This window comes from Haliotis cracherodii, unplaced genomic scaffold, assembly GCF_022045235.1.
Source record: "Haliotis cracherodii isolate W230 unplaced genomic scaffold, xgHalCrac1.p SCAF_11, whole genome shotgun sequence".
Taxonomy (NCBI): Eukaryota; Metazoa; Mollusca; class Gastropoda; order Lepetellida; family Haliotidae; genus Haliotis; species Haliotis cracherodii.
This window is the reverse complement of record NW_027266266.1, coordinates 14184991-14316699: the sequence shown is the minus strand read 5'-3', so window position 1 is coordinate 14316699 and position 131709 is coordinate 14184991. Positions and strand designations below refer to the sequence as shown.

Below are 131709 nucleotides of genomic sequence, written 5' to 3'. Positions count from 1 at the left end.
TAGCCCAAAGTACTCAATGGGAAGTGCACGACGTCCCGCTAGGTAGTGACCACTTCCCCATAAACATAACCATAGGAAATACAAACGTACCAATCCAAACAGAAAACCAAGAACCAAAATTCCATTACAATAAAGCTAACTGGGACCAATTCCAAGATATCTGCAACGAAGCTAACTTAAACGAAATAGAAAATAATGATCCAGAAACCTATTGTAAAAACCTAACAGACTATATAATAAACGCAGCCAAAACCTCCATCCCCTTCAAAACATCTAAGACAGGCAAACCGACGGTACCATGGTGGAATGAGGAAATAGAACAGACTAGACGAAAACGTAAATCAGCCTTCAATAAAGCAAAACGCGACTACAAATATTTAAACATAGCCCACGAACTAAACCACCAGGTTCAAAAACTAGTCCAAATAGCCAAAAGTAGAGACTGGAAAAACTTCTGCGAAGGTATAAATAACCGTACAGATGCCAGAATGGTCTGGCGCAAAATCCACGCCATCAGAGGCTTAAAACGACATAAAAAAAACCCCTAACACTGACAACTCAACCAACCCCGCCCAAAAAGCAAATAATCTCGCCAACCACTTTTCGGCCGTTAGCAGTAACACCAACTTCAGTAAAAAATTCCAAGATAAACTTAAAACAGAAAACAAACCCACAAAAGAACCAAACAATAACAATCTAGAAATAAATCAACCCTACACAATGGAGGAGCTCCTCTACGTAATCCAAAACAGGAAAAAGGGCACAGCCCCAGGATTAGACCTAACTTCTTACCAAATAATTAAAAAACTCCCCCTAAAACTACTCCAGGCACTACTCAAACTATACAATCTCATCTACCTAAACGGACAGGTTCCTACTCCCTGGAAACAGGCCCCAGTCATACCAATCCCTAAACCTAATAAACCAGCTAATCAAGCTAACTCATATAGACCAATATCCCTAACTTCAAACTTATGTAAAGTAATGGAATCAATGGCTAAAAATAGATTACAACATTACTTAACCCAAAATAACAACATAAACCCAGATCAAAGCGGTTTCACTCCTGGCCGCTCAACCCTAGATAACCTCGCCCGACTAGAACAAGATATTAAGACAGGACAACTAAATAAACAATATACCACAGGCATCTTCTTAGACTTCTCTAAAGCTTTCGACATGGTATGGCACGATGGGCTAATACAAAAACTTAAAAAAATAGGACTCAAAGGTCAGATAATAAACTACATCCAGGACTTCCTAAACAATCGTAAAATAACCGTGGGTATAGACCAAACTCTATCGGACCAATGTCCCCTAGAAAATGGTACTCCACAGGGCAGTATCCTCAGCCCCACCCTCTTCAATATAATGATAAACGATCTATTCGAGGGCCTATCCCCTAAAGTAAACACATCAAAATTCGCGGATGATGGAGCCATCTGGATCCGCACTAAAAGCATGAACATGGTCCAAAATTTACTCCAAAAATCTCTTAATAAAATACAACAATGGGCTGACAAATGGGGCTTCTCCCTTAACTCAGAAAAAACAACAAGAATAGTATTCAAACATAAAAACATGAAACCCGCCTCCCCAATCCTCCAGCTAAACAATCAAACAATCAAATTTCAAAAACAAACCAAATTCTTAGGACTTATTTTCGATGAACATCTCACCTGGGATACTCACATCCAAAACCTAACAACTAAATGCAGTAAAGACCTAAACACCCTAAGATGCCTAACTGGCTCTAACTGGGGAGCATCCAAAGATACCCTCCTCTCTCTCTACATATCACTAATTAGATCAAAACTAGACTACGGCTGCGCCATATACAACACCCTAAACAACTCTCTATCTAAAAAACTTGACTCAATACAATATCAGGCTCTCAAACTCATTACACGCACCCAACATGGCACCTCCTACACCTCACTTCAGGCCTTAACAGGAGAAATGCCACTAAGTCTACGCAGGGAACAGCTAAGCTTAAATTTCTGGGCCGCGTCCCAATCAAACCCTCTCATCCAAAACTTAATAAACCAAAACATCAGCCCTAAAAACCAAGCTCTAGCTCGTAAACACCCCTTACTTACCCCAATATCCCAAAGAATAACAAACTACCTAAATGAACACCAAATTAAAAATCTTAAACAAAACTGCAAACAATCAAATATCTTCACCCCTAAACTTAAAATACCCAAAATAGACACAACACTAGCTAGCCAAATAAATAAACAAACCGCCCCAAACATAGCTAAAACTACCACACTAGCATACATACACGAAAATTGGCCAAATTGGTGTCACATTTACACGGACGGATCCTCAAATCCGACCTCCAAACACACAGGTTTCGGAGTCCATACCACACAACCAACTAAAGCCACACAATCCTTCCGACTCCCAAACAACCAATCAATATTCACGGCAGAGCTAATGGGCATGGCCTCAGCACTCCATAATCAAGAATCCAAAAAACACAAAAAAATCCTAATACTTACCGACTCCCTAAGTGGACTGCAAGCCCTCCAAAACAAAAATACCAAAAACCGACCTAAATTAATAAATCAAATACTTAAAAGCTCCAACGACCTAACTAAGGCAGGCAAACAAATAACCTTCTTGTGGATCCCCGCCCACGTAGGAATATACGGTAATGAAAACGCCGATAAAGCAGCTAAACTATCCCTCAAAATCCCAGAAATAAGCTTAAACTTACCCATCTCAAAATCAGAAATTAAAAGTGTAAACAAGCAAAAAATCACAAAAAAAATGGCATAACCTATATCTAAACTCAAATAGCCAACTCAAAAAAGTGCTCAGCAAACCACTAACCAAACCAAAAATTCTCCATCCATCCAAAAAAATCGACAGAGTAATCACTAAACTCCAAACGGGACACACCAACCTAAATAACCACCTAAAAAAATTTTAAAAACACACTACAGGTAACTGCCCACACTGCAAACAACCAGAAACCCCAGAACACGCACTCATCCACTGCACACACTACCTAACACATCGAACCGCATTACAAACCACCCTCAATCTAAACAAGGCTCTAACTCTAGAAGAAATACTAAACCCACAAAATAAACTAGAAAACTTCAAGGCCTTAGGCGTATTCTTAATAAAAACGGAACTAATAAAACGCATCTAAAAACACAATAACCTACCAAATCAAAATCACATAAACAAACAAACATCCACCATACCCAGCTCCCTTAGTTCTCCTCCCCAATCCCATCGGCATCTATTCCAAATCTCAAAATTCCCAAATTCTATATAAGCAACCCCTAAAACCCCCCTCTTGGGTTGCACAGACCACCTTCGCCCCTTTCGGAAACACATTAAATGGCCTGGCCGGGCCCGTGTGCGAAATACGCATCAGTCGGAAAGCGCACGTTAAATCTCCAAAGTAAGTAAGTAAGTAAGTACTCTGTAAATCACTTGCTTGATAACGGTGTAATTAGAACCTACACCGAAACGTCGCTCTTGTAATAAAGAAGTTGTTCATCCATAAATTCTTATCCTTACTTAACCTTCGACGGATTGATTTTATAAAGACTGAGTTCCGAACCTAGGTGATCTGCAAGTCGTTTATTTTTAAATCATCCATACTGTGAGATTACGTTGGTTTCCTGATTTCAAGTTTAGATAGGCCAGTTGGCCTATTGTTGTAACGACGTCACACACAATCCTTTAATTATTTACGACAATGCTTTCATTCGACGTCACGTTTCTGTGACCTCTGTGAAAACAAACAGAACCACTCACTCTCCTACCCAGAGTTCCATGCGGCCGGCAGCCAGCCAGCACAGTACCTCTGCCACAGGCCAGCGCTTTGTGACGATTCGTCACATCTTTCACAGTCCATTCAAGATATTGAATATGCTTTTCATCCGTTTCATGTATGAGAAGTCAACACATTTTCATAAACAAACGTCAAAGAGTGGTTACGGTTCATTTAGAAAGTATCCTAATACGTGAAAATCTATTTGTTTTTGCGTAGTTATTCTTTGTTTACATTGGTTGTAAGGCTCCACGTGCTGCCATCGAAGCCCAGCGGAGAGCTGGCGATACGGTCTTTTTGATGCATAAATATATATTGTCATGCAACTCGATGCGCAGTTGTAGTAGCATATCTATATAATTATGCAAAACAATATGTTAAGCGACCCCAAATACTTGCATTAGTCCGTTCTTCATTGATTTCTGAAAAAGCGCGTTTGTATACAAACAAGAGAAAAGTCCGGTCACGTGATATGCAAATTAGCATGTGGCAGTGGTGTTATGCTGAGTCACCACTGCGCCGGAGTTCGAGAACCACTGGACCAAACCAGCCAATCAACATGAAGCAAACATTATAACGCTCAGTGAGAATATTACTGGAAAATAATTTCGCCGATGGGTAATATGACCAGTAGTCGCCATTTTCAAAGAAGATGGAATAAATAGGAGGTAACCCATTAGTTTTCATAGAGTATCATAATGACGAAGATGTATTTGATCAGAGACCATAAAATAAATTTTATTTTATGGTCTCTGATTCGACCTTGTCTCGAAAACATTAACGAGGAACACATTTTCAAAAGATGGCAAGCCTCGGAATTTTTCCACTTTTATCAACTCGTGTTGATATATTTGATATCAATAGACACTCGGGTGAGATTCTCTCTATGTCATGACATATCACCTATGGTTCTATGAACAAAAATCAAACCTATATATGATTTTGTAATGTAAATATTTTCAATAAACGACTGTATTACTGGGTCTTCGATCTTTAGTGTACTATATGGAAAGATTGTCATTCTTCTGCAACCAATATGTCTTCAGCAAACCAAGCTTGCCGTAAGTTTTCAAAAGATCGCTTATTTACCTTCTGGACGCTCACACTGTGTGCCGAGAACAAATTTAACATGTTCTCCGTGGCTTTTACCTGATCCTTGATCAATATTTGGGCTTGCAAGTTCAACACCAGCGATATTTATTTAATATAATGTATCTATTCATCACACCTCAAGGGAATTCCGGATTAGAATCGACCCCAGTAACATATATAGAGTAAACTACGGTTATAGCGAACACGCTTATAACGAACTGACGGATATAACGAACTTACTTTTGTGTCCCTAAAATTTGCTGTAGTTATGCTGTATATATGCTTATAACGAACAACGGTTATAACGAACTACAATTAGTGGTCCCTTTGGGTTCGTTATAACCGTAGTGTACTGTGTGTCGTTAGAGGCGACACATTGGAACGGGAAGACATGCTACACGGTTGATGGCGTGCCAACGTACCCGATGGCGTGGGACGTTGTTTGGGCTATCAATCACTGGTTTGTCTGGTCCAGACTCCATTATTTACTTGAATGTTTCTCATAGCAGCGTTAAACAGCAAACACACTAAACAGGAAACAATTTCACCATTGTGTTTTTTCCTGCTTTTAATGATTAATTATTAATGACTCTGTTATCCTAGGTATATGTTGTTACCGAATGTAAGTATTATGAAAGCTATACCCTTAACATCTGAGTACATATAGGCAATGTTTTGATAACTGTAATATGCTACTCAAAAAAGTTAAAGAACTCCCGAGTTTTTCGTATAACTATGGCTAATCTGTTATATCATGACATATCACCTATAGTTCTATGAACAAAAATCAAACCTATATATGACTTTGTAATGTAAATATTTTCAATAAATGACTGTATTACTGGGTTTTCGATCTCTTGTGGACTATATGGAAAGATTGTCATTCTCCTGCAACCAATATGTCTTCAACAAACCAAGCTTGCCGTAAGCTGTTTGGTTTGTTGTTTAACGCCGCACTCAGCAATATCCCAGCTATATGACGGCGGTCTGTAAATAATTGAGTCTGGACCAGACAATCCAGTGATTAATATCATGTCATCGATCAAGGCAATTGGGATACGATGACATGCATCAACCAAGTCAGCGAGCCTGACCACCCGATCCCGTTAGTCGCATTTTACGACAAGCATAGTCGCCTTTTACGGCAAGCATGGGTTGCTGAAGACCTTTTCTACCCCGGACCTTCACGGGTCAGCTTGCCGTAAGAAGCGTAAGAGGTTACTATGTTTGTCGTAAGAGGCGACTATGTTTGTCGTAAGAGGCGACTATGCTTGTCGTAAGATGCGATTGTGTTGTTCGTAACTAACGGGATCAGGTGATCAGGCTCGCTGACTCAGATCAATGTCATCGTATCCCGATTGCGTAGATCGATGCTCATGATGTCAATCACTGGATTGTCTGGTTCAGGCTATTTACAGACCACCGTCATTTAGCTGGAATATTGCCTTGTGCTGTGATAAACAACAAACAAACAAAATCCTGCAACCAATGATGGCACATATGGAGGATATTTTGTATTTTTTTACAAATAATGTCTCACCTCATATCGCATCGAGTGAACTAAAAGTTCATATTTTGAGTGTCACAAATGTTCTCTATCTTGTTGTTTTAGTAATCGTAATCACACTTTGTAAACCAGCGATCAGACTGCAAGTTGTTCCGGCATAACTGTAAATTTCACTCAAGTAAAATAGAATGTTATTACACTCGATTGAGATATAAGTTATGTATTTTCAGATAAACACATTATGTCATCACTAACACACGATACATGTGCACACACCATGGTATTTTACTACAAAGTGCTCTGTAAAGCCCATGTCTGGGCCACCAGTGGCTATTAGGAGTTATGTCTCTTCTGTGTCCCTCCTATTGACCAATAAGATTTCACCTCTCATATCGATTGCATTTGCTTCAAACAAGATGGCGGCACCCAGTCAAGACAATCTGATCGATAATCAAGATGTATATTGTGACTAAACGGGTCTTACCCGCGAAGTTCCTCAAATCACTTCAGCAACTTCATTATAAACATGAAACGATTTGCCAAATATCTGTCAACGCCCAGTTGGTGGTAAATATGCTTTGCACACCCTGCAGTCGACCAAAATCTGCACTTTGAATTCAATGTCGTTTGTGAACCGGATGTTTAGTTCGCAACGCGATCTTGATTGGCCTATGCATCGACTCGTTTGTCCAGCCAAAATGTAACTCCGGAATTCCAGGCTAGTTCGGCGAGGGTGGAAACAAGACTTTTATAGTCCGTTAACGCCCTTAGCTCGGGAAGATGACTGCCGCTTTGCAGTGCAGTCATTAGACAACATTTATGGTAATTTCAAAATGTAAAGTTATTTGCTGAATGTTTGGTTAGATTTAAGTTGCGATATTGCAAAATTGGAAAATTAGAATTATGGCATTGGTCATCGTCAATACTTAATGGGGTTGAATACACTACTTTCGTCACTGACCCGTGAATACATGCGGCCGCTTTGCAGTCAGTCGTTAGTTATAAACAAAAAATCACCTTTCTTCGGGCGAGAGGGAAAGCAGCTAGTGCGCAAATTACAGCACACAAACGGCAACATTTATCGTGATGTGCTACATCCTTGAGACAATCTGCACTTCACCTTCCTTTAATATCAGCAGTAGAGTTCGCAAAAAATCCTTGAAAGACGTATGGTTCATTTGTGGCATTGCCTAAAAGTCGGGCCGGGCCATGCCAAGACGAGCCAAAGTGTTACTGGCTAATTACTTCATTATCGGCGATCATGCCTACATATAATTGATGCAACATACACACATGACATTAATGAACAATCACCAAACAAAAAAGTGCACCATAAATAAGTAATTCGGAGTAAATCGCTTGAAAACCAGAAAGTGGAGCTGTGTGTAAGCGTCTCTGATCTTGGTAACATGTAAAAGGGCAATCGTTAAGCGAAATACGATTTGAAACGTATCAAACACATTTCTATCTGTCGGCATAGCGTTTATATTTATAGGAACGTACTAAATCTGAGTAAATACCACTTTATAAGGTCACTGATCGTCGTATTTAAAGCAGACACGTTGGTTAAAGTAGACCTCTTCTCCCTATACACACAAGTGTTCGGTCCGACTTGGCCCGGGCTGTCAAAATCAACTTTAAACTCACATATGTATCATCAAATGGATTCACATCTGTAAACTAGTATCATATCTACCAAAATACCACTTTATAGTGTCTCAGATCGCTGTACTTAAAGAAAACAAGGTGCTCAAAGTGAAGCCCTTTTCCCTCTACATTCTCAACATAGTCTCTATCAGAAGTGTTTGGCTTGTGTTGGGTCCGACTTGGCCCGGGCGGTCAAAATCTACCTTACTCCTTTAAACACACAGGTGTATCTTCAAATGTGGTTACATCTATAGACTAGTGTTATATCTACCTATATACCACTTTATAATGTCACAGTATATGGCATTTAAAGAAAACTGGGCCGTCAAAGTCAAGCTCCTTTACTGTATTTTCTCAAGAAAATCTATGTCAGAAGTGTTCGGTCCGACTTGGCCCGGGCTGTCAAAATCAACTTAAACCTCACAGATGTATCATCAAATGGATTCACATCTATAGATTAGTATTATATCCACATAAATACCACTTTATAGTGTCTCAGATCGCTGTACTTAAAGAAAACAAGGTGCTCAAAGTGAAGCCCTTTTCCCTCTACATTCTCAACATAGTCTCTATCAGAAGTGTTTGGCTTGCGTTGGGTCCGACTTGGCCTGGGCTGTCAAAATCAACTGATGTATCATCAACTGTATTTACATGTGTACAAAGTGAAGCACTTTTTCGCATACTCTCAATATCCACTCTCAAAGTAGTGGTTGTTTCGCCTGAGCCAAAATTTACCATAACCTCATAGATATGAACGTTGTATTTGTCATTTTAACTGTAACATTTTGATCGAAATCCTATTCTTTTGTAAAAGAATAATAATAACTTACACGTTTAGAGGCCTCCCAATCCTAAATCCTTGGTAGAAAAGGTTATATCCCATTAGTTAGACGTCCCATTAGTTAGACGTCCCAATTGTTAGACATTTTTATTTGGGCAAAGATAGAATATACCTACAGGTGTAATGGATCGGCCCTAATTAGATTAAAGTACTGGGTAGGGATAGGGGACTCACAGTTTAGGGAGTATATATGTTATAATTTCGTTTAATTAACCTAAATTACCTTACTCTCAGCACAGGTTCAATCGGCATGAGATTTCCTATGTAAACTATGGAGTAGCTTAATTGTCTTACTGTATGATCAGTTGAAGGAGTTTAGTTTAGATTATCTACTCATCAAACAAATAAAAATGATCTTCGGGTACGTATCATTATCAGTATCGATATGGCTGGTTTAAGGAAAGTAGAGTACCTCACCTCTCGGCGTGGAAGTGAGCAGTTGATATTAGATGGATATATTTACAACAGAAACCGCGAGAGGCATTTGAGATGTGTCGTCAAGACGTGCAATGGGAAATGTACGACTGTCGGTGACTTTCTTTGCAATCAGTCGGAACATAACCATCCGCCTGAAGATAAAACCAGAGTGAACTTTGTCAGCAATCTTCGTAAAAGAGCGCGAGAAGAAACCACACAGATGCAGGCATTGTACGAGGAGCAAGTCACTCAAGCAGATGAAGCCAACATCCCAGCGATGCCATCATTTCAGAGCGTGAAAAGTGCACTTTACAGGTAAATATCATCCCGTATTTTTGACTTGGTTAGAATTTACTCTCTTTTTTTAGGTCCCACATATCTTGTTTCGCCCTTAAACATTTCAAGTTAATGAAATCATTATCAATATTTCATGTAACATATGTGTAACTGTTCCTTTGCTCTTGTTCAGGCGTTACATTCCAGCGTTTCCCAGGTCGCGGTCAGCAGTACAGCCTGTAGACATTGAAGAAAAATGGTCAGAGACAACAGATGGACGTCCCTTTCTACTGTTCAGCGACGGCGACGATGACAAGATCCTGGCGTTCTCCACTGCAGAACAGATACAAGCACCCCAGGAAGCTGACACCCTTTACGTGGATGGTACCTTCACAGCATGTCCAGGTTTATGGGATCAAGTATACATCATTCATGCCAGAGTTGGTCCCAACACCTTCCCTCTAGTGTTCGCCCTTTTGCCAGATCACTAAGCAACAACCTATGGCCGGCTTTTTAGACAACTGAAGACAGAAGTTCAAGAGCGACTCAACAGACCTCTGTCACCTAGCAAACTTGCTTCGTCTGGGATAAATAAACTGTAAAAGTTATTAAATGTAAAGTGTACATTACCAAGAACTGTCACAAAGTGTTGTTACAAACTGTATCAAATTTATCAAATGTAAAGTGTCATTAAATGTTAAGTATAATATTAAAGTATCTATTTAAAGCTGCTTTGCTTTGTTTCTCAGATCTTATCTGGACTATTCCATTTCAAAGTCTGAGGTAACAAGCATAAGGATTAGTGTGCACTCAACCGTTTAAAGTGTTGTTATAAGCTGTCTAACTATTGGGACGTCTAACTAATGGGAGGACACCGTAGAAAACGAATGACAAGGTAGACACAATTGTATGGATAACATAACTAAGACAAAATTGTTATGGACGAGCAACTTCTTTATTACAATTGTAATAAAGAAGTTGCTCATCCATAACATTTTTGTCTTAGTTACCATTCCAACTTCTAAATGCCACTCAAAGAAGTTGTATGGATAACGTTATCCATAAAATTGTGTCTACCTTGTCATCCGTCAACTTCTCAGTAATGCCTCTCAAACAAAGAGAAAACGAATGCATTGATGTACAAATGTTCCAACTGTTAGATGAATAGTAGACGTCACACATCGTTTGATCATTGTAGTGGTCAGTTTACTGACCAGGTGTATTGACATTTGTCATCAGCAAGTTGTCAGTGACTGACCAGACCACACCACGTGTGTTTGTGTCTATGTGGCTGATGTAGTTTTTGTATATATTTTTAAAATTTCATTTTAGGTTTTTACGTATATTTATCATATATAACTAGTTGTCCGTTTCAGTCAGCTATAACAAAGTGTATCTGACCTGTCTTACCTACTAACTGCCCCATGGCCAGAAGCTTCATTTGCTGATTGGCCAAGTTAACACCTATTGTTAAACTGCATGCTTTGATTACACTGCATACTCTCTCAGCACATAAACTGACAGAACTGCTCAGACCAGCAAAGTGTAAAGAGACAATATTAAATCAGGTGAGTTAAATGGTTATAATCTCTATCCTATGTTGTATTTAAATAATACAGTATATTTAAAGTGTTATATGAAGTAAACTAAATGTATGTAATCTAACATAAATGTTGATTATGTCTAAATATTTAAATCTGCACAAGATAAGCTAAACACCCATACTTTATCAATGAAACGTGTGTATTACTTTGTTCAATATATTTAATGTTAAATAGTGTTTTAGTCTATGTATTGTTTATTCAGATAATCTATGGTGTTGCCATACGTGTGGCAGTTGGATCCACACCCTTGTATCACTCACAGGGTATGCATTGTGTTATTTATATTTGTCTAAGACTTACAATGTAATCTAATTGTGATGACCACATTTAATGTAAGATCATATCATTAATTTCTGTCTTAAAGTATTGTATATGTTGATGCAGAATGTGTAAGCGTTATGTATATATATTGTGTATATATTATAGTCAAAAGAAAGTCAAGGAGTTATCTCCCTTGAATGTCGGTATTGTTGATCATGTATATTACTGTATATGTTCTAGTATAATCGTTTAAGGTTAAGTCTATCTTATGTTTAATGGATGACATATATGTAAATATTTACTTGTAATAAGCCTATGCTATGTATCTAGCATTAATGATAATGTTTTACTTAGTATTTATTGTGTAATTATGTGTTTCAGGGTGTATGATATATAGATCCTTATCACACTCAACGCATCGCAATAAAGACCTCAACCCCGTAGTATGTGTTTGTTCGCTCTAAAAAGACATACACTAAACTGCTACATCTACGTAAACATACTAATTGTGTTTTAAGATTACAGACCCCCCTCGAATGAAATTAGTCCTTTTTAATTGAAAGAAACGCGGGAAAGGATTATTCCAAATAATTAGATACTGACAGGTTGCGTAGACGGGGACGAAACCAGTTGTTGGCTTCTAATTGTGTCACTTTTAGTACGATGTATTTACTACATGCCATTCCACTTCCCGAAATACGCATCAGTCGGAAAGCGCACGCTAAATCCCCAAAGTAAGTAAGTAAGTACTTCCCGTTATTAGTATTACTATATTCATAATCCCAAAATAAGTGAGTAAATGCTTTTGACTTCCCCATTCACGAGATTAATATACGAGCTTGTATACCTTGTTTGATCTCATTGTAGTGTAGTTTTGCAGCTATGTTGCTGCATAAAGTGTTACTTAAACTGTTTATTCCAACAACAGATAAAGTGTGTTGAAGTTTTGGCATGTTTATATGGTGTCATAAGCTATGATTTTTGGTCAGAAGTGTACAAAACTCTATTTCAAGATTCACATATATGTTCCTTTTTTATGTTCATTCAGAAAACGCAGCATTCATATTCATATTTATTGTAATGTGAATATTAAACATATGTTTTTAACTTTCTCAATTATGTTTTGCCATTTTACGCAATATTTGTTCCAACATCAGGTGTAGACACTTGTCTGTCAGAAACACAACCTTGCGGTTTCTTTGCCGAACGCAAATTATAATCTCAGAAGATAACTAAACTGTAATTACGAATATACCGATGCTGGTTGAGAATGCATTTGAAAACTAATTCACATGTACTCATAGAACAAACGCATAATATTTCCAATTGAGAATTATTCATAACGTACTACTGGTTAACACATGTGAACACATCTCAATGTTGAACATTAGATCAATCGTGAACTGTTACTCAAATAGTATTTATTATCCATTAGCACGGGTTGCGAGCGGTACCTTTGATCTTACCCGTGCTGTATCATGGTAGTAAGAGCACGGTTTGTTAAAGATCATTACCATTGGCTGATGCCAAGATCAGCAAGCCCCGCCTACTAGCTTGAGAAATTTCAAACTTACAATGTTTCTTTAGTGTTGTACACAGTGTTGAAGAGTAATAAGGTAAATAAACAACAAAAAACAATAGAAATGTTTATAACTTAATTATGAGATTACAATGTAACTGTCAAACATAGAAACAACTGGATACAGAACACATTTTGCTAAATTCGGAAAATTAATAGTTGACATTTCTAATGTGCCTTTGAAAATTCCAAAGTTTACACTTGATTTAACAATTAGATTAAAAGTTAAACGTTAACGTAAAAAGTTAACGTCATATTAAACGTCACTAAATTTTACTCAAACTCGCTCAATTTTGGAATGACCGTCGCAACCCGTGCTTCAAGTGGCATTTGATTGACAGACAAAAGGATCACCTCGGGGCTCCGCCCCTCGGTCCTTTTGTCTGTCAGTCAAATGCCAAGCCAAACCGTGCTCTTACTGCCCAAACAACTCGTCTTGGTGTGTTGTAACTATAACAAACTGCCTCCCACAGGAGATATCGCTTGGATGAAATCAAGCGATATCTACACTGTAGATATCGCTGCAATGAAATTACATCACAATGCTTTGCAGACCATGGTGACGTCACTGGTCACCATGACGTCACAATCAAGTGACATCACTAATGGCTCTGCTACTGAAGCTGTTTGCAGTACTTTTTACACTGAAGACACTGCTAATTACTGTCTACAAACCGAAAAAGTTGAAAGAATGATGTTGGATGATAAATAAAATCTCACCCTCGTGTCTTTTGATATCCAATATATCAACAATCGTTGATAAAAGTGGCAAAAATCCCCCGCAAGCCTCGGAATTTTTCCACTTTTATCAACTCGTGCTGATATATTTGATATCAAAAGACACGAGGGTGAGATTCTCTATATGTACTTACATCTGAGGTACCACTTAGGTACCAGCTTTTCGTACCTTAACATATGCACATCTTTTTTGCACGAACAACACCTTCCTGCACCAAAACATGAGTGTTTCACAGTTCAAGCATCGTCTCACAATATGCTAATTTCATTGTTCGATTACACTGAATTATACTGAAGAAACGTTTTTGCTTAACTTGTGTCTTGTGTCTCATCGATCCTTCTGATAGCGTCCGTATATGCACGTTAAGTGTGGAATTAATCTAAATTACCTCAGCTTGCTTAATTGCCCAATGTGTAATTGCAATCAAGTAGGTGTTGCGTAATCAGTTAACCATTTGCCTTAATTAGCTGTCCTGAGCTTTTAGCTGTAGTTAATAGCATACCGTTTCATTGATAACTTATGCATTTGGTGAGGCTAATTAACAAAACCCATTTATTTTCTTTTGAACTTCCGTTAACATGTTTGACCTAAAATGCTTCCAGTATACTTTTGTAAGATATGATAGTGTCGAGTCCCCCACGAAAAAGGAAATAAAGTTATAACATATCGCCATATTTTTATGAAAAATACTATTCCATAAAACATACTATCACTGGCCACTGACAAAGATTAGCAGTATTGGAATAAGAAACATAATTAAATCCAGTATGACGTGATGTGTAAGCATACTGAAAACTAAGAGAGCCCAACTTACTTCAGTTTCTGTACTGTACTTGGGCTTACCTCCTTTTGCATCCTGCGTATCATTCTACCTGTCGGATCGACTTGACCCGGTTGGTTAATAATCTTAAACATCACGTCTGTTGTTGTTGTTGTTGCATTAAGTGTTTAAGAGGTCGCCTTCTGCCTAGGCAATTTCGGCTGACCTGTCCCTCTTTGGGACCCTGTGTGTGAGAAGGGTACACATATCTATTGTGAGTTCGGTATTCACATAATTTCTGTTTTTGCATTGATATGATTTCTATTTTCTTATATTGATATGATTTCATTTTTATCCTTGGCTGCTCTGATTATATACGTTCGAGCAGCTTTCCATCTCTCAGAAATAGAGTTAGTTTGGCCTTCGCTATTGCATCTCTTGGCTTTAGGAGATCTATGACAGATAGCGGATCTAACTGCAATTCTTGTTTTAACCTAGCCCAGGCTGGGGCATGGTCTTGACATTCTAGTAACACGTGGTCAATGGTTTCAGCCTGATTGATGAACAAACCTTGTCATAGTGCTTTTTGTGACCAAGTCTGAGGCGTGAGATAGCAATTTCAATTTTCCTTTCATTTGAGTATGATTTTGGCTTTTGTTGGACCTTGGGTTGAATTTTGTATAGCCATCTGCCGATCTTACTTGCGTCCCATTGGGCTTGCCATCTTTCTGCTATGGAGGCTTTGATTTTTCTTTTTATCTCTAGTTTTTCTAAAGGGAATAGGCTGTATATCCGCTTTGTCTAGAGCTAGCTTCGCCAGTGAGTCTGCTTTTTCATTTCCATGAATATCTATGTGAGAGGGGATTCAACACAGCTCCACCTGTTGCCCTTGGTCCGATAGTTTTGTAAATTCGTATAGACTATTGTTGACTGTGTTTGGCCTGGAGTTTGAGTTTTTGCCACGGATGGCCTGAAGTGCACTTAGCGAGTCTGATAGGACGACTGCCTTTGCTTCCGGTTGTTCCGGTATAAGTTTGAGTGCATGATGAATTGCCTCCAATTCAGCCGTGAATACTGACTGACCATCAGGCAAGCGAACTGAATGTGCTTGGGGTTTGGAGCTGTGGATATGGATCCCGTAACCAGCACTGTTGTTGATAGGATTCTTGGATCCATCAGTGTATATATGGGCCCAGCTGTCCCAGGTAGTTCGAATTTTAGTGATAGCTACTGATCGTAGTAGGGTTGGGTTTTCTCTTTTAGTGACTTCTGATGTTAAAGCAGTGTCAATTTTGGGAGTTTGTAAATTCCAGGGAGGGTGTTACCCTTTGTAGTGAATTTCTGGAGGCTGAATGTCATCGCAATTGTGACTTCGAATGAGTTCACGTACTAATATCCCAGATGGCTTTAGTGAGGGATTTCTTCGAGCTAGGGCTTCATCTCGAGTGTTTTTGTCTTGTCATATCTTTTTAACCAAAGGGTTTGATGTTCGTCCCCAGAACGATGATATTGCCTGCTCTCTTCATAGTTTCAATGGGAGTTCTCCCGTTTCTACTTGTAGTGCTTCTAGTGAGGTGCCTGTTGCTGCGCCTGTGGCCAGCATTAGGGCTTTGTATTGTATTCTGTCAGGGCGCCTCAAGACAGTATTTGATGCTGAAGGAAAAGCCTCACAACCATAGTCAATTTTAGATCTGATAAGAGATTTGTAGAGGTCCACCTGAGTGTCCCTTGATGTGCCCCAAGATGTGACCTGAAATTGCCCGTAATACGTTCAGGTCTTTTTGGCATCTGTTTTCCACATATTCTTTATGTTTGCGCCAAGTGAGGTGTTGATCAAGGATCACCCCAAGAAATATTGCAGATTTTTCGAATTTGATAGGTTTGCCTTTTATGGAGACACAGGGTATCATAGCATCTTTCCTCTTTCTTTTGAATAGAACTCCAACAGTTTTTTTCACTTGAAAGAGTGAATCCCCATTTATTGCACCATTGATGTACTCCGTCCAGGGCTGACTGGAGTTTTTTTCTGATTTGTGAAATATCTCTGTGCTTTACCCATATTGCTCCGTCATCCTGTTTTCCCAAACACACACATAGATAATAGAAGCTTTAAGCAGGGTTGAGGGAGAGGTTTATCCTGAAATCCAAAGTGTCTCACCTTACTTTCTCCAAGTGTTAACCTGTGAGTATGATCCTTGAAAACAAACACAACAGAATAGGTAAAAGCAAGGTATTTTCCGTCCAGACACATACCATGATAAAAGGTCTTCACTTTAACGAGTATGCTTCACTCAAACACATTTGGTGATACATCTGTGAGGTTTAAGATGAATTTGACAGCCTTGGCCAAGTGGGACCGAACACTTCTGACATAGATTTTCTTAAGAAAATACAGTAAAAATGCTTCACGTTGAGCCCCTTGTTTTCTTTAAATACGATGTACCGTGACATTATAAAGTGGTATATAGGTAGATATAACACTAATCTATAGATGTAAACACATTTGAAGATAGCTCTGTGTGTTTAAAGTTGATTTTGACCGCACGGGCCAAGTCGGACCCAACACATGCCAAACACTTCTGATAGAGACTATGTTGAGAATGTAGAGGGAAAAGGGCTTCACTTTGAGCACCTTGTTTTCTTTAAGGAAAGCGATCTGAGACACTATAAAGTGGTATTTAGGTGGATATAATACTAATCTATAGATGTGAATCCATTTGATGATACATCTGTGAGGTTTCAGTTGATTTTGACAGCCCGTGTCAAGTCGGACTGAACACTTCTGACATAGATTTTCTTAAGAAAATACAGTAAAAATGCTTCACTTTGAGCCCCATGTTTTCTTTAAATACGATGTACCGTGACATTATAAAGTGGTATATATGTAAATATAACACTAATCTATAGATGTAAACACAGTTGAAGATAGCTCTGTGTGTTTAAAGTTGATTTTGACCGCCCGGACCAAGTCGGACCCAACACATGCCAAACACTTCTGATAGAGACTATGTTGAGAATGTAGAGGGAAAAGGGCTTCACTTTGAGCACCTTGTTTTCTTTAAATACGATGTACCGGGACATCATAAAGTGGTATATATGTAGATTTAATACTAATCTATAGATGTAAACACATTTGAAGATACATCTGTGTCTTCATAGAAGATCTTGACCGCCCGGACCCATTCGGACCCAACACAAGCCAAACACTTCTGATAGAGAGAATGTAGAGGGAAAAGGGCTTTACTTTTGAGCAACGTGTTTGCTACTGCAATATGGCACACTAAAGTGTTATGTAGGTAGATATAATACTAGTCTATAGATGTAAAGTATGTGTTGTAATTTTAGAAGTGCTTTGACAGTTATTAACACGTGTCGTGTCAGCCCTGTGACATTCGCGAATATCCACTTGCAGAAAACATCCTGTTTTGGTTTAACATGAATTAGTAAAGGTTAATTAGGGATGCCAAACACATTAATTAATGAAAGAAAAGAAGTCAAAACACTGTCATTTCCTGCCCAGGACATCACACCCTTGCACGCTAAGGTCGGTGAGAAACCTTCTCATCAAAGAAAAGACACAGTCAAGACACTGACTTTTCGGTATGGACTCTCGGTATGTAGCTATAACTCAATTAAATGAGCAAAACTATACGTTTCTGGACAATTGAGATCTGCCTACATATGCACGTTTCGTTTTATTATTCTGCAATCTATTTTTAGTATTACCAGCTGGCCTTGCCCGGCCCGACTTATCTTGGCCCGACTTTTAGGGAGAGCGGTTGGACGCCGCTATGATCATGTACTGTTTCATTGGAGTATGTGTGCTGTTGTTTGGGCCGCTGGTCTCAAGTAAGTGTTACATATATTGGTCATAACATATTGTTTATATGTGAAATTGTAACTTGACTAAATGATAATAAGACACACCGTATGTATCTTCAATTAGTGAATGTGTCTGGGAATGTTTTGTATGAAATAGTCTCCTCTCTTCACTATCGGGTATGTTGGATGAATATCGGAGACACGGCCTGTGGGCTGTTTTAACAAGATGGCGGACTCCGCTTTTGCTGAATGTTCTAGACCTCAGTCAACATAAACACCTAAACAATGTAAAATGACACGGCACACAGCAACTATCGCCTTACATCTGCCTTCTATATATACCTAATATATGTGAGGATATCAAATTATCAAGTTGTTTACTTAATAATAATAATAATAAGAAGAAGAAGAAGAAGAAGAATGCATGTTCGACCCAGAATATGTAGAAGGTGTCTTCGAAATGATATATGATCCGACTCCCCATTGTTTCTGTCCCTTAGGTTTGGTACCTCCCACTACATGTATGTTGACTGACATTGTGAGAGTACCCGTGTTTGCTACCAGAATACAGACTTTCTGACAATCTGCAGAAGGCTGCAGTGTTTGGGAGCTTCACATTTTCCAAAAAGGTCTTGGTGGGTTTGACTAGGCACCGCTTCCTGGGAGAAGTCCCATTTGCTGTCTGGGCTACGTGTAGAGGGGGCATGGGCCCTGACCTGATGATGAGCCTAACAAGCCTGGTTGTGCCAGGATCACCCAAACCCTCTTTGTTACATTTTTTATTTTAATCTTACTCACCTCCTTTACATGGATGACCTTGAACTTGAAAAAAACAGATACCCTTGTCGAGTCCTTTTCTAATGATATCGGCATGTCCTTTGGACTCGACAAATGCAACATTCTTCATCTGAAACATGGCAAGGTAGAAGAGGGAGGATCAGTCAGTTTACTTGGAGGAGGAGTTATTGACCATCTCGTGGAAGGTCAGGCCTATACGTACTTAGGGATGTAGATTTTCCATATCAAGGAAAACTTCGGACATTGTCCAAATGTAGACTAAAGAAAATCTAGAGTTCAGAGCTGAACACTCGCAATAAAGTAAAAGCCACAAATACTTATACTGTACCTGTCCTTTCATATTCTTTTGGTGTTGTTGATTGGACGAAACAAGAGATTCAGGGTATTGAGACCCTAACACGAAGAATCATGTCAGACAATAGATCCCACCACCCTCACTCTTCCCTATAGTTACAAATCATTATGGGACGACGTGGTTTGATTAACGTTGGGGCTCTTCATGACAGAATTGTTTTGTGCACTTTTGCACATATTTATTTGTCTGATGATCGATCCTCTTGTGAAGCATGTCAAGATTCATGATTAGCCTAACAAGTTTGAATGCGCCAGGGTCACCTTCGCTGCCCTTGACCTGCTGAGTTGATAATGACAGATTACAGCATTATAAATAGCAAACAATCCCACTGTGTTTAAAGGAGAAAATAACAACGTTACCTATCCCGTATGATGACAGTAGTGTATGAGTATGACTCACTCAGTAGTATAGGTAATAGGGGTTTATTTATATACCTATACCACCACTACAGGGGGAATTTTTTACTCCTCGGTTTGTATTTCCATCAACAAAGAATCTGTGTCGGTATATAACACCTCGCATCTATCGCCGTAGTGCTTCTTAAGTTCGTTGTAATAAAAGTCATACATTAAGTGTTTTGACAAGTCGAGAATACTCATACCGACGTACACCGGTCTGTTGAATTTTATATTACTCTTCTGCATAAGCAATGCGGCTAAGTCGTTATCGAATATCTTGCTTCTGTTAAAAGCCGGACTTGGATGTGACTAATTTAACAGCAACAAGCTTCCTTAGATTCTCCATAGTTTTACCAAATACTGAGTTATTCATGAGCTTTTATAGATTCTTTTCGAAATCGCTGGTAGCTATCTTTCTTAAATCTGTGTTCAACCTTATATAGGGCTCCATCCAAGGGCTTTGATCAAACTTTAGTTTCATACCTAACGGTAGATATAACTGGAGATTTCTGTAGTGAACTATATATTTTGTCTTATCCATCAAATTTAGTACGAGTTTTTCTACGTTAGCTAACCTTGTATTACCCATCAAGGAGTGTTGATATTCCGACATCCAATCTTTATTAACCATTAATCTTTCGGGAGCTAGCGGATAACTGTTATGGTCTTTATATATCAAAAATTTGGATATTCCATGTCAACTTCTAGTATGTACCCTTTATTCGCATCATTCGCATTGATATCATCCACTTCAATTTCATCGACCCACTCAAAACCACCCGTGGGTAAAGGTTGACTCATAGCCCATCCATACAAATTGTTGGCGTCGAGATATAATATGTGCGTGTTGGGTTTACTCGGATCATATTCTTCCACTAATTTATTATTAGCCTTAGAATACCTTTTCGCTACCATCGATATACCACCTCTTAATGCTTTCTCAATAAACAAGTGCATATCGTAATCTGGAATAGTACCATGCCGGTTCCAAGCCGTATTGTTTTAAACATGTCTTTCTAAATATCTCGAATATATCGGCGAGTCACAGTACATCGGTTTTTAAGTACAGATCGTGATAATCGCCTAAATTCTTACAACCTAATTTATCCTACACTGTCAGAGCGTGTTCATAATCGGCATCTGTTATTTTAGATTCTGTTAGGTTACTATAGAATGATTCAAGGGGTGGTAATTTAGTTTCGTCGAATCTAGACCAATCATCCATATATTCGTAAGGATATACACCTTTTCTTAGCAACAAATGACGAGTTAACCTATCGGTATATTGATTTGTTATCGCAAAGTCATCGGGATTGTTCGCATTAGCTAAATTGTCCAGGGAAGACAGAACAGAAACTGTACGGAGTCTATGAATCTAAGTCCATCACTTTGCTTTATTCTGGCTTTCCCATCCTTGTCCGTATAATGTATAGTTTTAGTCAACAAAAATGATATGTATTTTTCCATATTATTAGGAATGCACGTTAAGCCACCGTCAGTCTTTGAGATAGCTTGCATGATGAGATCAGAATCGTATCCTCTAAGTTGATGAAACACAACGGGGATGGGTATTGTTTGAGAATTTATTTTTAGTTTCAAGTTACACTCGTTATGCGCGGCTCCCCAATAATAACCCGTGACATGGCAATGATCTCTTACAGAATCCCCATTCAGGGGTTTATTACAAACATGACAACTCGTTGACCTCTAAAAGGCCCTCCAATCATCCCTCGTCATCCACATTGGTTTCTTACGCGATAAATTTTCTCTGATTATTCTCTCTTCATTTTGTAGATATTCTAGGAACTTTCCCGCTGCATCGGGACCTCTGTAAATCACGGGCGGGTTTGTTTTCCCATCATACCTTACAACTATATATCGAAACCCACAAGGAATATGTTCTTGAGTTTTGTACGTAAAACTACTATCTTGATTATTATCTTTATTATTTTCTATAGGTTTGATAAGCGCTTCGAAGTAGGCGTAAATTACGTACGGTACTGGCATTTGATTACAATAATGTTCAAATTTTAATATATTTTTCCCCTCTTTAGGCATATCGATCCTGATAGCAGTCTGTCCAACACCTCTACAGTCTTCTTTATGCGCTTCCAATAGATCTTGTCTGCAATACCCATGCAGGCATCTTTCACAGAAATATTTCTTTCCCTTTGATAGTATAATAGCCTGTTTAAACTCTTTATCCATGTATAATGATATTTTCTTTCTTTTTCTATCAGAAATGAATTGATTCTAGGAATATGATCTGGAGCGGAGCTTATCCTGTGTACAACAATTCCTTTAGAAGAATGAGAAACATTTATTTACATTTAGTACTAACTACTAAATGACTTTATCGCGCGTATCCAAACCATGGGCTAATTACGTCTGTAACCCAATCACCCCTCGTAACTCAATCACCCCGGGCCACCACTCGGCACCGTGCCCGGGGAATAATCCCGCGCAAGCATAATCCCGCCCTTTGTTAGTCCGTCATTCGCGAGCAGCCATTCCCCAAGTACACACGTGTGTCACTGTATCTAATCGCTTTCCCACCCACCCACCAACCCAGCTTGCCGCTCCTTTTTCTTTCCTTATCAGCCTGACGTGTCCTCTTCACCTGGAATGCTAATCACTTCTTTTCTTCAGCGTTTATTCTATTACAGGTACCAGCAGAGCGGATTGTATATATGTAAATAAACCTGTACATATGTAAAATAGGTTTTCAGAGCGCTTGTATATATGTACATACTTCTAAACGATTCTGATATATGTAAATAAACATGACTTCTTAATAGCTGTATATCTGTATATATGCAATACCTGTCTCAACAATAAACTATGTCGAGGTGTGCGGGGTTCTTGTGGGCTACACTGCTAGTAACAAATTAACTTGCTTCCAAATTAATACTCGTGCTTAAGGCTACCTGCTTTTCAGCGGGAACCTTTCCGGGGTTACCTGCTTCTCAGTGGGAACCATGTCTTTCCCGACTTTTCAGCCGGGGAATCGTAGAATAACATACGTTGGGGCAAACAGTTGCCACGTATATGGGCCCGGCGGCGGAAGTCGTCTTGTCAAGCGGTAGCTGACAGTTGGGTCCGCGGCGTGAGCCGCACAATGGTTTTGCAAATGGGGCCGGGCAGTGGGATCTGCTTTGGCCGGCTACCTGGGGCCGGGCAGCGGCAGTCTGACTTAGGCCAGCAGCGTGGAGCTGCTTTTGGCAACGTGGGAGTTGCCAAGCAATGGTAGCGTTTAAATATGTTACCGTGGGGGCCGGACAGCGGTAGCAGTCTCAGGCCCGCAGCGCTAGCTGCAATAGCCGTCGGCCACGCGCGTGGCCATGGCAACGGTAGCATTTTTGGTATATACAATTAGCAGCTAAGTAGCCCACTAGTACCTGCACACCCTCGGCCATTTAACCCAATCTCATCTTCTGTTTTATTACAGGCACGGGCACCAACGGCTCGGTGGCCCGTGCCTCTCCTTGGCATATCGCGGGATAAAGCTAAATTATTTTGCTTTTCCACCTTATCAATTTGTGATATTGGTGTAGGTTCGTCTATACCATCGAAGTTGAGTCCATCATTTTGAGGATAGCTAGAAGGTCTATCTGGATGTTTGTCTATGGGGAACAATGCAGATCTTATCATCATTCTTAAACAGTCATCAGATTTAGTTTTTACATTAATTATAATACGGAGGTAAATCTATATAAGATCCACGTTTGAAGGGCATATAATTTGCTATATCTAAATATAAACTATCGATTTTATCCACACCCCAACCCGAACCTCTATTAGTCCAGCGTTCTAAAGTTTTCTGTATCCTCTGAATTGATGTATCTAATGATGCGTTTATAGTATCAGATTCGGTTATAACTTCTTGATTGCTCCGGAAATATGGTTCGGTATATTGAGTGCTATCGTCTGTGTTACTGTTACTCAATGACATTTTAATCGTCAGCTGGTATTTTATACTATATAAATCATCTAACTCCTCGTTAATTTTGCTCGATATGATGGGCTTAACATCATTAACATCCATGTTCGAATTAATATCCATCTTCCAACCTCTTAGATATTTAACAACGCTGGCGGATGTGGGTACAAATTTTAATTCTTGTTGATTATTATCAACATCATTATTATCTAGTAAAGCGATCAATTCAGCTTTTCTCATTCGAGAATAACCTCTCAGCCCACTGTTTTTTGCTTGAGCTTTGAGTTCTCTAACAGTCTGGGGTTTGTTGTATTCCAAACCGAGTAAATCGATCAATTCAGCTTTTCTCATTTGAGAATATCCATGTAGACCATGTTGCTTTGCTAAAGCTTTTAGTTCTCTGACAACATAAGTCATTGTGATATATAAATACATGTGAACTAATGTCTAATGGGTTTGAATTCTACCCAATCTATTTATCTCATTTCGGTAAGCCTTTTTCCTCTCATAAATAATTTGAAACCATTTCTTGTCAGCACCGTGACTCTTACATAAACAGTAACTACCTTTGACCCCAATCCCACATACAGAACACGAATGATTAATGTGCCCTTTTCTAATTGCAATGGAGTGGATTCCACAAAAATCTGACATACAGCTCGTTCCACAAATTTGTGATCGGCCCAAGCGTATGAATTTACATGTTGATGTGCTTCTTGCCATTGTGATAAATATACACTTCTAGTATCATTTGTCTAAATGCATGCCTAGCCTAACATCTCCACTGGTGTGTCATGACTGATAAGACTCGCCTGCCCTAACTAGGTCATGGTTCATGCGTAGTTATTGTGTAACCTAAAATAGCCGCCACACCAGTCAACCAAAATATTATGAATATGATCTTGTGTTTTTTTGTTCCTCTGACGGTGTATAAAACTGACTTATTGTTGGTTTTGGCATTGGGTCAAGTTTTTTCCCATAAACGAGGAAGTATTCGTGCATGGCAGATTCAACATCCTTAAACGTGTGAATTGAATGTCCCTGTCTACGCATTTCTTTATTACTAAAATCTAATCTCTCCATTCTGCGCCGGGTCTATTGTGACTGGGCTGCTTCAAGTTGTTCTAATGCTTTATTATGTCGTTTACTCTCTGAACCACTCATACTAGAAAATAAATAATTACTCCCCGAAAAAGCCAGAGCATTAACAATAGCTCCACCGACCATCATCGCAATTGTTGCCATGTTCAATAATAAAATATATTCAGATGTTTAATTACTTCATTATGTCTTCCGGGATAAGCCCTTGTTAGATGAACATATCTTTTGTTGCCATAGCCAATCCAATATCAAGAATCATCATACCGATATCATAACCATTAAAATCTAGCTTGGGAGGTGTGGCTTTAGTAATCATTTTTGTGGCACACGACAAACTCCACACCACAGTTTATCGGAAACCTACCCACACAGATCAATACTTACACTATGCCTCCAACCATCCACCTCAAGTCAAGAAAGGAACCCTAGCAAGACGAGCTCACAACATCTGTTCCACGAAGCAACATCTAACTACTGAACTAAGCCACCTCAAACAAGTATTTACACAGCATAGCCGCTATCCTGAGCAACTACTACAACAGGCGATAAAGAACATCACCAAGAAATCTCAGAAATCCCCACATCAACAGTCTGCACCCTTTGTGATCAGCCTCCCCTACTTTGGAATAGTAAGCCACAAAATCCAGAGACTCTTAAAAAACAGGCCAACATTGTTGTAGTCTTCAAAAGAAGTCATTCTATTCAGAACACAATTAAAGCCACAGGGAAACCACCATCCAGCCACAAACGAGAACCATCAGGAGCAGTGTACCACATTCCATGCAATTGTGGACAAGCTTACATAGGAGAAACATCTAGGCCCCTCAAAACCCGAATTAAAGAACATCAAAGCTCAGTCTCCAAAGATGACTCTAAATCAGCTCTATCAGACCACATCTGTTACAACCCAAGCCACAGCATCCAGTGGGAGAGAGTCACAACCCTTGCCACCAACCTCAAAGACTTCAAGATCAGGAAGCTACAAGAAGCCATCAACATCAAAAGACTTCAGCCTCCAATAAACCGTGACCAAGGCTATTACATACCCCCAGCGTACCATCAACTCATCAAAGATCCCAATCATCCATATTCCCGTTGTTTACATTACTGACTTCATCCTTTGTTTAAGGCACCATCAACTCATCAAAGACCCCAATCAGCCATAATCCCGTTGTTTACATTACTGACTTCATCCTTTGTTTAAGGCACTGACTTCACTGATGATTGTCATCACTGCCCTTGTGTGTACACAACAGGCTTCTCTACTCCAGTATAACAATATCTACTCTACCGTATAAACATTGCCTCCTATTTGTATATATACTTGCCTACTACACTCTGTAAATCACTTGCTTGATAACGGTGTTAGAACCTACACCGAAACGTCGCTCTTAATTGTAAGACAGAGTTGTATTTTTGAGTAAGTACCCAAAGGCTATGTTGAGTATGCCGTACGGAGAATGGTAAATATCTTTCTTTTTGGTTAGTTTTTTATTCCCGCTGCAATCGTCTATAATGAAAAGGGTTGATTCTCCTTTGTATTTTTCATGACATACTCGTAAACTAGTGGTGTAACGATACATCAAACTATCGATTGATTGCGATTGCTTGTCTCACGATAGTACTCTATCGATTGCAACTTGAAACAATCGATACTATTGGCAATAGTTTGTCTAACTATCGATAGTATTGATAGTTAATTTGTTTGGTACATTGATATGTTGACAGTTTGTATAGTCAAATACTAGTCATTCAATCACATTCATTCACATTGGTGCTAAAACACTGCAGTAACCTCAGACTTTACCAGTTACATGAAGTGAAATTTTGTATTAAAATGTTTTTGAGAGGTCAATTTGAACTTATTTTCTTTTCATTTCTTGTTTTCTTTACAAATAGTATCAGAAAGTTATAATTATTTTGATGGTGTCAGTCAAAATGCTGAAATATATGCTGCAAAAGCCTGCTATAATTGCAAGTGAAAACTATCGCAACAGTATCGCAATAGTAGGGTCACAATCGCAATAGTATCGCAATAGTAAAAAATGCCTCAATAGTCACCCCTATCGTAAACAGTCTCGTAAACGATCGCCCGGATCCACTCTGTGTACCTCATCATCATTACCCAATCTCTCGATAGGTATGTTTTGTTAACGCTTATAGTCGGACACAGAATAATAATATGGGTGAAAACATTCCGATAATGACTTTCTAAAATATCTAGAATAAAAGCTGTTTTTCCACAACCCGTTTGCCCGCATATGATAGCGCAGTGCGGTTCTTTAGGTAAATAGATTGCTTGCATGAATCTTCCATTCTGTATATCAAGTTGCGCATCCATAATCACGTACAAATATATGTTTAATTTACCAGCTGATTCCTGGAGCTTCGTTATCTGTATAGTGATACCCTCGCTAGCATTTACTATTCTCCTCCCACTGCCGTGTAGTTGGTCATCGTCCGTTTGTCGCATGTCGAGCCATAGCGCGTACTTCGTGGTGAGGTATTCACCCATCGATACATCCCCAAGAGACACATCCCCAAGAGACAGATCGTTATATGTATAGTAACATCCTCACTGTCATTTTCTATTCTCCGCCCACTGCCGTGTAGTTGGTTATCATCTGTGGTTCTCATGTCAAGCTATAGCACATACTTCATGGTAAGGAATTCTGCCATCGATAAATCCGAGATCATCGACAGATCTTTCATGACTGCGTTAACTTCTGGGCTTCGTTTTATAGAAGGGAGTCTTTTAATCTCATCCCACTGTTTATACGCTAGCATTCCTTGACTATATAGTTGATTAGGAACGCCCTCGATAGTCAATTCTACTTTTGTAATCTTGGGATTGTAGAACTTCTCGGTATTTCTTTTAAATGCATCGGAGGGGTCCTCGAACAACATTAAAATACCCTTCAACGATCTCGTGGGGACGTTTAGATTGATATTCCACATCATATCTTTTTTGCTCCTCGTGATCTTTCCGTGTCGAAGCACGCGATCGTACAAAGTGGCTAAACTCCCAGTGTACTGGTTACGAATTTGTCTGGCTAATTCTGGATCTGTTATCATATCATATTCCAGCGAGATATTTTCAATGGAATACCTAGCATCTTCAGCAGCTCTGATTACTCATTAAACGTGAGTTTGTATTCTAACCTATCGCCTAGGGATGCTTGATAAAAGGGCATGTGGGAATCTAGTAATTCAAAGTCTAGCGGAATATAGAATCAGTTACCTAATGCACTGGCAACAGCGAGATCTTTTACGACGGTATTATCACCATTTTCAGCACCCACACACAGTCTCAATGTGTTCCGATTACAAATACCTTGCCCCTAATGGACCTCTAAGTCTACGTTGTGGGTTTAACTTGCGTCCATATTGCGGAGACATTGTTATATTGAAATTATGTAACCTTATGTTTAATATAAATATGGATGATTTTAATCTAGATGATTTTGATAACCCTAGTACAATCGAAGAGGGTACTCATGAAACCAGCTTTACGAATCTTAACGATGAACTTTTACAATCAACCATTAATGATTATTACGATACCTTTGAAGAAACCCCAATTGTTCGTGACTATTCAAAGCTTACAATAGATAGTAAAGGAATATTGCGATTATGCGGCGAACCTGAGATTGATCTTCTGCATTATCGTACTCGTAAGCCCCTAGCTTTGTCTACGATAGCCACTCAACATGGCATCAACATTGTTCGTAATGAATTAGGTTTTGTAGACTACTCACGACGAGAAAAACTGTCTGTGAAGACTACTAAGGTTCTTCGGACTGTGCGTGATGAACTCGGTATCATAAACTAGTGTCCAAAAGAAACAATACCACCTGTTTGCAGCGACATAAAAGAAAAACTAAACAATGCAGAAGTTTAGGATTGGTGTTATGCTTTTGAGAAATTCTTTCACATCATCTGTACAAAAATTTCATTTCAATAAAATCTGTACAACCAATATGACAAGCCTTTAAAGATGGGTGGGGTCGAAAAATGAACATTTCGTTAGAGCACTGATCACAGAAACAACGGGAAATGTCACACCACACGTCTCCAAGTCAAGTCTGTAGCGGGTATGTCCACCGTGAGCATCAATACATGCCAGAACACGCCTACGGACTGATGACGTCAAACGTCTGATGACGTTGGGAGTGATGCGTTGCCATTCCTCGAGGAGACATCGTTCCAAGTCCTGGACGTTGACTGGAGGCACACGGCGACGTCGGATTTGCTGATCGAGGTGGTCCCATAAGTGCTCGATGGGATTCATGTCCGATGAACATGCGGGCCATGGCAAAACCTGTACGTTGGCGTTGGCAGGGAAGTTCTGTGTCAATCTTGCTGTGTGTGGCCTTGCATTGTCATGTTGGAAAAGGAGTCCACGAGGCTGTTGCTGAATAAAGGGCCACCCCGAACCATTAACCCTCCACCTCCAAACGGCCGGACCTGTTGGATACAGTTAGGCGCCAAACGTTCACCAAATCGTAGGTATACAAGCTGCCGTCCATCGTTTCTGAAGATGAGGAATCTGCTCTCATCAGAGATTATAACACGTGCCCAGTCCCGCCGTTGCCAACGTCGAACTCGCCTGGCCCAGATCAGTCTGTTGTTCCGGTGTCGAGGCGTCAGGAGCGGTCCGCGGTAGGGATGACGTGGCCGGATACCATACTGCCGTAGTCTCCTGTAGACGGTCTGTCGACTGATCCTGTGTCCCAGTGCTGTAGCCGCCGTCGCTGTTACGGTGCAGTTCCTCAGGTGTAATACTCGGATGTAACGATCTTCACGGGGCGTCGTGGTTACTCGTGGTCTTCCACTCCTGGGCCTGTCTGACGTCTGACCTGTCTGACGTAACCGCTGCATCAAACTGGTGATAGTGATGCGTGCGCAGCCCAACCTTCTGGCGACGTCGACGTGTCACGCTCCTGTTGGATCATTCCAACGGCTCTCTCTCTCTCGATGGCTGACAAACGTGGCATATCTTGTATTCTTTTTGTTGCTGTGATATCAACGTGTCTGATCAGCCGTTTTATACAGTTTTTATGCACGTGCAGAACATGCTGCTAGAGAAGGAAATGTCACTTTCACGAAATTTACGTTTTTTCCCGGAAGTGAACACGTGTTCCGGTATTTTTTATCGGCTTTGCTGTGTTTGGGATGTGCAATATGAATTGGCATGTTTTCATACTAGACAATTCACTTAGTAAAAAACAATTTTGAAAATAAGTTGGTATCGTTTCTTTTAGACACTAGTTTAGATAATTTGGAAGAAAGCTCGAAGCTCGGAGAAATCTTGGATACCTATTACGATAATTCCACGGTCAATGTGTACCAACCTCGGAGTTCTGTAATAAGGAATTATGAGGTCTTGACAAGGCAATGCAAACAATCCGGGGAGAACTCATCAATAATATAGCCAAGCTATCCGAACTCGACAAGCATATAGCTTATGAGAAAACAAAACTTGAACAGTCGGGCGATGAATTCAGTAGACGCCGCGTTGCAGAAAGATTGCGTAACTTAGAAGACGAAAGATCAGCCCGCCTCGAGGATGTTTCCAGTAATAGAAAGGCACTTTGTTCACAAATCAGTCGAATTCAAGAAACCATCGATCGAGTCCTCAACGATGACACTACACTGGCCGATAAAATCAAAACATTGTTCAGAGAACAGGGAATAACCATTGCCAGTATTTTAACCGCATTGGGATTTATTATATCAACTTTGACTCTCGCGTTAACCGGTGGTGGTACAGGAGGTGGTGCACCGCCTAGTGATAGGGATGGTATAAAAGAGTGGATAAAAAAAGCATTTAACAGCATTAGGTTCAGCACTGGGAAAGCCGCCTCTGTCGACGTGTCACGCTCCTGTTGGATCATTCCAACGGCTCTCTCTCTCTCGATGGCTGTCAAACGTGGCATATCTTGTATTCTTTTTGTTGCTGTGATATCAACGTGTCTGATCAGCCGTTTTATACAGTTTTTATGCACGTGCAGAACATGCTGCTAGAGAAGGAAATGTCACTTTCACGAAATTTACGTTTTTTCCCGGAAGTGATCACGTGTTCCGGTATTTTTTATCGGCTTTGCTGTGTTTGGGATGTGCAATATGAATTGGCATGTTTTCATACTAGACAATTCACTTAGTAAAAAACAATTTTGAAAATAAGTTGGTATCGTTTCTTTTAGACACTAGTTTAGATAATTTGGAAGAAAGCTCGAAGCTCGGAGAAATCTTGGATACCTATTACGATAATTCCACGGTCAATGTGTACCAACCTCGGAGTTCTGTAATACAATCCGGGGAGAACTCTCGCGTTAACCGGTGGTGGTACAGGAGGTGGTGCACCGCCTAGTGATAGGGATGGTATAAAAGAGTGGATAAAAAAAGCATTTAACAGCATTAGGTTCAGCACTGGGAAAGCCGCCTCTGCACTTCCAGGTATAATAGGGAGTATTGTTTCCTGGCTCTTGAATTTATTAGCTAAGACCACCACTTGGTTTAGTCAAAACTTGTGGGCACTGATCGTAGCAATTGCTGGGCTGTTGTACGTATCCGCTAAGAACTATTTAACCAAATCAGTTCGCTAAGAACTATTTCACCAAATCATGAGTAAACCAGCCGCGACTCCACCTTCTATAAGCGCTGTTTTTTCATCAATATGTTGTTGAATTTTATCCGCAATATGCGGTGGCACTTGTGGTTGTGCTTTAGTAGACGTGTTAGTAGATATCTGTGGCTTGACTATTCCCGTTTCGCCTGTGTTTGTTTGCGTTATTAATTCGGTGTTAATATCTGAATTTATACCTGTTTTTTTGTTGATCGGTAGCAATAACAATTTCATTATTATAACCTATCACTTGACCGATCTTAAGTTCCATATTACTCGGAGACATGTATAGTCCCGGCGCATAAACATAGTCTACTTTGGATTGAGCGTACTGTAATACACCTTGATAACGTTTTATAGAAGATGGTATGTCAACTGGTGAATTAATAGCATCCTCTACATTTGCGGCAAACTGTTTTTGTGCATCGAGCGACGTCCCAGAACCAATAATGGACGTTCGTGTTTGCGATTGTGCACCGAGAATTGCCCATACATAAGTTCTTATTGATTCATTAACTCTTACAACTCCTGGGTAAGTAAAATTATTTTCTGTTTTATCATATAGAAATTCATTCCAAGCGTTTGCGGTATCGTTCAGTTGTACAAATTTTGTAACAATATAAGCCAAACCACCCTTAAAACTCATAAGATAACCTCTCCAATCGTTACTCGAAAGTTCCCAGCCATGATTAAGATTATGTAATCTTACAAAAAGATTATTTTTCTGTAACAACTTAAATGGATTGAACGGTTGATTAGTTTTTTTTAACTAAATCATCGCTGACTTCTTTAACAGTTTTGTGTCCCCTGTACGGAACACCTAGACCATGGTTAATTCCTTTAATACGCCAATCTTTACTCGTAGCAATATTAAATCCTGACAAATACGTTCATACGCGAACCTATCGTACGGATTGTTTGATGCATTCCATGCTCGATCCTGCGGTAATGGGGCACTAATTTCTTTAAGTATACATCTAATCTGATAGTACACATGAAATGATAAAAGAGACTTATTCAGTTCAAATCCTGGAGCATAAAGAGATACACCACATCCTGCTGTGGCACACCATATGGCAAAGTTTAACTGATTCTGCCAAAATTGCATCGGATTGTGAAACCAATCGTGCACCATTTTATCGCTAGTTGGCATGACCCTGTATTTACAAAGATATCAGGGAATTTAACAAAAAATTAGCACCAGAGGCACTTACTAAAATCGACTGATTAGTAATATAAGTTGATTTCATATTTAAGTTATGATATAGTATCATTGTATATTTAATATGTATGTCACACTCCCGGGAATAACAAATGGTCAGTCTATTCAACTGCTTCAAACTATCGATAACTCGGATGGTAACTTGAAGTGGCTCTATGCGATGTAACGTATTACCCACGTTGGACTAATATAAGTGATGCGAAAAGAAATAATCAGATGTATATATTTGGTGAAAAAAGTGGTATTGTTATAATGGGTATTACAGTGTATGCTCACTCAGCGATGAAATTTTAAAGCCTTGGGGAGCTAGTCTCACTCAAAATGAGTCGAATGGGATACTGAAATTAAGCCTTGGAGAAAGGCAAATATTTCCTTCCAAGATGTTAGCGGAAATGCACCAGAAGATGCCTTTGAAATATTACCAGGTGTATCGATTAAATGGCTAAAGAAACACCAACGTCAACGTTGCAGTATTATTCATATTGGAGCATCACCCGTTACAACCCTTGAGGGGGTCCAAATTATTAAAAGTGGTAGTATTTCTCTTACTAAGATATTCATGCCGTATAATATTCATTTCACACGGTTGATGTATACTCTCAAAACATTTAAGCAAGACCAATTAAAGACTATTATATGACCGTAATATACACTATGAGTTTATATCCGGCGCTCAATGAGGCATCTGAAAAGATGGATGCTGTTGATGGATTTAGATTACATCAAATAAGCGACATAAAACATCGAATAGAAAAGGAGAGGGAGTTTAGACTTGGATTGTATAAAAAATATCACAGAGCCGTAAATGCTCTCGACGGAGTTGACACCGCGCTTGTAACGGCTAGCATGGGGCTCGGTGTAGCCGGTGTTGGTTTATTATCAACTATAATCACCACGCCTATCGTACTTGGCATGGAAATGGCCGCCAGAGTCTCAGGACTGGCAGGAATAGCGATAAAATTCATTTCCCGTAAGTTGCAAAAGAAAGCATTAAAACACGATAATATTCGGATACTCGCCGAAGCAAAGTTGAAATGCGTTGAGGATCATATTTCAACAGCAATGGCTGATTGTAAGATATCCGAGGAGGAGTTTCGTTTAGTGCTGTCGGAACTCACCAAATACAACTTAATGAAGCAGAAGATTCGATCTAATTCTCATAAGAACAGTGGTATTCGCGAAGACGACAAAAACAGTTCATAGAACAGGGGAGGCAACAAGCACGTCAATTATTCCGTGCCAAAACAAGAGAACTGGTTAGAGATTAAAAATAGATTGCTTACTATCGTTAGATCACATTTAGGGGAATGCTTACGTAAATATATAATAATGGATAATTACAAACCAACAAAGGAAGAACTCGAAAAAGCTATCGTAACATTTATGCTCAAGGACAAAATTATCAAATGGAGAGATATACCACAAGGTATATATTATATCAATGATATCAAACCAACCAAATATGGTCATCAATTGTTTCTTACCAATTACCAAGAACAATATATAGTCTGGTCTCCTAGTAAAATGAACGAAGAACTTAGTAAAAATGTTGAATATCACTTCGTTAGAAATAATGGTATACGTATTAGTAAAAATAATAGAGAATATTTTCATTACAATTTAGTTTAATCTCATCATCGTTTTTATACTAATGGTATCATTGATTGGCTCCAGGTAGTGGTGAGCTAGAGCCAATTTAACTTGATCATCATGACTATCGTTGAATCGCATCATCATTTACACATAAAAAATCCCCCCCCCTGTAGTAGCAGTATAGGTATATAAATCTGGCTCCAGTGGAAGTGGTCCAGAACCCCTATTACCTATACTACTCACTCCAATTCATTACAACACTGTTGCATATTAATAAAATACCTATATGGGCCACTCCGTACAGATTCTACAAAAATGCATTCACATATTCAGCATATATTACAAAAGAAGAAGCTGAGTCGCAGATGTATAAAACATTTTTCCTTTTTTGTAAAATGTCATTGCAGATTTTGGCGGTAAGAGGACACATAATATTATATGACAAAATATAGGCTATTTTCTGTACATCACACTTATTTAAGAGACTACTTCGTTCAACATTATACACAGGAATTTTTTAATGACATGGCATTCACCTTCAACAGCGTCAAGACTCTGAAAACCTTTCCTGTCTTCTAACGGCATGTGAATATACCGTCCTGATTCAATTTTGATAATAGCGGTGCCTTACCTGAATTCAGCCTAAGCGCTTCCGTGGGCACGGGGCATAGGGCGGGTGACATACACATCAACGGTATAGTCATGCTTTAAAGAATAGGTATACTCCAAGTTTATAACCTCCTTTGCGCGATGGACCAACGGGATGTGAAATTGCATTTTTCCATTAAATTTTATGTGAATTAAAAACTCGCCTGTTACGGGATTATCGAATTGCCAAGAACGATTGTTCAGTTGACCCAGGAACATGTATTAAAACTTCATTGCACTCGGATGACATTTCAAACAACTTGTATCCGACAGAATGTGTATTTTGTTTTCCTTTGCAAAAGGTATGATATGAGCTAAGTCCCAATTATCTCAAAGAAAGCAGATACGTTACAACGGATAATTTTGTTCACACATTGCGAACATTGTGGAATTTTGTCAGTGCACTGCTAACTGTCGACATGTTGAGGCACGCGATTATGAAGAAAATGTTGCCCTAATTCTATTCAGTGCTGCGCTCACTATCTTCGTTTGCTTCGTATTATACACAACTATATGTGAACTATATATATAACATTAAATTTTGGTTGTGTTCATTGTAGTTCCAGAATTCTGATTAGCTCATGAATCGAAAAACCGATATGTAAACTTTTGTAAGAATCCACTGCATGGAATCACAAAGTTTACACATCGGTTTTCGATTTATACCTCAATGAACCGACACAAATACAACGTCAATCCTTAGATAATATATTCATATATATATGAAACAGTAATAGTAGTTTATCTTAACCCTTCTTCCTTGAATAACGCATAATTGTATTGTTTCCAGATAATTTTAGGGCATCATTAAAATGACATTTTGTGCATATACATGCATGATGCCATCCACATTCTACAAGTTATTACATCATCAGCTTCATTATCTGAGGAACCAGTGTTATTCATTTGACGGTTCGTCAAGTAATGAATAATCAAACCCGTGAAGGTCCGGGTTAGAATAGGTCTTCAGCAACCAATGCTTGTCCCCCATGAAGATCCGGGTTAGAATAGGTCTTCAGCAACCAATGCTTGTCGTAAAAAGGGGTCTCTGTGTGTAATGGTCATAAACTTAAAAGATGTTTTCATTTTATGATGCTTCAGTTGGGTATCAAGGTAGACTATTTATATTTTTCTTAAGCCCAATAGGGTGCGCTGTGCACTAGTCTATTTATAGATGCATGTAATCAAGGCATGTAAGGCATGTAAGGCATGCACAGAGCCACATGGCAGCTGGCTAGGTAGCCCCTTGAGTTGATAAAAGTGGTCAACAACTAGGTAAATACAACAGCATTTTTACTAATATCTTTAGTTTTGGATGTATAATTGTGATATTAAGTATTTGAATTAATTACATTGCTTCTGGTAAATAACATTTTTGTAATTACCATAAATTTCCTAATGTCCCCTAAAATCAATGTTCTTTTGCAAAGAAATGTTTTTGGGTATAGTTTATTTGTATTTACAATCTAGAGTAATGGTATTTTTGCTTTATTTGCAGTCAATCATGACATGACATGAAATGAGATGAAATGAGATGAAATGACATGAAATGATATGAAATGAAATGACATGACATGAAATGAGATATAATGACATGAATTGACATGAAATACTCATGCAACACTCATGAAACAGAATAAAATAGACAGAAATCCAAAGATGGAATTGTTTTCATTTGAAAAGTATCAGTGTGATTTTTGAAGTGAATGCTGTGCTTGTCGTATGAGGCGACTTATGGGATCGCTGACTTGATTGATGCATGTCATCGTATCCACATTACATGGATCGATGCTCATGATATCAGTCACTGCATTGTCTGGTCTAGACTAGATTATTTACAGACCGTCATATGGCTGGAATATTGTCGCGTTAAACAACAAACAAACAAAACAATGAACCCTCATTGTCCTTGAACTAGGTGAATATTCCTAGAATGTATACATTTCCATATACGTATATACAGTTAACTTTTTCTTACAGGCGCGGGTAACGTTACGCTCTATGCTCAAAGGGAACCGCTGAATTTCACATCTCCTAACTACCCACGCAACTACACTAGGTACGTAAAGGGATATTCCTCTTCATGTTTTTCAAATCTCTCAAGGAACATGTGTCCTCGTGTATATCCCCAAGATTTATGTACATATATATATGCTTATTGTATATTATAATCGTTAACATTAATACGTCAAGCATTGCAGAATTAATTACGAACAGGTTGATGTTGGTCCCGCAATATGTGCAGGACATGTTGCTTTAGTTCCTAACATTTTTTTCTACAGCAATGACAACTGTTATTGGGACATCTACCCTCAAACAAGAGGGTACAGAGTTGTACTCGACATGGTGTTCACCGATATTGAAGGCTCGACCGGATCCACCTGTCCATATGACGCCCTAACCATATACACAAGAAATAATGGTAAAATATACACTGTAGTAGAACATTGAAAACTTTATTTATCTCAAATAGATTCAGAAATAAATAATTATTGTTATATAGAACTATATTAAAGAATATATAGCAATATGGATTGTTTGATTATATGTAAAGTGATTGAAGATGTTCTGAAAAGGCTTATCGCCTGCTGGTTATTGCATGTCATTGCAATATGTTTTCACTAATATTTTTAATGCGTCATTAGCATGTTACTCAGACAAAGTATAATACTTATAACACGTTCGTGTTTCATGATCTCTGTGGAACATTTCTGAAAGAAGCTTATTGATATTAGCTACGTTTTGATTTGCAGTCATTCTACTGTTTGTTTATTTGCAATTCTATTTAAGCTGAATCATTTTTCAAAACTGTTACTGACACAAAGATACATTTAATGTTGTAACAAGTAATTACTATTTATAATCAGCCAAAAATACACGAACAACAAAATGATTACTGACAATTATATTTTTTCCACCCTAGATGATCAAGACGTAGCCGATTCACACAGAATTTGTGGACAAAGCAGATGGTATCTTATTAGCCGTGAAGACCAACATTTTCATGCAGTGTTCGAGACTGATGGCAGTGCAACCAGAGGCGGTTTCCTAATTAGATATTATGAAACAGACGGTGAGTAAAACCATGACCTTGTTTAAGCGACTTCTTTTTATTATGTGCAGTACCTCAAAACCTTTAAATTGAAAACACGATCGGTTTTTGTCCATTCTATCATGACAAAATGACCATTTGAACGTGAACTAATTGGTAATAGTGGACGTCATCGGTGATGTGAAATCGTAGAGTCTAATATTTCCGTTGCATAAATGGATAAAAAATCAAGAATCAGTGAAGATCACAAATATGTTTACTTTTATACATAATATCTGAATCCCTTGATCATATAGAAACAATACACCATGCCTCGTAGTAAACCTGTAAAAAATATTCCAAACAAGGCAACCCTTGCAATGACGAGGTTAATTGTTTTTTTCTGAATTGGCAACCAAATGCAGGAATCTAAAAGGTAATTGTAGAATATGTCAAAATCAGTAAACAATACAAATTTTCTTTGACTGAATGCATAGTCAGATCTTCATGACTCACGTGAGTCATACGATTTATATCCTTATCACATTCAGGGGAATCAAACTGTGGCGTACCTCTCGTGGCAACGTCTGCAGGCAGGACCTTTACCTCGCCTGGGTACCCAAACACCTACTTTCTGTGAGTAGTTACCATACTATAATGACTAAAGACACAAATATATCTGTAAACATATATGTGATTGAAGATCCCTTATTCATTAAAATATTGTTTACTTAACCACAAATACAAAAGGTATTTTCATAAATGTTTATGTCTGATACTCAACAACCCGCTTCAGTTTCAAGGTCCATGTGCATATATTCGCTGGGCGAAATATATTTATCGCACGTATTCTACATTGATAATGTCTGGCAGTTGATTCAGGATTGAGAAGGACAATTCAATCACAAAAGTGTCTCGGCATAATGGCAGTTGCCCATCTGAGTGTTTCACTTGGAACCGAATACATTCGTAGATTGCCGCAGAGTTATTGACTCCACAAATGTTTATTTTGCAAATATGTCTGAAACTATTTCCACATGTCTACTGGAACTCTCGACCCAACCGGCCACCTTTGTTATTTGTTGTCTTTTCGAAAGAGGATTGTGTTTATTGAACGCAGTTTTCTACTACTCCGTCAACAACACCATTGACTCTTATGCTACCCCGAAAGCCAGGTGTCTACTAGTTCGTATAACAGAGTCGGGAACGTAAGTTAGTGTTGTCATGTTTGTACAATTTAGTCAAATACTATTTATGCCACGCTCATAAATGACGTCGAATGTCTAGACAGTATGAAATGAACATTTGTTGTTTACACACGTGCATATACATGCAGGCATGCCACAGCCTTTCAAATGACACTGCAGCTGTCAAATGGTCAATTTGTAATTAGAACCAGTGATCATGTGATCATGTGATCGTGGAGCGGGTGAGTCACATGACTGGAGCGTGACAGTTGCTTCACAGTGCCAGTCTGTCAGTATATATTTGTACAATTGCATACGGTTTTTCATTGGTTTACAGAAAAAAACAACTTTTTGAATGAGTTGGACACGTCTATTTTTATTCAAGAATACAGTAACTTGTTGTAGTAGAAGATATATTATATAAGGACATGGCTCCATTATGACAGGCTACGCTATCATGCATGATAGCGGAACTTCAAATTAAGACAAGAGATATTATTGGATGAAATGGTACTGTTGGACTGCAGCAATGAGCTTAACCCCTGTTAAGCAACCCCAACTGCAGCAACCGCTGCCCTGCTACAACCGTTGCCAAGCAACCCATGTTACTTCCCAATGCAGCGCCTGCTGCTCTGCAACTACCGTTGCCAAGCAACCCATGTTGCTTACCAATGCAGCGCCTGCTGCCCTGCAACTACCGTTGCCAAGCAACCCATGTTGCTATGCAGCTTTCGCTGCCAGGCAAGTTCCATTGCCAAACCATGAGCGAGGGCAACTATTGTTGCCAAGCTGTAAACAATAGCTGTTTACAATAGCTGTAAAGCGGACACTAAGCCATCTGCTGTAATGCAGAATGGATAAATTGGTTCCTGCTGTACAGCGGACAACCCTATCCTAAATAATTTATAATTTGGGATGTATCCCAAGACGCCAAATGTAACTTGTAATGCAGTCCACCAGCACCCCGCCACAAGCACCCTGGTGCTTCCCCACAACCACGACCATTCGCGCTCAGGTACACCCACCGTGTTATCCTATACTGAAAATGTTTCCTACAAGCATACTGCGGAAAGGGAGCTGCCAATGTTTTGTGTGAATAAATCAAGTCCGGCCGGTGACACATGAACCCCGTCACGCAGGTACAGTTGCTGCTCCTGCCGGTTGAACACTGTGTGGGGAACCCATATCCCCCCAAGCTCACGGGCCCTGTTCCCCACTCGTCTGTTCAGCTTCTGCCTGGCCCCGTCCAGGTCCCGGGCACGGCTGGCTACATGCCAGTACCTCCGTGGCAGCATGTCTGACCACAGAATGACAGCACCAGGTAGGAGGAGGTGTATCCTCAGGAGTGCCAGCTTGATCTCATGATATAGCTGACACGTGGTTACCTTACCCAGGTTGTTCGAACCAAGGTGAATCACCACCGCCTTTGGTGGTGTCTGCATTGCTTTGACCTGGGCATCTATCAGCTTGGTCAGCTCCTCCCACCTCCGCCGCCCCTTGCCAACCAGAGACATCCCCCCTGGAATACCGAAGTCACTGTCCTGTAGCTGCTCTCTCCAACCATACTGAAAACATGAATCAATAGGAAGTAAACTGTTCTTGCATGGTTGGCGATTTAAACGTTTGCAGGCATGCGTATATAGCTTTTATAACATTCTGACCCCCACCTACCAAAGTGCTGTATCAAATCTGAACTCACTCCGTTACCGGCTGCTGTCGTTGCTGCGCCAATCCTGAAGGAATGCGAAGAGTATGCTGCTGTGCAGATGCCGCTATGCGCCAGTGCTCTTTTTAGCACGGCCTGTAATTGATACCTGGTTAGGGGAGATTTATCAAAGTGTACGAAAGCTTGAGTCTGACCCTGTGATCGAACTGTTAGGTATGCTTTAACTGCAGCCACTGGACACAGATGGTGGCCAGGTATGGCGGAAATGGAAACAACTATGCCATGTGACTGCCTGTCCGTTTTTGAATGCCTTAGAGCGACTGTTACTGTCTTAGTCGTGTCTTGGACTTCTAGGTCTAAGAAAGCGCACCCTGGCTGAGAAAGTTTGGTTTGCACGAGTTCACTCAGCCGAAAGAAACCAAAGAAGGCCAAGCAATATACTGCTTTGAACAATCTTACTTCATAGGTAGAAGAGCAGACAAATTGCAGGTTGTTTACAATTACTTTGAGCAGGTCTATTATTATTGATTTTCTGTGATCCTGCCTCCCGTGACACTTTTGCATCCCGGTAATCATTTTAGTAATAACAAAGTGGCTGGTGCGGTCTTCCATGCTATGTAGCCTATGGTACGTTGAGATACCGGCCATATACGTCCTTACCGTACTCGGTGCATGTCCTGACACTGACAGGTGAGCAATGAAATGTACCAGATGAGTTATTGGAACCGGCCAGACATCTCCCAGGTTTTGTGACGCCCTGAATGCTTGCAACGCTTGGGTTCCTGCCTGGTAAGTTGCCCACGTGTTTGCCGCCAATGATCTCTGAAGGATCCTCTCTGCCTCGATTGTTAGCCCTGCCAGAGATTGTCTGGAAGTGGTGTGGGATGCAGGTTGGCTGATGGAGCTGCATTGCGGAATCGTTCCACTGAAATCTCGACAGTGCATCTGCGATAATATTGTCGTGTGTTATATATCTGGCCTTGAACAAAATGTTGTGTTTAAGGCACTGCAGCACTAGCAGCCTTATCAGTGACATGATTCTGGGTGCCTTTGAAGACTGTTTATTTATTATTGACACTACAGCTTGGTTATCACAAAAGAAAAGTACTTTCCTGTTAGCAAAGGCTGTCCCCCACAGACAAACTGACAGCACAATCGGAAACAACTCCAGCAGTGTCATGTCACGAGTCGAGCCGTCCTCCACCCACTCACGGGGCCAGAGTCCGTTCGCCCAGTTCCCGTTATAGTATGCGCCGAACCCCACAGTGCTGGCTGCGTCAGTAAACAGCTGCAGACATGTATTGTCAGCCCACTTTTGATTCTGAAAAACCGACACACCGTTAAATTCCCCCAAGATCCCAAGCAAAAAAACCTCTAGGTCCTCACGAACTCCCCGCATGATGCGAACACGATGTGCTTGTTGACTTACCTTTGTATAGGCATCAATCAGTCTGCGGCAAAACGGTCTACCCATGAGTATTGCCCGGCACATGAAATTTAGCTTGCCCACTAGAGACTGCAAAGCTTTACAGGTCACTTTGTGCTTACCTGAGGCCAGCATATCGTGTATGATTGCATTGATATTTACAATCTTTTCCTGTGGTATTCTAACCTGCATCCTGATTGTGTCGATTTCAAGACCTAGGAATGTTAAGCAGGATGCAGGACCTACTGTTTTCTCATGTGCTACGGATACGCCCAGCTCCTGGAAGGTACTGAGACATGTATCAAGGTTGTCACCACAGTCTTTCGTTCCTGCAGTTCTGCCTGTGAGAAAATCATCAAGGTAATGCATGAGTTGGCCAATAGGCAACTTTTGCTGGACACACCATTTCAAAAAGGTGCTGAATTTTTCACTGAGCATGATATGGAACAGCCAAACGGCAGGCATTTATCAAAGTAGTATTTACCTTGAAAGCACAAGCCTAGCAACTCAAAGTCCTGAGGGTGTACCGGCATAATCCTGAAAGCCGATTTCACATCAAATATTGCAAGTAGAGCATTTGGACCAAGTTGCTGTACCATACTGACAGCCTCGTCGAACCGTGCATATGTCACGGAGCATGCTTCGCTGTCTATGTTGTCGTTGATTGATCTGCCTTGAGGATAAGAAAGGTGGTGTATTAAACGAAAATCGTCTGTCCCCGGCAAGGACTGACTCTTACCCGTTTGCTTTTTGGGTACGAGACCGATGGGTGAAACTTGTAGGTTCAGCAGAGGCGGCTTTTCGAAAGGACCTGCCACCCTACGTAATTTTACTTCCTTTTCCAATTTGGCAGCTACTATATCTTGTAAAATGGGATCCCTGGCTGAGCTTAGATTGTCAGGCCAACGACTTAGGCGTGGCCCACTATATCCCAGTTGAAAACCTGATTCCAAACCTTGTAATAAATATATGCCATGGGCATGGTTAGAATGCTTGTACAGTTGCAAATGTCGCTTTAATCTAGTGAGTATGAGTGGAGTTGGGGCCAGTGCCTTTAGCATGGGTTGCCTGTGTGTAGTTAAGTTGTTTGTAGTGTCTACGACCCCCCTTTGCGCGAAAGCAAGAATAGGCGGGATGTTGCTCGCCACAATTGGGGCATTTATGAATAAACCTGCATTCTGGCCTGGCACACCTTGACCTGTTGTAGTCCCAGCATGCGTTGACTGTAAAGTCAAGGGCCCTGCTGAAAGGCACTGTAAAGTGTTCAGTCTTATTTTCTTGAACACGGGACATAGTCGGTGTCATGTGCTTCAACCACATTTCACCGTCTATCTTGCCCCACTCCCGAATTGGGTCTCGTGCCATACGGTGTCGGAGTTGCTGATCGTAGTTTGACCAGCCAAAACCCCCTGAGCGGACTTGGGCATTACGGATTGTTTCCATGTATGCCAACATGCCCTGTATGTTGGACTGACAAAAATGTTTCACCACGTAAATGCTCATATATATGTGGAAAGCTGACGTCCATTGACCTATGCTTAGTGCTCTGGCGTTAGCCGGCTTGGCCGGCGAGAATCGCAGATTACCTGACGAATCCATCTGCATCTTAAATGCATCGTCATCGTCATGCGACTGTGCGCCTGGCAACAATGTAGTCAACTCCACAAACTCCCCTCTCCATACTCTCTCCCGTACAACTTGACGGACGTCAGCGCTGATAGCATCCTCCTGGAAGGTCAGGGAATCCCCTGTTCCCTGATTGGTTGACCCCGCTCCTGACTCTGCACGTGGTGTGACGTCACGGGAAACTCCCGGCTCGCCCGAGTGTGCACTGCTAAATGACAACACATCGGGATTTCTTGACACCACCGACCCCGTTACCCCCAGATCATTTGTACTTACACCTCGCAAGCCAGTAAAGCTCTGAGAAGTATCTTGGGCCATCCGTTTGCCTAGCATATCCAGTATGCTGTTGAGTTGGCTCGATATAGCTAGCATCGACGGAACGGGCGACACTACTTGTTGGGGCTCTTCGATGTCTCTGTGATCGACTCGCGGGAGAACGTTTGAATTGTCCGAGTCATCTGCTTCAACTAGCAAGTTAGCAGCTATTTGTACACTTGGCAAGGGGGGTCCGTGCAATGGAGATCTAGCTGATCTCCGTGACTTACCAGTAGCCGATGTCGCTTGCCGGACACTTGGTTCCCTCCTGGCTGTTTTCCCGCTCCTTACGAGGCGGTGATTTAAGGCGGCCCGTCTTTTTGGTGGCATTCTTAATGGTAATTGCAACGAACTATAGATGAATGCGCGAATATAACTATGTGTTGTACGGCTGAAAGCTGGAGAGCAAGTGCTGCGTGAGCTGATGTCACGCTACAACAGGTCATAGAAAATATAAACAAACGCTCCTTTACCGGACGTGCCAAGAGCGGATCTAGGCCAGAGACGATGGCACCATGCAAAACGGCACGTAGCCGCCCAGAATGAAGGTATTTCGCTGTAATAATATTAGCAACTGTGCCAAGCCTGACATAAAGGCATTTAGTTCTAATCACTAAATGCTATTAGTTGAGAAAAAACGTTCACACGTCACAATCACAGAGACAGTATTAAATTAATTCCAGAGAGAGACAGAGAGAGAGACAGACAGAGACAGAGAGAGAGAGAGACTTTATTTCCTCCAGAAGTTAATCCGAAGATTATACATAATTAATCAAACGTATTCAGACAAACTCATATTATTTGTACATATATACAATACAAGACAGTAGCACCAGTGCCATGCCATTCACACAGTACAAAAGGTTAGATTAGATGACATAATCAAAGTAAGGCTTTAGTACATAAGCAGAATACAAATATCAGTATAACAGATTCCCATGTAAATATACTCTTCAAAAAAAGAAACTTGACACTGACTTTCAAAATGTAATATAATGCGATTGTTTCAAAATAGGACACAGAGACCATATTTGAAACACTGTTTGAAGATCAATGTACACAATGTTCAAAACATTAATCGTGTCACCTAGACAGACACACGTACACGATACAGTTAATGTCACAGGGGTACAGAACATGTCAGTATCGGTTGTGCCCACCACGTGCATCAATCACCCCTTGACACCGACGACCCATAGATGCAATCAAGTTGTCAATAACACGCTGTTGGATGTGCTGCCATTCATGCTGAAGTGCATCAAGAAGCGTCGGAGGTGTTTGGGGCGGTGGATTCCTTCTGCGAACGCGTCGAACCAACTCGTCCCACAGATGCTCAATCGGGGACAAATCTGGTGACCGGGCTGGCCAAGGTAATGTCTGGATGGTGTTGTGCTGTAAGAAGTCCTGACAAACACGTGCAATATGCGGTCGAGAGTTGTCCTGCTGGAATTGTCCGCAATGAACGTTGACGTGAGGAAGAACGTAAGGCTGTAGGATCAAGCCTCTGTAACGCACACCTGTCCATGCACCCGCCACATGCACGAGAGGCGTCCTACCACCGTACCGTTTGATCTGACATTCTGCGTACCCCAGGAATCTGTGTAGTTGTAGACGTGGCTGTGGTAGTGCGGTCTCGGAGGTGTCGCAGCCGGATGTATCGATCGTGTGCTTGGGTTGTCACCCTTGGTCTTCCTGACCTTGGTCTGTCGTCAACTCTGTTGGTGTTGTTGTATCGGGTCCACAGTGCGGAGATTGTCTGTCTGGATACGCTAAAATGCCTGGCCACTTCTTGCTGAGTTGCTCCAGCTTGTAATCTCCCGATGGCGTTGTTCCGTTGAGCTGCATTCCGTCTTGGCATTGTCACCGCCTCTACTGCCGTCATAAGGACTGTATGAACAGCCGTTGATGTGGATTTTTATACCCATTCAGCAGGGGGGCCTGCATGCCTAAATGCAGGATCCTTTGCTGCACGTTTTTTACAGGCGGTTGCGTTTGGATGAAGCTGTACAATTGATCCCCAAACGCTACGTTTATGTGCTTTGCATGTGTTATCGCGAATTATAGACACATCATCTTTCTGTTTGACTTATTTGGTTCTCACTTAATGTAATTATTTTAGATATTTCGCAAAAAGTGGTTTTACATCTATGTTTCTTTTTTTGAATAGTATATATCAATACATCGTGAGAAGTGAGTATCAGCACCAAAGAAAAATGACAACATATCTTCTTCATCTTTTAATTCAAACTGGACATACGATTCAACATCGAGCAGATCAATAAAAGTTGAAAATAGTTCTCCCTCTCTCTCTGTTGTTCACGTGCTGGAGAAGACCTAGACCTTTAATCAGCTGTGTTCAAATTTTCCGTGAATTCAAGCATGAATTCGGTATTTAGACTGCAGTTTTATACACAAATAAGTTACAACAGTGAACATAGAGACTTGAACTTGTATTTCATTACTGCCTTCTTCTTTAATCGTACTTACATCTCAGAAATTAGAGATGCTAGAAACGTTGCATATGAAGATGAGACCAGATAAAAGATATTGATTAGGATAACAGAGAAAGGTGCGATGTATACATTACAAAGAATGAAGGAAGAAAGAAGTAGACTATGTAGACAGGTGACTACAGAGATGAACAATATTCGTGCGTTTTTGGATTATAACGAGATTTTGTCAGTTGTGCAAAAATGTTACATGGTATTGACAAATATTACAACTTTCTTCATTCACATGATGAATGTTGTGGTGCTTTAACTCATGTCCAAAAGCTTGGGTACGGTGAAAGAGACACAAGTCTTCTGTGGAAGCTTGGATAGAAGACCTGAAAGACAAAAATGTGAAGACTGATGATAGTCAAAGTGGTAATGAACAAGATGAAGAAGATAGGCACTATGAGGGTCGGCATTCTAGAGGTACATGTTGTGTTTCGTCAACAAGAGCAAAATTAGCAGCCCAGCAGGCAGAATTAAAGGCACGAGCTCAACTATTGCATCAGAAGCAGGCTTTGGAGATGGAGGAGAATCTTTTGAAACATAGGAGAGAAAAAATTGAGCTGCAAAACGGAGCTTGCTGTAGAAAATACCAAAGCAAATGCTTTAGAGTAGTCTGAAAATCTAAATAATGGGGATAATGGAGGGAACAGTTGGCCTTAAGCCAGTGGTCAAGCAGTCAGTGGAGATTACTACTCAACAGGAGCAACGTCAGCACAAGGCCCATCATAAATTTTTTTGTGCCAAAACACTGTTTAGGTAATCACGATCACACGGCGGCAGCTATGAGACTTCATCCACACTATTCAAATGATTGCACAAAATCAAAGACTGGCCTAAATACTAGAGCGAGAAGTTCCCATGTTCAAAGGGATTCAAAACCTTCATACGGGCCTTTGAACATTGCACAGAAGGTAAAACAGAAAATTCTAAGGGTAGGCTTTTATTATCTGGAAGAATACACGTGTGGTTAATCTCATGATTTAGTGAGGAGTTGTATACACATTGCTGACTCAGACTAAGGGTACAAACAAGCCAAAGATATCTTACAAAAGATTTTGGAAACAAATTCAAAATAGCTACAGCTTTCACTGAGAAATTTCTCCAGTGGCCACAGGTGAAGCCAGAACATAGTGGTAGCTTGACAAATACGCCTTGTTCCTGATTGAGTACCATAACAGCATGGACGACATTGAGTACATGAAAGAACTGGAACACCCCCAAAATATGAAAACAATAGTTTCAAAGCTGCCCTTGAGAATGGAAGATTGATGTCATCACTCACAGTATACCAGAAAAGCAAAACAGAAAGTTGCTTTCAAGGTGGAAGAGTTGGCCCAGATCTGGTGAAATCGCAGATGGAAGGCCTCATAGGTCATAGGAGACAATGCAGAAAACAAACAAGGAAAACAGTGAGCTTGGCTCGCTAATACCCCCGACCCACCTAGTGTGTCAGTAGTTTCAAATTAAACAGCTAGGATAGGGTTAGGGTTTGAAAAATTCATTGAAAAAATGGTAGATCAATAAAAAAAAAAATTCTTTTGACTGCACCCCTCCATATGACACAGGTTTTATGTACTAAGTTTGAGATGAATCCACTGAATAGTTAAAGAGAAATCGCGAGGACAAAGTTTTCGGACGGACAGACGGACGGACGGACGGAACCTTGGTTTAACAATATACCCCCGACGTTTAAAAACCGGTGGTATAAAAAGGGAAAAGGAGTTGTAGCTTTGCAACTGAAATTGAGGTACAAGCCGGCAATGGCAACGGCAAACGGAAGTAAAAAAGAGTTAGGTGTATCTCCTGATGAGAACATTAATGCATGCACACCTTTTTGTGTTTATTCTGTGAAGGAGAACATAAGATAGAGCTGGGTTCAAAGTTGAGAAACAAACCTTATGAAGAGAAACTTGAATTTCTGAAATCGAAAGCAATGTGTTTTGGATTGTTTGTCTTCAGGTCACTCAAGAAAACATTGTATGAACAGACTTGCATTCTGACTTCAATGAGAAAGGTGGCAAAGCAAGTGTCAATGCCAGTAAGACAGAGCTGAAGATTGTTAATAGCAATTGTGTTGACGGATGTGGCTGTACTAAAACAGGTACTGTAGGCGGGTCAGTGCCCATTGTTCCAGTTAGAGTGCAGGGTAGTGGTGCTACATGTGATATTTGTGCATTCTTAGACTACTGAAGCTCAGTTTCCTTTTGTATTGAAAGTCTTATGAGGGAGTAAGATGTCGTTGGAAAGCAAACTCAGAATAATGAAGCCTTCCATGCTGACCATAAGATGTTCATGAGTGACTTACTGAATGAGGGTTATGCACAGAAGGTACAACATGAGTGACGACAGTGGTACGACATGGTAAATCCCCTCAGCCAGGTATCTGAAATACACAGAAGCCAGACTATATCTGTGTTGTTAATCATTGCTCTACAAGATTTCAAGGCCTCACAGAATGACCAGCTCCTACAGGGGCCGGATTTGACCAATTCCTTGATTGGAGTTTTGTTTAGATTCTGTCGTTGTACTGATGTCGGATATTGAGGCAACGTTTTATCAGGTGATGGGGATATCAGCAAGGACATGGAAGAATATGAAATCACTGTGCACCTATTTTTCCAGTCCTTGTTGTGCAAAGTATGGTCTCAAACGGACAGCTACCTGCCACTTTGACAAGGAAGTCATTAATACCGTACAAAGAAACCTTGACATTGATGATTGTTTGAAGTCAGTGACAACCGAAATGGGAGTGATTTAGTGAAAGACCTGACCGATATCTGTGAGAGGGGACTTTTCAACCACTGAGCATTAGGAATGCGATGGTGTGTGAAGTCTGATCAATTTATGTTTAAGATTTTGATGAAAGACAAGCCAACAACGAGAAGAGGCATTCTTCCAATCAGGAGTTCTGTTAAAGACCCTATGATTTTATTGCTCCAGTAATCCTTTCAGCAAAGATGATTCTGCAAGTACTGTGCAAGCTGAAAAGGGATGTCGACATTTCATACAGACATATCTTTAGTTGGCAGAAATGGCTAGCAGAAATGCCACAGTTGGAAGAGGTTTCATTCAACAGATGTATGAAACCAAAGGCATATTTGTAAAATAGTCTCGACACAAATCCCTCATTTCAGTGACGCAGATATGGTGTTGTTACCTATTTGAGACATGTAAATGAAGAGGGTGACATTCACTGTTCCTTCTTCTTGGGAAAATCTCGAGTTGACCACCTGAACCAGATCACCATTTCCCAGATTGATTTAATTGCTGCTACAGTTGCAGTTCGTGTTGACAAACTGCTTAAGAGGGAAATCTCAGTGGACAAAAGTATTTTCTTGGCAGACAACATATCTGTGCTGAGGTACATTGAGAATACCAATTAACGGTTTCATACTTTTTTAGCCAATCGACGTGCGGTTATACATGATGGTTCAACACTGCAGCAATAGCGCAATGTAGAATCAAAGTTAAGTCCAGCAGATGATGCTTCCGAGGCAAGGGCGTTAACTAACTGAAACGGTCCAGTTTCCACCCCTTGCTGAACTAGGCTGGAATTTCTGAGCTCGATCGTAGCGCCACTAGTGGCTCTTACGAGTTATGTTTATTCTATGTCCCTCCTATTGACCAGTCTGATTCCATCTCTCATATCACATGCATTTGCTTCAATCAAAATGGTGGTGCCCAGTCAAAACAATCTGATCGATAATCAAGATATACACTCTTCAAAAAAAAGAAACGCATAGGTGTTTTGAGAATTCCAATTAGATTTTTCCCCCCAGCAATCGTCATGAAGACAATTCTTATGTTTGATTCCCGTTAATCATGTCATGTTGTGCATTGCGCGCAAAAACATCTCAAAATGTTTTTTGTAAGCGTTTATCAGCAAAAATGCAAAGGATGCACGGAAATTGCTTTCAGAAAAAGTTCTCAGCACAATGCATGTGCAAAGTGTTGGAAACAAGTGTAGAGACACTGACAAAAAAAGACCGTACAACATTCATCAGCTCATTACGAATTTTCTGATGTGAACGGAGATCGAAAATGCCACGATTAACTGCAGCTGTCCGAAATATCGCCATTGGACGGTTGGAAGCAGGGAAGTCCCGTTCTGCCGTTGCAAGACACTTCAACGTTCACCAAAGCAACATATCTCGACTATGGGATCGATATACCCGCACTAATTCGATCCCAGGATCATCCCAGAAGTGGAAGACCAAAAGTGACCACCCCTGCTCAGGATCGGTACATCCGGTTGCATCACCTTCGGAATCGATTTGCAACAGCATCGGACACTGCAGGACAAGTGCCTGGTATGCGAAGAATTTCCGACCAAACCATCAGAAATCGTCTGAGGGAACTTGGAATTCGAGCGAGACGACCAAAAGTTGGATCTGTCTTGCGATGTCTACAACGTCAACGACGTGTCCGGTCGTGCAACAGAATACAGGCATGGGATCTGAGGAACTGGGGACGCGTTTGGTTCAGCGATGAGTCCCTTTTTCTTCTTCAACGACTGGATGGAAGACAACGTGTATACCGACGTCGACATTAACGTTTTTGCGCCGAACTGCGTTAGACAGGTGGACCATATCCTACACGGGAAGATCACAGTTAGTGGTTGTCCAGGGCAATCTTACAGCAAACCGTTAGATAGACCAAATTCTGCGTCCTCACCTCCTCCCAACTTCGGACCGCCAGAGGGAGCAGTTCCAACATGACAACGCTCGGCCCCATACAACACGTGCAACAGTTAATTTTCTTGTTCATGAAAACATCAATGTCCTTCCATGGCCGTCCAAATCCCCTGATCTCAACCCGATTGAACATTTGTGGGACGAACTTGATAGACGCGTCCGTCAACGTCACCAGCGTCCTCACACACTGGCACAACCCGCCAACGCCTTACAGGAGGAATGGCAAATAATTCCCCACGAAAAAATCCGACGACTTGTGCAATCTGTGTGTGACCAGGTCCTGACCATGACGCCCCCTTGTGGCTACACATGAGCAATGACTGAACTGAATTAATGCTGCCAATGACGACAATGCTTTTGTCGATCACTGTGTCTAATTTCATTTGATTGTGTTCACGCATATTCTGTGTAGATACTTTTACATTAGCTTAATAAATATCCTTATTTTTTAGCTATGCGTTTCTTTTTTTGAAGCTTGTATATTGTAATAAAACGAGTCTTGAGCACCTTGATTAAAACATGAAAAGATTTGCAAAATGTCTGTCGACGCCAATTTGATGGTACGCATACTTTGCAAAACCTGCAGTCTACCGAAATCTGCACGTTGAAATCCATGTTGTTTACGAACCGGATGTATAGTACTCTACGCGAGTTTGATTGGACTGTGCATAGACTCGTTAGTTCAGCCAAAATGTAACGTAGGAATCCCTTCAGCAAGGGTGGAAACTGGACTTCTATGGTCAGTTAACGCCTTTGCCTCGGGAAGATGATAGCATCATGTTAAAAAAACATTCCCACAGATAATGTTGACGTGAAAGACAGACAGTGAATGCACAGTACAAGTTAGTGATTCTACTGAAGCACTGAAACATTAGTCAGACTGGTACAGACTTAAGAAGCCTGTAGCATTGACCATGTGCATAAAAGGGCAACTAGACAAAATTAAAAATGTCAAGACAAAGGTACTGAAGAAAGGTCATGACCTTTTATTGCCATTACATGACATAAATGAATCTGAAAAAGTAAAAAATCATTTTGTACAGAAACTCTCGTTTCCGCATGAAATCGAAGCGCTGGTAAAGTCTCAGATTTCAACTGGTATCAGTAAAGGGAGTCAGACCTACAAACTTGATCCGCTCATGAAAGACAATATACTGGAGGTTGGTGCACGTCTCAGAAGAGCCAGAATGACAGATACCAAGAAGTACCCAGTACAGTAACATTTTAGAACAGATTGTTCGAAGTTTTGGGTCATGCTGACAAATCATGTTCTCTCTCGACTACTCACAAGGTATTAGATCCGGGGTAGAATAGGTCTTCAGCAACCCATGCTTGCCGTAAAAGGCGACTATGCTTGCCGTAAAAGGCGACTATGCTTGTCGACAGAGGCGACTAACGAGGTCGGGTGGTCACAGGCTTGCTGACTTGGTTGATGCATGTTATCGTTTTCCAATTGTGTGGATCGATGCTCATGATGGTAATCACTGGATTATCTGGATGAGACTCGATTATTTACAGACCGCCGTCATATAGCTGGAATATTGCTGAGTGCGGCGTTAGACATCAAATAAACAAACACAAGATATTGGATTCTAAAGACTAACCCACTGATAAGAAGAGTTATCCACAGATGTGTTAACTGCAGACGGCATCCTGCTAGTGTTGGTGAGCAGAAAATGGCCAATCTTCGTTTCACTCCAGAGGATCCTCCATTCACATATGTAGGAGCAGATTAGTTTGGCCCCTTTGCGATCAAGCGAGGCCGTGTTACAGTCAAGAGGTGTGGAGTTCTCTCGACGTCTCTTGCAACGCGCAGTAGCTTGCTGGACACTACGTCCTACCAGCATGCATTGCGAAGATTTAAAGCAAGGACAGTTCAGGTGCAACAAATCAAATCGGCCAAAAGGACTAATTTATTTGCAACAGACAGAGAGCTCCGAACTACATTTCGAAATTGGAATCATGCTGTTATCCAGACAAGTATGATTCAGAAAATTGTAGAATTATTTTGGGGGGTATCGCTTCATGGAGGCGTATGGGAGAGACAGATACGAAGTGTCAGGAAAATTCTATATTCTGTTGGGAAACAGTAGATGATGATGAAAGGTTACAAACAGTGTGTAAAGGGGAGGCCATTATTGATGGCAGGCCAATTTAAAGGTTTCAAACGATCCAGATGATCTGGATGCTCTGACATCTATATCATATGCTTCTTATAAAAGGAAAGCCTAGCTTGGTACCGGGTGTTTTCTCTCGGGATGACTTGTATGAACGTCATAGACGTACAAATTTAATACCTAGCAGAGTTGTTTAGAAACGGTGGACGAAGGAGTACCTACCATGGTTTCAGATACGACAGAAGTGGGACATAAGACAAAATTTACAAGTAGGCGATTTTGATTTGGTAGTTGATGACGCTGCATAACAATAGTCATGGCCCATGGGACGAGTCATGCAAGTGCATCCTGATAGCAAAGGTTATGTGCGTCGTGTTGAGGTAAAAAGCAACAAAACAATGTACTGAACAGGCCGACAGCGAGGCTGTGGGTAAAAAGGCAACAGCGTGCCCAATTTCGTCTTAATTTCAATGTTCCTGAAAAAAACCCGCATGCTATAACAACCCCCGAATATACCAATGTTGACACTGTGAATGATAAACGATGGTGCACCACAAACCAACCCTCAGCGATCATCTGAAAACGTGGTGATGAAAATAATGTTAGGTTCGTTTGACCAAAACGGTGTTCATAATACTATCTGGAGGCTTTTAACATCACAACATGCCACATTTGTATTGTGCGGTATGAATTGTGACTAAATTGTACTAACACCACAGCACTAAATTACATTTCATGAAATGTCTCGCGTTTGTTGCGCAGTATTTAATTTTGCATACATCAGTAGGCAAGTGAGTGAGTTTGGATTTACGCAGCTTTAAGCAAAAGTTTAGCAACATCAAAGTGATGAAGAAGATTAATTGCCTTCAGACATTGTACACATGTGGGGAATCGTCCGAACCATTATGACGTCGAACCTACCCTATACTCATCAGTCGGATTGATTATTTGTATAGCCCTAAGCTTACCAACAAATGGGGCGGTCGGGTAGCCTAGTGGTTAAAGCGTTCCCTCGTCACGCCGAAGACCCGGGTTCGATTCCCGACATGGGTACAATGTGTGAAGCCCATTTCTGGTGTCCCCCGCGGTGATATTGCTGGGATATTGCTTAAAGCGGCGTAAAACTATACTCACTCACTCGCTCACTTACCAGCAAATGGGTATGTTTGCAGTCGACAGTCTTGTACCTGGACTATCACAACAGAACAACAAAACCAAAGCATCCTAATGTACCCCACGGACTCCGTACTTGAGAGCGCCTCTACACGTGGAATGTGTGACAGCGATTACGTCACCGTATTTAACGGTCAGAATAGTAAGCAGAAACAATGTGCATGTATTTTAATTATGCCAACAAATATTCGTAACGGTGACATGATAATGTTCCAATGACATCGGAGACACTATATCTGTGTTTAAGTAATGAAACGGGGTTAATAAAGCTGACATTTCGTTGATAACGCCAGTGTCTCTGCTAACTTTCTCCCAATCTAATTTGTAACAGGACAGCTACGGTCGAATGGAAGAACAATTGCAGGACGTGTTGTGGTCAAGTTTGCATAAACAATGCTTTCCTTGTTGGCCTATGTCAATTTTGAAAGATGGTGATCTAAGATCAGAGAGTCACCATGTCTGACATATAGATAACATAATGTTCTATTCAAGGTTCTGACATACTTGGCACTTTCTGTGGGAACGAAAGACCCGTCTTTCCCAGCGGGGGAAACTCACTGCGTGTTCATCTACAAACTGATTCCTCCAACAACTACAAAGGATTCAAAATGTTTTACAGAGCTGTACCTGGTTTGTATGAATTTAGCAGTAAGATTTCACCTGATTAAGAAAACTCCATCTTCACCGCTAGTGTATATTAAATTACTATTGAATATGTATTACATGGTATTGTATAGGTGTAGATATAGAGAATCTCACCCGAGTGTCTTTTGATATCAAATATATCAACACAAGTTGATAAAAATGAAAAAATTCCGAGGCTTGCCGAGGGTTTTTGACACTTTTATCAACGAGTGTTGATATATTTGATATCAAAAGACACGAGGGTGAGATTTTATTTATCATCCAACATCATTATTTCAACTTTTTCAATTTGTACACTGTAATTAGCAGTGTCTTCAGTGTAAAAAGTACTGCAAACAGCTTCAGTAGCAGAGCCATTAGTGATGTCATTTGATTGTGACGTCATGGTAGCCAGTGACGTCACAATGGTCTGCAAAGCATTGTGATGTAATTTCATTGCAGCGATATCTACAGTGTAGATATCGCTTGATCTCATCCAGACGATATCTCCTGTGGGAGCCACTTTTGGATGATAAATACATGTTCATGACACACAGAACATATTTCGACAATGATTGAATATCAGTTGTAAATGTAAGACAGCTCATGTACCACCTTCCTCCATTGTCAGCAACAACCTGCAACGGTATGATGCCCTCTGGACGGAATCCAATACAAATTGTGTCCCCTGGATATCCTAATAACTACCAAAGGTAAATAACACACATCTATTTCGAAAACATTTGGATTTTAGAGTTGAATTAAACATTGGAACTGAAGTTTCCTTTGAATGTGATAACCATAACAACAAATAAAAAGTAAAGTTTGAGATATGACTGACTTGTTTTTTCTTTACCCTAATAAGTTAAGAAAAAGCCACATTGCCATGTGTAAACTGCTGGCACTCATGATCCAAAGAAAAAAAACTTTGAACAGTATTGCATGTATTTTAATGATATGGTAAATACAATCGAAAATATCGATGTTCCTAAACTGAAATCGATACCATTGATTGGAAACTGATTTAACAAATGATTTATTTACTTTAATTGCTTACCAACAGCAATATATTGATATTCCGATTGATCGTGACACCCCTAATTAACATGGTGCTACAGCATAGATGATGATATTATTAAAACAATGCATAAATAACGGAAACCAAAGTCTGAATCTTTCCAATATTAGCTTTACACAGCGTTGCTGTGTTTCCAACGCTGTCAATGGCAGGGCAGAGGCCAAATTGTAAAAGCATAAGGCTGGGAACAGCATTTCGATATCAACATCTGCAAATGTTTGGTGTTATTCTTTGAGTCCCACAGCTTATTAGAGCTGACTTACAAGTACCAATATTCTTCAGATATGTAATGATAGTTTACATCAGGACATCATTAACAATTTCTGAGGAAAAGACTGTCACGATATTATTGCAAATAATATCATCAAATATACATATGCATTTTAATAAGATGTTACACAAGTATCATCTTCCCGAGACAAGGGAGTTTACTGACTATAAAAGTCCAGTTTCCACCCTTGCTGAACTAGGCTGGAATTATGGAGTTATCTTTTGGCTGGACTAACGAGTCTATGCATAGTCCAATCAAATTCGCGTAACGAAATCGACACCCGGTTCCTAAACTGCCGTTCAGATTTCGGTCTATTACAGGATTTGCAAAGCATGTGTACCACCAACTCGGCGCCAACAGATATTTATTTTCCAAATCTTTTATGATTGTAATTAAGGTGCTAACGTGATTTGGTGCACTTCGAGAAGTAAGACTCGTGTTATCCCAACATTGATTTTGATTATCGATCAGGTCGTTTTGTCTGGACAATTTGAGGGACAAAGAAGGGATATTAGTCGTGGCGGTACGATCAGGGACAGAAATTCCAGCCTAGTCCGGCAAGGGTGGAAACTGGACCTTTACAGTCAGTTAACACCGTTGCCTTGGGACGATTATGTGGATAGGCGTGTGTTCTCTGTTTCCGAATACATTTTTATACGTTGCAGTGGATTAGACTGTCAATGGACTATAAATGCGCCGTCTGGAAGCAACATCACGGTTGAAGTTCTGTTTGTTGATATGGAGGTAGTGTCATCGTGCGCGAAAGATTATCTACTTTTTGAAGATGGTTGGTAAAACGTATCTGTTTGTGTGTGTTTCATTGTTCCAGCTTTGTGAAGGTGCCCTGTAAATAATTTAATCTAGTTTGTTTCTTTGTTGATTAACGCCTCGCTCAGCAAGATGCCCCACACATGAAGGCGACATATTAATAAACAAGTTCGGATACTGATACAGATCCACGTCGTCGGGTTACGATAACATGCAGTCAACCATGTCACCGAGTCTGAATACCAAATCCATATGATCGCTTCCTATAACAAGCATATATTGCTGGTGGCCAATTTTAACCAGGAATCCCTACGGGATTTTACGATAAATGATATAACAATATGAGAGCATCACCACTGAAAAGCTTTGTGTAACAAGATCAATCTTTCATTGTCAATTTCTATATACGAATTAAGTGTTTCACAGCAATCAGGAAAGATTGAGAAAACAAGATCGATAACTCACGAGAACGATGGTTCGGCGTATGACAGTCCTGTGTTTCAAGTAGTGGTCATAATTTTACTGAAGGTATATCAATGTTGTAATGAAAGTACATTCGATAATTAATCAGTGATGTATATCTTGTATTTACATTTAAGGCACTACAAACTCTGCTCGCCAGCTGGCGAAGATCTGTGAACGAACATCTACTGCCATCGTCAGCTCCAGTAACCACATGACCATCATATTTCACTCAGACAGTAACATCACAGGAAGAGGCTTTCGCTTGCAGTACTCGTCTGGTAATATTTAGCGCAATTATTTGTGATATTTTACAAAAGTGAACATGTTGGTTTTGCGTAGTAATCTAGTCATCAAAGGCCAGTTCTTGTCCTCCGATGAAAAATATGAAAAATATATTTTCCTTGATGACCCCAGAGACACCTTCTGTGAGAGACTTTTGCCTTTTTTAACCGAGTAACTTATAATTACAACTTACTGTTTGTGAGGCATCAGCTTGAGCATCCTTGAGAATAACCAGCACGTCCTCATGTTTGTGTACTTGAGTGAATGAGTGAGTATGGTTTTACGCCGCGTTTAGCAATATTTCAGCAATATCACGGCAGGGGACACCAGAAATGGGCTTCACACACGGGAATCGAACCCTGTTCTTCGGCGTGACGAGCGAGCGCTTAAACCACTAGGCTACCCCACCGCCCCTTGTGTACTTGAATAGACTCCACCAACACTCATGTGATATGACATAACGATATTAACCCCTGTAGTTGCAATCCCTTAAGTTGTTATCACAGATCGTCAATTTGTCGTTTGATAAATTGTGAATTATTATAAATGTGCCCATTCTTACATTTTGTTTTCCTTTATGTTAGTTATAGCTCCAATTTGTGGATTATCAGATCTTTCCGCCTCTTCTGTTACATGGACGTATTTGACTTCGCCTGGCTATCCTTCGAACTATTTCAAGTATGTGTAATAGTAAGCTTGTCAGTTAACAGCGCTACTCATTAAACAAATATCATTCCATACGTGACATGAATTGGCATTGCACACGTGACAGTGAAGTAACACTCAACACGTGACAAAGCAGCACTGCACACATGACTGGTAAGTAGCATGTTACTTGTATCTTCCCAACTTAAAAGTAGTTGAATGATCATGATGTGACCTTTTTCAAGCACATTAATGTATCATGGGATATCACATGTACATGACAAGCACAACACAGGTAATAAGGGATGATTAGCATTATGATTGGAGTGAGTGAGTTGGGATTAACGCCGCTTTGAACAATATTCCAGTCAATTCACGGCGTGTCAACTTGATGTTGGGGAAGACCTCAAGTGATGCAGGTCCACTTTGGTGCTGACTTACCTGGAAAGGTAATCGGGCAAACCGGATTTGAGCCCACGATCATAGGTTTGTGGCGTGCTCAACTCTGTACAGCAAATTGCTGTGCCTTAGACGAATGCCGTAAAACCATACACACTCACAAACTGTTAATCGTCGGATGTATGTGTGTGTGTCCGTGCATGCGTGCGTGTGTGTGTGCAAAGCTGATGTAGCAAGTTCTATTTGCAGCAACCTAAACTGTCTGTGGACAATTTCTGCACCCGCTGGATATGAAATTAAAGTCGAAGTTGGGTATTTATTTGTGAAATACTCGCCTCTTTGTTCAAGTGACTACCTTCTCTTCAGTGACGGTAAGCATAATGTACATGTTTACAAAGGTATTTCAAGTGAATATAATCATAACTGTTTTTGTGCTGTATTGGCGTCTGATCAATATCTGTTTTATTAGTTTCCACCATGAATCTGAAATAAGTTCTCTGTATAACGCTACGCCCCCAAACATACGACTTCAACAAGCCAATGGCCATCGTGTAGACGACTTAAACGCCTCAGCTGCTTTTACTGTGATTCGTAATTATTCGTGTAAGAAGGGCTCATGAGTGATGACTGGCACAGAAATGTATTTATTCAAGGTTACTTTTTAGTTCTTTCTGATCAATTATCAGTATTCTTAGCCTCAAATTGACTTGGATGGTAATATGTATACATGTAAGTGTGTGCCTCTAAACCGACGACTGGAGTCAATACATATATTCACTTATTTATTCAAGGTTCCACGTCTTACGCCACTCGTCTGGGTAAATATTGTGGTGGTGGTTACAACAACAGGGAAGTCGTCAGCTCCAGAAACTACATGACCATCACATTCCACACCGACGGCTCTGACACAGCACTGGGATTTAGACTGAAATACAAAGCTGGATCTTTCCTTACAACTGCTACAGGTACAATGCTTGTGTGTTGAGGGCCGGCCATTGAATAATCGGGTTGTGGTGGGCTTGGGGTTGGGGGTCTGCCGTTAAGGGTTGGGCATATTGAATGTGCTTTTGTCTGGTATTGCCGGTGGAGATATTTACTTGGTCCTACTTCAAGAAACACTTAGAAAATCACAGTTTAATTAGCCTCACGTTCACAGTGGATGTTGCGAATCAAACTATCGCTTTCTTTTTTGTTTATATAGAGAGAAGAAATGTGCTTAACTGTGGAAGTTCATTGCTCAGCGCATCCACGTCCACCTGGAGAGATTTGTCGTCTCCTGGCTATCCCTATAAAAACTACAACAAGTAAGCAAATCGATTCAATATCTTTGGTATATGCGCCTTATTGGTTAATAGCAGGTTAATAATATGACACCTACCTGCCACAAAGTGTTTGATACTTAAAACTACCCTTCCTACCAGGAGGGGGCGAGGCCATGACACAATAGCCTTATTGGCGTTGCGGGGCGGTAGGGTAGCCTAGTGGTTAAAGCGTTCGCTCGTCACGCCGAAGACCCGGGTTCGATTCCCCACATGGGTACAATGTGTGAAGCTCATTTCTGGTGTCCACCGCCGTGATATTGCTGGAACATTGCTAAAAGCGGCGTTAAACCAAAACTCACTCACTCACTCACTATTGGCGTTGCAGTTCTGGATCGTGCCTGTATCCTACGATCGTGGTTTCAAATCCTAGATTCTCCCTGACCATTATCCTTAACCTGTCTGGATGTTACCTTGTGGTAAAAGATGCACATCATTTAGAGCCTTCGCCTCGCATTAAGGAAGCCATCGAACTATACCCTTAGGCAGGAAGGCCTAGCATATCACATGACCATAATACATGACAACTGAATTGCATACATCAATAGTATCATATTATATATAATAATATTGTTGATTATCACCTCCCTGAAGGATGGGTTCGAATCCCGGTTCGCCCCGATAATGTTTCTAGGTTTGTCAGCACCATACCCGTGCTCGTGGGTTTCACCGAAGTGGTAAACGTCTGGGACCTGCATTACTTTGGGCTTTCCTCCCACATTAAACTGACACGCCGTGATATAACTGGAATACTGTTAAAAGCGGCGTTAAACCCAACTCACTCACTCACCCACCCTGAAGGACACTAAAATAGGACAAAACTCTATTGAGATTAAGCAAACCTTGGAAATAACGTAACTCGCTCCATCCAAATGTACAGGTAAGTAATCGAAATCATTGAGAAATTATAGCTTGTGGTTTTTGTAGCGTGGAAAATCCTTATTCAGTAACGACGAAGTGGCTCATCAACCGCGTTTAAAATACCAGAAGCTGTTACTGCCTTGGGCGGTTTTGGCAGTGAGTAAGTTTGGTCGCCTTCAGCAAATATTACAGCAAAATCACAGTACACCAGAAATTGGCTTCACACATTTTACTCATATGGAGAATCGAGCCCGGGCCTTCGGCGTGACCAGCGAAAGCCTTAACCACTGAGATACCCACCTTACCTCACTGACGGTAATTAACACCTGATCATGATGTTGCTACATACTTGGAGCAGAAGGGTATGTTAGTGGTGAAAACGCTCACTGGCAATGCTCAATTTATGAGTGCGATGTGTGAAGCCCTGATAATGTTGGAATCTTCCAGGGTCGTTAAACCTACTGACTCAATCATTGTTACAGATGATACAATTGTAAAGTCGTTCATGACAGTCATGTATTGTGTGTGACATGGTTTAAAAAAAATGTCAGGCAAATAAATAACGCATATATGATATACTGCCCCTTAACTTAAATGGAGGTGGTTCATCAATCCTTCAAATAACGAATGGTTGCAGAGTAAAACTTTTCCTTCAGTCTTTCATCATCTTCAAGGGGCGGTCCGGTAGCCCAGTGGTTAAAGCGTTCGCTCGTCACGCCGAAGACCCGGGTTCGATTCCCGACATGGGTACAATGTGTGAAGCCCATTTCTGGTGACCCCCGCCGTGATATTGCTGGAATATTGCCAAAAGCGGCGTAAAACCATACTCACTCACTCACTCATCATCTTCAAAGCGGGTACCAGGAAGGTTTGCTTTCAAATTCAGGAACATAATGTAATGACTAGGGGCCTGGTCTGGACTGTATGATACATTGTAGGGTTGGGCAATCCTCAGTTAAGGCTTTGTCATATCGCAGCTGTCTTCAAGTTACCACCATTGCTTGCCTATTCTCTTTGATTGCTTGCCTCAATTTTGTCATCAAAAAGCTTTGTAGGCACCCGCGATTATAGCTTCAGGAGGCACATAGTGCATCCCAGAAAATGTATGCCTAAACCTTGCCTGTTGATGGTTGTGTGCAGAAGGACGCATGGTGTATCCACTGCATAGACGCGTGTGTTGATTCAGGATCCAAGATGTGCATCCATGACCATTACCTGTTATCCCGGATAACGAAAATTATCTGGGTCCTCAAAAACAACAGTGACCTGACTGCATACAGTCACTGCACACTGCTATCCATAAAAAAACATATTGCTATCCCTTAAAAGTGTCAAGTAGTTATGTTCTCCCAACTTGTAAATCTGAACTTATTTACTCTTACTATCATATGTCAATGATTTAGATCTGATCTGATCAGATCTGATTACGTTTAAAGAGTTCACTGCATCTTTCTTTGTAGCAACATGGACTGCAAGTGGACAATTTCTGCACCTGTTGGATATAAAATAAAAGTTGAAATTAAAGTTCTTTCTGTGGAATATGAAGCCACCTGTGCAAAAGACTATCTCCTCTTCAGTGACGGTAAGCACAATGTTCATTTTTTTAAAAGCGCTGAAATATCATCATATTGCTCTTTGTGTCGAATAGGTTTGCAAATAATCTTCTAAAAAAATTGTATACTCACACGCAAAAGAAACGCAAGTGGTTTTAAGCAAATAGGTAACAAACTCGGAACCATAAATTGATACGAATTTTAGCATGTAATGAAGCCTGATGGTGTTATCAATATTTTTAGTTGCATTTTGGAAGCCCCGAGTAAAAACGCAACATAAAAAACGAATCGCCAAAACGCACTATTTTAATGAATATATAGGTATCATGCACCCATTTCTCGCGAAATCGAAAATGTACGAACTGTCACGAACTGTAGTGGGTATAAAACTGTGGCCGATTCTTGGACCTAACACTCCTTGGTCAACAATGCCACGCCTAACTCAAAATCAGTGAAACCAGGCTATCGGACGTTTGTAAGCTGGAGAGTCTGTCCAAGATGTTGCCAGTCATTTCAACGTTAACATAACTACAATTTACCGTCTCCTGCATCGATACAATGCTACACAGACCACAGATGACCTTCCTCGGAGCGGTCGTCCTAGGGCCACCACACCTCGACAAGATCGGCAGATTACCCGTCAACACCAGCGACATCCGTTCCTAACTGAAAGTGAAAGTGCTCGACAGACCATAGGAACACATAATCGACACATTAGCCGGGACACTGTAATCCGACGTCTCCTTTCCAACAACCTCAGATGTCGCCGACCAGCACGTCGTCCTGTTCTCCAATCACGGCATCGACAAGCACGACTTCAGTGGGCACAGGGTCCTCACAATTGCTATCATCGTGAGTGGAGGCGTGTCATCTTCTCTCTCTGATGAAAGTCGCTTTTGTGTCTCCCATGCAGACGGACGAGTCAGAATTTGGCGGCGTCGAGGTGATCGTTTCGCTTACAGAAAGGTTGTTGAAAGGGATCCATGGGGTGGACCTTGCGTCATGATATGGGCAGGGATTGGACTTAATACGAGACTTGGACCCATGTGCTTTCTGAATGTTGGTCAAGGTCGGGGACACGGCGTCACTGCTCAACGGTATATCGACCAAGTGATCAGACCCCACGTTGTTCCATTTTTTGCACAACATCAACAACACACTTTCCAGCAGGACTACGCTCGTCCCCATGTTGCCAGAGCTACCATGACCTTTCTGCAACAACACAACATCCGTGTTCTACCGTGGCCAGCCCTCAGCCCTGATCTGAACCCCATCGAACACTTGTGGGATGAGGTTCAAAGGCGTCTGCACAATGTGCGCCCAGTCCCTACAACTGCAGATGAACTACGCACAGCTGCTCTGGATGTGTGCGAATCGTCTGATCCACTCAATGTACAGAAGATGTGTGGCAGTGATCAATGCTAATGGTGGTCACACCAGGTATTGACTGACGTTTTGGGTATTGACCCGAAACTGTGTGAGCCCTTAACATTTGAAAAAAACAAACAATAATGTCATCTGCCTTTTAATCCATTAAACTGTCTTCAGTCGTCAAATTTCTGTCAATCTTGCCCTATTAGTATTTCTTGTCTTTTCTGTTGAAAATAAATAACATTTCTTTTGCGTTTGAGTATATTATTAGCTTCAAGTTGATTCAATACGAGTATGTTAAATCTTAAAATCTATCAATGTATTTATTCAAGGCTCCTCGTCATATGGTACTCAGTTGGGTAAATACTGTAGTGGCTCCAGGGGCGTCGTCAGCTCCAGCAACGCCATGACCATCACCTTCCACAGTGACAGCTCTGGTACAGGCAGAGGATTTTCTTTTGAATACATGGCGCAGACGTCAGGTACTTACTGATATATTGTTCACATGCGTCTTCTCTAACATCAAACTAACGATTCATGAAACACCAACTGTCTAACACCAACATATGTGTATAAACATAAACCCTGACTTTCAAAAGTGGGGGTTCAGAGGACCCTCAATAATAATTTTAAGGGTCCTTACCGGCACCATGAGGGTCCTGTCAAATAATGAAATGGTGTAGTGTACTGTGCGTTAACATAAATACCGGAGAGTGAATCAATGGACAGTAGTCGTGATTGATTGATGAAATGACAGATGCCCATAACTGCTCTGGATGCGCTGTTGGTACAATGAATATTACTGTGTGTCCCTCGGGACGCAGTATAAATATTTTCTTGTGTGTTTAGGGCTATAGTATTGAGACCACCTCAGTGGTCTCAGGGTAGAGTGGGCGGTCGGGTAGCCTAGTGGTTAAAGCGTTCGCTCGTCACGCCGAAGACCCGGGTTCGATTCCCGACATGGGTACAATGTGTGAAGCCCATTTCTGGTGTCCCCCGCCGTGAAATTGCTGGAATATTGCTAAAAGCGGCGTAAAACCATACTCACTCACTCACTCACTCAGGGTAGAGAGTCATCCCAGAGAGCCGAAGCTAGGGTTAAAAGATGGAACGTGTTGTTACCCAGCCCGGCGCTCGGCATTAAGACGCTCAGCATCAAAACATTGACAGGCCGCTCAGAGTCAGAATGCTGTGTCCGCGTGGGGTATTGATATTAAACTGCGCAATGGTATCTCAGTGGGCAAGAAGTAAAAAGTCGGCATGAGTCCGGACTGGTACAAGCACACACGTGCATACACATCGATAAAAGTGCAGCAATCTGAAGGCCATGTTAAACCCTATTTCAATACCACTTTACCTGTTGTTTGTGTCACGGAGCCGTGTTCCAATGATCAGGGGTGTCATAAAATAAGAATAACAGGATATAGAAAACGTGGTAATAGGTTCACAGGTATATCAAATAACTGTTTATTGTACTAATGGTTGACAACAAAAGATAAGATAAGCCCAATCTGCGCTCACACTGATCACAAATAAATTCCATCAGCCCAAATATACAACCATTTTAACTACACAATTTCATTACAGCAACAAAAAGGAGAGGAACTAAAGCACTGTGACAAGATATGAACCAGATGCGTAGACTGCCAATTAAGTCGTCCATGACCAATTAACACCTGAGTCAATTAACTCAACACTCTAGTGAGTGAATAACCTCGAGTGACTAAAATAACGGGAAATAAACACTGAGAGCTTATCACTAAAATAAGTAACTTCGACTACAAAACAGACGATTACGTCTGAATATCAACCAGTCTTCATCGACTAACGATTCTGTCACTTTGACTGAACAAGGATGGTTGGTTGGTTTGTTGTTTAACGCCGCACTCAGCAATATTCCAGATAAAGGACGGCGGTCTGTAAATAATCGAGTCTGGACCAGACAATCCAGTGATTGATATCATGAGCATCGATCCACGCAATTGGGATCGATGACATGCATCAGCGAGCCTGACCACCCGATCCCGTAAGTCGCCTTTTACGACAAGCATAGTCACCTTTTACGGCGAGCATGGGTTGCTGAAGACCTAATATACCCCGAATCTTCACGGGTGACTGAACAAGGAAGTACTTAAGTTCTGTAAAGATAGTTAATCAGGGGATGGTTGGTTATCAACGGATTACTAGAAAAACACGTTACTAAGTGCCTAGTCAATCACGGGAGGCTGGTTTCCAGGCATTGAGGGGCACGGGTGGCCCAGTCGTCAAAGACGTTTTACGAGGTCGGGAGAGTCAAGATAAGAGATCCAGAAAGACATTAAATACACAGCGCGCGGACGTCGGAGGGGACATATTCTCCCGGACCGCCGGGAATACAACTGATTGGGGCACCTAGATAACGTGTGTTTCTAAACACGGCAAAACATGATTAGCTAACTAAATACTACACTGAAGATGGAAGTATCAAAGTAAAGCGCTTAACATAAGCTATCCAACAGCAGCAAAACAAGCTATGTACAATTATTCACGAGACAAAAATGACCATAAATACATGAGAAATATCTGCATGTGGATATAAGTTCCCTAATGTTTGCAAATCATAAATATAGTAACATTGACAGTACAAGAATATGGTAAGGAACACATAAGAGATAACATATATCCAGATAATACATGGTTTGAGAGTGTCACGAGATCACAAGAGAATGAAATGCCACTAATTCTCTAACATAAAATGATCTCACACTGAACAATGACGACTGCCGGAGTTTGCCGAGCGGTGTCGGAAAACCAGGACACAAGACAGTGTCATGAGCCAGTTAACGCCTCGGTGACAGTATGGCAACGTAAAAACTTCCACATCATTAATGACAACTGAACCAAGAAAGGTGGTACAACAAGGCCCATTGTTGCCCTGTTGAAATGCCAGATAAAGTTAATTTATCCCGCGATATGCCAAGGAGAGGCACGGGCCACCGAGCCGTTGGTGCCCGTGCCTGTAATAAAACAGAAGATGAGATTGGGTTAAATGGCCGAGGGTGTGCAGGTACTAGTGGGCTACTTAGCTGCTAATTGTATATACCAAAAATGCTACCGTTGCCATGGCCACGCGCGTGGCCGACGGCGATTGCAGCTAGCGCTGCTGGCCTGAGACTGCTACCGCTGTCCGGCCCCCACGGTAGCATATTTAAACGCTACCATTGCTTGGCAACTCCCACGTTGCCAAAAGCAGCTCCACGCTGCTGGCCTAAGTCAGACTGCCGCTGCCCGGCCCCAGGTAGCCGGCCAAAGCAGATCCCACTGCCCGGCCCCATTTGCAAAACCATTGTGCGGCTCCCGCCGCGGACCCAACTGTCAGCTACCGCTTGACAAGACGACTTCCGCCGCCGGGCCCATATACGTGGCAACTGTTTGCCCCAACGTATGTTATTCTACGATTCCCCGGCTGAAAAGTCGGGAAAGACAAGGTTCCCACTGAGAAGCAGGTAACCCCGGAAAGGTTCCCGCTGAAAAGCAGGTAGCCTTAAGCACGAGTATTAATTTGGAAGCAAGTTAATTTGTTACTAGCAGTGTAGCCCACAAGAACCCCGCCACAAAGCACCAGAGTGCTACCCCACACCCACGGCCACGCGATACGCGGAGATAGCATTGTTGCCCGGCTTGCTTATGTACTGAAAGGAAACACTAACCTGTGGAGATAATATCCTTACTAGCGCAAAACGAGCGCCAGGGCATGCAATAAATTGTCCGTAAACACACACAGTCCTTTGTCACTGAGGTGGACGCCCTCCCAGGCGTACCATGTCTTGTCAGATGCCAGGATCTGGGGATGTGGCACTGTTGTACCGCCGAGCTCTTTGACTCGGTTGGTCAGTCGGCGGTTGATATTCTTCCGCATCCCCTCGATCTTTCGTGGATCCCTGGCATCGTGCCAGTAGCGCCTGGGCAGCATTGAGGATACTATGATCTTGGTGTCAGGAAGCTGGAGTTGTATCCGAAGGATTGATGCCACCATGTCAAGGTAGAGTTGGCTGCCTTTGACCGAGCACAGGTCGTTGGAGCCCAGGTGAATGATGAGGGCTCTGGGGCTGCGCCGTGTCGCCTTGACCTGTGCATCCAGAATGGTGTCCAGCTCCTTCCACCTCATCCCCCCTTGTGCCAGCCATAGCATCCTCGGTTGGTTCGGGCTGGTGCCCTTCAGGAGCAAGTACTGCCGTGCCCTGGCCATGTAGCTGGATCCCACCATCCAAACTGTAAACAATAAGAAGTGTAGTAAGTACCATGAAAGACTATTTGATTTAATTGTGCAACATTGAATTTGTTGGTAAGCGTATGTAAGCATTGTAGCTATCTGATTTCCACCTGCCGTATTGTTGTATGAGGTGTTCAGGCACCCCGTTCATGGCTGCTGATGTGGCTGCCCCAATGCGGAAGGAGTGCGAAGAATAGCAGGCCGTGTTTATGTTGCTGTGTGCTAAGGCCTTTTTTTAGGAGTGCCTGGAATTGGTACCTTGTAACGGGGGAATGGTCAAAGTGGACGAATGCATGTTGTGGGCCGGAGGGGCGCGCCTCCAGGTAGTGCTTGATGGCGACTACCGGACATAGCGGATTACCTGGTATAGGTGACATTGTAACTGTTGTCCCCATCCTGTACTGATCAGACTTTGAGTGTGGTAAATGGATTGAAAGCTGCTGGGGGTTGCCCGAGAAGCTTAAATTCTGGATGGCGCAACCTGTTTTTGAGGGTCCAGTTTGGACGAGTTCGCTAACCCTAAAGAAACCGAAGAATGCTGTGCAGTAGACTGCCTTGAACAGCCTGGCTTCATATGCTGATGAGCATACGTGAGGCAGATTGTTGGTTACTACCTGCAGCAGATCTGCAGTGATCGGTTTTCTGGTGTCTGGTCGGCCCGCTGATTTGTGTAAGCCGGTTACAATCTTGCCTACCAGGAAATGGTTTGTACAGTCGGTGAGCCCGCGGAATTTGTGGTGTGAAGACAGTGCTGCAATGTAAGTCTTGACTGTGTTAGGGGAGTGGTGAGTGACTGACAGATAAGCAATAAAGTTTACGACCTGATCCAGCGGGACTGGCCACACCTCTTGTAGCTGGTGTGCGGACCGGAACTGGTGCAAGGCATTGATGCCTGTTTGGTAAGTGGCCCATGTATTAGTAGACAGAGATTGTTGTAGGAGTCTGCCGGCTTCCTGCCTAAGATCAGCCATATGTTGCACGGGATAGGTGTGGGGTTCGTGTCTGCGGCTGGTGCTGCCTCTCGGAAGCGTTTGAGCTGAAACCTCGAGAGAGCATCGGCAATAGTGTTAGCAGTGGAACATACATACTTTGCCTTAAACATAATATTATATCGGAGACACTGCAGGATTAGGCGACGGAGTAGGCTCATCACTCTGGGGGCCTTGGTTGACTGCTTGTTGATTATTGTTACGACGGCTTGGTTGTCGCAGTAAAAGAGGACCTTTTTGTTTGCGAGTTGCTTGCCCAAGATTTGGATGGCCAGTGTGATGGGGAACAGCTCCAGGAGCGTCATGTCCCGTGTAGTTCCATCCGTCACCCACTGGGGTGGCCATGCGCCGTTAAACCATTTGCCCTGCATGTAGGCCCCAAAGCCGGCGCCACCCGCTGCGTCTGAAAACAGCTGGAGGAAATCGCTGTCCACCCATAGTTGGTCCTGAAACACTGAAATGCCGTTATAACTCGTAAGAAATGTTAACCACATTTGTAGGTCTTCCTTGACCCAGCTGGTAATCCTAATGTGGTGAAATGGTTGCTTACCTTTGCTAAGCAGATCGATTAGCCTGCGGCTGAATGCCCTTGCCATTGGTATAGCCCTGCACATAAAGTTAAGCTTGCCTATGAGGGACTGAAGGGCCCTTTTTGTGACCTTGATGTTACCTGTTGACAGGATGTCTTGGATTTCCCTTGTTGCCTCCTTGATCTTGGGCTCTGGGATTCTGATCTGCATTGCAATGGTGTCAGTTTGGTTGTGGGGCCCACCGTCTTGTCGTGCGCAATAGGAACCCCAAGCTGTTCAAGTGTATTCACGCATCCGTTGAGGTTGTCTGAGCAGTGGCTGGTTTCACGTAGCCTGCCGTAGCCTGCCGTATGTTGGTGTGTGGCTGATCGCAAGTTTCGTGCCAGGCGACCCGTGCGGCTTCCCTGGAACTCGAGCTTAAAGCCAAAGCTAAAACCTACCCATAAATAATTTGCATCTCTGTAATTGACCCTAGCATATTGGCGTAACCAGGGTGCCATTTCATTGAGATCCACGGGGGAAGGGGCCACTGAATTTACCTGCCTTGCCGGCTGGTTTTCTGTTAGGAAAGGGCTGATTGGGCTTGTATGGGGTCGGTTGGACCCCATTCCCTCGAAAGCAGGTCCTAGAGCTATGGGAATGTTTGCCACACTTACCGCATTTGTGAGTGTACTTACAGTTGACCCTGCTACAGCCAAATTTATTGAAATCCCAGCATACCTGACTGGCGATGTCCCCCTGTACGCGTGTCATTGCGCCCCGTCCGCCTGATTCTGGTTGTAGTACCGGCTGTGTTACCATGTACTTCAGCCACAACTCCCCGTCGATGTTGTCCCAGCGTCGTGAGGGGTCCCTTGACATTCTGTGTCGGAATTGTTGGTCGTAGGTTGACCAGGCATCCCCCCTGAATCGAAGTGCCGCCGTTCTTATGGTTTCCATGTAGGACAGCAACCCCTGGGTTGTGCGGACCTCGGAGTGCCTACTAACGTAAGTACACGTGAAAATGTGGAAAGCTGAAGTCCAGCTTGCCAGGGACAGGCGCTTTGGTTGCTGTTTTATTGGTTTAAAAATTACCTTACCTGAGGAGTCATACGCCATGGTAATCGTACCGTCCTCGTGACTTCCCTCGGTGTTTGGTAGTATTGTGCCGAGGTCGACATACTCGCCACGCCAGATTTTTTCCCTCACCTGTTGTTTGACGTGCGCGTCTATTCCGTCCGCACGGAAGGAAAGGGAATCCCCGTATCCGGCGATGTGATTGGCTGGGGCCGCGTCACCGTCGGCCTCGTTGTGCGCATCGGGGATTCTCCCTATGTTGGGCGAAATGGCGGGAGAACTAAAACCAAGCCTTACCTGTTGGTTTGCGCTAACCGGGCCGGGCGCTGAATGTTCCAGCAACTGGAGTATTTTTCCCAGTTGCTCGTTTACCTGGGTAGCCGAGTTGGCAACCTGCGCGGCATTTACAAGCTGCGCCGATTGTACGTTAATTCTGTTGCCACCTTCGATATTTCCGTAATTGGCAGACTCACCATCAGCTGTTGTCTCCTGTACAATGTGTACTCCCGGGGTTTGTCTTCTGGTTGTCCTGGCCTGCTTGGCTCCCCTCACAAGCTTGTGGTTGACGGTTGCTCTTCTCTTGGGAGGCATCACGAAAAGTCGGGGTGGTGAGTTGGTATTCCACAAGCGTAAATTGTCCCGAGGGTGAAGTTCGGGAGTAGAGCGGAATAAATGCGATACGGCGAGTGCTGAAATAGATGGTATTCAAAGCGTAATCGGCGAAACGGTCGCGATTGTGTAAATGCGATACGGCGAGTGTTGGAATAGATGGTATTCAAAGCGTAATCGGCGAAACGTTCGCGACTGGGTACAAAGGAAACGTAAAATGGGAAAGCGATTAGATACAGTGACACACGTGTGTACTTGGGGAAGGGCTGCTCGCGAATGACGGACTAACAAAGGGCGGGATGATGCTTGCGCGGGATTATTCCCCGGGCACGGTGCCGAGTGGTGGCCCGGGGGTGATTGAGTTACGAGGGGTGATTGGGTTACAGACGTAATTAGCCCATGGTTTGGATACGCGCGATAAAGTCATTTAGTAGTTAGTACTAAATGTAAATAATGAACGTTTTTCAACATGGATTTATTGAAAAGAACAAAATCTAATTGTCTTTTTTGTCAACACATTTTACCACGCTGATAATGTTTAAATAAAGTTATTTCATATTTGTTAAACCAAAGTAGTAATACTAGATATTTTACACTTATGGAAGGTCATAACCACACCCCTTCTGTGTTGTACCTCTCAGTTTGAACAGACCCGTGTCTCCTAAAGTACTCACGGAAATGAAAAAAAACCTGTTTTTTCGGCCTCAGATTTTAAATAAATGCAGTTAATATACAAAATATATAAATATTCAAACAACTCAATTAGTACTAATTGGGCCTTGGCACAAATACAGCGCATCAAAGGTTTTTATGTCTTTTTACACGTAAAAGTGTGTAAAAATATGAACAAAAAAGACTATTGTGAAACTGAACATAACCAGGTGTTAGTAGATCAAGGTGAATGTCCATGACCTATGACATTTTGACGACAGGTGAAAACAGGTTCTTGAAACCCACGTGCATGTCATTTGTCAGTGGTTAGTGATTTGTGAGTGGCATTGTGGGATAGTGAATAATCGTTAAAATATCAGAACGTAAAAGTAACATATTCCCTTCTCAAACAACAACTTACATGTCATTATTATTATGTACATAGACATAGCTGTTATTTTTATTGTTGTTTTGATGACCTTTTTTCCAGGCTAATTTGCATAATGCCTATAGCCTGTTTCTGCCATGTCAATTTGGACATAGTTTTATTTTTGAATGTTGAAAGTGCCTACAAATTACCTCCTGTAGAGTACATTTTGTATTGAGCACTGAGATAAAACTAGCAAATCCAGACTAGTACTTTTCCAGTTGTTTTGTTATTTCGTATTTACATCTACGTAATGCTTTGTGTCGATTATTAAATCCAGCAAAACAGTTTTTTTCCATTTCCATGAGTACTTTAGGACATCCACATCATTACGCAATCAAGACTCTACTAATGAATCCATCCAGTGCTGTGTAACTATTCAATGTTTCAGGATGTGGCACAGATGAAGAGATTTTTGGATATGACACGAAATATATTGAATCACCGAATTACCCTCTGGACTATCCCGAGTGAGTATGCACTACACGTTTTTCGATTATCACGACCACACAGAGGCACGTCAAACTGCATTCCCAGAGCGATAGGCCAACTACGAATTTATCTAAGCACCGTGTTTATCATTTACTACCATTTTAAAAATGACATACGAATCTGTAGTCCACATGGAAATGAATCCAAAAGTCTATGACTCATAGAATTTTAGTATTTTACATGTAAAGCAACATAAGGCAAAGCTTAATGAATGCTTATCAACGGAAACACACCGTTGAGTTACAGTAAACTACGGTTATAACGAACTCAAAGGGACTATTATTTTTAGTTCGTTATAACCGTAGTTCGTTATAAGCATATATACAGCATAAATACAGCAAATAGTCGGGACTAAAAAGTAAGTTCGTTATATCCGTCAGTTCGTTATAAGCGTGTTCGTTATAACCGTAGTTTACTGTAGTAGCTTAGATGGTGTATTTTGCATATATTTGTTTGCACAGTTTACCTTTTCATCGGACACATTTCTCACACAAACAAATGACCACCGAATATTTCCGTTCTTTGGTTCAAGATAGGCAAGTTTCATTGCAACAGATAGACCCATATCTGCACCTGGCCCGTGAGGATCCTGGGGAGAATAGGTCTTCAGCAACCTGTGTTTGTCGTAAGAGGCGACTATGCTTGTCGTAAAAGGCGCCTAACGGGATCGGGTGGTCAGGCTCGCTAACTTGGTTCATGCATGTCATCGGTCCCAATTGCGTGGATCGATGCTCATGATGTTAATCACTGGATTTTCGATTATTTACAGACTGCCGCTATCTGGATGGAATATTGCTGAGTGTAGCGTTAAACAACAAACCAAACCAAACCCAATTGCGTGGATCGATGCTCATGGTGTTAATCACTGGATTATCGATTATTTACAGACTGCCGTCATATAGCTGGAATATTGCTGAGTGCGGCGTTACACAACAAACAAACCAACCAACCATCCTTGCTCAGTCAAAGTGACAGAATCGTTAGTCGATGAAGACTGGTTGATATTCTAGATGGAATATTGCTGAGTGTGGCGTAAAACAACAAACATGCCTGCACTACAAGAAATGAATGTGAAATGAGCCACGCCTGTCCGTCCTTGTTCTTTGCAATTCATGTCGTAGCTATCTAATAATTTTAATAGCTGAGAATATTAGTTTGGAAATTTGAATGTGCCGTTCTGATCATTAAACTATCTAACAAAAGTTGCAGTTGCTATGGTTTTAACTGCATCGATATAGGCAACGGGGAAAACGGGATTGAAGCAGGATTGTGTGTTCTCCCGCAGCAAATTCTAACGAAAAGCAAATTAGATGAGTGAGTGAGTATGGTTTTACGCCGCTTTTAGCAATATTCCAGCAATATCACGGCGGGGGACACCAGAAATGGGCTTCACATATTGTACCCATGTCGTGAATCGAACCCGGGTCTTCAGCGTGACGAGCGAACGCTTTAACCAATAAGCTACCCGACCGCCCCGCAAATTAGATGAGTTCACAAAGATATATGAAATATGTTGTATTAATAACCCACATAAATAAACACAACGACGATTGTCTTGTTCCACTGTTTTTACCGCATGAATTATCCATATGTCCAAACACACACAAAACACATTGCTTTACTCGTTTCATGAGTAGAGATGGACACTCATGATTATACGACGCTGATTCTGTTATTGCTGATGTATATAGAAATTTAGTGTTCGAGGGTGACTTGGGAAGGGCTCAAGTTAACGTCGCCATGGTATTAATCATACCTGGAAAGCAGTAAAGCACCAGTTAAGCACTGACACACTTTTCGTAAATAAAACAAACCAATTTGGGTCCTTGTAAACAGCAAACCTTTGAAGAAGCAATTAAACTTGACCCGACTTTTCATGCAATTTCATTTTTAACGTATGTGTATTGACTTATAATTATGACATACTATTATATATAAAGACATCTCGCCTCAACCCCCTGATAATCATTTTGGCCATTCATAATAATGTATTCAGCAATGTAACACCAGGTGTAGAATTTACCATATCTACCTCTGGCAAACACAAAATATTGTTTTTCAGAAGTCGTTCTTGAACCTATGTTTTCGACAATTTAGCATACAATTTAACCAAATATTATGCTCAACAAACTTAACGTAAAAAATCAATTTCGACAAAAAGAATTTTGGATCAAGATTTTAATAAGATTGCGTCAGTACTCACCAAAGTGAATACAAACGCCTGGAACAATATTATAGTGTTAGATCATTGACTGTAGTAATTTTTACCAAAGTCTACAGAAACACCAGAAACTTCTACATAGATTGTATCGCAGTTTGCATAATCCCATGGGGAAATTGCAAACCTGGGCGTTGAGACCTGAACAACGCTCAGACCATGCTATAATTCGAATTTGTATTATATTTTACAATAATAATGTATTGTTTAATTTTAGCAATGCGGACTGTTCATGGATAATCAGCACTGATGTTGAAGGATATGTAATCCATGTTGAAGTGGAGTTTTTCTACCTTGAGCATGACAACACGTGTTCCTATGATTATGTGCAGCTGTATGACGGTAATGACTTAAGCCCAGTCAGGAGTTTCCTAGAATCGAGTGAGAAAGAAAGCGTGTAATTCACACGAATCGGGGTCCCTATGTGGACAAGTGTGACTGTATTTGTACGAGAGGTGTCGTTTTATTATTGCAATAAAGTTCTGTTAATTCAAGTTAAACCTGATCGTTTGAGCTGCATCCTTTTCGGCAAAGGAGTAAACTTCAACAACCTGAGTCACTTCGGGTTTTTATTTCCACTCTACATTAAAAATAGAAAATAAAATAGTCATGTGTAATTAGTAAATATCATTCCAAAGTATATGTTAAAAGTATTGCCTGTCTTAACGCACTCAACGTCCTAGCGTATGTGTGTAACTGATTTGATTTGTTGTAAGTATAACGATATTTACATAATATCACACACATGTTCTATTCTTGTCATAGTCAGGGGAACATATGAACACTCGCTTGGTCGATGGTGTGGATTTGATGGACCAGATACACAGAGTACAGGGATGAGTATGAAGGTCCGATTCCTCTCCGATGCTTCGAACACCTTCACAGGATTCAAGTTGGCCTTCACTGCCGGCGAGCCGACATCTTCCCGTAAGTTTTTAAGTGGTTTTCATTCATTTCAAGATACATCGAATCTATTAAGACAGGACGAATGAGATTCATCAATCAGCACCCCTACTATAACGTTGATGTCACGTCTCAGTCATTGTACATTTCCATTGTATTCGTGTTGAATATTACCTGCAGCGTATTTTGCACAATACAATAAACCAAGTACTTTGTGCAGAACATTTGGGGTTAAACATTATACATACAATGTGTTTAGATGACTAAGGAATGTCGTGAGGGTAGGGGTTGACCATGGAGGGCGGGGGGGGGGGGGGGGGGGGGGGGGCGGAGTAAGGTCGCCAGGAAGACTAAACTGTCACATATTCGGCTTGGTTTTGTTTACTGAAGCAGTGTTCATTCGTTTCACATTCATCAAGATGCCACACCTGTTCATGACTGACATAGTTACGAAGCGGCCTTAATCTAGACAGTTAATTATACAGTGTTTCATCGTTTGTGAATATTGTGTCACGGGATGTAGCGGGTGTAATAGTCGATTCATTGTAACTGTCCTTTGACCAAAAACACTGAGAAGTTGGACTATTGACAGATGACATCATATCAAGCTGGTATTGATGGCTCGATCAGTGTAATACAATGACAAAAAATGTTTATGTTATTACCTTCTGTGCAAACGTTTCCCCAGCGGTACAAGAAAACATGAGAACCCCTTGATCGCCACTTAACTTTAACGTCTCAAGTAATCTTCAGAACCTGGGAAACATCAGATAGGTTAGGTCTGACATCATGTCGGAAGGTATAGGTGAGTGGCATGCTGTTCCAGAACGCAATAAGTTTATGAAACCACAATACTTTTGCAATAATTTGATTATTCTGAAACTTTCAGGAATCTATTTCAAAACCATATTTACCGCGCATTCTATCAGAGGGCTTATTAGGTCATGTGACACGCATGCATGTGACAGTAGTAGTAATTAATCATTTTAAAAAAGACCTCGAACGTGAATATTATTTTTCATCAGCTTCTGTGTCCAGAAACTTTGGAGTATAACATTCAATGTACGTTACTCGTCTTTATTTTAACATTCTGTTTCGTGTTGATTTTCTACAGCGGCGTCTTTTACACCGAACTTTGGAGCGGTCATTGGAGGGGTATTCGGCGGCATTGTAGGCGTGGCTATATTAACGTGTTGCTGCTGTGGAATTTGCTCTAGGAAAAGATCCACGACAAATGACCAGTCAAAAAGGAACAGATCTGGCGAAGACAACGTGAACGAGGTCTTCTCAATCCCCATGCCCAACAACATGTACGCACCAACTACGGCTACTACTCTGCCGGCCATGTTTACTCCAGCCCCAGCTGACAGTGAAGTCATGAAAGATGACCCCCAACCCTACTGTCACACAAATTAACATATTTTTTGATGAAATCCCCAAACTCCATCGACAGCAAATAAAAACACCGCCAAAAATTGTTCCAAAGAGGTATATTTTATATTTTCTAAGAAGATCTATCACCATAAGAAAATACAGTTATCTGTATTCTTACAATATCTGTTTCCCGATCTATTTGGGTCATGTGTGATGTTGATTGTTGAGTGAGTGAGTGAGTGAAACGCCGCTTTTAACATTATTCCAGTTATATCACGGCGTGTCAGCTTATTGTGGGAGGAAAGCCCGAAGTGAGGCAGGTGTCAGACGTTTACCACTTCGGTGAAACCCACGAGCACGGGTATGGTGCTGACAAACCTAGAAACATCATCTGGGCGAACCGGGATTCGAACCCACAATCATAGGTTTGTGGCGTGTCCAAGGGACGCAACTCTGCACAGCGAATCGCGGCGCCTCAGACGACTGGGCCACCCGTGCCCCCTGTTGATTGTTAAACTGTGTATAACCAAGAAACAGAAGTCACGTTTTACTAGTGAAATAACTTTCACCAACTGATCAGTAGTCAATAAAGACTATCACAATCATGCCACAAGCATGTCACAATTGTGAATGGATGATAATACAATGACCACGATGAGAAACTTTTGAAATTCCTCTTGGTTGTGGTAGCATATACTCTTAATTGTTTTTTTGTTATTTGATATAAAACTATTTTGTATATCAAATTATGCTTGGTGTTGGAGTTATGTTTATGTTTATTAGAACATGAAAGCTTGTTACAGATCATATACATTATTTTACATATACGAATGTAGTGCACATGCATGTGCGCGTGCGTGTGCGCGTTCCTGTGTCTGTCACGGGTGTCTTGATATAAAATTGAGCGTGAAGAGTAATACATAACATGGCATTATATGGTATGATATGATAAGATATGATGGGACAAGCTATGAAATTGCTAATGTGTTGTGTGATATGACATGTTGAAATGTGATATAATCTAGGTGTGATATATGGTACGATGGTATGTTATGATATGATAATGGTATATGAAAAAATACTATATAGTATGATCTTATAATAATGATACAATATGATATGATGTTATAGAATATGTTGTAGGATATAACAAGTTGTGATATGGTAAAATAGAAATTATAGGGTATGGTATTGTACTGTATCTGTGAAATTATGTGACTGTGTTGAGATGCGATGTGGAATGACGTGAGGTGGTTTGGTGAGATATGTACATAAATTATATAAAATTGTATATTCTTCAAATTGTACTATAAGCCTGTGGCCTCTTCAGTACGTGAAATAAAGATTGGACTAATACATAACACTGAACACGTATGTTTTTTTTACTTTGATGGAATCCACGAGCCAAGGTAATCAAGAATTTATATTCATGGCAATTTATTTGCTAATGGTTTCGTTGGATCTCCCATTGTCATTTATTGCATGGAAGAAATTGTAACACAGAAGTTACGGTGGCCCATAAGGGACATGGCGTCTGTTTTTCCATATTTTAATATTTCACTTACTTTTATCGTTACCTTTTGCAAATTAACACGTTTTGTCTTACAAATATGTGATAAATCATGTGTAAAGAAGATATTGAATCGCTGAAAAGTGAAACGAAAATGTCAAAAACTAAAATGAAAATGTCAAAAAACAAAAACGAAAATGTCAAAAACTAAAATGAAAATATAGAAAACTATTTCCACCGCGGTGAAAACTATTTCCACCGCGGTGATAATATTTCTACCGCGGTGATAATATTTCTACCGCGGTGAAAACTATTTCTACCGCGGTGATAATATTTACACCGCGGTGAAAACTATTTACACCGCGGTGGAAATAGTTTTCTGTATTTTCATTTTAGTTTTTGACATTTTCGCTTTTGTTTTTGACATTTTCGTTTCGGTTTTTGACATTTCCATTTTAGTTTTTGACATTTTCGCTTCACATTTCAGCGACTCAATAGCTACTTGAAAGTACATTTTCCATGTTTTCAGTTGTTTTTATACATGATTTATCACATATTTGTATGACAAATCGTGTTAATTTGCAAAAGGTTACGATAACAGTACGTGAAATATCAAACTATGGATAAACAGACTCCATGTCCCTTATGGGCTACCGTAAGAAGTGGTGTTGCTGTTCCGACCGTTGACATCCGACCACATATTGAACAACACAGCCTGCTACAACAAAGTCAGGTTCCTGGCATCGCTCATGGGCATCGGAATGTCCACCTGCATTTCTTTATTATTGGGGGGCACGGGTGGCCCAGTCGTCTAAGGCGCCGCGATTCGCTGTGCAGAGTTGCGTCCCTTGGGCACGCCACAAACCTATGATTGTGGGTTCGAATCCCGGTTCGCCCAGATGATGTTTCTAGGTTTGTCAGCACCATACCCGTGCTCGTGGGTTTCACCGAAGTGGTAAACGTCTGAGACCAGCCTCACTTCGGGCTTTCCTCCCACATTAAGCTGACACGCCGTGATATAACTGGAATACTGTTAAAAGCGGCGTTAAACCAAACTCACTCACTCACTCCTTATCATAGAGATGGAAGATTATCAACGTGAGTTGGTCCTCAGAGAAAATATATTCATTTAACCGAGAGGCAAGACAACAGCAGGCAAGTTGTGTTCGTTGCATATTGCAGGTGAGGTGAGATGAAATGGGGTTTAACGTCGCGTCCAGGATTATTCCACTTATGTACGCATGGACTTGTATGTGTATGAGGCTGTTTACACAGGACCAGACTATGTCGTTTCAATAGTGCTGGTCCCCTGAGATACCATGTCGCAGTTCAGGATTATTACTCGTGTGTACGCATGCACGTGTGTATGTGGCTGCTTGTACTAGTCCAGACTATTGCCGTTTCAATAGTGCTGGCCCACTGAGATACCATGTCGCAGTTCAGGATTATTACTCGTGTGTACGCATGCACGTGTGTATTTGGCTGCCTGTACTAGTCCAGACTATTGCCGTTTTAATAGTGCTGGCCCACTGAGATACCAAGTCGCAGTTCAGGATTATTACTCGTGTGTACGCATGCACGTGTGTATTTGGCTGCCTGTACTAGTCCAGACTATTGCCGTTTTAATAGTGCTGGCCCCCTGAGATACCAAGTCGCAGTTCAGCATTATTACTCGTGTGTACGCATGCACGTGTGTATTTGGCTGCCTGTACTAGTCCAGACTATTGCCGTTTTAATAGTGCTGGCCCACTGAGATACCATGTCGCAGTTCAGCATTATTACTCGTGTGTACGCACATGCACGTGTGTATGTGGCTGCTTGTGCTGGTCCGAACTAATGCTGTTTTAATAGTGGTAGCCGACTGAGATAGCATGTCACAGTTTAAGATGAATATCCCACTCAGTCTTTCGGTCTGACGCGGCCTACTATTGAAAGCCCGACCTTCCGCTCTCCGGGCGGACGATCTACCTGTAGACCACTCTCTGGAGGCGGTCGGAAATTACAGAAGAAGACTTGGTTCTTTTACGACAGAGCCCGAAACGTTTTTTGAAACTGATGGATGGTATACATCCGAATTTTATCCCGAACGTTCCAGATTTAAACGAGAGTGAGTGGCATGGGGGTTAACGCAGATCACTGCAGTATTTTCGTTCCTCGTGTTCCACGATTGATATGGTGCACACCATTACCAAGGTGCAACCTGCAGTCGAACCCACAATGAGCTGTACTGGGCAGCCAGTAGACGGAACGGAGAACTGATATACTCGGCGCCAGGGTCCATCTGACATACATGCCCTGACAAAACCATAACGATGTGGACATTGATATATTCGACCACCGACCGAGACGTCTATCAACTCTGACATAATTAAATCAACGTTTCACCAAACAGTGGTAATACGAGTAACATTGTATATTCTCCCATGAATTTGGAAAATACTCGATTTTGATCGGTCAATCAGAGGTTTCAAATCACAATAAACTGAGTGAAACAGCCGATTTGACAGCCGCGTCACCGGGGAACCTAATGTTTCTATTATAATACTTCGCGTACAGTCATTGTCAGTAGGCATATTTAAAAAATTATACGTACAATTTTAGGCTACGAAATGCAAAGTTGCTGTTACCACAATATTCAAATCATGACGGAAAATGGCGCGGAAGGAAACCTTTGCACGTTTTGCTTTGTTTTCTTTTGGGGTGCCCACCTCATGGTAGCTTCGAAATTGGCGGGCTACATGCTTTCCATGCCTATCATTAGTTAGAGTGAAGTCATAATAAATTACGCTTTAAACAAACTGCTTGAGCTTAAAGAGTGCAATGTTTTGTTTAAAGGCTGTTGTCAGTGATTCAGTAAATTCTGATCGACAACCCACTCAAAACAATAGGCCCAACCCATGCTGCTTTGATCAAGATAAAAAAAATGTTTTATTAAGTCATGGTTGAGTGAGTGAGTAAGTGAGTCGGTTTTAACGCCGCTTTTATATTCCAGTTATCAGCTTGTTATCGGCGTGTCAGCTTAATGTGGGAGGAAAGCCCGAAGTGATGCAGGTCTCAGACGTTTACCACTTCGGTGAAACCCACGAGCACGGGTATGGTGCTGACAAACCTAGAAACATAATCGGGGCGAACCGGGATTCGAACCCACAATCATAGGTTTCTGGCGTGCCCAATGGACGAAACTCTGCACAGCGAATTGCGGCGCCTTAGACGACTGGGCCACCCGTGCCCCCAAGTCATGGTAGAAGGGAGATAACAAACAATGTAGAGCTAGGCTACCTGCAGATTTAACCTCGCTAAAAAGATTATTTGGAATCTCACGCAACGCATGCGGTTCCAAATTCAATTTGGTGAGGTTAAATCTACAAGAAACCTATCTCCAGTTTTGAAGACACAGTGTTTAATCATCTCCTGATTTATGCAGCCTCTATACACACATTGCTTCAATTCAGACAGCATTGTCAAGGGGTTAGATCTTTGTATAATCAACACATTTTGTCCCTGGATAATGCAGCTTCTAAATGCCAATTTTGGTTTTATCACAACATAAACCCTTTCCTCTATGTGGCGTCATTACGTTTGCCTGGTCTGCAGGACATGTCACAGCTGTAACATGAAAGGAGAAACTGTGTACGGCTAACATGTCTCATTTGATAATAATCATCAATCTGTTACATGTAGGATGTTTGCAAAGATATATTGGAATACTGTTATTGTCATAATGATAGGCTGTGTCGGTATTTCGCGGCAGAATCAGTTCCAGAGCCTCGTGTTTGTTGTACCAGTGACCACCGAGATCAAGACGGTTACAGTAGCTCACCTTGTCCCGACCTCGCCCACTCGCCCACTCACTCGCCCACTCACTCACTCGCCCACTCACAACTGTTATAAGTAAAATGGTTGCCTGAAATAAGTAAAATACAAGAATAATATATTGCATTAGTAATCAGGAACACTTCGATGTATATGCTTCAAATTATGATTACACTCAGAACAGCTGTTTATTCCGTATTCTTATATAAACAAAGGTCAGTGAGTGCGTTGCTTAACTACATTGAGTAATATGGATGTAGAATTTAGCGTGGTCTGTTGAAGAATGTGTACCCAGTATTTATGACATGGGTTCGTTGCTTCAAAATCTGCACATCGACCTTTTTGACACCTTGATTATCCAGTGTGTTTCTTTTCAATAAGTTAAGATAGTGAGCATTCGGATAATCCCACGTCATCTGGCTCGGATGACACGTCATCAGCTATGTCAAACAGTGTTGATCGTTGGTTGTTCTTGATATTGGTCACTGGATTCTCTGGTCATTCCAGGGGCGGTCGGGTAGTCTAGTGGTTAAAGCGTTCGCTCGTCACGCTGATGACCCGGGTTCGATTCCCGACATGGGTACAATGTGTGAAGCCCATTTCTGGTGTCCCCCGCCGTGATATTGCTGGAATATTGCTAAAAACGGCGTAAAACCATACTCACTCACTCACTCTGGTCACTCCGTCATGTAGCTGGACATTGCATGAGTGCACCAAATACGCAAACAAAGAACAAGAACATGGCAACATGTAAGAATCATGCATGAGAATCTAACGGTGAAGGACGTTACCATGGACACCAAGCAGAAGCCAACACAGCGATAACATCGTGCATTTTCTTGGTGCAACAATCAAAGTGAAACAATCAAAGTGAAACAATCAAAGTGAAACAATCAAAGTGAAACAATCAAAGTGAGACAATCAAAGTGAAACAATCAAAGTGAAACAATCAAAGTGAAACAATCAAAGTGAAACAATCAAAGTGAGACAATCAAAGTGAGACAATCAAAGTGAAACAATCAAAGTGAGACAATCAAAGTGAAACAATCAAAGTGAGACAATCAAAGTGAGACAATCAAAGTGAAACAATCAAAGTGAAACAATCAAAGTGAAACAATCAAAGTGAGACAATCAAAGTGAAACAATCAAAGTGAGACAATCAAAGTGAGACAATCAAAGTGAAACAATCAAAGTGAAACAATCAAAGTGAGACAATCAAAGTGAAACAATCAAAGTGAAACAATCAAAGTGGAACATACTATAATCAAGTACGAACCTACAAACTGTTTATATTTACATGTGCGTAGATAAGTCATTGACAATAGTCTTTTCAGCTAATAGATACATGTATGGCTGGCGGGGGTTGCCTCCCTTAGACCGTTACTCGTAATATCAAACTTTGCTGCTGCTTAAAACACGAAGTTTTTCATTATAAAAGATGTGATTTACATTTGTGATATATGTAGTAGCGGGCAAGGCTCCGGTTAGGGCAGTAAACACAGAACAGGCTACTGGGGTGTGAGTTGACAGCTGATTTTATTTAATCACACGCTAGTTGTTTCTGAACTCTGCAAATATGTATAAAAATACAATGAAAATATCTAATAGATGAAATATAAGAAACATATCACATAGTATCAACACACCAATGCATAAACGGCTCATCCAGTTTAATATGCTATGCATACTATAAACATTATTTATACTTGATATTTTACATTAATGTATCAAACATGCTGAGCAGTAGTTACACTTACCCTTGTGGTTTTAAGCCAAATTACATATAAAATACTTAAGACGGTTACATAAATACCGCCTCTACAGATTGCAATGATATAAATATAATACATACACAAAATATACACATCACTTACCACTGTGTGGCAATGAGCTGGCAACTACGTTAGCGTTGGCAGATCACAGGCATCGTAACATTGATTGCCATATTCTAGAAAAAGTGATACAATAAGGCCGCATAAGAAAAAGGAAATGGCCAATAAAATTAAGAACATGTAAAATGACCTTTTCATATGTATCCATTCAATCATAATCTACATACATACATACTGCATTAACACATGTAGTTAGATGGTATTGAAGTAGTGATTAATAGTTAAATTTGATTATAGATTTAGTTTAGATTTAACTAAAGTGTTTAACAAATTAAGAGGGAAGATATGGAATATCTGAAGATATCGAGATATCATGTATACTTATTATGAAGTACTAGTTTATGTATTAAACTATTTTCAGTTTGACATATATAGATATATATAAAATATATATGATTACCAATCAATGCATTACCTTAATGCATCTAATTCATAAAACTAAATACACAGACATATCTACAAGATACATAAATATGAACCAAACACAAACTAACCTTACACAGAGATCCTGAACACAACAAATATATCATACTCTGATTTGAATCCAGTCCACAGAACCACTGATTTCCTTCAAGTGTATGTGACCAACTAATTTAGCAAAGTCAGCAAAAAACAGAGGAAACCTTTTACTTACATAATACAGAAGCTGGGAAGGAAAACAACGCAAGACGCTTGTGCTGTTGGTGACTGTATAGGTGAAAGCGGCTATTGTTATGTTAGTAGTTATGTAAGTACTGGAGCTAGACTAATTGTTGCTGTTTTTATACTGCTCAAGTTATCTAGCTTGAGACAGAAACAGGATAAAACAGAAACAAAACAATTAAAGGACTTTACTAAAATATTAACAAAATAGCAATAAAATCAACTCGGCCACATATACATTGGGTGCACTTGATTCCATGGCGAAATATGTACATTTTAGATAAAACCCATATTTAGGTTTCTTATACATTTCAGTTACAGAGCATACATGATCTACTGTGAACACATATAGACTTAGATATGCAGTAATATTGTTTACACATATAATTTCGCAGTTGTTTCATGTAAACACCTATATCATCTAAATTTTAACAGTTCCTGCTGGCACATGTAAAAATGGAATGTGACGGGCTGGAGCACTAGAGTGGCACCGGGGTTTGTCAGGAACTAGGCGTGTCCACGAATTCAGTCTGTGCAAGTTGACCATTTATAAGCGAAGGTCTGTTTCTCATATCTGACATTCTGATTGTACCCGCTTTACAAACTAAGTTCACCTATTTAGATTGATAGATTATGTGATGAGAAAGAATAATTTTTTGGTGTGCTCAGTTTTTTTCACTGCGGTCACCCTGAAATCCAAGATGGCCGCCAATATGGCCGCCACTTTTCTACCTAACCTATTAACTTCACTATGTATCCTATTTGTTTATCAAATATTAATCATAAATCACTACTGACCATCAACAGCTGATGTGTAATATATATATATATATATATTTTGTTTGGGCACCAAATTTAACATTTTAGAACGGAATTACTAGTTCAAAATGGATGCCAAGTTCAAATTAATTATATTCTTTAATCGAAAACGGGGTATTTTTTGTATGGATATACCAATCAGAACTTCAATTTGGAATAGGATAATACAAATTAACCACTTTTGGCTCAGTATATATTCATTAAAGGTATATTACGTTTCATAAAACTACAAATAATGACCAAAAATATTGAATTACTGCCTTTTTTCGCTGGACTTGGATGTCCAGTTTCATGGTCATTAGCTGATAACATGAGACTTGGAAACAAACAAAGATTCTTGTGTTGTAGCATGTTCACACGTCTGTTGCAATGGTGTGGCCATTTCAGTTGTCTGGTTTGTGGGAGATTATTCTGCAATAAGATCGTTTCAGACACCATACTCTCGAGAAGTTACCTTGGTAGAGATAACTTTGGCTTCAGTACCAAACAAGGCGTTGCATGGTGATTGTAGGATACCAAGATAGTGGAGCTTTTGGGGAATTGTACAAAACGAAGTATCAGAGGCCAGTCTGTTGAATCATTGTCTCCTATTATAATTTTAGTAGTGTGAACTTTGCATGAACAAACAGCACTAATGTTGATCAACATGCAAACGAAGGTAAGGATGTGTAGTTCAACATTGAGCATGACGCCACGCGTTCCCATGACTATTTTCAACTCCAATTTGGTAAAGTACCATCAGAGTCAGGGTTGTCCTGGAATATTTTATCATGAATACTTCTACTAACTTCTTTCAGTGGAATTGCTTGATAAAGGTGTTAGGATCTACACCGAAACGTCGCACTAATTGTAATAAAGAAGTTGTTCATCCATAGAACTCGTCTTACTACTTCTACTAGTTCATATTGTGGTATTTAGGTGGATATAATACTAATATATAAATGTGAATCCATTTGATGATACGTCTGTGAGGTTAAAGTTGATTTTGACAGCCCGGGCCAAGTCGGACCGAACACTTCTGACATAGATTTTCTTAAGAAAATACAGTAAAAATGCTTCACTTTGAGCGCCCTGTTTTCTTTAAATACGATGTACCGTGACATTATAAAGTGGTATATAGGTAGATATAACACTAATCCAAAGATGTCAACACATTTGAAGATAGATCTGTGTGTTTAAAGTTGATTATGACCGCCAAGGTCAAGTCGGACACAACACATGCCAAACACTTCTGATAGAGACTATGTTGAGAATGTAGAGGGAAAAGGGCTTCACTTTGAGCACCTTGTTTTCTTTAAATACGATGTACCGAGATATTATAAAGTGGTAGATTTAATACTAATCTATAGATGTAAACACATTTGAAGATACATCTGTGTGTTCATAGAAGGTTTTGACGGCCCGGACCCATTCGGACCCAACACAAGCCAAACAATTCTGATAGAATGTAGAGGGAAAAGGGCTTCACTTTTGAGCAACGTGTTTGCTACTGCAATATGAGACACTAAAGTAACGAGTGTTATGTAGGTAGATACAATACTAGTCTATAGATGTAAAGTATGTGTTGTAATTTTAGAAGCGCTTTGACAGTTATTAACACGTGTCGTGTCAGCCCTATGACATTCGCGAATATCCACTTGCAGAAAACATCCTGTGTTGGTTTAAAATGAATTAGTAAAGGTTAATTAGGGATGCCAAACACGTTAATTAATGAACGAAGAGTAGTCAAAACACTGGGTTAATACAACAACAAAAATAGGACTCAAAGGTCAGATTATAAACTACATCCTGGACTTCCTTAACAATCGTAAAATAACCGTGGGTATAGACCAAAGTCTATCCGACCAATGTCCCCTAGAAAATGGCACTCCACAGGGCAGTATTCTCAGCCCCACCCTCTTCAATATAATGATAAACGATCTATTCGAGGGCCTATCCCCTTAAGTAAACACATCACAATTCGCGGATAAAAGCATGAAAATGGCCCAAAATTTACTCCAAAAATCTCTTAATAAAATACAATGGGCTGACAAATGGGGCTTCTCCCTTAACTAAGAAAAAACAACAGGAATAGTATTCAAACATAAAAACATGAAACCCGCCTCCCCAATCCTCCAGCTAAACAAACCAAACAATCAAATTTCAAGAACAAACCAAATTCTTAGGACTTATTTTCGATGAACATCTCACCTGGGATGCTCACACCCAAAACCTAACAACTAAATGCAGTAAAGACCTAAACACCCTAAGATGCCTAACTGGCTCTAACTGGATAGCCTCCAAAGATACCCTCCTCTCACTCTACATATCACTAATTAAATCAAAACTAGACTACGGCTGCGCCATATACAACACCCTAAACAACCCTCTATCTAAAAAACTTGACTCAATACAATATCAGGCTCTCAAACTAATTACACGCACCCAACATGGCACCTCCTACACTTCACTTCAGGCCTTAACAGGAGAAATGCCACTAAGTCTACGCAGGGAATAGCTAAGCTTAAAGTTCTGGGCCGCGTCCCAATCAAACCCTCTCATCCAAAACTTAATAAACCAAAACATCAGCCCTAAAAACCAAGCTCTAGCTCGTAAACACCCCTTACTTAACCCAATATCCCAAAGAATAACAAACTACCTAAATGAACACCAAATTAAAAATCTTAACCAAAACTGCAAACGATCAAATATCTTCACCCCTAAACCTAAAATACCCAAAATAGACACAACACTGGCTAGCCAAATAAATAAACAAACTGACCCAAACATAGCTTAAACCATCACACTAGCATACATACACGAAAATTGGCCAAATTGGTGTCACATTTACACGGACGGATCCTCAGATCCGACCTCCAAACACACAGGTTTCGGAGTCCATACCACACAACCAACTAAAACCACACAATCCTTCCGACTCCCAAACAACCAATCAATATTCACGGCAGAACTTATGGGCATGGCCTCAGCACTCCATAATCAATAATCCAAAAACCACAAAAAAAATCCTAATACTTACCGACTCCCTTAGTGGACTGCAAGCCCTCCAAAACAAAAATACCAAAAACCGACCTAAATTAATAAATCAATTACTTAAAAGCTCCAACGACCTAACTAAGGCAGGCAAACAAATAACCTTCTTGTGGATACCAGCCCACGTAGGAATATACAGCAGCTAAACTATACCTCAAAATCACAGAAATAAGCTTAAACTTACCCATCTCAACATCAGAAATTAAAAGTGTAAACAAGCAAAAAATCACCAAAAATTGGCATAACCTACATCTAAACTCAAATAGCCAAATCAAAAAAGTGCTCAGCAAACCACTAACCAAACCCAAAATTCTCCATCCATCAAAAGAAATCGACAGAGTAATCACTAAACTCAAAACAGGACACACCAACCTAAATAACCACCTAAAAAAATAAAAAAAACACACTACAGGTAACTGCCCACACTGCAAACATCTAGAAACCCCAGAACACGCACTCATCCACTGCACACACTACCTAACACATCGAACCGCATTACAAACCACCTTCAATCTAAACAAGACTCTCACTCTTGAAGCAATACTAAAATCACAAAATAAACTAGAAAACTTCAAGTCAGTCAGTCAGTCAGTCAAAACACTGTCACTTCCTGCCCAGGACATCACACCCCTGCACGCTAAGGTCGGTGAGAAACCTTCTCATCAAAGAAAAGACACAGTCAAGACACTCACTTTTCTGTATAGACTCTATGTATATAGCTATAATTATCAGTTTATTACATTGCTGAAGATGCATTTTCATTCAAACTCAATTAAATGAGCAAAACTATACGTTTCTGGAAAATTGAGATCTGCCTACATATGCACGTTTCATTTTATTATTCTGCAATCCATTTTTAATATTACCCGCTGGCCCGGCCCGGCCTGACTTTTCTTAGCCCGACTTTTAGGCAATCCCTTCATTTGTCCTGTAGAGGGGAATGTCCGAGTAACTCTCTATTCCTTAAAAATAATGGAGCAGAGGCCCATTTTTTTTAAGGAATGGAGAGTTACGAGGATATTCCCCTATTTAAAACTCATCCCTACTTTTACACTTTGACAAAATATTCTGTAGTTGAAACTATTTGAAAAATTCAAATGCTGCTTCAAGATAATGTACAGTTGACAAGCAACTCTCCATTCCTGAAAAATAATAGAGCGTTCAAACAATAGAATGACGTCACAGATGTGTTTAACCATGAGTAATTGACCGGCTCACTCCATTGCTTTTCTTAAAATATGCACGCGTACCGAATGTATGTATACCCAAGTGAAGGTTCGCAGCGCCTACAAATCCGCGAAATTAAATTCTCTGGAAATGCATTCTTTACTCTGAAAATATAAATCTCCTAAGAAACCACTGGACCAATGAAGCCGAACTTCACAGACTGTGTTCCCATCGTGCGCTTCTTGATGGATTATTTGGGGTCAGGAGCGTCTCGCACAGCCATGCCTTAACAGGAAATGTCCCGCGTTCACATACTAATAAACATTTCTGGCACAATGACTAATGTGGTATGAGCGATTTGTGGATATTTTCATGATTAGGTTGGGTCAAGGCCAATACGTAAATGATCCTATGTTCATTGCTTTTGATAAATTACACATTACGTACAGAAGACATTCAGAGACTAGTGATTTATCCAAGTACTGAACGAGGTGGCACATGGCCTAACATTTCAGTTTAAAAAGACAAAGCTTAGAGATAGAATTCCAGCCGAATGACATCAATACCTCCTCCATCTGACATATATATGTCAAAACTATTGATCACCGCTATAAATCAACATTAAGACCAAAAAGATCACCGCTTTCGTTTCGGCGAAAGAAAGTAGCTGTAGAGCATACGAAATAGAGAAAAGAATCAAGTGTTCAAATCGGAAGACAATACTCAATGTGCATGTACTTTCCTAAATGGGTCTAGGATATCAGAGTCACGTCCATGTCAGAAAGGCATTCCTGAATGAGTCTTGGATATCAGAGTCACGTCCATGTCAGACAGACATTCCTAAATGGGTTTAGGATATCAGAGTCACGTCCATGTCAGACAGACATTCCTAAATGGGTTTAGGATATCAGAGTCACGTCCATGTCAGACAGACATTCCTAAATGGGTTTAGGATATCAGAGCCATGTCCATGTCAGACAGACATTCCTAAATGGGTTTAGGATATCAGAGTCATGTCCATGTCAGACAGACATTCCTAAATGGGTTGAGGATATCAGAGTCATGTTCATGTCAGACAGACATTCCTAAATGGGTTTAGGATATCAGAGTCATGTTCATGTCAGACAGACAATCCTAAATGGGTTTAGGATATCAGAGTCATGTTCATGTCAGACAGACATTCCTAAATGGGTTTAGGATATCAGAGTCACGTCCATGTCAGACAGACATTCCTAAATGGGTTTAGGATATCAGAGTCACGTCCATGTCAGACAGACATTCCTAAATGGGTTTAGGATATCAGAGTCACGTCCATGTCAGACAGACATTCCTAAATGGGTTTAGGATATCAGAGCCATGTTCATGTCAGACAGACATTCCTAAATGGGTTTAGGATATCAGAGTCATGTCCATGTCAGACAGACATTCCTAAATGGGTTTAGGATATCAGAGTCATGTTCATGTCAGACAGACATTCCTAAATGGGTTTAGGATATCAGAGTCATGTTCATGTCAGACAGACAATCCTAAATGGGTTTAGGATATCAGAGTCATGTTCATGTCAGACAGACATTCCTAAATGGGTTTAGGATATCAGAGTCACGTCCATGTCAGACAGACATTCCTAAATGGGTTTAGGATATCAGAGTCACGTCCATGTGAGACAGACATTCCTAAATGGGTATAGGATATCAGAGTCATGTTCATGTCAGACAGACATTCCTAAATGGGTTTAGGATATCAGAGTCATGTTCATGTCAGACAGACATTCCTAAATGGGTTTAGGATATCAGAGTCATGTTCATGTCAGACAGACATTCCTAAATGGGTTTAGGATATCAGAGTCATGTTCATGTCAGACAGACATTCCTAAATGGGTATAGGATATCAGAGTCATGTCCATGTAAGACAGACATTCCTAAATGGGTTTAGGATATCAGAGTCATGTTCATGTCAGACAGACATTCCTAAATGGGTTTAGGATATCAGAGTCATGTCTATGTCAGACAGACATTCCTAAATGGGTTTAGGATATCAGAGTCATGTTCATGTCAGACAGACATTCCTAAATGGGTTTAGGATATCAGAGTCACGTCCATGTCAGACAGACATTCCTAAATGAGTTTAGGATATCAGAGTCATGTTTATGTCAGACAGACATTCCTAAATGGGTTTAGGATATCAGAGTCATGTTCATGTCAGACAGACATTCCTAAATGGGTTTAGGATATCAAAGTCATGTTCATGTCAGACAGACATTCCTAAATGGGTTTAGGATATCAGAGTCATGTTCATGTCAGACAGACATTCCTAAATGGGTTTAGGATATCAGAGTCATGTTCATGTCAGACAGACATTCCTAAATGGGTTTAGGATATCAGAGTCACGTCCATGTCAGACAGACATTCCTAAATGGGTTTAGGATATCAGAGTCATGTCCATGTCAGACAGACATTCCTCAATGGGTTTAGGATATCAGAGTCATGTTCATGTCAGACAGACATTCCTAAATGGGTTTAGGATATCAGAGTCATGTCCATGTCAGACAGACATTCCTAAATGGGTTTAGGATATCAGAGTCATGTTCATGTCAGACAGACATTCCTAAATGGGTTTAGGATATCAGAGTCATGTCCATGTCAGACAGACAATCCTAAATGGGTTTAGGATATCAGAGTCATGTTCATGTCAGACAGACATTCCTAAATGGGTTTAGGATATCAGAGTCATGTCCATGTCAGACAGACATTCCTAAATGGGTTTAGGATATCAGAGTTACGTCCATGTCAGACAGACATTCCTAAATGGGTATAGGATATCAGAGTCATGTTCATGTCAGACAGACATTCCTAAATGGGTTTAGGATATCAGAGTCATGTTCATGTCAGACAGACATTCCTAAATGGGTTTAGGATATCAGAGTCATGTTCATGTCAGACAGACATTCCTAAATGGGTTTAGGATATCAAAGTCATGTCCATGTAAGACAGACATTCCTAAATGGGTTTAGGATATCAGAGTCATGTTCATGTCAGACAGACATTCCTAAATGGGTTTAGGATATCAGAGTCATGTCTATGTCAGACAGACATTCCTAAATGGGTTTAGGATATCAGAGTTATGTTTATGTCAGACAGACATTCCTAAATGGGTTTAGGATATCAGAGTCATGTTCATGTCAGACAGACATTCCTAAATGGGTTTAGGATATCAGAGTCATGTCTATGTCAGACAGACATTCCTAAATGGGTTTAGGATATCATAGTTATGTTTATGTCAGACAGACATTCCTAAATGGGTTTAGGATATCAGAGTCACGTCCATGTCAGACAGACATTCCTAAATGAGTTTAGGATATCAGAGTCATGTTCATGTCAGACAGACATTCCTAAATTGGTTTAGGATATCAGAGCCATGTCCATTGACCACCCGATCCCGTTAGTCGCCTTTTACGACAAGCATAGTCACCTTTTACGGCAAGCATTGGTTGCTGAAGACCTATTCTACCCCGGAATCTTCACGGGTCACAACTGTAAGCAACACTTCTGTGTAGAATAGTTCTACAGTAACCCATGGTGGCCGTAAAAGGCGACTATGCTTGTCGTAAAAGGCGACTAACGGGATCGGGTGGTCAGGCTCGCTGACTTGGTTGCTACATGTCATCGATCCCAACTGCGTGGATCGATGCTCATGATGACAATCAGATGACTGTCTGGGCCAGACTCGATTATTTACAGACGGCCGTCATATAGCTGGAATATTGCTGAGTGCGGCGTTAAACAACAAGCCAACCAACCAACCAACCCTTCGCCATGTTTGTCACCTTTTCTTTCAGATGTCAGACTTTAATTGATCGAATGTAGCAATCGATTCAGTGTTATTTCTCCCGTTCGCTTGTATTTCTGACATTATTACACCACAGGAAACTTCAAGGGTGAAACAGAGTCCACTAAACCTGCGCCGTCGACAATTATCGACCAGTAATTCTGGAACAGTTAAACCTTTGAACTCACGTATTCCTGAGCAACATCTGGTGCTCGAGATCCTATCCACTCAGATAGAGGGGGATGCGAGACTTAGGGCAGACGCTGTCATAAGCTTTTATCATACCATGAATCCAGATTAATTCCACCAGTTTTGGAAGTAACTTGCGTGTGTGTTCCAGTGATAAGTTGACCTAAACAGTTCCTTGAATTAATTAGTCATACACACACTAGGTGTCCAATTCAAGTTTTGGGGAACGTGGTATTTGGACATGGCAATAATGCACAAATAGCGTGGACTGCTAACAGCTATTTTAAGGGCTTTAGAAAGTTGTTTTTGTTGCTTTTATCTATCATCGATATTCATGTCCGGATCCACTACGTCCATTCCCACTAAACGTTAACAATATTGATTTATAACATAGTATTTATTAGCCTTGTTAAAATATATACTTGAATAGTTTTCCGGATATACTTAATTATATTTTACTCTTTGGTAGTTATTACCTGCCAATAATGCGATATATCGGAGAGTTGTCTTCCCTTAAGAATGGGGGGTTTGAATCACAAATTAGCTCTTTTCATGATATCTGGTTGTCAGCATGATACCCATGCTCCTGGATAGATGGTTTTGTTTGTTTGTTGTTTAACGCCGCACACAGCAATATTCCAGCTATATGGCGGCGGTCTGTAAATAATCGAGTCTGGACCAGACAATCCAGTGACTGACATCATGAGCATCGATCAACGCAATTGGTTGGTTGGTTTGTTGTTTAACGCCGCACTCAGCTATATGACGGCGGTCTGTAAAATAATCGAGTCTGGACCAAACAATCCAGTGATTGGCATCATGAGCATCGATCAACGCAATTGGGATCGATGACATGCATCAACCAAGTCAGCGAGCCTGACCACCCGATCCCGTTAGTCGCCTTTTACGACAAGCATAGTCGCCTTTTACGACAAGAATGGGTTGCTGAAGACCTATTCTACCCCGGATCTTCACGGGTCTCGTGGATGGATGACGACTTATGAGAGATAGCATTTTGCTTAAGCTGACACTCCGTGGCATATGTGAAATTCTGTTTAATGGAGCTATAAGCATTCATGTACTTTCGTTTGCTAGCTCACTGAAAAATTAAAGAAATTAAGAAGTATTCTCTTTAGCCTGTTAATTTGATGGGGTATGACATAACGTAACAGATGAATTATGTCCTTGGGACAGCCGGGGGTAACGACAAATACTTGTTTGGAATTAGTGTCGTATCAGAGTTACCCAGCCAGTTGAATCCTTTGAAATAGGTCAAAATGCTATTTTTTTCAGCATGCATTCACAAAGATAACACCCCAAGGATAAAAAATGAATTTATAGTTTGGGGAGACGTTAAATGTATGCGCGTGGATTGTGTTTTTTAGTCTCTGTACCATCTCTGCACATTTCCAAGAGCATTATGCATCTACAGTAAAGTACGGTTATAACGAACTCAAAGGGACTACTAATTTTAGTTCGTTATTACCGTAGTTCGTTATAAGCATATATACAGCATAACTACAGCAAATAGTCGGGACCAAAAAAGTAAGTTCGTTATATCCGTCAGTTCGTTATAAGCGTGTTCGTTATAACCGTAGTTTACTGTATAACCCATGGTATCACGAAAGGAAATTACACAGAACGGTTCCAGGGACAGGTAAAAGTGACAATTTGACACCTCGAATAGTGTATTCGTTATAGACTCAAGCAAGGGTTTTGACCATTCATGGCCACATACAAATTGTCTTTTCCGATTTGCTTTGCTTTTTATGTACCATCAACAATTTGAAGAAATAATGGCTCCAAAAACCATAAACTAATGGCAATTCCTGCAGAAGGGTCATGTTAGTTGTATATCGATCAAATAAAAACATGAATCGAAATTTGGTTCTAATGGGGACATTCGAGTATTGGATAATGTCTTCAATGATAGCTTTAGTGGTATGTCCTCCGAAAGTCCTTTCACATAAATCTTTAATCACTTAAGATGATTTGAACTGATTTTTTTCTCTTAATTTGATTCGATTTAGTTGTATAGTGATAGGATGAACGCAAATCCTAGGTTACAGTATGTATTCATTTGAGTATAAATAATTGACACTATGTAATCATTTCAGAACCTATCCGAACTCGCATGCTCACCCATTACGTTACACACATTTCTTTGTGATTAATCTCGTGATGGGTTATTTTCTGGACAGTAATTAATGTATACTGTATTGACATGTCAGGGAAAAGGATGGATGAGATAGACATTAAATTACATTTAACCATTGAACTGTCTCGTTTACAACATTTTTAAATGGAAATATATCGCAATGTAATCAAATTATAATGACCCTCCTTATCAGACGCAACCGCAACCGCACACGCGTTCATGGAAATGACGACTTAGAATATGTCCTGCAGAAACAAAAAGTTTTGTTTGTTTGTTTGTTGTTTAACGCCGCACTCAGCAATATTCCAGGTATATGGCGGCCGTCTGTAAAATAATCGAATCTGGACCAAACAATCCAGTGGTTGACCACCTGAGCATCGATCCACGCAATTGGGATCGATGACATGTATCAACCCAGTAAGCGTGCCTGACCACCCGATCCCGTTAGTCGCCTTTTACGACAAGCAAGAAATAGTGCACATCCATATACCACATCTATACTGAAACTGAAGTACCGTTATTAAGCTTACTTTCAAACTGGATACCAAATTCAAGCTTATGCTACAATTTGAATACAAGCTGGTTATGTATACAAAGTATACTCGTCCGATGTTGTAAGTCCCGAAGGACCGCCTCCGTGGTCGATTGGATAAAGCGTCTGCTCGGTGAGCGGAAAGTCGGGGGTTCGATCACTGGCCTCGCCATACCAAAAGACGTTTTAATATTATATTCGTGGTTGCCCTGCCTGGCGCTCGGAAATAAGGGGCTAAAACAAAGACTGGTCGACTTGGAGTCAGTATACTGTGTCTCAGTACCTTATTCATTTTACAGCGGCATGACATCCAGTGAGATATCACTATGAAGTTTGTATTTGACCGGACCAGTACACACAAAACACACACATACACACAACACACACACAGCAAGCACACACACACACACACAAACACACAAACACACACACACACACACATGCACGTCGCTTTGTAATTGCCATTTCACCTCATCTCACCTCACCTTGTCTCACTTTACCTCACCTCTCTTCATCATAGAGGGGCACGGGTGGCCCAGTCGTCTGAGGCGCCGCGCTTCGCTGTGCAGAGTTGCGTCCCTTTGGCACGCCAGAAACCTTTGATTGTGGGTTCGAATCCCGGTTCGCCCCGATTATGTTTCTAGGTTTCAGCACCATATCCGTGCTCGTGGGTTTCACCGAAGTGGTAAACGTCTATGACCTGCATCACTTCGGGCTTTCCTCCCACATTAAGCTGACACGCCGCGATATAACTGGAATACTGTTAAAAGCGGTGTTAAGCCCAAATCACTCACTTCATCTCACTTTACCTCGTATGCGTTGGGTAAAAAATGCCGAAGTTGTCATATATTACTGGTGTCAATATCAGTGATGTCATCATCATCATCCTCCTCATCATCATCCAAATCGTCAATGAAATCATTATAATCATCCCATTCAATATCTGGGCTTAACCTACAGGAAGTTTCCTGACGTGAAGGGCAGGTCGCCATCATCATCATCATCATCATCATCAAATGAAATCATTATAATCATCCCCATCAATATCTGGCTTAACCTATAGAAAGTTTCCCGACGTGAAGGATAGGTCGCCAAGAACGTCTTTGTAATCCCGTTCCATGAACAGCATGTATTTTAATCAAATCAGAAAGTTTAGAGGAAGATCAATCTTTCAACAAGGACCATCATGTATTGCTCCACTGACAATTGACATGATTGAAACATCAGTAGGCATGATAGATGAAGCTTGCGGGCTACAATGATCATGTTATCAACACGAGGGCAATGAATCCTTTCTAACACTTTCCTCGCAAACCTCATTTCGGAAAGAAATAAACAAAATTGAAATGAAATTTATTTCTTCTTTGTAACACTTACAAATTCACCAGGTTCAAATATGATTATTTTCCGATGTATCCAAAATGTATCTACAACTTTCCGTAAATGGTTAAGTCTTTACGTACCGATCTTTGGTTAACCTTCGCATTTCAATTTAGCAATCAATGTTACAAAAGGGTTTCGCCATTTCTATTTAATCAAACCAGAAAGTGTAAAAGACGATCAGTTTCTCAACAATTGTTATCATTTTATGTTATCTTAACAGTTATCGCTATATTGACAATTGAAATGACCAATCACAGAAAGTATCAATACCAATGATACATGACGCCGATGGGCTCTGATGCCCATGTCATGCCCCTCTACATAAGGTCAATAAATCCTTTTAAAAACGTCTCTTCTAAAATTTATTTCGGCACGAAATTGAACATTTCCTGTTTTGGGGGCCAATTATGAAATCGATATCTTCTTTGTAACACGTCTCTCCCTGGCAACAAATTCACCAGGTTCAAATATGATTATTCCTTAATATATCTGTAAGTTTCCATAAATTTTAATCACACTTCATCCACGGAATGAATTGATTGCCATAAATGGTCGTCTTATTTTTCCAAAGGAAGCTGGATAATACCACAGAAACAATCAATGCAATTTATGAACTTCTGGTTTACTCGAAGTGGGATAAGTAATATGCAGAGATTGTGGACACTCGCATCGAAAATAAATCCAGATTTATACAGCTTGTTCGATACAGAATTCCACGTCGAATTATAAGGACATCTTTTGTCTTACGTGTTTGTCTCAACACGGAGATATTCTCACCGTAATATACCATAAATTAATCTTTGCGAGGTCAGTGTGCGAAAACACTGACCATAGGATCCAACCCCTGACGTTGTCAGACCATTAGATACTGAAATATCTGGGTAGATACTGAAATATTTCGAAAAAACATTTCACACGTCCGTTCCCCTAAGCGATCTTAGCGCTAAGATGATCTTAAGTCCCATACTTTAACAAAGGCTTACGATCATCGTAGCGCTAAGATCGTTTTGAGGAACGGGGCCCTGGACAATATAACATTCAATAAACTAATTCAGGTAACTTCTGGACTTCAAAGCTAATAGTTGTCTCCTGTAACTCCGCACGTGCTTACCCTTTTCGCGAACACCTGGTGTTATTACTGATTTCTAGTGGTCCATTAGTATAATATTTCAGACTACGATCGTGACTGATATTGCTCGGGCGTTGATATTGTACATTGAATGAATGAAGGTGTTACAAGACTGATTAACTGAATCGCGTTGTTAGTATTTATTATTTACTTGTTTGTTGTTTAACGCCACACTCAGCAATATTCCAGCTATATGAGGGCGGTCTGTAAAATATTCGAGTCTGGACCAAACATTCCAGTGATCAATATCATGAGCATCGATCCACGCAATTGGGATCGATGACATGCATCAACCAAGTCAGCGAGCCTGACCACCCGATCCCGTTAGTCGCCTTTTACGACAAGCATAGTCGCCTTTTACGGCAAGCATGGGTTGCTGGAGACATCTTCTACCCCGGATCTTCACGGGTCGACTCTGCTTGAAGTAGATATTTCTAATTTGGAAATGTTTTTTTGTCATTGTTATTTATTATTATTATGAAATACCGAAGCGAGGAACTGGAAATTTCCATCGGAAATGTTTAATTATGAGACATATTTGCACACAACAATAAGATTCAATTACGATACTGGAAAATAATCTCATTGGGTAAGCATGGCTTGATATCTATGGGGAAAAACGGCTGAAGAATTCTAATCCAAATTGTGTGCAGTCATAAGAAGTTATAAATGACGTTCAGTTTATCAACAATTGTGATCAATTTCCACATCATGTGACTTTTATCGAAAACGTTATGACAACTGAAAATAATTCCAACATTAATCCCCATGATATATGAAGCGAGTAGGTTATAGCGTCCAAGATATCAACATGTGGACAATGAATCGTTCCTAAAACGTCTCTTCTAAAGCTCGTTTCAGCACCAAATGGGTAAATCTACTCTTGCAGAAGTTCAGAAAGCGACTTCTTCCCTGTAACGATCATATTCTAGGCGGTAAATTTACAGGGCCAACAAGTGATAATTAACTGACTTATCAAACAAAAATATACAAGTTTCCGTAAATTCCGATCACACTTCTTCTATTGGATGGAATTGATTTAGATAAAAGGTCTTCCTATTTGTACTATGAGAAGCCGGGTTATACCAGCGAGGCAATCAATGGGATCGCGAAACACAGACTAAATCCAAAATGGAGGCACATTAGTTGGCTATCTTTGGAAATTATCCACACAAGTACTTAACACGTAGCACTCTCAAGTAATCGAAACTGAAAATGTCATTTGCAATTGACAGGAGATACGATTCATATGATGAATATGAGTTGTGGATGATTATATTCAATTCTCATTTTCACATTCTATCAATTTAGTATATTTTCTCTGTTGGTATGATACCTGATACTGTGGTACTTCGCGGAGGCTGGTACGGCGTGTTACAGGCAAGCGGCCATCTTTAATCTAAACAATGCCCCTTTTAAGATAATGAAACCCAAGGCCTGTTCACTACTGCACAAGCGACGTGTGTGTGTGTGTGTGTGTGTGTACGTGCTTGCTGTGTGTATGTGTGTGTTTTGTGTGTACTGGTCCGGTCAAATACCAACTTCATAGTGATAGCCCACTGAGATGTCATGCCGGTGTAACATGAATAAGGTACTGAGACACAGTACACTGACTCCAAGCCGACCAGTCCTTGTATTAGCCCCTCATTTCCGAGCGCCAGGCAGGGCAACAACAAGTATAATCGTGTGTGTGTGTGTGCGCGCTATGAGATACTATGGCGCAGTTTTCGAATGGATAGCCCACCAGTTAATGCTGAGCGTCAGACAGGGTGTCAACAAGTTCCACGTTTTAGCTTCTTTTTTTTTACACGGCCGGGGATCGAACCCCTGACCTTCTACTCACTCTCCGGGCAGACTCTATATCAACTAGACCACGGAGTCAGTCTGCAGACCAGGAAAACATGAAAGGTTCCCTTCAATAAAATGATTTATCCTAATTCAAACATTTTCACAGAAAAATATTCCTAGGGCTTGTTCGTTGGAATCTGGGCCGGTCGGGTAGCCTAGAGGTTAAAGCGTTCGCTCGTCACGCCGAAGACCCGGGTTCGATTCCCGACAAAGGTACAATGTGTGAAGCCCATTTCTGGTGTTCCCGGCCGTGATATTGCTGGAATATTGCTAAAAGCGGCGTAAAACCATACTCACTCGTCGGAATCTGTTTTCTAACTTTGGTTTACGACGGAATATAATCTGTGTTATTTCGCCACTGCTTTCCTTCGAATCTGTTTGTTTTGAAATCAGAGCAATTCTGAATACCACTAACTGAGAACCACGTATTTACTCATGGTTTGGAGAACGTGATGCCGTCTGTAATTGTGCAGCGCAAGGCCCATGTTTCCACTGGTCCATTGAATACCGAGGTGGTTTGTTGAAGACATAGTATAGGCTGGGAAAACAGAATTCAATTTGGTACCGGCCTTTCTTGTGTCGACAAGCATGTATTCACGATTGGAATTGGGTTGAGTTGAGCTGTACCACGTTGTACAATCACCGTTGCAATGTTTACACGTTGAAGCCGGTAGATAATGAAGAAGAGGCATTTTATCTTGGATTTGGGTCACTGTCAGGAGGGTGTGCAGCGGTCACGCAGAGGGGAGGTGTCAGGTTGGAAGATGGAGGAGGGGCGGGTAGAGACGTTCCAATAAAAGTGCAATAATCATAATTGTAATTTTGGAATATCGCAATATAAATCTAAACAGACAATATGCAAATTACTTTACATTTTGAAATTACCATAAATGGTGTCTAATAACTGCACTGCAAAGCGGCCGCATGCATTCACGGGTCTTTGGGGAACGTAGTGTATTCAACCCCGTTCAGCATTGACGATGACTATCGCAGCATTATCTCGAGTGCCACCCCCAACAAAAGACAAACCAAATTTCTTTTCATTTTTAAATAACGATAAATGTTGTTTTCAAAGTTGCTGCTTTGGCGTTCATATTGCAAAATAGCAACGAACCTCTTAAATAATTTCAGATTTCATCTTTGGTTGGAGCAATATGTGAAGTTTTATTGGTTCAGAGGTTTCTTAGGAGAAGATGTTTACAGATGACAAGAAGGATGGCGTCGGGCTCTTAGAATCAGGCTGGGTCAGGTGAGCGAACAGAAAACGATACATTTCCTAGGAAACAACCATAACGTGGAAATTAAATCTCGTAAAATTTAGTATTTACAGTGGCGATATACACGTTATTTTGCTGTCCAATACATCACTTCCAACTACAGAAATCAGGATAATGCTAATTGGTGTTTTGGAAGCTTTTGACATTAATCACAGCCCTTTGAGATGCATATCAATAAACTATAACTATCTTACATAAAAAAAGACATTTAGCCATGCGCAAGTTATTTTAGTTCACGATCAATTAAAAATCTTGAAATTATTTGCAAGACATATACTGGAATAACCCTAAATGGTTTCAGAAATGTCATTCTTCTCCATAAATGATTAAAACACATCAGCAGCTGATATATTACTATAGAAGATCAAATTGCACAAGACTCGACTGAGCCAATGCGACCCGTGAAGATTCAGCAACCAATGCTTGCTATAAAAGGCGACTATGCTTGTCGTAAAAGGCGTCTAACGGGATCGGGTAGTCAGGCTCGCTGACACGGTTGATGCATGTCATCGATCCCAAATGCGCGGATCGATGCTCATGATATCAACCACTGGACTGTTTGGTCCAGATTCGATTATTTACAGACCGCCGTCATATATCTGGAATATTGCTGAGGGCGGCGTTAAAAAAACAAACAAACACACTGAGCCAATGCAGACAAAAGACATGACCTCAATGTATCAATTTATAATAAACTCAAGAATTCAACAAATCTTCCATTGTTCAGAACTACAGATGTAAAACGTTGCTGTAATCCCTCTGCACAGTGCTAGCATCAACACAAACCTTGGCATTCTGTAACAACCACAATGGACGTGTTGTCGGAATGTCATTTCGCCTAGGAGATTACAGTGAGGGTGAAAATCATGAGAAAAGAATTCGATGCATCAGAGTTGGTTGGTTGGTTTGGTTGTTTTACGCTACACTCAGCAATATTCTAGCTATTTGTCGGCGGTCTGTAAATAATCGGGTGTGGACCATATAAAGATTCCGGGGTAGAAGAGGTCTTCAGCAACCCATACTTGCCGTAAAAGGCGACTATGCTTGTCGTAAAAGGCGACAAACGGGATCGGGTGGTCAGGCTCGCTGACTAGGTTGATATATGTCATCGATCCCAATTGCGTGGATCGATGCTCATGCAGTCAATCACTGGATTGTCTGGTGCGGATTCGATTATTTACAGACGGCCGTCATATAGCTTGAATATTGCTAAGTGCGGCGTTAAACAACAACCAACCAAAAACAGAATTTCCAAAGATACCCAACTAGTGTGTCTCACTTCTAAGTTATAGTCTCCCGGGCCGCGTTATACAAAAAGACGTTAAAAGATTGTACTTGTTGTTACCCTGTCTGGCGCTCGGCATTAAGGGGCTAAAACAAGGACTGGTCGGCTCGGAGTCAGTATACTGTGTCTGAGTGGGGTATTCATGTTAAACTGCGGCATGGTATCTCAGTGAGCTAGCACTATAAATCGGCATCAGTCCGGACTAGTACAAGCAGCCACACACACACACACACATACACGTGCATGCACGTCGCTATATAAGTGCAATAATCTTGGACGCCACGTTAAACCCCATTTCACCTCACCTCACCTCTAAGTTATAGTCAGTGTTCCACGATCCCATTGATTGTCACTATCTATTGTATTTTCAGTCTTCGCAAACGACAAATAAGTATACTTATCAAAGTCAATCCCACCGTAAGCATCAGTGTGATTGAATTTACGGAACGTTATAGATTATTGTTTGATAAAGCAGTTAATAATCACGTTTTAGCCTTGAGAATTCCTTGCTGTGATGAGGATGTCAATCGATCACAGCATTGCGCCCAGACAAAGTAGAATTACCCATTTGGTGCTGAAACGAGCTTGAGAAGAGACGTTTTAGGAACGATTCATTGTCCACGTGTTGATAACATAGGCATTATAACCCACTCGCTTCATATATCATGGGGATTAATGTTGGAAGCATTTTCAGTTGTCAATGTATGCCATAACATTTCCGATAAAAGTCACATGATGTGGAAATTGATTACAATTGTTGATAAACTGAACGTCATTTTTAACTTCTTTTTCTCCACAATATCGATTAAAATGATTCAGTCGATTTTTTCCTATATATATCAAGCCATGCCTACCAAATGAGATTACTTTCCAGCGTCGTAATTGAAGTCTATTTATGTGTGCAAATACATCTTATACTAAAACATTTTCGATGCAAATTTACAGTTTCTTATATGTCATAGGAAATGTTTTCATCAATGTTAAAGCAACGTTCTCTGATTTGTATGTTTATGTGCTTTTTAACGCCGCATTCAGCAATATTCCAGCTATATAAAGGCGGTCTGTAAATAATCCAGTGTGGACCAGATAATCCAGTGACTGACATCATGAGCGTCGATCTACCCAAATGGAACACGATGACATGCATCAACCTCGTCAGCGTGCAAGAACACCCGATCCCGTTAGTCTCCCCTTATGACAAGCATAGCCACCTGTTACGGGAAGCATGAATAAAGTGACAAATATCTCACCATAAAACTATATGAAAAGCGAAATGGCTCCAACTTTCCAATAGTCAATTTCCCCTTTATGTCTAGCAATATTCGTGCAGCTCTAGCCATTGGTGTTAATATTTCACAACTTTAGAAGTACAATCGTACATGCTCTTTCTACCAAGATTTTAAACAGCGTCACCCGACTCTTGCTGAAAAGTTGTTTGATCAATTTACAACATTCAAGGCCTCAGTAAAGCTTTCAAGTTTTCTGGTAGACAGATGTAGGAGCTTTCCAAATTTGACGCATCATTGACAAGAATTCCCTGTTGTGACTTGTACGATATGTTCCCGTGTTTTGTTTTGTTTTTTCAGATGAACAATTGACTGGCCTTTGCATGTGTTTGTGACGGGTGCCACTGGCAATATTTTGCTTATACCTGCCATCATCACTATTTGATAGTGATTCAGATTCAGATGCTCATGATATCGTTGGAATTCCACAATTGACTCTGCTATTGGCACATACTAGTATTTCGTATAAATACGGAAAGGGTTTTGTGGCTATCAGTTGTGGGTCATAATCTCGGGGGCGGCCGGGTAGCCTAGTGGTTAAAGCGTTCGCTCGTCACGCCGAAGACCCGGGTTCGATTCCCGACATGGGTACAATGTGTGAAGCCCATTTCTGGTGTCCCCCGCTGGAATATTGCTAGAAGCGGCGTAAAACCATACTCACTCACTCACTCATAATCTCGTGTCTGTTCATTTGTTGTTTGACGCCGTATCTCAGCAATATTCTAGCTATATGGCGACGGCCTGTAAATAATCGCGCCTGACGAAGATGAGCTCTGTAGTTCAGATGTTAATTATTGAAACGTTGATTGAGTTTTACCATCCTCAAGTGATCCTGCACTGACGCACTCAATGGAGAGTGGAACTCTGAATCATGTGCTGCATAAAGAGGACAGCACGTTCCCTTAACCTTAAGTAAATACCGAGCGTCAGTTTTTGTCAGTTATAAGATTGCTCCAAGGATAATTTTGGCCAAAGAAAGCACTTCCGAAATGACTCAGATTTCATTTCAAGGTTTCGAACACTCTATATATATGGAAAGCACACACTTTGAAAATGAAAGGTAACGAGGATATGTTTATTGATTTAATTTCATTTGAAAAAGCGAAAACGTTTATAACAGTTCTTCACTGTTTAAATGGAAAGCACACACTATGGTTTTAAAATGACATGGTGAAGAGAATATTTCTATTGATTTAATTTAATTGAAAAAATTGAAAACATGTATATGGGTTCTTCATTGTTTTAAATAGTGAGTGAGTGAGTATGGTTTTACGCCGCCTCTAGAAATATTCCAGCAATATAACGGCAGGGGACACCAGAAATGGGCTTCACACATTGTACCCATGTCGGGAACCGAACCCTGGTCTTCGGCGTGACGAGCGAACGCTTTAACCACTAGGCTACCCGACCGCCCCTGTTTTAAATAAAGACATGAATAGTTACATCTTACGAGGAATAGCAACACATACTTGTAATAAAACACATCTCCTATGCCATACAGGCATATTACCACAGATACAAGATTTCCCTAACATAATTAGACGTGGAATTGCGCATCGAAATAATGCAGTATTAATTTTGACAAATGTCCGAGGCGAGAGTGTCCCAAACCATTGCATATGAACATCTACTTTTGATTTTTCTGTATCGACTGGACTAGAAATTTGTGTGGCTATTTCTAAAAATCTTCAAGTAGTGCGTCTTTCCGCAAGTATTCTATATCTGAATTAATTGATTGTTACTGATGTATGATCCGGATTCCTTTGGACAAATAAGACGACCTTTTATCTCAATCAATTCCTTGCATGGATGAAGTGTGCTTAACATTTATTGAAACTTGCAGATTATTGTTTGATAAATTGGCGAATAATCCTAATTGAACTTGTGAATTTGTTGCCTGCGAGAGGGGTGTTACAAAGAAGATATCGATTTCATAATTGGCTACTAAAACAGCACATTTTCTTTGCCGAAATGAGTTTTGGAAGAGACGTTTGTAAAAAGATTTATTGACATCATGTTGATGAGATGGGCATTAGAGCCCACCAGCGTCATGTATCATGAGTTTAATTATTACAATCATTTCAGTTGTCAATCTATCGATAACTGTTAAAATAAGATAAATAATGACCATTGTTGACCGTCTTTTACACTTTCTTGTTTGATAAAATAGAAACCAGAAAACCGTGTTTTTACATGTTGATTTTCTATAATATAATGCGAAAGTTAACCCAGAAGTTGGAACATACAGAACTAAAATATTTACATAACCACAGCTCAATGATCAATTAATAATTAAAATTATTTTACAATACACAGGATTTATTTTGATGTCACCAAAGGCAATACAAATGTGTGTCAGCAGCAATGATTATTTGCCCTATTTGGATGTCCATTATTTGTATTTGTATCACCCGCAGGTCTAAGCGTTCTGAGCCATCTGTCATTTCGGAAGATGTCAGACAACAGAGAATCATTCAAATGTATGTTAGAACGATAGAAACGATACACGACTCGTGAAGATTCCGGGGTAGAAGAGCTCTTCAGCAACCCATGCTTGTCGTAAAAGGCGATTATGATTGTCGTAAGAGGCGACCAACGGGATCAGATGGTCAGGCTCGCTGACTTGGTTGATGCATGTAATTGATCCGAATTGCGTGGATCGATGCTCATGATATTAATCACTGGATTGTCTGGTCCAGACTCGATTATTTAGACCGCCGTCATATAGCTGGAATATTGCTAAGTGCATCAACCAAGTCTGACCACCCGATCCCGTTAGTCGCCTCTTACGACAATCGTATTCGCTGGTTGCGGCAAGCATGGGTTGCTGAAGACCTATTCTACTTCGGATCGTCACGGGTCACACATTATGTAGTATACATTTCTGCAATATGGTTTGGTTTGTTGTTTTACGCCGCACTCAGCAATATTCCAGCTACACGACGGCGGTCTGTAACTAATCGAGTCTGGACCAGACAATCCAGTGATTGACAGCATACACATCGATCCACGCAGATGTATCAACCAATTCAGCGAGCCTGACCACCCGATCGCCTTTTACGACAAGCATAGTCGCCTTTTACGGCAAGCATGGGTTGCTGAAGACCTATTCTACCCCGCAATCTGCAATATGGTATCGTCATGTGCAGTTTCGCTTGAGTTAAAGGAACAGTTTGACTTATTTTAAGTTTGTAAATGAGACATATTGTAGCTTAGGCAGTTCAATTATTAAATCAAATTATTTGACTCTCTTACTTTCAATGTATCTGACGCCACCACCATTGCATGCGTTATTTACTTCCCAGAAGATAAGCCATCACGAAATAAATCTGAAAGAAATCTGTTTAATTTAATGAAGGAGCATGCAAGTTATAGATAGGTTCAGAAATGATTGCATGGTGTCAATTATCTACACTCAAATGTATTAACACTATAACCTTGACTTAGCATGAATTCAATCACCATATAACTTGGATTTAATCAAATTAAGAGAAACGATCATTTCACACCAAGTGAAACAAGGTTTGTGTAAAAGGAATTCTGAAGAATATCTATAAAATGTGCCTCGAAGTAAATGGGATCAGTTGACCTTCTCGACATTCGTTGTCAATTACCAGCTAATACCACTGAAGCTATCATCGATGCCATTATGAAATAGTCTCATGGCCCAATTTAAAATACGATCTACTTTTTATCTCTTCAATGTACAAATAATATGATCGTTCCGCATGGCACAACATTGCCATTAGTTTGTTTGGTTTTTCAAGAGCAGTTATTCCTCCAATTTCCATCCATGCTTGTCGTAAAAAGCGACTATGCTTGTCGTAAAAGGCGACTAACGGGATCGGGTGGTCAGGCTCGCTGACTTGGTTGATGCATGTCATCGATCCCAATTGCGTGGATCGATGCTCATGATATCAATCACTGGGTTGTCTGGTCCAGACTCGATTATTTACAGACTGCCGTCATAAAGCTGGAATACTGCTGAGTGCGGCGTAAAACAACAAACAATCAATCAATGATATGTCACAAGACGCAAATATAATGACGGTTGGTATGAAACATGCTGTCAAAGGGCAGGTACTATAGCTGTTGATAAGCTAACAATACATTCTCTACGTATAATGCTAAATAATTATTATTGATTGATAACAGGTAGAGTATCCAAAGTATACAATTGACAATGTTCAACTGGAGAGAAATCATATCCGACTTATTGCATTGGAAACTTGCTTGGCTACTCGGAACTTTGACGCAATTGCCTCGTGTTAGAGATACGGTAGATTCAATTTCTTTTAAGCACACACATATTGATGTTGACTCCTGGCTGAAGAGTTAAGGGTTTAATAAACGTCACATACATCAACAGATCTGTGGTACTCTGCCGACAAAGTGCTCTCCTGACAGTTCAAATGTCCTCTAGGCATTGGCTAGAGACACGTGGAGATATATAAAGACACTTCAAAGACGAGAGATATGTCTCAGTCCCGATCGTGGATTACAAACCTGTAGAAGATGTGTGGAATGGTCTGTACATTGTACGGATTCATATAAAGAGACAGATTGGATGGGATTATTCTACCACAATTATGTTTTTCACACATGGGTGTAGTAATACCCATGTGCAATTGTACGGAAGCTTAGTAGGGCCACGGTGAATTTCTTTGTCTAAGTATCTTCTACGTAGGACTTACTATCTCCTACGTAGGACTAAGTATCTTCTACGTAGGACCTAGTATCTTCTACGTAGGACCTACTATCTCCTACGTCGGACTTAGTCTCTTATACGTAGGACTTCCAATCTCCTACGTAGGACTTCCTATCTCCTACGTAGGAGACTACCCGTGAAGATTCCGGGGTAGAATAGGTCTTCAGCAACCCATACTTGCCGTAAAAGGTGACTATGCTTGTCGTAAAAGGCGACTAAAGGGATCGGGTGGTCAGCCTTTGGCTTGGTTGATACATGTCAACGATCCCAATTGCGTGGATTGATGCACATGATGTCATTCACTGGTTTCTCTGGTCCAGTCTCGATTATTTACAGACCGCCGTCATATAGCTGGAATATGCTGGAATATGCTGAGTGCGGCGTTAAACAACAAACCAACCAACGACGACCGATGATCATAAACAGATCTAATATGTGATTCTAACTCACGCCTGGAGAAGACATTCATGTAGTTGGTCACCCAGTTTGAGTACATCCTGGGACCCGTTCCACAAAGCGATCTTAGCGCTAAGACTGTCGTAAGTCAGTGTTAAAGAATGGGAGTTACGATCGACTTAGCGCTAAGATCGCTTTGTGGAACGGGGCCCAGGACACTATTCCAGTATATATGGGCACGGGTGGCCAGTCGTCTAGGGCGCCTCAATTCGCTGTGCAGAGTTGCTTCCGTTGGGGCAAACCTGAAATCTATGATCATGTGATCGAATCCCGATTCGTCACGATTATGTTCCTATGTTTGTTAGCGCTATTCCCGTGCTCGTGGGTTCACCAGTTGTAAACATCTGAGGCTTATATTACTTTCCTCCCACAGTAAGCTGACACGCCGTGGTAAAACTGAAAAAGTGGCGTTAAAAACCACTCACTCACTCAAGCGTATATTTTAACAAAACTATCTGAATAGTCTGTTGATATAAAGTGTTTGAGTAAACGTTCAGTAGAAGTTAAACTATTCCTCGTTTCTCAACGCTTGTATTGGGCATCTCGATATGAAGTATATGACTATTCACACGTGAAACCGTTTAGGCTGGGTCAACTATCACTGGAACAAACACACCTGTCTCTTCTGGTTGTATTAATCTTGACAAAATGATATGATAAAAGCTTAGTCTGCTCCAAGTCTCACGTCCCCTTCTATGGGATCGGATGGTCAGGCTCGCTAACTTGATTGATGCATGTCATCGTTTCCCAACTGCATGGATCGATGTTCATGATGTCAATCACTGGATTGTCTGGTTCAGACTCGAATATTTACAGACCGACGTCATATAGCTGGGGTATTGCTGAGTGCGGCGTAGAACAACAAACAAACAAAGAAAATCTATGTGAGTAGATAAAAAGATTTACAAATTAAACCTCTCTCGAGTACCAAGTTTCGCCCGCAAGGTTTTAACACTCCTGGAATGCATTACTTCACATGTTTAGCTACCCCAGAATAAGTGAACGATGATTGCTGACGGCACAGATTCGGTGAACTCTGTTTCACTCTTGAAGTTTACTGTGGCAAAATAATGTCAGAAATACAAGCGAAAGGGAAAAAACTTCAATGTTTCTATTGCTTCTGTCGATCAATGAAAGTCTGACATCTGAAAGAAACGTTAGCCAAGATCCCGAAGGGACCTTCGACGGCGCCAGAGGCTATGTTTGTATCCTCCGCTGGTCTAAGCGTTCTGAACCATCTGTCATTTCGGAAGATGCCAGATAACAGAGAATCATTCAAATGTTGTTTGTCAGAACGATAGAAACGATACGCGACGATAAGATTCCTGGGTAGAATAGGTCTTCAGCAGCCCTCAAACAAAAAGACGAGGTCGGAGTAACAAAATTTTGAACTTGGTCTCATTCCAAACGTCAACACGAGAGAATAATTTAGTTCGATTATCTACCGAGACAGACGTAAAAGCCAAATTTGTAAAAGATCACTGAAAATCAATGTTGACGCGAGGTGTTCGCAAAAAGCTTGTCCTTCCACCCGTCACGCGCAAGATTTTTATAAAAAAAGAAAGCGTTGTTTGTTGCCTAACGCGGCAAATCTAATATTTGTCCAGACGTGGAAATTCAGCATTGTGTGTTTCTCAGTTTCGTCAGTTATCCATTAAACTGCAAGTACGAGAACATGTAGATGTCCATCGTCACCTCTAGCAACATTGATTTTCTGCTAAAATTATTGTCCCCCTTAGAGGGTATGTAAGACCACGTCTTTCAAGGTATATTTATTTCTTCCACGGTTTTTAATAGTAGTATATGTGTTATTTTACTGTTTGGCTAAATTTGTCACTCATCGTCAACAACTGAAGGGATGATGTAAATCCGACTGGGGTCCATGCAGGTAGCAAAAGTACTGTAAGTCCCCATGGTCCCCAGCGCGGTGCTCAACCTTCAGTTGGTGGCGATCTATAGCCTGTTTTTATAATGTGTTGTTAAATGATTAGTTAGTTCTCTAGTTTTACTTGTTCTCAAACTAGGTTTACGAAATTCTGTGATGTTCTAGTTATTGTACTGCTCTTTTGTCAGCAGAATTTTATACAGTTTAATATATATTGTTCATATCAAATTTTGTTTTGTCACGATATGGCTGAAATATTGCCGATGTGACGTTCAACTTTAACTCACTCACTCACTGATTTTCTGCGATTAGACATGTTTAATATCAGATATATATTTAACACAAACTAAAAATGAAAAGATGATTATTTTCATGAAACACTGAGATAGGCATCTGCATTTATTCCGCATCTCTCGGTGTGGTACGAAGCATCGACAAACGTTCCACTGCTTCAGATGAACTAGATTTTTTTGCTACGTCTTATGTATTCGTAAATAACGAGATAGTAAAACATTTTATTTGAAGTATAGTCATCGCTAGATAGTCATCTGTCTTCGCGATGTAGAAAATATTTCTTCACAGATCATATATTTTCTGTTTTTGATCATACATGCAGTTTTGATTTTCGAGCTCATATGACCGTAATTAAAGTGAATGTGACAGTGTAGTACCACTTGATGGCCCCGTGAGGATCCGGGTAAAACTTGATCTTCAGCAACCCATGCTTGAGGCGACTAACGGGATCGGTGGTCAGACTCGCTGACTTGGTTCATGCATGTCGTCGTATCTGATTTGCGTAGATCGATTGCTCACGATGTCTCGCGCGGACTTGATTATTTACAGACTGCCGCCATGTATTTGGAATATTGCTCAGAGAGGCGTTAAACAACAAACAAACAAACCTCTTGACCAAATAGATCTGTTCACTATCTTGATGAATAACCATCACTACCTCGGACAGTGCCAATGACAACACAACGTAGGGGCTGTTATAATGTGACGATGTGGTACCATTTGATCATCCGTGAAGATGCAGGGTAGAATTGGTCTTCAGCAACACGTGCTTGTCGTAAGAGGCGACTAACAGCATCGGGTGACCAGACTCGCTGGCTTGGTTGATGCATGTCATTCATCGCGTCTCACTTGCGCATATCGATGCTCATGCTTTGAAGAACTGGATTGGTTGGTCAAGACTTGATTATTTACAGCCCGACGTCATACAGCTGAACTATGCCCCAGTGCGGCGTTAAACAAGAAATAAACAACTGCTTGTGGCGGTATGTCTGTCCTTCGACTTAGATTCTCTTAGCTATATCAGGTTGCATGCCGCCTCGTAAAAATCCTGGAGAAATCATGAATTACTAAATGTCGTCAATGTGTAATTTGTACAAAATAAAAAACCCAATGAATATGGGATAATTGGGGTAATTTCCTTGTCGTTTGTGGTGCAATCTGGAATGAAAATCGCTCAAACTGCAACTGTCATTGTGCCATCAACATGTGGACGTGTGATGTTTCCTATAAAGGCATGGCAATGTGAGACGCTCCTGGCTCCAATCTAATCCATCACGAAATGCACTGATGGGAACACAGACTGTGAAGTAACGCTTCATTGGTGCAGTGGTTTCTGTTTTCAAAGTGAAGGATGCATTTTTCAGAGAATTTAAAAAACAATGTCAAAGTGCAAAGGTCAAACCAAGGTCCTCGATCACCTCACGGATTTCTATGCGCTATCATCACCTGGATGGGGTATACATGCATCCTGTGCGTGTGTATAGCTAAGTTAAGCAATGGAGTGAGCCAGCCTTTTACTCATGGAAGACAAATGAACCATACTTGCATGACTTTCGTGCGAACTCTACTGTTACCTGATATTATAGCTAAAATGGATAGAATTATCATTAAACCACCCGCATGTTATCAGAAATGAGCGGGCCACTGTAATTTGATAATGCCCTCATATTCCTTGATGACGGGCCATTATCACGATCGTTGTTAGGTGACGTCATAGGAAAGGGATAGGTGACGTTACGCTTAATAGTGACGTCATCTGGTTTGTTCTGTGACGTTTCCATATTTGTAAAAGTGGGTCAGTGACATTCGTGTTGATTGCAGTAAATGTTTCGAATTCAAAACCGATATTGTTGCAACACTATTTTTCAGGGCATTATCATTTGCAGAAGCCGTTTGTGTGCTGTAGTTTGTACAATCGCTGCTTTCCCTATCGCCGGAAGCAAGCTGATTCGTTGGCAAGCGACTGCACTGCAAAACGGCTGCAATCATTCACTGGTCTTTGAGGAATGTAGTGTATTCAACCCCGTTAAGTACTGACCAAGGTCATAACTGTAACATGTTACAGTATTGCAATATCACAACCGTAAACTAACAAAATTAAAACAAATTGCAATACATTTTGAAATGACCATAAATGTTGTTTTCAAAACTGCTGCAATGACGTTCATATTGTAAATAGGAAACGATCCTCTTCAATAATTTCAGATTTCAGTTTTGGTTGGAACAAAATGTGAAGTTTTTATTGGTTCAGAGGTTTCTTAGGAGAAGATGTTTACAGATGATGCGGCCACGGCAGGCTGAATCAGGTGAGCTAATGGAAAACGATACTTTACCTGGGCAAGGAAACATAATCATAATGTGGAAATTAAATCTCCTAAAATATAATATTTACATGGGCGATACGTTATTACTTCTAACCTCTAACATGGGCGATACGTTATCACTTCTAACCTCTAACATGTAACATTAGCAGCGAAATCAGGATCCTGCTATTCCGATGGTTTCTGTGAGCTTGTCACATTATCACAGCCCTTTGAGATTAATATCAGTGAACTATAGCCATCTTTCATCAAAATGATCTTTAGTCACACACAAATTATTTTAGATCACCTTAAAGTAAACATCTTGAAACTATTTCCAAGACGTATATTGGAGTAATTCTAAACGGTTTCGGAAATGTAATATTTCTCCATAAATGCTGATATTTATTGTAGAAGATCGAAATGCACAAGGGTCGGATGATCCAATGCAGACAAGACACGTGACCTTAATGAATTAAAGTATATTTAACCGACGAAGTCAACAGATCTTCTTTTGCTCACAACTATTTAAAAAAAAAACGACGAATGGGAGGTCAATATCGTACAATAAAACACTGCAGGAAGAATAACCATGAGTCGTTTATTTCTTATATGAGATATCAACATCATGCACAGCCTTTTTAAGGATGTTAATAAAAGGTAAAAACTTTTATTTACCCCTATTTAAATAATAATGACTCCCTGAAAACAATCCGACGTGTGCAAATGTTGGACAAGTCCATTTAATGATAAGGGGATTATGTTTGGTATTTCCTAGATATTCTCGCAATTTTCACGTCGATTATCTGTTCCTTTTCTCCAATTGGCGATTATCATGTCTCTGCCGCTTTCGGTTCCAATCGTTCGGCGTTTGCATTTATCTACATTGCCAGGCTATATCTATTGGGCAAATGCACCAGACACTTGTTCTTTCTGATTTATCGCGTAGCTATCTTATATGCAGTAATAAAGATGTAAAAAACGTTTTTGTGATCCCTTTGCATGGTGCTACTGTTTTAAATAAATCCTGAGATTCTGAAAAAAAAAATTTCCTAGAAGATGACAGTAGGGAGAATATTTATGAATAAATATTTCAATGCATCAAAGTAACACACATGATGAGTGATACCTATCTGATAAGTTGTTTCAATATTGCCGCCGTACTACGGCCCAGGCCATGTGTAACTGTTGGTGTTGTTGCTGCTGTAGTTGTTGTTGTTATTTCTTATGTTCATTCTGGTTGAATATAAAACGTCAACGCCAGAGAATAACCAGTCTCGATTCTTTGCCAAAACAGATTCTTTATATGAAATGAATATTTATCGTACCTAACTCTGAAATATATGCGCTAACAAAGACCATATACCGATATGGTCTCTGGCTCTAATTAAACAACTGCTAGCTTCAAAGATCAATGGGGGCGGTCGGGTAGCCTAGTGGTTTAAGCATTCGCCCGGGATTGATTCCCGACATGGGTACAATGTGTGAAGCCCATTTCTGTTGTCCCCCGCCGTGATATTGCTATAATATTGGTAAAATCGGCGTAAAACCTTACTCACTCAAAGATCAATGCTGCGAGTGTTACGATGGACGTCTACATGTTGTCTTTCTTAACAGTCTAATGGATAACTGGTGAAACTGAGAGCCACACGATGCTGAATATATAGATGATAATAGAAAACAGGTAAAAGCTCACAGAAGGCAGTACAAAAGTACAAGAAAAGGTATGGTATGTATTGGTTGTATTATTTATTTTTATTGATAAGTCCATTTATACTGCGCCAGATTCCATTCACCAAGTTAATGCTCATGGCACTACATAGTTAGCAAATAATGCTAATGGAAGGGACGTAGAGTTGATAGTGTTGTCTGAAAAGGTGTGTTTCAGATTAGCCTAAAGGATGAAAGCGATGGCGATAGCTTCAGATCAGATGGTAGTTTGTTCCATAGCGAGGAACCGCAGAACTGGAAAGATCTCTGACCAAAGGTTTTGAGACGGGTCTCCGGGGCTTATAGCAGGTCGTTATTCTGACAAGGGGGAGATCTGGAAAGCAGTAGTTCGGTAAGATATAATGGGGCTTTTTCCATGTAGCATTTGTAGACCAGGGTTAGAATTTTGAATTCAATTCTGCCTTTAAGTGGTAACCAGTGCAGCGACATCAGAGCAGGTGATACTGGAGTCCACTTTGATGTCTTCCTGACGATACGTGCTGCTGTATTTTGTACACGTTGGAGCCTGCAGAGTTGATCATTTGTGATGTTACTCTTGAGACTGTTGCAATTGTAGATAACTGCATGCATATGTGCTGTATTAAACCGTTTAACAAGGACAATATCGCAGGCAACAGACATAGAAGTGGTAAATAAGATAAATATATATTTCTATCAACTGTAGATGACATTTTCAGATTAGATTCTTTGAGTGCACTAAGTGTTACGTATTTGTGTCAGAATGTCCAAGACCCGTGAAGATTCCGGGGTAGAACAGGTCTTCAGCAACCCATGCTTGCCGTAAAAGGCGACTATGCTTGTCGTAAAAGGCGACTAACGGGATCGGGTGGTCAGGATCGCTGACTTGGTTGATGCATGTCATCGATCCCAATTGCGTGGATCGATGCTCATGATATTAATCACTGGATTGTCTGGTCCAGACTCGATTATTTACAGACCGCCGTCATATAGCTGGAATATTGCTCAGTGCGGCGTTAAACAACAAACCAACCAACCAGCCAACCAACCAGAATTTCCAAAGATGGAACTTATGTGCCTTCCTTCTGTGATCTGGCCAGTGTTCCACGATCTCATTGATTGCTACCCGGCATCTCATGGGACAAAAGTATACTTTTTTATCAAAATCATTTCCATCGCATAGCAGAGGTTTGATTGAAGTTACGGAAAGTTATAGATTATTGTTTGATAAATCAGTTAATTCTCACTTTTGGGGCTTGTGAAGTTCTTGCCCCTCATACGAATGCAACAAGGAAGCAATCTATCACAGCCATGCGCCCAGACAGTAGATTTACCCATTTGGTGCTGCAACGAGCTTGAGAAGAGACGTTTTAGGAACGATTCATTGTCCACATGTTGGTAACTTGGACATTATAACCCACTCGCTTCATATATCATGGGAATAATGTTGGAATTATTTTCAGTTGTCAATGTATGCCATAACATTTTCGATAAAAGTCACATGATGTGGAAATTGATCACAATTGTTGATAAACTGAACGTCATTTTTTACTTCTTATGACTGCACACAATTTTGATTAGAATTCTTCGGTCGTTTTTCCCCATAGATTTCAAGCCATGCCTCCAAATTATTTTCCAGTGTCGTAATTGAAGTCTATTTTTGTGTGCAAATACATCTTATACTAAACATTTTCGATGGAAATGTACAGTTTCTCGCTTCGGTATGTCATAGGAAATGTTTTCATCAATACATGTTGAAGCAAGTTTCTCTTATGTATGGGTATATTTATATATTACTATTGTCACAGGGAAGCAATCGATCACAGCATTCCGCCCAGACAGAGTAGATTTACCCCTAAATGTGCTGAAACAAGCTTTAGAAGAGGTGTTTTAGAAACGATTCATTGTCTACAAGTTGATAACTTCGACATTATAACCTGCCAGCTCTATATATCATGGAAACTAAAGTTGCAATCAAATTCAGTTGTCAATGTATGTCATACCATTTCAGATAAAAGTCACATGATGTGGAAACTGATAAAAAAGATGTTGACAAACTGAACGTCATTTAGAACTAATTATGGCAACACACAATTTAGATTGGACTTCTTCAGTCGTTTTTCCCCATAGATACGAAGCCATGCTCATCCAGTGATATTATGTTCCAGTGTCGTAATTGAAGTCTATTTGCGCGTTCAAATACATCATATACTAAAAACATTTTCCATGGAAATGTACAGTTTCTCCTAAGGAATAGGAATTGTTTTAATCAACGTATATTAAAGCAACTTTCTCTGGTACAAGGAGATATTTGAATAATAATATAGATTTTTTCCTGTAACATTTTATGCTCTCGGTAATTTAGAAGAATGAACTGTACATGTTACGATAATTAAATATATATATTCCAATTAAAATGACATATCTATATATATTGTTTTGATTTCAGATACTGGTGGAGAAGTAGTGCAATAACATTTGAGGATAAATATAAGTACTTCATACATACAAGTATAGTAATAATACACACCAATTGTAGGAGGTTATGTTATGTTAGTGAAAGTGTTTTAGGTAAACAATGTTCCTTATTACTGCATTGGTGATAAGTTGTCTCTGACATGGTTCGGATGCGTCACACATTCAAATTGAATTAGGGGCGGTCGGGTAGCCCAGTGGTTAAAGCGTTCGCTCGTCACGCCGAAGACCCGGGTTCGATTCCCGACATGGGTACAATGTGTGAAGCCCATTTCTGGTGTCCCCCGCCGTGATATTGCTGGAATATTGCTAAACGCGACGTAAAACCATACTCACTCACTCACTCACTCGAATTGAATTGATGGTCCTGAATGTGTATGTTTATCCAAAACTGATCATCACTTAAATGATCAAATATAGATTATAATATAAAATCTAATATTCATAGATGAGACAGGATGAGGCAACCTGTACTGAAGTATCGTGTTTAGTTAACGTGTAGTTCACAGATTAGGTTATTACAAACTATATGCACACTGCATAATCCCCACAAGGTATCCCTCAATTCCATGTCGTAACTTGCATAGCTGTCTTCTAGGTGATACAGACATCTTGATTGACAGTACACACCAAACGCAATATCCACAGTGCCATAGATGCGTCATATAGTTCCTTAGTAAAGTTTTAAAAACGTTTTATGGTAGATATGTGGAGGGTATTACCAATTTTGAACACAACTGTTTCCGATGCAATCACCTATTTTGACTTGGTCCCTTGTTTGTTCAGGTGAATAGTTGACTTGCCCTTGCATGTGTTTGTGATGTGTTTTTGTTTGTTGTTGAACAGTCAGGAAGTCTATATATGTTTTCAAATGGCTTAATTTGATTCGAATCTTGTACACAATCATATATTTACTAAATGTTTTTTTATGTAATCGAATAATCGCCTAACGTGGAGTCTCACTACTCATCAGTTACTGTCATCCAGTGTTTGTGTTTAATGAAGCGATGCAGTTTCGTTTTGATAGTGGCAAGAAGTTTTAATGTGCATCGTATAAATATTAACAGTGTTGTTTGGGAAACGTTACAGATCTCTTAAGATTCCCATATTTGTAACCTATAAAAGATATCGAATTGTTTTTGAAGAGTGAAGTAGGTTTCACATGTGTTATTTCAGTTGTATCATGGACTCGTGTCTGTTCGTTTGTTGTTTAACGCCGCACTCAGCAATATTCCATCTATATGACGGACATTTCAAACATTATTATCACTATTTCAGAACACGCATAATTAAGTAATTAAAGGAAATCCCTGTTAAAACAAGTGTCGATTGTACGATTCAGACCATATCATGACATATAAACCATACACTGACGACTATGTCCCACAAATGAGCAGTCTCACATGTCGTACAATGCCGAAATTATTTTTTTGGAACACAACCAGCTCAACAATATGTCAGAATCCATGTGCCTGTATTATTTGCTTTTTACACGTTACAGAACGTGTCTCACTTGAGAGAGTGAGTGAGTATGGTTTTTACGCCGCTTTTAGCAATATTCCAGCAATATCACGGGGGACACCAGAAATAGGCTTCACACATTGTACTCATGTCGGGAATCGAACCCGGGTCTTCGGCGTGACGAGCGAACGCTTTAACCACTAGGCTACCCGACCGCCCCGTGTCTCAGCTGAATGCTCATGAGTACCAATTATATGTTTTGTTTGTGTGTTTGTTGTTTAACTCCGCACTCAGCAATACTCCAGCTATATGACGACGGCCTGTCAATAATCGAGTCTGACTGACAAGAATGAGCTCTGTTGTTTCAGAAGTTGATTGAATTTGCTGATAGAGTTTTATTTTGTCCAGTTCCTTAGTGAACCCTCTGCTCAAGACTTTGCATTGATACGCTGTGTGGACAGTGTAAACCTAGATCATGTGCTGAATAAAGAGGACAGCACGTCCATTTAAAGTTGTAAATACTGATCGTTAGTTTTTGTCAGATGTCAGATTGTTCCAAGGGTAACATTGGCGAAAGAAAGCACTGCCGAAATGTCCCAGATTTCATTTCCCAATAACATAAGGGTTTCGAACACTCAGTATATATGGAAAGCACACACTTTGAAAATGAAAGGTAACGATTATATATTTATTGATTTAATTTCATTTGAAAAAGTGAAAACGTTTATAACAGGTCTTCACTGTTTAAATAAAGTCAACAATAGCTACACCTCACGAGGAATAGCCACGCACACTGGTAAAGAAACACCTGTCCTATGCGACACAGGCACATTATCATAGATACACGATTTCCTTAACGTAATTGGACGTGGTAATCTGCATCGAACAAGCAGTGATAATATGATTAAATGTCCGAGGCGATAGTGTCCCAAACAAATGCATATGAACTTCTACTTTTCTTTATCCCCCATCGCAATAGTGCAATAATCCGTGTTAGTGCAAGTGCCAGATGTTTGCATTGATTGTTAGTCCGGGATGATCCCGCTTCCTTTAGGCCTTTTATCTGAATCAATTCCTAACATGGATGAAGTGTGATTAATATTTATTGACTCTTGCAGATTATTGTTTGATAAATTAAGGAATAATCATATTTGAACCTGGTGCCAGCGAGAGGAGTGTTACCAATATGATATCGATTTCAAACAGCATTTTTTTTCAATTTCGTGCCGAAGTGATTTTTAGAAGAGACGTTTGTAAAAGGAATTATTGACCTCATGTAGAGGGGCATGACATGGGCATCAGAGCCCACCAGCGTCATGTATCATGAGTATTGATACTTGAGTCATTTCATTTGTCAATCTAGCGATAACTGTTACGAGAACATAAAATGATAACCATTATTGAGAGACAGATAGTCTTTTACACTTTCTGGTTTGATTAAATAGAAACGACAAAACCATTTTGTTACCTTCCTAATTTGAAATGCGAAGGTTAACCAAAACATCTGTAAATAATCACATACGACTGATAAACAAACAATAAATTATCTTCAAACACATTGGATTTAATTTGCAATCATAAAAGGTAAAACAATGGGTCAAATATGTGACAGCAGTAATAACTAAAATGCCCTAATTGAATGTCCAGTGCTTGTCATATGAGTGTTCTGAATAAGACATGTGCACCATTCCTAAATTCAGAACTCAGTGCTGGAAACAGACAGAAAAGTTGTAGCCTTCTGATGGGTATCCCGTCCTTTGGAAGCATAGCGTCAAGTCATGTCATCGAAGGAAGGCCTCACATCAACCCTTTCTCGCACTTATATAGGAACAGTCAGCCTTCTAGAAAAGTTGCATTGAAACGTCTGGAACAATGTTGTTCATTAAGTAGATATCTGTAAAGTCAGCTCCTCACAGCGATGACCTCTATACCGGGAGCGAAGTTGTCCCGCACTAGGAAGGATATTAGTCGTAAGTCAGGTAGTAGCAGTGAGGCCCCTCTTCTCGCACGTCTACAGACTTCTAGAAAATGGTGCATTTAATCATGTCGTTTTCTGAAGTTGATGACTGTAAGGTCAGCTCCACACATCGCTGCTCTCAACACCAGGAGGGTAACGAAGGTGTCCAGAAAAACACCTTGCCACAACAATAAGTTCAATATTTTATGAGCACCTCAACTCCTTTGATATTTACCTGGTATTATTCCACTTGTCTCAAATATATTCTGTATATCTTTTCGATTCATGGAACAGAATTATAACGACGTACTTGCAATGCCCCTTGAGAAACTTAATATGTACTATTTAGTGGTGTTGGTGAATAAATGGCGATTTCATTTTCAGGACTAAAACGAATATTTCCTAAGGTGCTGTCCAATCCAGCGCATTCATTTCATTCTGGTATCAACACATTTTATATACATAACCAACGTGTGTACTTTATGTAGAATACATTTTTGCAATATGGTATCCAATTTGAAAGTGTGTACATGTCATGTGCCGTTACTCTTGAGTTAAAGGAACATTTTGACTTATTTATGTTTATAATTGAAGCATGTTGTCAAGGAAACAATTCAATGGTTAAATCTAATTCTTTGACTATCAAATTTCAATGTCTCCGACAGCCACCACCATAGAATACATTATTTACTACAAGATAAACCAGCATGATTGTCATTGTTTGTTGTTTAATGCCGCACTCAGCAATATTCCAGCTATATGACGGCGGTCTGTTAATAATCGATTCTGGACCAGACAACCCAGTGATTGACATCATGAGCATCGATCCACGCAATTGGGATCGATGACATGCATCAACCAAGTCAGTGAGCCTGACCACCCGATCCCGTTAGTCGCCTTTTACGACAAGGATATATAGTCGCCTTTCACGACAAGCATGGATTGCTTGATTGACCTATTCTACCCTTGAACTTCACGTGTCTAAACCAGCATGAGACAAACAAGAAAGGATTTTGTTCAATGTAATGGAGGATCATGCGAGTTATAGGTTTAGAAATGACAAGATTGGGTCAGTCATTTATACTCAAATGAATACACACTGTAACCTTGGCTTAGCATTATTTCAATCATCGTATAACTTGAATTTAATGAAATTAAAAGAAACAATCATTTCAAATCAAATGACACAAGGAAGGATGATGCGAAAGGGATTCTGAAGAATATCTATAAACTGTGCCCCGACAAAATGGGATCAGTCGACCCTCTCGATATTCAATGTGCATTATCTGCTAATACCACTAAAGCTGTCATCGATGCCATTTCCAATAGTCTAATGGCCCTATCAGAAACAAAATACGATTTACTTTTTATCTCTTCAATATACAACTAATACGATCCTTCCGCATGGCGCAACATTGCCATTAGGCTTCTGGCTTTAGGAGGCATTATTCCTCCAATTGTTTATACTACACAGACACCGATAAATTTTCCCGGTTATTATATGCCCCAACCTTTTTACGTTGTATAGATATAAAAGGTCAACGCCGGAGATTTACTCGATTATCCGAAACTGATTCCATGGGATGTAAAAGGCAACATAGCGGTGAACATTATATGAGTGAGTGAGTATGGTTTTACGCCGTTTTTAGCAATTCTCCAGCAATACCACGGCGGGGGACACCAGAAATGGGCTTCACACATTGTACCCATGTCGGGAATAGATCCCGGGTCTTCGGCGTGACGAGCGGACGCTTTAACCACAACCGTTTCAACAGGTTGGTTTGTTTGTTGTGTAACGCCGCACCCAGCAATATTCCAGCTATATGACGGCGGTCTGTTAAATAATCGAGTCTGGGCCAGACAATCCAGTGATTAACATCATGAGCATCGATCCACGCAATTGGGACATGCATCAACCAAGTCAGCGAGCCTGACAACCCGATCCTGTTAATCGCCTTTTACGACAAGCATAGTGGCCTTTTAGGGCAAGCATGGGTTGCTGAAGAACTATTCTACCCCGGAATCTTCACGGGTCCCACACAATTGGGATCGATGACATGCAACAACCAAGTCAGCGCGCCTGACTAAGGCATTTCACGGATAATGTTACACCCAAACCTGTAAGGAGGAAAAGGGGGCACAGGTGGCCCAGTCGTCTAAGGCGCCGTGCAGAGTTGCGTCCCTTTGGCGCGCCAGAAACCTATGATTGTGGGTTCGAATCCCTGTTACCGAAGTGGTAAATGTCTGAGACCTGCATCACTTCGGGCTTTCCTCCCACATTAAGCTGACACGCCGCGATATAACTGGAATAATGTTAAAGTAGCGTTAAACCCAACTCACTCACTCACTCACTGTAAGGAGGAAAACCAAAATCTTTCATTGAAGGTGATCCTATTCATTTTATGGACATTTCTTGACTGATAGGATAATGTAATAACAGCTAACAACCTAAGTGTGTGGGACCCGTGAAGATTCCGGGGTAGAATAGGTCTTCAGCAACCCATGCTTGCCGTAAAAGGTGACTATGCTTGTCGTAAAAGGCGACTAACGGAATCGGATAGTCTGGCTCGCTGACTTGGTTGATGCATGTCATCGATCCCAATTGCGTGATTGTGGATCACTGGATTGTCTGGTCCAGACTCGATTATTTACAGACCTCCGTCATAAAGTTGGAATATTGCTGAGTGCGGCGTTAAACAACAAACCAACCAAGCTTTTAGTGAGTGGGTGTTATGCCAACAGTTCGGAGGGTTCATTGAAGAATATTTATTCTCTAAATAAGAGAAGTGCTTCTTCGAACCCTCCCCCACCACCACACTCTCAGTTTAAGTTGGTCCAGTGAATATCCCAGCTTCTTTTATTGGTCCTTTTCACACCAAGGATGATACACAGACTGCATCTCATCTGTCCCCATATGGCTATAACATAAACCTCAGTATTATAGACGACCCGTGAAGATTCCGGGGTAGCAATATCCCAGCTATATGACGGCGGTCTGTAAATAATCGAGTCTGGACCAGACAATCCAGTGATTAATATCATGAGCATCGATCAACGCAATTGGGATCGATGACATGCATCAACCAAGTCAGCGAGCCTGACCACCCGATCCCGTTAGTCGCCTTTTACGACAAGCAAAGTCAACTTTTACGGCAAGCATGGGTTGATGAGTGTAAATACAGACAGAGCTTGTATCTAAGTCTGTATATTATATGAATCATATCATTCTACCTGCAACGATTATGACCCGCAGTTGTGTGTTTTGAAAATGTAACAAGACGCAAATCAAATTACGGTTTTACGGCATAAAACATTGTGTCAATAACCAGGTTCAAGAGCTGCTGATAAAGAAGCAATAAGTGTCTCTATGTGTAACGCTTAATATATATTATTAATTAATACCTAGAAAGTATTCAAAGAGTCTGATATGACACAAGACGCAAATCTAATAATGGTAGGTACAAAAATGATATCAAAAGCCAGGTACTAGAACTGTTGATAGATGAGTACACAATACATGTTCCTGTATGATACAAAATAACTATTATTGATTAACAACAGGCAGAATATTCAAAGTACACAACTGACAATCTTCAACTAGAAGAAATATGTACCACCCACTGCAGTGGAAACCTGTTTGTCTACTCGGAGCTTTGTTTGTTTGTTTGTTTGTTGTTTAACGCCGAACTCAGCAATATTCCAGCTACCGGTATATGACGGCGGTCTGTAAATAATCGAGTCTGGATTAATATCATGAGCATCGATCCACGCAATTGGGTTCGATGACATGCATCAACCGAGCCTGACCACACGATCCCGTTAGTCGCCTTTTACGACAAGCATAGTCACCTTTTACGGCAAGCATGGGTTGCTGAAGACCTGTTCTATCCCGGAATCTTCACGGGTCACTCGGAGCTTTGACGTTATTGCCTCGTGTTAGAGATACGGTAGATCTATATAGATTCAGTGTGTTTCAAGCACACGCCTATTGATGTTAACTCCTGGCTGAAGAGTTAAGGGTTTAATAAACGTCACATACATCAACAGATCTGTGGTACTCTGCTGACAAAGAGCTCTCCTGGCAGTGCAAAGGTCCTCCGACACATTGGGATATATGAAGACACTTCAAAGATTTGATGAGAAAAACGTTTGTGGCCGGAAAATGGATTCCAAACCCCAGGGAGATGTGCTGAAATGTCTCGATTATGTATTGATTTACATATAGAGACTGACCAGATCTGTGCAGAGTTGCGTCCATCGTGTACACCAAAAACCAATGATTGTGGGTTCGAATCCCGGTTCGCCCCGATTATGTTTTAGGTTTGTCAGCACCATAACCGAATTCGTGGGTGTCACCAAAGAGGGACATTTCTGAGACCTGCATCACTTCGGGCTTTCCTTCCACATTAAGCTGACACGCCGAGATATAACTGGAATACTGTTAAAAGCGGCGTTAAACCCAACTCACTCACTCACTCACTCACTGGATGTATCTGAAGACAAAACAATGTCAGAAAGTGGTGGTGGAACAGACAAGTAACAACACGATCTGCGTTGCTGAAGTTCATGAAATGATGGATTTATGACAGGGTTTAATGTTTAATCGATCAATGAGGCGTCAGATTTCAGTGACTATATGAAATTGGCTACATACACAACATTTACTGCAGACATGCACACAGATATATCAATAAGGCACCACGTGCCAATCGCGCCAGTTTCTGCATATGAATTAATATAACTGGAAAACTGTTAAAAGCGGCGTTAAACCGATGGGGTGATTCTGTGTGAGTGGCGGTTGCTATCGCTACAGCAGGATATGCTTATTCTTTTTGCGAACATCACTCAATTGCAGTTTTCAGTTATCCATTGATAAGGTTTTATGCCCAATGGGGTCTGTTTCGGCAGATATTTTTCTGTGGTGTTGACGTTTCATACTACCATGTTACATTATTTTGAGGGTACATGTATTTCTGACCCGTGAAGATTCCGGGGTAGAATAGGTCTTCAGCAACCCACACTTGCCGTTAAAAGGCGACTATGCTTGTCGTAAAAGGCGTCTAACGGGATTGTCTGGTCCAGATTCGATTATTTTACAGACCGCCATCATATAGCCGAAATATTGCTGAGTGCGGCGTTAAACAACTAACATACTTAAAACATACATGTATGTCTGCAGTCAATGTAAAGAGACGCCTTCAATGTTGAGGTGTTTTTAGGAATTGAGTTCACTTGTGCCCCTTCATGGAGTTTGGGGCCAAACATTACATAATACTTGCACCAAAAGACAATTCTTGAAACAAACCCAAACAAACAAACAAATATTGTTTCATAATGCCAAAGACCGCCTCCGTGGTCTAATGGTAGAGCGTCCGCCTGGAGAGCGGAAGGTCCGGGGTTCGATCCCCGACCGCGTCATACCAAAAGACGTTAAAAGATGGTACTTGTTGTTACTCTGTCTGGCTCTCGGCATTAAGGGGTTAAAACAAGGAATGGTCGGCTCGGAGTCAGTATACTGTGTCTGAGCGGGGTATTCATGTTAAACTGCGGCATGGTATCTCATTGAGCTAGCACTATAAATCGGCATCAGTCCGGAGTAGTACAAGCAGCCACACAAACACACACACGTGCATGCACGTCGCTATATAAGCGTAATAATCTCCGACGAGACGTATAACCCCATTTCACCTCACCTTACAAAGCCAAATCATAACACCAACACACTCTTTACAGCCATAAGAAAAATCCTATCAGACGAAATGTCCAACGTGCCACGCCAACAAAATACTTGATTAAATGCCCAAACACGGCTACCTTGACAGAATGTAATGTGTACACAACAGGTATAAATTTATAAAAAGGGTATTTTATAGTGAATGGTGAAAAATGTTTGATGGCACCAATCCCAGATTACTGCCAATTGTGGAGTACACTTCCGTAAAAATTTGTTTTTAGTTTCAGCCGCGCAATTTTCGATCATGAGGTTCTTTGCCCAGAAAGTCCTAAAGTGCTGAGGACGGGTAACCTCCAGCTGTACTTTTAAAAAGACAAGTGGAACTTTAAATCGCTATCTATGTTATCCGTTCTTCTAACATGACACTGAAGAATGCTTGCTTCTAATTGGTCAGGGCGGTCGGGTAGCCTAGTGGTTAAAGCGTTCGCTCATCACGCCGAAGACCCGGGTTCCATCCCCGACATGGGTACAATGTGTTAAGCCCATTTCTGGTGTCCCCCGCCGTGAAATTGCTGGAATATTGGTATAAGCGGCGTAAAACTCACTCACTCACTCTAATTGGTCAACATAAGATAACTTATTGCATTAGACACCTCACAAATAACAAGCCTTTTCCCACAAACATCATGTGCGTGAATACATCGACCTGTCTATTGCCTACATAAAGATGCATATAACAATATCTGCCGATAACACATTAGAACGGCATATGCTCGATATCTATCGGAACATTATCAGATGGTTTTTTTTTTATCGAAACTGACTGGTACCCTGAACAATCACTAGGCCAGAACAGCTTATCAAAATTATTATCACTATTTCAGAACACGCATAATTAAGTAAAAAAAAGAAATTCCTGTTAAAACAAGTGTCGATTGTAGGATTCCGACCATATCATGACATAGAAACCATACGCTGACGACTGCGTCAACCAAATGAGCAGTCTCACATGTCGTACAATGCCGAAATTAAATGTCGTACAATGCCGAAATTAAATTTTGGGAACACAACCAGTTCAACAATATGTCAGAATCCATGTGCCTGTATTATTTGGTTTTAGACACTTACAGAATATATGAAAATTGAATGCCCATAAGTACCAATTACATCTTTTGTTCGTTTGTTTGTTTGTTTGCTGATTAACGGCACACTCAGCAATATTACAGCTGTATGACGTCTTTCTGTACATAATCCAGTCTGGATCCTGTGATTGACATCAAGAGCATCGATACACGCAATTGGGATACTATGACATGCAACAACCAAGTCAGCGAGCCTGACCACCCTATCCCATTTGTCGCCTCTTACGACAAGGATAGTGGCCTTTTGGGGCAAGCATGGGTTGCTGAAGACCAATTATACCTATTGGGTCACCAATTACATGTAATTCATATTTCCTTGTAAAGTCTCTCAAGGTTTACCTTTGTCTACGTTGTGCTATTTGCATGTTTTACAAATACAAAACATCCTTCTCACATTCTTGGCCTTTCATATCCAACGATGATCAACCACGATCTATGTTGTATTCGACATTAAAAATAAACTAAAGATATTGCTTGTTTGTTTGTTTGTTGTTTAACTCCATACACAGGAACATTCCAGGCGTGTGTTGTGATTGACAGCATGATCACTGATCTACGTAAGTAGGATACGATGATATGCATCAACCAAGTCACCGAGCCTGACCAGCCGACCCTGTTAGTCGCCTCTTATGACAAGCATGGGTTGCTGAAAACAATATTTATAGAAAATTCTAAAAAAAAACAGTAATGCAGTACAACACGAAAAAATAGTATTAAAAATAGTATAGAACTTTAGGTTGTAGTGTGTAGGTAACATTTCGGAATATTACCCAATGTCTAAAGCAATACGTCCAAAGTTCCCTAGAAACAGTGTTAATATAACGTGTTTCCATCCAAAGATTTGTTTGACACAGAGTGCAGGAGGATGCATGGTAATGTCAAACACGTCTCCAATTCTGTCAACACGTTTTTACTTTATGACTTCGTTTAGAGAGGGTTTATCATGCGTTGACAACATGAATCTAAAACACGTAGTTTGACGAGAAACTACATCACTATGGCACCAGTATAAATTGATTTTTGTGTAATGTTTGCGAAATTAATTTTTCATCAAAATGATGTTTCTCTAATTGTGTTTCCATTTCATTTAGGACTAATCTGGGATGCTAGTCCACGTTAAGGGAAACAACTTCACTCCATGAATTAACTGCAAGGTAGTCAGCTCAGAATACCATGTAGTATATATAATGTAATATATCAATCAATTTACATGTATAGCAGGGATATAAATAGAGTAGTTACATAAACATATTGATCGGAGTTTTCAGACAAACACTATTCGCAGCCTTTCCTATTTGTGCAGTATGGCACGCAAGTCCTACTGACCTCGTTCCCCTCCTCTGGTATTGGAAACCTTGATAGGATTTATCACTTTTATTCAAGAAACCGTTTAGTCTGGGCCCCCTATTACTGGCACATACACGCCAGTTACTTCCGAAACTGGTGGAACTAATCTTGATATTGTGATGAATACTTATGACAGTGTCTGCCCTAAGTCTCGCAACTCCTTCTCTGTCACAGGACATAGGATAAAGAATAAACCTATCTTGAATGGAACTCGTCCAAGGTCTAAGGTTCAACTACTCCTGTGGGATCGGATTCAAATTTGACGTATCTCCAGAACCAGGCACCGTGTAAGAAGCATTGGAAACATACCCCGATACAGTTATAAGTGTTCTCAAAGGTTTAATAAGTTTTACTGCTCCAGACAAAGTCACATTATTGTCAGCGATGCAGATTATTGAAAGCAGTCTTAGTCTTGACGTTCACTGTGGCGTAATAATATCAGTTATGCGATCGAAAAAGAAATCACGTTCAATCTAGTGCTAATGTCGTTCAAGGAAAATAATACATTCAGAAGTAAAATGGATCGTAAGGTGACGTTTGATGACGTCAGAAATTTGATTTTGTATCCGACGTTAGTCTTAGTATTCTGAGCCATTTGTTCGTGTCGATAGTTATGTCAGGTAACAAACTGCCATT

The 131709-nt window shown here is 40.6% G+C and overlaps 4 protein-coding genes and 2 pseudogenes across 4 annotated transcripts; 2 read left to right on the top strand and 4 right to left on the bottom strand.

The window, feature by feature from the left end:
- The first annotated feature begins 9271 nt into the window (after positions 1 to 9271).
- On the top strand, positions 9272 to 10070 carry LOC139455421 (uncharacterized). Its single transcript, XM_071236976.1, has 2 exons — positions 9272 to 9618; positions 9773 to 10070. The coding sequence occupies exons 1-2, from the start codon at positions 9272 to 9274 to the stop codon at positions 10068 to 10070; spliced, it is 645 nt and encodes a 214-aa protein (XP_071093077.1).
- Positions 10071 to 18284: 8214 nt separating this feature from the next.
- On the top strand, positions 18285 to 79247 carry LOC139456241 (cubilin-like). Its single transcript, XM_071237854.1, has 20 exons — positions 18285 to 18371; positions 37008 to 37086; positions 37310 to 37449; positions 37951 to 38100; positions 38610 to 38694; positions 54760 to 54902; positions 55253 to 55390; positions 56016 to 56097; positions 57399 to 57520; positions 58101 to 58244; positions 58833 to 58926; positions 59542 to 59663; positions 60084 to 60257; positions 60494 to 60596; positions 62933 to 63054; positions 64729 to 64878; positions 73302 to 73380; positions 75838 to 75962; positions 76386 to 76547; positions 77638 to 79247. Exons 1-20 carry the CDS (start codon positions 18314 to 18316, stop codon positions 77937 to 77939), a joined length of 2574 nt encoding a protein of 857 aa, XP_071093955.1. The 5' UTR covers positions 18285 to 18313; the 3' UTR covers positions 77940 to 79247.
- LOC139456242 (integrase/recombinase xerD homolog) lies at positions 40861 to 44608 on the bottom strand. Its single transcript, XM_071237855.1, has 2 exons — positions 44509 to 44608; positions 40861 to 41843 (listed from the first exon to the last, which is right to left on the bottom strand). Exons 1-2 carry the CDS (start codon positions 44606 to 44608, stop codon positions 40861 to 40863), a joined length of 1083 nt encoding a protein of 360 aa, XP_071093956.1.
- On the bottom strand, positions 43262 to 44335 carry LOC139455962 (uncharacterized; annotated as a pseudogene).
- On the bottom strand, positions 68106 to 69619 carry LOC139455961 (uncharacterized). The gene is made up of 2 exons (XM_071237496.1): positions 69470 to 69619; positions 68106 to 68647 (listed from the first exon to the last, which is right to left on the bottom strand). Exons 1-2 carry the CDS (start codon positions 69558 to 69560, stop codon positions 68106 to 68108), a joined length of 633 nt encoding a protein of 210 aa, XP_071093597.1. The 5' UTR covers positions 69561 to 69619.
- LOC139456243 (uncharacterized) lies at positions 70535 to 72234 on the bottom strand (annotated as a pseudogene).
- Positions 79248 to 131709: the final 52462 nt, after the last annotated feature.

What these genes read in the sequence shown, in the direction of transcription:
- LOC139456241 (XM_071237854.1), top strand. Translation starts at nt 18,314, where the DNA reads ATGATCATGTACTGTTTCATTGGAGTATGTGTGCTGTTGTTTGGGCCG. An exon ending in GTTTTACAGAGCTGTACCTG is followed by an intron (nt 55,391 to 56,015) that starts GTTTGTATGAAT and finishes CTCCATTGTCAG; the next exon opens with CAACAACCTGCAACGGTATG. An exon ending in TACCCTCTGGACTATCCCGA is followed by an intron (nt 73,381 to 75,837) that starts GTGAGTATGCAC and finishes GTTTAATTTTAG; the next exon opens with CAATGCGGACTGTTCATGGA.
- LOC139455421 (XM_071236976.1), top strand. Translation starts at nt 9,272, where the DNA reads ATGGCTGGTTTAAGGAAAGTAGAGTACCTCACCTCTCGGCGTGGAAGT. An exon ending in GTGAAAAGTGCACTTTACAG is followed by an intron (nt 9,619 to 9,772) that starts GTAAATATCATC and finishes GCTCTTGTTCAG; the next exon opens with GCGTTACATTCCAGCGTTTC.
- LOC139455961 (XM_071237496.1), bottom strand. Translation starts at nt 69,560, where the DNA reads ATGGGCCACTTACCAAACAGGCATCAATGCCTTGCACCAGTTCCGGTC. An exon ending in GGCCAGTCCCGCTGGATCAG is followed by an intron (nt 68,648 to 69,469) that starts GTCGTAAACTTT and finishes TATTGTTTACAG; the next exon opens with TTTGGATGGTGGGATCCAGC.
- LOC139456242 (XM_071237855.1), bottom strand. Translation starts at nt 44,608, where the DNA reads ATGCCACCAAAAAGACGGGCCGCCTTAAATCACCGCCTCGTAAGGAGC. An exon ending in GCAAGCGACATCGGCTACTG is followed by an intron (nt 41,844 to 44,508) that starts GTAAGTCACGGA and finishes TGCACTGTCGAG; the next exon opens with ATTTCAGTGGAACGATTCCG.